Below are 144,179 nucleotides of genomic sequence, written 5' to 3'. Positions count from 1 at the left end.
CTGGTTGCCTCACCTTCCCCAGCAGAATTGCTTCCTCTGTACTGGTAGCTGGGATTTGTGGGCCTCTGTGGATCCATCAGTGTCTTCAGGAAGTGTTCAACGTTTGGCAATGTGTCAAAGTTTGCATCGAAGGTTGGTGGGTGTTGTGGTGCTGGAGGATAATCTGAAACGAGACGGGTTGTATAAGTATTTACGAAGTTGCCTTGCTTGGGAGAGGATTACACAATCTTCAATTTCTTAATGATGCACATTTTGTTTCAGTGCCCCAGAACAATGTTCCCAGATTTGCAATAAGAGTAGAATGTACTCAAAGTGTTGTTTCCAGCTCCCCGATAGCTTGAAAACATTTGTTTATCAAGGGCGCACCAAGACAACAATTTGGCAATTAAACGTTTACTGTTAAATCTCACTTCACAGGTTTGAACTGAATTTAAGTACTGTTTGTGAGTCCGAGAAGTCCGTTTTTTATCATGAGAAAAATGCTGACAGCTTAAGTGTAGAATGGTTCTTAAGAAGGCTCATTTGATATTGTTATTGATGTTGACATTTAAAATTAACTAATTTACCTTCATAATCAAGGTATCCGTGGTGCTGCCACTGAGGTGCTGCTGATTCTGCTTGTCCATTTGAGAAACAGTCCGAGAACTCTTGTTCAATAAATTCTGACAAAAAGAAAAGTGAAAGTAATAGATTTATTTTTGGAAACTGAAAACAATGGCTAGAATTCTCTGTAGCTGATTTGACTCCACCATGGGTTTTTGGTCATCCTCAAAATGATTTTGTTTCTGTCTTCTAAAGAAAACCTTATGAATAATTAGTCATAACACTTAGTATCTATTCCAGGCTCACTTTTGTTATCAGTTTCATTTTTGTCTGTGAATTTTAAAAATTTTATGAAGACCTCAAGCAAGTACATTCGGTATTCCATTTAATGACTTTCAAGGCTACTACTAATATCTCACCTGCAGGTGATGACTTGTCTTTCAGTTTCAGGTCAAGATTAAATTCCCTGGAATATAGTTTAAATAATTTGCAGGGTTGTATACTAACTGTGACCCTAGATATCAGTTTTATGATGGGTGGTGGCTTACCTTGTTTAACAAGTACGTGGTTCGACGCTCCAAAAGGAACATCACATATTATTCCTTCACTGAAGGATGGTTGTTCTGGATACATTGGAGAACACACTACAGAAAAGATACAAAGAAATAACCAGAACGCTTAATGGTAATGAATTATCAAGTACATAAATTAGAGTGTTATTGCTCGTGTTTGATTTTTTTTTATTATAATGCTGGTGAAACATTTAGCAGACAGACAGAAAATAAAGTTCAATGTTGGTCAGATTTGCTTGTATGAGTAAACAAGAAAACATTTTTTTTTTCGTTTGCAGTCAGTGGTTTCTCTACTTACTAGTGTTCATAATATTGTAAGTGTCCTGAGGTTCGTATTTCAGGTTGGGCACTACCCCCTCCTGGAACATAGGCCCCTGGTTGTTAGGCGTGGTGTGCTGGTTGTGAGGCGTGGTCAGCTCTGCAAACACTGGGCTGTCGGGCGGGGTCAGCACACTCCTAAGGCTTTCCTCCTCCCCACTCATGGAGACTCTCATGGCCTGGGGCAGGTCAGAGGTCATGTGGGTGTGGTCGGCGCTCAGATCGGGAAAGAGCTGTAGATTGGAACATGTTTGAAGAGCATTTGGTAATAACATTGAATTTCCAAGAAGACTGTTCTGTAAGTCTGACACCTTATGATTTACTTAGCCTATTCAATAAAAGCACAGTAGTCACCACACACCTTACAGTGTTCAATTGACACTGCACAATGTACACAAGAGTTCAGATCATCCAACCCGAAATAAATTTAGTACAGAGTCTAAAGTGGTGAATAGAAATGATGTTTTATTATGCATGCACTAAATGTTCAACAGATTGCTTTGTTTGCACAGACCCGTCATTCTTGGAATTTTACCAGGTATGTGCTCTGTATTGTGCTCTATGCTTATACAATGTAAACAGTGCATCCAGATAATATGAACTTATTGCTACGGGTTATTTTCTTAAGTCTGTAGGCCCATGCCTTTCTTGTTGATGTGTTGCAGAAAACTCTGTATTTTTTTCCCCCCAGATTTAAAAAATGAACACAAAAGTAATTTGTTCTTATTTCGCCCTCAGATCGAAGTCAAAAGATGTTTAACAAAAGGAATGTATGTAGGTGTCATGAAATAATGGAATGTATGACTCAATGAGAAAACAATTTACGGTAGGAAAAGGGTTACGATTTTTTTTATTAATTCGTATCATTCAATAAATTACAAGCATGATTGTGTTATGGAATGATCTTCGCACAGACTTCTGGGAAGGAAAAAAAAACGCGATTGAACTAGGAACAAACAAATGAAGTGAAAGTTTTTCTGGTGAAAATGAAACATTTACATAGCCGGCTTGAGATCTTTTGTTTCACTTCCTGCCGAACTATGTGTTGTTCTTAGTAACATGAGTCCTATTTTTAGGCTGCAAAAACAAACCAGAATTCACTCTAAATTCCCAGGAAAGCTGTCAAAACGTACACCCTCATTTGATCGCCTGTGTTGTAAGACCAAACCAAAAAACCAGTACATGTACAATCTTCATCATCTTATCTTCATTTTGGGTCATTCAGTAGTTACTGCTGTGCACTGAATTAATTGTACACGACTTATTTAGACATGAATTGTTTGTTGGAATGACCAGCATGTTTTGCTTGTTTTTCAGGATTTTAGTTTTTGTTTAGATACCGCACAGGTATGTCACGTATACACCAGTTCCGTTGGTACAGATAAGTCAGGAAACATGACAGTTGATACGGCCTGCCTGTATCCTGTGATACGGCGCCGTACCACCCTTTTGCAGGTCACGCTTTGCCCTCTGGACCGCACCATGGACACACTTTCAATTTTAACTGGAATTGCAGAGGACGTATGCCCCACCCGGCCCTCCTCTAAATTCCAAGCAAAAGATCCAACTGATCAAAGAGAGATGCAAATGCCAATACATGTACGCTGGATGATTTATCTCCTGTACATTCTCAACACTGCAAGAATTGCAAGGGTGTGGTCAGCGAGTGGCCTTGAATAGGGGCGTGCCGTGGCAGTTATGCGATGCAAAACCTCTAACCAAATGCACCTTAATCCACAGTCAATGACTGATAACCAGTTGTTTTCCAATCAGCATTTTTCAAAAACTCTTTTGCTGCAAAATGTGCTGTGTTATTGCGTCACAGTCATCCATGTCATACATTGATGGTGCTAAACATACAGATTTTGCTGATAGCACAATTTTGTCTTGTTACCAGCCACAAAAGCGCATAATATACACTGTTTGACTGGTAGGCCTACTGTTTTTCAACTGAACTTCGCTGTCGGAAAATCTGAAAAGGTGGTTCTCGATGACACGGCTTGAATTTCATGAAATTCGATTTTTTTTAAATCTTAAATTGAACGGAATTTACTTTAACCACTATGAGCGTTGGTTTACACGATGGTGAAATTTATCTGCTAAATGATCAGGACAACCAGAGGATGTGGCGGCGCTTGCATCCGGCAATATTTTCTTTCATTTTCACGACAGGAGCTCAGAGACAACGCCCATTACAGTTGAATCAAAAGCTCAGTTTGTGACAGGCATCAACATCGGTTAAAATCTCACATTATTCATTGGTCCATCTGTTTATTTCTGATACACAATTATTGTTTCAGAGGGACACTGTTTATCGATGTATATTCACGTTGAAGTTTTTATTATGGTTCTGTAAGTTACAGTTGAAAAAAGTTTATATACAATGTTATTGTTACGCTTTCAAGCTTATGTACATGTACTCGTTCGATTCAACGGTTTGTAAAAATTGTTAATTGCATTCGCTTACAATTTCAATGGTAAAGCTTGCACTAAAAATAATAGTCAAAGTTAAACATTTAAACATTAAAGGTAAATAAATTCGCATATTTATGACTTACCATGTCGTTGTTGCACATTGGATTCATACTGTCGTCCTGATACAAGTCCAACGAGTTCAACAAATCTAGCAGTTGATTTTCCGAAGGGAGGGCCACGGAATCTGCACGAGAGAAAACAAACTTTAATTATTAAAGTTAAAAGCCTCATTCAGTGTGCACGTAAGCTGGAGTAGACGCATTGCATGTCTTCTTGCCCTTTAGCCCCGAGTTTCGTTTATCACTCATTATTGTCAAAATGTGTCAGCGGTCGGGCAAGAACAAAAAGCACCGACGGAGACCTTTATGTTCCCCTTCGCATAAATTCTCAACTCAGTTCCTCTTCTCGTCTGAAACCGACAACCGAATCTAAACTCGAGAGGTTATCAACTCCTGTTTTCAAAACACGCTGACACGGCGTCTGCGTGTTTAGCACGACACTCGACACGTTAATGATACTCGCGAGCGCCCCGGCACGCGCACTGGTGTTTCTTTTCAGTCGGCACTGCACAACGTCGCTTTACATTTCAGCCACGCCCTGTACTGTTTTTCGTGGCCGGCATAATAATGTCATTCCACTGCTCGATTACACGTGTTTTGTTTCAGCGAGAATTTGTGTTATTGTGGTAACATGAAATTGGTCTTAAGTTACTGATGACAAAACATCAACATTGTTATTTTTTTTGGGGGGGGGGCAGCCTGTCAACAAAATACACCTGTTAATAATTTATTAAAAAGTTAGTAATTTATCTCATTACGTGGAACGTTAACGACAGATTTTGTTACCTTGAGATCTTTGATTTTTAACAAACATGGTTGGAAGTAAATAGAGTGATCGGGTAATAGAAAAGATGCATTTCTAGACAAATACACTGATTAGGCCAACGTCATACCAAAGCACGTTATGCGTACGTAGGCGGGTTTAGGCACAGAATATGGCCGTCTGAGAGACCGAGGCTTTTTGGTAGTATGGACAAACGGCAAACAACTTTTTTAACAATGGAATATACGGGATTACTCTTGGGGGACGTGCATTTCAGCATACGACCGAACTTGGCCTCGGATAAATGTAGAAGAAAATATGTGACTCAAAACCTACGCGGTTAAGTTAGCGTGGGCAAGCTGAAAACATCGTGCGCGCAGTTTATTCATTTTTTTGGTTCAAGAAAGATACAACGTTTGAAAGAACGGGGCATGAACCATCCGCCAACATTGATTTTGCATTCTAAGAATCGGTTATTTTCAGTACCTTTTTCAAGAAATTTTATTTCTAAGAACACACAAAAAAAAATTCACAGTGTCATTTATCAAAATTCCTGACAGGAAACGAGGCCTACATTTCCCTGAATGGTTAAAACACCTGATAGGATTTCCTTTGATATAACACAAGCTGCAGGAAACGACCACATGCAGGCCTATCCCTCGGGTTTTATCTGCTGGTCGCATATATAGCCTTATCTTAGGTACTAACTTAGCTTGAACCATGGAAGTAGCCATGGACGCATTGAAATAGTGTAAAAACAGTCCGAATACTATGATTCTACGGGACATAAATGTATACGACGTCTTGCCCGTGTGCTGTACTGATCTGTTCAGAGGTTTTTGCTGTACAGCTGAATAACTACCCTTGAACCATGGATGTGTACAAACCAGTTCAACCACCGCACTGTATACTTGAACTTAAATTCCCACGGACCAAAATGTACACAGCTCTTTTCAAACCCTCCTGCAGACCGTAACCAGTCTCAATTTCGCCCTGACCCGTACTATGGGGGATCATGTGTGGCAAAGGAATGCGACCCTCCTCGAACAAATTTCAGGTATTCTAGGACCCACCTTCCCGTGAGATTACAAGATTCGGTATAATTCCACTGTACAACTTTCCAAGTTATAAGTGTTTTAGTACTTGGTTAACATCCTTGAGGAATTGGGTCCAAATTCTTTTACGACCTTAACTTGGTAATTCTAACTGGCGCGTGCTGGAATAAAAATATGATGATACCTCAAGTAAAAAGTATGGAATACGAAATCGGGGGGGGGGGGGGGGAAATGCAACACATCTTGGAACTAGCTTCCAAATCGAGATTTTCAAAAACGTTTACCCGTATTTCCTTGCAAAGGTGACTAAAGACTCTAAAAAGCAACCTTAAAACAAGGAAACCAAAAATCTAAACTAAACAATCAAAGTTGAGACTCCTGTCCTGTTTTCGAAATCCTCGGAAATGGAAAGTAAAAAGAAAGAAATTACCAACTATTTCCGACCAATCTTCCTCATCGTAGACATCATAGTTTTGATAGGCAGGTTGTTGCATCACGGGATAGTTTACTGGACCGTGCGTCATCATTGTGGCCTGATGAGGAACTTCACGAGACAACTGATAGAAGCATTGCGCACTGGGGACCATCTTAGCCGAGTGAAATCACGGAGCGAAATGACAGCAGCCAAGACCAAACACCAGGATGACATTCCCAGTAGCTTGATGACCCAAGAGATTAAGGGGATTAAGTCTACCGAAGCACCCCTGCTAATCTCCCACCGAAATCAAGTTTGACAATCGCCTGGAGGATGTCACAAGCTTCTGATGAGGAGGCGCTCGTCGATCGCACCACCTCCGACGTCATTAGACAGAGGTTGTTATACGCTCAGTTTACTTTAAGACCCCAGAGTATGTGTCCTCCAAAATCATAATGTACATTCCACTCGGGATAACAATGATACAATTACCAGTCATCCAAATAATAATGAGTCTCAATGACAATGCTGAGATTATTTAGGAAAAGACTGCCTTCTTTGGTTTACAGCATCGCTGATATTAAAAAAAAGGCTATACTGCTTATAACAATAACAAGTTCCATGGTTCAGAGGCGGGAAGATGAAAGAAAGTTTTATAGTTACACAAAGAATCGGATCATTAGGAATTGTAGTCTTCCAGAGTGATTGGAGAGAATCATTATTTGGCAAGCAGCTTAATGTCACTATGTTTTTGATGTAATTTGCGATGGGTATAGGACTTAAATGGAAATGCATTGTAGCTTGTAGTTATCTGGTTTTAAGGAAATATCGCACCAAGATGAGTCATCTGTCGACCCTCATCTCGGTGTATGATTGACAAGCTCTATTCCGTTTAATTACCACAGGTGTAGCCACAGGTGTGAGCCAAGAAGCCGCTACTGATCACGTGCCACAGAAAGCCAGTCAGCCAATCAAAAGGTAAGTAAACTTTAATTCTATTGCTAATTTTCCAAAGCCAATAGCTCTGGGGTTGTGTATATTACACTCTTGGTATGTCGTGTGAAAGTGCCTGTTTACATTTGGGATATTGGTGGGAGTGCTTTTATATACCCATTCTATGCAAGAGCATAAGAGTCAAGGCACGTTGGTGTTTTTTCACGAATTTGTGACTAGAGGTTGAGATCAACGTTTCTTTTAGTATATGTGGATCGTCTTCATTATTACTTGGCATAAGTGTCGATTATTCGGGTGTACTCGTTGGAAGATTTGTCTTCGACTCCAATTGACAATTTTAAAATATTCAAATCGATTTGTTTCTCCTTGTGTAGGCTGTTTGAAGTGTTTATGCTTCGTTTCTACAGTCAGCCGTTAGATCTTGTCTTGATATTTGTAAAAATTTAAACATTACACATTAGGTTTACGGATTTTGTGAAGTTGGAAGGAAACAGAAAAACTTAGTAAGATATCACAAGTTGTCTCTAAGTGGGATTGGGATCAGGCTCGAACAAACGGATTTTTAGAAGTTGAAAGAAAATATTAGAAAACTACATTAGAGATTAAAAGTTATCTCTCAGTGGGATTCAAACTCTGCTTGATCGAGCTAGACTGCATAACTGAGATTTCAATGAGAAACCCAAAACTAGAAACATCATTGTCCCCACAGCTCCCCGAACGGCTGTTCAGTGTCTGGGTTCTACACCCGATCCTAATCCAGTTTAGAGGGGTGGTGCAAGGAGGTACGGTATCATTAGAGGGCATTCACTCCCTTGTGTCTGTGAGAGCTCATTGTTGCGCAGTGAGCCATGGAACTCCGGTGGAACCAACGTTTGATACTAAAAAGCGTTCATAAACACTACTGAGCCTCCAATACCAACCAATCGTGCAAAGCATTTGAGCATGACAGCTATATTCTTTAAACAGACAGATAACAATGACTAGGCCTATCCCAGGTCTGAATCCTAGGTTTTCCTTCTTCAGCAATACCAGCTCGAACGAGGACTTTTCAAAGAATGAAAACGTGTAACAAGTTACCCTTGTCTATTTCCAGGGTAGGTATTACTACTATTCATATTGGATGGTGAATGTAAGCCCCAACAGACATTAACATTTTAGAGCTTAAAGGTCCTTCTCTTTCACCTGTTCAATTTTATATTGCAAATAACGAGATACACATAATTTGACACTTGCAGAGTATGATAGATGTTTTACACCCAACAGAATATCATATCATACTTGTACAATATTAATCATGATAATAGCAATGCAATGTTGTTTTGACTGAACTAATTTACTTGAAGAATTCTTGAAGTTTGGGCGTTTATGAAAATGTCAATTCCAATTTCTGTTGAGCAATATTGTTCAAACATGATAACAATATATATAAAGGGCCAACACTGCATACCAGGAATATTTGCAACAAAAGCTACCCAACAACTTCACAGCGAACAAAGTACATTGATCGTATTAATCATATCGTTGTTTGGCAACAAGTCATAAACTTGTAATGCAAGATCGATAAGCGATACAAAGATTGATAAGCTGTAGAACGTACTTCGAAGATTATGTACCAAGTACGACATGCATTCGTGTACTCCACATACTGTGTGAAGTTCACAACAACAATTGAGGGATGACAAAGTTTTTGGTACATCATAAACATTACAGTACTGTTTGTGAATGGCTGTTGTTTGATTTACGTTTGCAGTAAATGGAGTGATAGTTTCATTTGTTTGAAGTAGGTTTAGAGTAAACTGTGACTTGGCCACATACCTGTGTTGCAGGTTGCTGGTGTAGCTTGGGTGGCCGCTTGGCGTGCTCCTAGTCAGGTTTACTGGGTGTCGAGAGATAGATGTAGTCGGTAAACATTAATACTCTGCAGTTCCTCCCTCCAAAGAGTGAGAAGTCATTCGGGTTGTTGATGTCTCAGAGTCCAGTGTTCGAATGCTGAAGTTGATGTCTCACCCTCCACTTTTGTCACAAAATCTCACCACGCTGTTCGCAATGTGTGAAAAATAGATCGGTGCATTGTGTCAATGCGAATGGGCCTAGGGAGGGGAATTCCCAATGCCGCCTTCGATGGATGATGTCACTGGGAATAATGAGCCGCGCGGTGTTGCGATTGGAGGGCAGCGTGCGGTGGGCGTATCAGTAAACTCTAACGCGCACGGTCCAGTGACGCTGAATGGGTGATTGGCATGCCAGCGGGCGTGATGTAAGGTTCCGTGAATAGACTTCAGACTGCACCGGGGATTTTTTTGCAGGGCTTTTCTATTCATTAGCGGGACTGCGCAATAGCAGTCCAAGGGTGTTTATAATGTAAAGTTACCGTCGACGTTTAGTGTGGCACCATATTTGGGTGATACTGACAAGTGGTGTTTGCGATAAGCGTGGAAGGAGCAGGGCATCTGTGATAAGAAACTTGCCAAAGGCTAAGAGTTTATGTTCTTCTTTTCTGTTATTGTGATTGTTTCGTGTCGAAACAAGACGTTGCTTTTTCCTAAGGTCGCATTACCACTTGCTTCTGTCGGACCTGTGCTTTCTCGATGTTTTAAACTTTATTTGAAAAAAAAATGAATATCTGGTGTATCGAGGAGGGCAGCGTGTCTTCGTAGAACTTGTGTGACAGTACACTGCAGGATATCCTTTCCGCACGCCTTCTTTTCATTACATATAGCAAACTTATTCTTCTATTTTTGGCCAGAAAAAAGTCACTAAAAATGTGATTTGAGATGGCACCTGATTGAAAGACATTTCTCACGATTCACCAGATAATGTACAGTTAACATCCTCGCGTGTGTCCAAGAAACCATCCCTGCCTCTGCCCAGTCCAATGTTATTTCACATTCAGGGTTGATAAAAAATGAAGATTGTTTGTAGTTGTGAATAACTTTGATGATTAATTAGCAGCTGAGGTTCATACTAATCGGTCATTGACTAAAAAATTCCCAATAGTACCTTTCTTTTCCTGCTTCCTCAAGCAACATTTGCTTATTATAGATTTTTCCGTATCACCCACATTATTTAAAATTGTCAGGTTTCTTCTGATAATACTTTTAACCTATCGTCATCGTGTCGTTAATTAAGTTCGTATTGATTGTGTATCTTAGGTCATCACTTGGTAATAGCTAGGCTATATGTTACTATAGTTCTTGATGCGCCATCGACATGGTGTTATTTCGTTTAAAATGTGCTGTAAATCTTGGGCGCCCGCGACTATTTGAAGCTTTAAAAAATAGTTTTAGCATGATGGCCTTCACAGTTTGCGAGATAGGCCTAATCTATTTTTTTTTCAGTGAAATATAATGACAAAGTGTATCTCATATTAATTCTGTGGTGGTGCTTATCCGTTGATAAATTGTGTTTGCCTAGTCATGCAATGTAGTATTGCCGTATGACTGCTAGTCACCAGAGCCATAAAGTTGCGACATGAAGGTACCGTAGTTTGGACGCCACGTTTGGTCCAAGAATGGAAACATTCTGTCATGTGATTCTGGTCTTAGGCCTATTTTATTGGTATTGTCGATGTTGGTTACAGAGAATTAGAGAAACTGGCGACTCTTCGCAAAAATCTCATAACGTATTCTGGGACCACGAGCTGAGTTGGACCACGGACAATTAACACCGACAATGGCGTCCAAATTGCTACCGCAGTTGTCGCAGCTCTCTCTTTATGCGGCTCTGCAAGTCCCCTTCCCCTCTTGTTCCAATTATTATTTTTTTTAACAAACTGATTAATGTTCTCGTCTTACGTTGACTGTGTTTCTCACAACAGTACTGTTTTAAGGGAAAAGGAATAGGCTATGTTCATGAACCACCTGATCAAGGCTCTGACATGATTGTTTCTGATGATTTATCAGGTTTAATTAACTCTTTTAAACCGCACCTTGCATTGCTGTAAATTAAATGATGAACACAACATTACTGAACAAAATGTGTTCAAAATAATGTATACAATATATCAAAATAGTTTTCTTAACACAGAGATCTACGAGGCTGGCTTACTTTAAAATGCTAATCCAGGAACAACTTGTTTTATTGTTGTTTTAAAATGGGGTCAATATTAGTGAAAATCATAAACAGGTTGACCAGCTGGTATTACGTTTGTTTAGTTGGCGGACTTAAGACAAGCCGTAGGCTTTGTTGATAATGCTCTCGAAACCATCCCTCCGTTTTGTTGATGCTACAGAAACCGATAGTAGTATTCAAACTTATCTGCATAAACTGCCTCTGCAGTTAAAGTACCCGTTTAGAGACGATGGTTTCTCATGCCGACTGTTGCAGTGAGTGTAATAAATTACAGCTCGCTAAAACGAAACTATACTTCTGTTGCCAAGATGCGGCAATTGTTTGTATCACTATCAAACAAATAAACGAACTCGGCCATAAAAGATTGTTGATACAAAAAGGCCAAGTTGTTTTGAAAGCAGTTTTCGAATGAATGCGTCCTTGTCCCCTCTGAGCATTGATGTGTGCGTATATTAACGCTGTGGCAATAAAAGTCAGAAAAGGCTGGTTGCAATTTTTTTTCAGTATCGAAATTTAGATTGCCACAGCTGATTAAAAACAAATCATCAACAAACAAATATTTATCGCATTCGGTCCGCCAGATTTGGATGTTAAGATTGTTACAAAGTACATTTTTTGCATACAAAAGGAGTAACTAATTTGGTCCAGTGCACATTTTCTACAGTTCTCAACAGACTGATAGGCCATAACTGATAAAATCTTGAAATGTTATAAGGGCCGAGTAAACACCCTAAAATAACAACTAAGAGTTCAAAATGACAACTTTAAACGGGTACACAGGCAATGCATAGATTATGTAAATCACAGAATCATTACGAGAACACATTGTAATGGTTGCGTTCCATTTTCTCACTTCTTACATTCAATAGCGGAATTTCATTAAAAAAATATCTACATTGTGCGTCTGGTGTTACGCAATTTTGTAAGTTGTTGAATACCTAGATTAAAAAAGTGACGCTATAGTTTGGAGTCACGCTGCGTAATGGGTTTGATAGGAAAGTGATGTTTGTCTATTTTTGAGTGATTCTTATTGGTATGTCAAAAAGTGGGACCTTTCCTCCCGTCCCCCATGTCTACCACAAGGAAATTCAAGTTAAAGTAGCAGTAATTTCCTTTTTTTTTAGAACTCAAGGTCGCCTTATCAACTTTCATTGATTCCTGTTCTGGTAAAAATAGAATTCTTCCTTGTGTCAAAATTCGAACTGAAAGGAAAGCACTCTCACAATTCCTGATATTTTTTTTGTCTACATGTATAGGCCTAGCGAAATGTTGAGATTTTCATTAGTATACGTTCAGTATGAATATGACGTCAAGGAAGCTGATCGATGTGCAGGTTTTTTTGTTTTTAACTCGAAGTTTTTCTTCCTCGTTTTGGTTGGTAATTACCTCCAACTGTAACGGAATCATCATGAGATGCGAACACACAACAAACTGCATGGGTAAATGTACAATGTGAGTCAAACAAGGAAAGCCAAATGGCAGGACCATTTTTTTAAAATGAAGTTCTGCCCGTAGCCCTTTCAATATCTAGGATATGAAGGCCAAATTAATAAGCTTTCTTTTAGTGCAAGAATCATTTAAATCACTCATGTTTTTTAAGTTACGGCATTTTTAACACAAACACCGTTTTAAAGTTCTGTCCATGGATCACAAAAAAGGCAAGTGTTCTTTCAGAAGAACGAAAATAATTCACATACATCTATCTCTACGAGAATTGTTTCCGTTTTGCTGAAAGAACACATCTTCCTGTATACGTACGACGAAGCATCAGGCTTAAGCATCAGACGCTGCTGAAAAAAAAATCGGTTAAATTGAAGCACACACTTCCGATGTTAATTGTTATGTTATCAACTTATCACCGCTGCAAAATGCACAGTTTGTGCTTAGTTTATTCATAGAGAAAGGGTTTATCGGTGCAAAGTGTGGTTTCCGTCTCGGACAAATTGGCGAGGAGTTTGTTAAGCGCTTAATACCTTCCTAGTGAATTAAGCAATTAGCAGGTTGGTCGCGTGTCAAGGCGTTCGTCAAGTTTGCTGCGGTTTCTACCGCATGCAACTGTCACTGACGCGGAGCAATAGCGCGCAGGCCACGCGCCTGACGTACATCAGTATCTGGATGGTAATCCGGCCAGAAAATAGAAATGCCACAATCGAGCGGAAACCTTAAACCAATACCACGTCTTGCAAGATGATTTTTTTCTGGAAGGAAGCCGTAGCTTCCAGCTCTTGGCAAAGATGAATCGCTTACAGAGCATTAGAAAATTGTTTTAAGCCTCGACTTTCATGGCCAGACCGCAAGGAATTATATTCAGAATTCCTTTTCACTGGAAGTCTCTTCATTCATACGCCCATTCGTTACGGGGTAATCCAATACAACGGCACTGCCCGGCTCCCAAGTGATAGGCAGTCAGTTAGTGACTCAGATTGGTACAAAGAAGGCATTAGGCTGGCCCTCTGGGAGCACCAAAATAAAACAGCAGTTTTTAGGTTAAAAAGGTGGTTATAACTCAGAAATGGTTAGAAAAAAAGTAGTGTGTCTATTGTTTCCATTGTTCGGCATATCTTCACCATTACTCTGTATTAAGAGTTTGGAGTTTTAAACTTAGACTGTTTTAACGACAAGAAATCTATACCTTGCTGTATGGTAGAACAGCGTATAGAAGCTTTGTAAGTAAACATTTTGTTTGATATCATGTATGCGTGGCGACTTATCCAAAGTACGAGCCTTCAACTTGCATTACAGGTAGTTTATTTTCAACAGTGCAATGCTGTTTACACGTCGCCCTAATTTGGTATAAAAGTTGCACGTGTCTACCAACCACTGCCTGCGTCATTGATTTCCGCTGGTCGCTCCGGAGTACTCATAAATAATTCATGAATTCCTTTGTGAAAGTAAAAGTTGGCAGGCGTGAAGTTATATTGTAGTGCACTCACGTCACATCCGCGGCATGCTGGATCTTTATTGCTTCCTCGTGTGTGTTGATTTAAAGCACGTGATGTAAGCATTACATATTTGTCTATTTTTAGCCAAGTGGAAATTTTACCAGTGGGTTCAAAATGCTTAGGCCTAAGTGAGTGCCCATGCATTATTTGGAATCAGAGATTGATACCGTGCCGCGTTTCATACTTTGAAACTGCAAGTTTATAATAAGCATTTTATGAGGAAAAACAGAACCATTTTTTTTCTACCCACTTCCCCACCCCGAAAAAACCCAAAACACAAAATAAGCACAACTAAAACACAAAACCAAATAGAAGATCAAGTTTAAAAGTGTGATTGTATGATATGTTGAAATTGATTTCTTTTCACTGGTAATGGCTGCATTAATCTGATGAGGCGATTTGGTTTTCGTTTGTATGTGTTTTTTTAATAATTGATTGTACATGTAAAATGATATATATTTGTTTTGGTTATTTTATTCAGGCTGTTTGTTGCTTAATATGCTTTTACATATACGTAATGCGGCTTTAGGGCCACAATGGTGTGATAATAAATAAACATCTAAACTTTAAAAATGTATTAAGGACGGTTTGGTTTTGCAAATATGCTCCATGCATGCTCACTTAAATCCAAATCTACCGTTGAAATTGATGGGTTGAATTGCAGATATTCAACAGCAAACAGTTAATTGTCTTTTGTATGTCCCTTCATCTGGTTCACCCTTTGTGGGAATCATAGGGCGTATCATTATCGAAACCCTGTTCTCGAGTGACCCGCGAACAGTGCACTGCAGTGCTCTCGGGTTGCCGACTTCGAACGCCAGGTGCGTGTGGAGTGCAGCTGGGCGAAAACTTTTGCAGCCATTATATAAAACTCCGAATTAAATAAATGGACAATAAATGATCTTTCGAAAATAATTCCGACAATGACAAGCCCACTCTATTTCGTATTTATTTTAGCATTTAAACTGCTCCTGCTTTAAGTGAGTACTTTCTAGTTGATCCACACGATTAAAGCAACTTGTGGTATGGACCTAAGTCCGCCATCTTTGTTCTTGACGTTCCTCATCTTCCGTCCCCAATAAGTGGGGAGTGAAAATCCTGTTCGCGAACACTGTTCTCGTCATTCGAAACCCCGTTGAACACGAGAACGGGATTTCGAGTACGCGTATAGGTTCTTACGAAAGTACAACTGTCACATGCAGTGCGAGACTATTGTCATCTTTTTCTCAGAAGAGCTGAAAACAAAAATCATTTCTAGAACTTTTCACAAAGGTTGAAACGCGATTTGTTGTAGTTGTTCCAAGTGCTCTACTTACAAGAGTTTTGTATTGTTTGTGGTCTGTTTATTGATATGATGCAATGACACTTGAAAGTGAAAACGCATTGCAGTTGTTAAAAAAGAAGCGCTGGAGTATTTTGAAGCGGTTAGATTTCAATCTGAAATTGTCTAATTCGTATTTGTGTGGCTAACCTCATTTTATTTTACAACTCCTGCACTGAGTATTTCATAAAGATTGTAATGCGTGTTGATGCATTTATTCCGAGTTTTACTGCTTAATGTCTTGTATTGTTTGTGATTTGTTTGTGATTTGTTTATGGGCCACGATCCAAGGACATGTGCACGTGAAAGCTCATACATCTCCTCTGATATTAAACTCGAATTCTTCCTTTTGTCGACATAAACAAACGTGTTCACACCGTCAATCGTGGACGTCCTATATTGTCCCTCTTTTGTTTGAACTCTAACTTTTTAGAAAGACTCCCATATGTTTTGTACACGACCCCAATCGCGGATGTATGCTGGGAATCGCGGACGATTTTGTTCTGTTTTGTTCTCAGGAATGTTTCGTCCACGGTTTGAATAGATGAACACGCCCACCTTTGCAAAAAGTATGAGATGAAGGCAACGAAATAGTCGTTCGTGCGGCCACTTTAAGTTGCACTGATAATGTCGGGTTGTGATTTGCAATGGTTGAAATCGAACCGAATGCAACAGATGGCTATCGTTTCGTTAAATAATAGGCAGGTAAACCTGCAAGTTACGAGAATGAAAGTCCGTGGAAACCAATGACGAACTAATAATGACAAATAGTGAAAGATGCGTGTTGTGTTGACTGTGCATGTTTATTGATTTATTTTGTATTTATTTATTTATTTTTTACCAGAGTATACTGACTTTCCTATAGATATTGTAGAGAGGTTGCGTACTTGTTTGTTAAGCGGGGAGATTTTTTGTTTGTCATTTTAGTCCTATTTTCTTTTTTAAAACTGATATGTCATAAAGAAAACGCGAACTCCTACTCTTCATTTGCTATTATTGATTTTGGTATTGAATTTATTCCTAAAGTCTAAACTTCAATACACAGATATAAAACAGGGTTCTACATAGATTGGATTTTCAACCTGTGTTTAACATAGATTGTCAACGATCTCAACGTCCACCACCACCCCTCCCCCAAAGAACATTAGCCTACACATAGTTCGGTTCAATTGTTTACGAAGGCCATGCCAAATATAGGATTCAATGAAATGTGGAAGCAACTGTTTCTTTTACTGCTGAAGTCTTTAACCTGCGTTTACACTGAACTGTTTCTGTGTATTGTTTCTGGGCATTGAACGGAAGCTTTCACTTTGTTCTGTGTACAGCGAAATAACAAGAATGTAGCATTATGACAGGTGTTTTGTATGCAGCGGAAATTCTGACAGGTTGAAAATATGACAGGTCACTGTAAACAGGAGGCACGTGACGCTCACTGGAAGGCTGCGTTGAAGGATTGTTTTTTTTTTCAGAGTATGTGGTTTCACACCAAGATGTCAAGATCACATAAATCGTTTTCATAGTGTGTAATTGTCTTTGGTCCTAAATGTGCTTGCCAGATTGTGGGTCCTAATGAAAGCTTTGTTCTCGAGCGGCAGAGATTGCCACAAAATGTAACTGTAGGAACAAGTGAGAATTTTAAGTCGGAACATTGCTGAGGTGGCTCCACACGGTCGCACGTCGCACGCTCACGCTTAGTGCTCATAAGCAACTAGACTGCGTATGACCTCGAGGAACCGACCAATCAGCAGGCGCCTTCTATACACGCGTAACCTTACACAATCAGGCACATAATTTGTATTCTTAGCAAGATATTTTCACAATAAACATTCATGTGTTTTCCTGGGTAAGACCAAACATATACATAAAAAAAAAAAAACACCACATTGAGTATGAATTATCACAAACAAATATCAGACAATTGATGTGGTGTCCCCTTTACACGTGAAACTGTGAATGAGTTTTTACATGGTATTTTGACATTTCTGGTGTAAAGAATGACTGATTTTGGCTACAGTTAATGGGGAATGTCAAAATCTTTGAGTGAGACTGACAATTATTATTGAATCCCCTGTCAATCAATTGTTCCATTTTGGGTCAAAAGGCCACGAGTTGATTCACCCTAATTTATGGAATAACCCACATGTATACTTTTGCCAATTGGTCGATGGGCAAACTATGCCCTGTCCTTATTGCGAAACAAAGGCGTAAACGCGCATCTCAAATTTTTGAACTACCTACGTGCGCGCGAGTGTGGTAAACTAGTGTGCCATATCATGCAGTCTAGTTGTCGCAGATACCAAAACAAAATCACAATAAATAAAATAGTGACTCATACACGGTGCGGGTCAAAAAATTGCGATTGCCAAGTTTTGCTCCTTTGTCGTCTAGTGATTATGCACCATTGGATGTATTGTTTGGAATCATATGATTGTAGTAAGCTTTTGCACGTGCGTATACACACTGCAGTAGAGAATGGGTGTATGGAAATCCCCACTTGTACCCGGTATGCATTGCACAATAAGTTTGCATTTGTAAACAGTTATTCATATACGACCTTTTCTTTATCTACGATGAGCTAACTGGGTCACCCTATTTTTTTTGTCATACAGTCATACGGCAAAGTGAAACTAATTAGGGTGTGTATTACTAAAGAATTCGTTCTTGTGACCAGACATGGTTTAAGATTCCAAATGCTTCGTGGTTTACAATCACATATCGGAGCTGATAATACTCCATGCCTGTAAAAAGGGAATAAAACTCCATCCCAGTTTGAAGCTATTCATTGTGAGGAAAGTAAGAGAGAGGTTGCAGAGAGCGCCCTCGCTGGGGGAACAGGTTCTGTCATTTTAATTCGGTAACAATGAAAGTATACGAAGTGCTTACTCGTTTTGTATCAAAGAAGAACTGAGAACTGTCCACAGTGAGGGCGCTTTGTGCAAGCTGTCTGTGACTCGATGCCTGCGACAACAAAATCACAGGGTTTTTTTTGAACCACATGTTGCTTCAAACATGGAGGAAGGTGTGTTCCTTCCTCCATGCTTCAAACCATGTGAAAAAAATGAATACGCTGTAAGACACAATGAACGTTGAAGGTTCCTATCTGCCGGACCTCTGCAATCGCCGTGTCCCAGTTACAAGATTCGAGAACAAACTGGGCTTTGGTTATCACTGTAGTATGTACAGAATCTGGAGATGAATAATGCTGTGCAGTGCCTTGTTTTGTGATACTTAGCCTATTGACCATGTTTCATGCGCCACAACTGATTATCGACCATGTATGTTTATTTATCGATCTTCATCGACGTAACAATAGTCACGGCACAGTAGAGATAACGCAGGGAGGTATTAAGACCATGGAGCTATAAAAAAGGATGGGCTATTTTTAGGGGAATTCCCGACCGCTGCCTCTTTGTCCACCTTCCCACCATGCCACGATAAATGCGCAAAACAAACAAAATACAATGGTTTTTATCTGCACAGCGCCAGAGACATGTTTCGCTATTGAATTTCCAGAGGGTATGTGTATCACTTTACATTCTGCTTGTCGCAAACACGGTGTAGGTTATAACGCGTGCCTCTTTTTTTTTGGTCAAAAAAAAAAAAAGAGGGAAGTTTCATTAAACTTGTAAAGGTTTAGATCAGGGAAGTGTTTTGAAACAATATATGTCAATTTAGCTGTTATATATTCATGTTTTGGAGAGGGCTCGTATCATTAATATTGAGCAAACTCCATTCATTGCGAGCTTATTTCCAGTTGGATGAAATACTATGCTAAGCACTGTAGAAAAGCTTTATTGTTCTCATTCAATAAAAAAAAAAAAACATTTTGCATGAATATACACTTTATGATTAAAACCCTAACTCCCTGAGCCTTTTTGCTGCAAAATCCTCCAATTGGCCTTACGGAAAAATAACACGTAGCCTCAATCCTGTAAATTCCTCCATTATTTCTTAAATATGGTCCGTGGAGGGGTGACATTCCTCCATTATTTCTTAAATATGGTCCGTGGAGGGGTGACCAATTCAGGCTGAATCCTGCAAAATCCTGCAGTAGTGACTGTCAATACTTGGCCAGTGACATCCCGGAGCAGTACGGAGGATTTGAAGCAAAATCGAGGCCAATATTTATGCTTGGCTGAGCAAAAACAACACAGGGTCCGGCCCAAGACCTTGACAAAAAGCATTCTACTAAATCAGTAACGCATTTTTGCCATGTAACCTCAATCCTCCAAATTCCTCCACTTCGGCAAAAAGGATTTCGGAGAATTCAGGGCGGTTAGGGTTAAAGCTAAAATAAATGTATGCTACACATAATTATAGTCATGTTTAACAAATTTTATTTGTGTTTTTAGCCGATATGAAAGGATTTTGTTTAAAATTACATCAGCAGTAATTACCACATTCGTATTCACAGACAATTATCACTGCCAACCACTTAAACCAGTTAAACCTACTGGGTTTTTTTTTGGGGGGGGGGATGAACAAAGTTATTTAACTTTCAGTTTAGAATTTGCAGTGGTCATGCAACTCGTGTCCTGCATTCCGGGAAAACGATTTTGGTTTCTAAATGGCAACACCAGCTGTACCCAAGGACGCGCTTGATGGTCATGCAGCTCAAAGTCCAGCCGTTCATTCTCTGGTTTAAATCCGAAATCCACCTCTTCAGCCATGTTTGCGTCGGAGTTCTTTTTTTGTTGTTGAAAAATCATGGCTTTTAATGCTGTTATTTGTTGTTGAGTACTTTTCATTAGTACGAGTAGGAGAACTTTGTCGTGAGTACGAGTACAGGTATTTCCCCCCTGCCAATATACGAATTTGAGTACGTGTGTACATGTACAGGGTGAGTAAAAAAAAGCGGAACCAAAAGCCCCAAATATATATTTCGTATTTAAAAAAAATATGTAGCACCAAACATAATAATGAGTGGAAAGCCAATTTCCTGAGCTACTTTTAGATAAAAAAAAATACTACAATTGCTCAATCCGTTCAAAGAATATCACCATTTAAACGCAATGACCCTAAATTATGTTTCGTCCAAACCCCCCCCCCCCCCAGTTTATTGTGTATTCTGACTGTTTGGAACAACCAAGAAAATAAATAAATGACGCAGTTACTTATTTCAACAACAGACTGTCAAACAAGTACACAATGTCTTATATACAATCCACTTTTTTTAAAAGACGGGCCTTCAAAAGGACTTTGTTAAATATGTTTCACTGTTAAACTGAGGTTTTATCGCTGGTGACGTTAAAAGACAATTGTGACGACGATTCTTGAAATCGCATTTTTGGACGAAAGAGGTTTTAGGGTCATTGTGTTTAAATGGTGATATTCTTTGAACGGACTGAGCAATTTCAGTCATTTTTTTTCATCTAAAAGTAGCTTATGAAGTTGGCTTTCCAGTCATTAGTATATGTGTGGTGCTACATGTTATTTGAAAATATGAAATATAATATTTGGGATTTGGGTTCCGCTTTTTTGACCCACCCTGTATGTACACTCTCATGATACAACGTTGATTTACAGTACACAAGAGAAATATTCTCTATTGTGCGTTTTCCCCTTTGTTCATTTCAATTGTTTAATTGAAATTCCTCTTTTTGTTGATGAATTGAAAATGCAACGGCAACGTTATTACATGTCGCTCTTGTGTTGCTGGATTAGTATCATACCCGTGAGGTAATAATTATGGACAGAGGCTGACACTGACAGATGGAGTGTCCATGGGCGTCGCCAGTATTTTTTCGAGAGGGGGGCAAAACATATTTTTCCCGACAAATTCATGTATTTCTCAACATATTCTCGATTTTTCGGTTTTAGAGGGGGAGGGCAGGGACATTTTGCCCCCCCCCCACTCATTAAATTAACACCACTATGTCTTCGCGCCTCTTTTTTTTTTTTTTTTTTTTTTGCTTTTCCGGGGGGGGGGGGGGGTGGGGCAAGCGCCCCCCTTGCCCCCCCCCCCTTGCCCACCCCCACCCCCTCGCGACGTCCATGGGAGTTTCGATAGATGGGGATATTATGGAATGCACTTTTGTTAGACTAATAATACTGTTAAAGGGTTTAGTTAGTTGCATCCTTTCCTATCGTAAAAATGTCTGTGGTTTCTCTCAATCACAGCCAAATTATTGTGGAGGTTTTTGTTGACGCGAAATGACAGGTCAATCGGCAAATTGGTGAATTGTACAGCTTGTTTTGCGGTTTTTATATAAGGAGAAACCTTTGTCGCTGAATGGTTTTAGCCAGTCGAAGTTGAATCGTACTGTGATCCAGAATGAACGAAAAGAAAGTGTTGGTCTGAGGACGAAATTGAAACTTTAGCTCCTTGTAAACAAAGTAGTGACTAAATAGATATCTTGCAGTTATTCATTTCACATTAAAAATGTATAGAACAAGTGGTTTTATTGTTTATTTTTGTACATGTAACAAGACAGAACCCTTTCGACTGTATATTTTCAGGGTAAGTATAGTGGTAGTTCTTAGAAATCTCAGAAGACCAAGTCTTGCAAAACTAGAATATATTGTTACTTCCCGTTGTGTGTCCCAAGTTCTCAGAACAGTTGAAACAAAGAGACGAAGCAATAGCTAGGACTGTAATATTATTTAATAAATTGATGATATTCATTTTAAATAGTTTGAAAGAGCGACGGCACAAAGAAAAACATATTTCGAAGGAAACAACATTGAGTGACATTTTACCTGCCATTTTATCGGCCTTGAAATGAGCTTAACCGTGAGTGATTTTCCTACCTGAGTATTTTTTTGTATATAAAAGAAATCCGGCATTTAAAAAAAAATGTATGTTCGTAGCTTACGCGTAGGTTTCGAACCTATAGGCCCTAAATGAGAAAACTTATGAAAATTAGCGACTTTTTCTTCGCATGCATTGTACTTCATAATTTAATTTAATTCATTTCTTGGGAACGTTTTAGTCAGCAGAGCCATCGAAAGAAACGTTGTCTCTTTTGGACGATCCATCGGGAGCTGTTAGGTTCTTTTTTGTGTGTTTTCTGTTGTCTTTTAATATGTTTGTCTTGGTTTTCACTGTTGATCCCGAGAAATACAGTAAATGTAAATGTAATCTGATATACATTGTATGTGGTGTATTTATTCTACACAAACCAACATCAAGGCAGGCCTAGTATTTCTTTGTACCAGACTTGTATGTGAGTAACAAGTGATGCTGAGAGCTTCATTTTTGTTGTCTTGTAATTTTATTGCCAAACCACTCCGACCCTTCAACCAGCTGGATTGTAGTCACCTCTGCGCTGATTCTATTTCAGTTTCTGCGTGATCGTCATCGTGTTTTGGGGGCTTCTATTTTCACAATAATTAGAGTTGCTTTTCATGTTTTAATTGCAAATCCTTCCCTGTTGACTTTCCTTGTCATCTGTGGTGGCTGACCTATTCTTCTCTTTCCTGCTTTTTTTATTACCAAGTAATACAGAGTTCGGTTTCGATTTTGAAGATTGTTATCGACGCATACCTTTACCTTTACCTTTATCGACGCGTAGAGAAAAAAGAAAGACAAATGAGGAAAAGTAAAAGAGACAGAGAGAGATCCAACCACCAGACTTCAGACAAAGATTGTAGACAAAATAAACAATTGTCAGAAACACAGTTTGGATCTTCAAATCATCTTTTGGTTGACGGTTTTGATAATAGTGTGAATATCTGTTTGATTTATTTAGTTGATTGTTTGTCATGTAATGCCCATTATTTTTTTCTCAGAATTCCTGTTGGATTGGTTTGACTCACTCATTTCTACTACCAAGATAAACATTTTGCTTTTTCTGTTGGTAAATGGCTTCAACTTGTTTTCCTAAAATTAAAACAAAAAAACACACCAGCATTTTCATTGTCACAATTTTCATAACTCCCTCTCTCTTGAGAGATTTGAAGCCCGAACCTCGTCATCTGTACCCCATAGGTAGTCGAGGACGACCGCTAAGTCTTGCCAGATTTCCAGGATTTCTTCGTCCGGGATCATCACACTTTTCTATACGTCCAGGTACCGATATTTCTGACAGGCAATTCCTCTTTGAGACCATCGCCTTGAGACTACCGGTCATCGCCGTGTCGCATCTGTGGTTCCGTTCACCCTCAAGTCGTAAAACGCAAGGTGGCGAAGTGATTACCGAGAAAAGAGTGACTGACATTAAACAATGCCTGTGACAGTAAGAAAAAAATCCTGACATCTTGATCTACGTCTTGATACTTGCCCCTCTCCAACTGTTTATTGGGTTTTTTTTTTATCTGGTGACTGCAGACCACAAGGGGTTCCCTGGAACGCGAAGGCTGGTGGCCTGCGCGTGGCAAACGAGATAAGACACGTGCGGTGGGGTCTGGATGTGTAGCCTAAAAAAGTGTTTTACTTTCGGCGGGAACAGGCATTTCTTTGGTTTCGACGGCTGTTGGGTGACGCTTAGTAGTCGTAGTGAAACGTAAGCGCTGTGGGCCGAAGTTTCAGTGGTTAATAATGGTACCGTTATCCGACTAATGTGCGATCGTACCTTGGTTCGAAACCTGACGGAAGCATGTTTGTGTTCCTGGGCAAGACACTTTACTACAATTGCCTCCTTCCCATTTGGAGTAGGAATACCTGAGAGGGTAGAGATCAGCTTACTAGTTTAATATCCAGTTGCTGGTGCGTTCGGCCCGATCAGCCGGGGTAATAATTATGATGTGCTTAAAGACATTAGTAACAAGTGTTCGTAGCACAATGAAATTGTTAAAAATGTAATTTGTATAAGTGGATGCTATCGATTTGTGATTGGATCAGCTTTAGATCCACTTATCGATCATTTCCAGACCAGGCAAGTGGCCTTGACGTTCAATGAATTGATCAGGCATTGCTGCAGCCAATTTCTTGGATTAAAAGAACATAATTTTCAGGTTGTGTTTAATTTAAACGGGGTGCATTGACCATTTTAATATGCAGATAATGACATTAATTTCGTTTATAGTGTAACTCTTGATGAAACACACATCTTGCTGTATTCGGACCACTTCGATCAAGGCGGTGTTGTAGTCGAGTACACTTCCATGAGAACGAGTACAAGTTCATGTACCATTATCACTATTTTCCATGCTCGATCTTATTTTTTTTTTCACTAGCCAGCTGGGCAACTGAAACAGACTCTTAAAGGGAAAATGCAACAACGAAATGATCAAATTATCATGAAGAACCAGTTACTGAATTGTCAGGGACTGACAGTCTGAAGCATCCTTTAAAATCGTGGCTCCTGGTGTGCTGACATTTTCAAGAAAAACTGGACGCTGGCCGTCCTGCAGCGTTGGAGAAAACTGGCTTTTTTAAAAACTCTTCCTAATTTTTAATATTAAGTTATTATTTTTCTTTGCAATTCACTTCACACCTGTGACTGGGTACAACCATGCTAGACTTATTCTCTGACATGACCTAACAATTCCCCAAAGTGTATTAATTGCTCCACTTCATCTAAAGTAGGGTCAGGGAACCAGACTACAAGAACATGATAGGTTTTCTTGGTTTTTCCAGCATCTACAAGCCCAAAACGTGAAACAAGTCATTGCTATAACATAATTATACTAATCCTCCCAATCCATTTATTTCTGAAAATATCAGCAAAAAATGTACATTTCCTTTAACTAGCCGCATGTTTTTCTTCTAAAGAGTGTCTCATAAACAACAATGTGCATTGAATTTGATAAGAAATACACAGATAATAATTATATTGAATAAGACTAATTAATTTCGCTTTTGGTGTGGAAACGGTCGTCGGCTGCACTAAACTGAGAAAGTCGTGGTCCTGTGGGTACGCCAGTCAGTAGCAACCTAATGTCTTGCGTGGAATTGGGATTCCCCGTCCTTGTCCCAACGTCCTTGTCCCACCGAATACAACTTAAAATACGGACAGTTATTAGAAGAAAAAAAATAATAGAGTATAAAGAAAAGCATCAGTTTAGTTGTTAGTTGTCACATTTATTGGTGCGTTTTTATAAGATTATGAAAAAAATACAATGAAATTGACTTTTGCGTGGCACCTGAACGTCTCACATAATGCATTCGCAGAATTGGCCTGCAATAGATTAGAAGCGTGCAGTACAAAGCAGCAAGCTATCGCACCATATTATTCGACAGAACTATCGAAACTAGCATGATTATGCATGGCGTCGAAACTTTGGCACGAAAAAGCTATTCAAATACAATACAATAGGCGAGTAGCACTGCACTCGAGGCAATTTGGATGGAAACGCGTGCGGTTTCGAACTGTCCCAACGATGCACGCGAATCAGTCGGTATTTCTTCTAATTTTGGCCATTTGTGTTCCTCGCTTTGATTTTGTTTTTGTAAAACCCATACATGAGTAGATAGAAATAGATGACAACATGAGTAAAACATGTAAACAAGCGGAACTTCAGTCTGTTCTGTTCTCTTACTTTCAGTTAACTCGCAAGTCACAGAAACCATGTGCAGTGTTTATCACAGAGAAATGTGTTTATACAATTTTTTTTTATGTCTGGGACATCATACCCATAGGGAATTACTTGGAGTCATGTCTTGGATGTTTTAGTAAAAATCTAAACAAATATTGGAAACCGTCCTCTTTTTGCTGGAAAACACCACGAAAAGCATGGAAATACGGCGCAGAACGTTTGGTAGTCCGTCACTCTTATATAAAATAGGTGTTTCTTGAGTAAAATTCTTGCTCACGGTCATAATCAACTGCATGAACTTTTATATTAGCTATTAGTTCTAAAAAAAACCCTGATCCCGGTTTTTTTTCAACTATAGTTAAACAAACAAACATGTAGGTGATTCCATGACAATTATTGGCTGTAATTATACAGCATTGCCCAACATTTACGTACAAGGCTCTCCCCAGATATTGAATAATTAAAATTCAAACTTAGGCAAAAACTACTACAAAGCAACTGTGCGTAAAGTTAAAGAAGCTCATTCAAAATTGCATAAACGTATTTATTTAAAAGTACATTGAAGGCTTTATTAAAAAAAAAGTTCACCTTGATTTGTCAAATGTGCAAAAAATCCATATAACGTGATAGTACGTGATCTTTCCGAAGTGGCACAGGAACGTAACGGTGATGAACAGATGATTTTTTTTTCTTAAATTTATTATTTTTGATTCAGAAGACGGCCTTAAACAATGCCTGTTCTTCCTACCACCCTCTCCCTCCTACTCTGAGGTAACACAACACCACTGCTTGTCAGTCTTCCAAGAAACTCGAGAACCGAGTATATATCCCTGGGTTGATGGTGTTCGATTCTTATCTTAATCGCGCACACCCGGACCCGCTCGCGTGGCATGCACGCGCCGCAGCTTATCACCGTTGGCGACGTGGCTAATCCACTTGTTTACGCTGCGGCACCGGTGCTAAAACCTATCGCCCCCTCTTTCACTATCAATTATCGAATTGACAAGTCTGGTGGTGACACGCGTGCTCGATGCTTAATAACAGTCCTGTTTTCTGTGATGAAGAAAATCATTCAAAGAATTGAAGAATTAAAGTACATTGAAAATTTCATAAACAAGGGAGAAAACATGTTGAAGTGGAAACCGATTTTGGCTCTCCAGTATTAAGTAGTGAAAAGAAGTGCAAACATTCATTCTTTTCTCGATTATAGTGGAATTGCTGTTGGGACTCATAATTCTCTTATTTGAATTAAGTTACTTCATGCAAACTCGGGCCTTTATACAGTATGTGAAACTTGGTATGTAAATAAACTCTTCAAATAATGCTTTGGTTCTGGAACTCTCCAGTGCTATGTACATGTTCATAACGAAGTTTCATATCTGTTTTTTTTTTAAGCTTAATTTTAATGTCATTTTATAAAGTGCATTTCAGAATGTTTTTCTTTTTGGGTGGGTTCGTCAGTACAAAGGACCAAAACTACTTTCAAGTTTCAATGACCCTCAAAGAGCACGAATGACCAAGTGAATGGAGCTATCAGCAAACAAAATGTGAAGATGAACGTCAAACTAAACTGTTATATCGATGTTTACATTATATCGTACCGTATGCTCTATGGAATTAGGCGATACATATGAAGATTGCGATACCGCTATGTCCAATGGGCCTTATTCACGAGTCGGCCATATTGAATTGAGAGTGAGGTAAAATCTTCATTTTGGAAATTACGAAGAGTAATGAAAGCAAGTACTTTACTAATTACTTCAAGTCTGCTTCAAATTTCAATGAATAATTTAAAATTTGTATTTAACATATTTAAAAAAAAAAAATACAGTAAAACACTGCATAAATAGCCTGGCGCCATCCCAGTCAACAGTTAACAATTCATGAAATACATTCAGGGAACTCAACAAAAATGGCTGACCAGTGCATAAGGCCCACTGTCTGAAAACAAACCACATGTATGAAAAAGTTCGCATTTTGCCGAAATAGAATCCGTGTGTTGGTTCGTTTCGAAATTTGACTTAAAACTTCTAAACATGAACCCCGAAACACAACGTAGGCCTAATAGTTGATGTAGGCCTATTACATTGTGTTGCGGACAATACATTTCCCCCATATTGATTTACTCGGTGCCACCGACAGCTTGTTTGAACAACAAAAAATCTCCAATTGTACCCAGTGAAGGCAGAACCACGAACCAACCGACAATTCACTTACTTGAGTCATAAAAATGTGACTTTTCAAAACTTGTACAGGATTATGTGCTGAGATGTCTGATAGAAGACCGGAGCTTGTACGGTTCCAAGCACCTGAATTCACGTGTCGACCTGCGACATGTCGACCTGTCGATTGTTTTATAATGGCACCTGCCTTATAAGCACCTTGATTCGGTGCACTAAGGTTGAACAGTACTATAGGCAGGGCAGTCCGCAATAAATGCTGATAATTGGACACATGTTGCATAGATTATATAACGTATTCGAAGAATTGAGGCCCTTTTAACGATCGTTGTCCCCACTTGGGACCACAAATAGGCCAAGGCCAAGGTAATGGCAATCAACTCTAAAAGACCGGATAATTTGTTGTTACGTGGTACACTTGGAATGGTCTTTTAGAGGTTGATGCGGTTTCCGAATGGACTCTAGCATATACACAAAAATGTTCAACAAGAAATGGTTCTTTTTTGAAAAGATTCTTGGCGCAGCAGCCATCTTCGAGGCACGTGCTTTTGTTAACGCATCAGCACATTTCTTATTCATTCAATGTTTAATACTGAATTGCAACACCAGCAATAGCTGCTGAATGCAAATGGTCTATACAAGGTGATTAAAAAAAAGTTCTCCAAATGGCAGGACCAATTTTTGAATGAAGTTTTGCCTGTAGTACTTTAAAAATCTAGGAGATGAAAGCCCAATTAATAAGCTTTCCTTTACTAGTAGTACAAGAATAATTCAGATCACTCATGTACTTTTCAAGTTACGGAGTTGTTGACACAAACACCGTTTTCCACGGATCATAAAAAAGGGTAAGTGTTCTTTCAACAGAACGAAAACAATTCACACACATCCCTATGTGAATTGTTTTCGTTTTGCTAATAGAACACCTACCATTTTTGTGATCCGTGGACAGAACTTCAAAACGGTGTTTGTGTTTAAAATTCCGTAACTTGAAAAGTACAGGATTTGAATGGTTCTTGTACTAAACGAAAGCTTATGAATTGGGCTTTCATATACTATATTTTAAAAGTGCTAGCCTACATGCAGCACTTAAAAAATGGTCCCGATATTTGGGTTTCGTTTGTTTTTACTCACCCTGTATAGGGAAACATAAATAGAAAACCGATTCAGGTCTGAAATTGTACTACAATCTAGGCCATCATTGAAAATTCCTCCGATGTCTGTTTTCTTAATCAATAAATAATCTGGAGTTCACTGTCTTCATTTTTTTTTTTTTTGGGGGGGGGGGGGTTTCTGGTTTGCCAAACGCACGAAGGAGTCAGTGGGTCAATTATCATCCCATACCGGCAAAAACTCGGCAGGCCTCAGCCAGGCTGCTAAACCGCTCAAGGTCTGCAGCTTCCAAGAAATCTTGGCGGTCGCGTTTCCGGAAAACCGCCTCTTCTACCGGGGTCCCTTGTTACGCTTCCGCTGGTCAAAATGTCAAGAATTTACCGGTAGAGAGAACAGGTGTTTTTTCTAAGGTGATTGTTATCATTCTTTTGTTGTTGACCTCTCTCGATTCTGCCAAGAGAGGATGACAGGTGTCGTTTTACCGACCGCACCCGGAGATGATCGTGATCCATGTTTTTTGTTGGTAATACTTCAGTGTGCAACTATCAGTGTTTTACTATCAGTGTTGTACTTTTAGCTGATAATGTTATGGTATGATTTTCCGTGTTTACTTTATACTACGTATATACTATCAGTGTAATGCTTCCATTCTAATTCTTTCATTGCAATATTGTCAGAGTGATGTGAATTGCTTCAAAGCAATACTTCGGTGAAATACTTTGTGTGTCATTTTCACTGTGTTGCCTTCAGTTGAATACTTTCGATGAAATACTTTCCTAATTCTTTCAGTGTAATACACGTGTACTCCCAGATCCTGTTGTATCGCGGGCCTAAAATTTTGATATGGGAGGAGGTAGGAGGAGGAGATATAACCCCATATACATGTACTCTTATATTTCTTCATAAACTGTCTTGTATTGGTTATGTTTATCAACTTGTTCTCAGTGAGTCTTGTAGTACCCTGTTCTTGCTTAATTTCAGTGTTAAATTGTGGGAAACCAAGGACAATTTTTTTATTTTTTTATTTTCTCAATAACATTTATTTCCATCAATTACAAAGTAAAAGCATCATGAGAACAAAAAGTAGTTAGGGCCTATATTAAGATGGAAGTGTGATTTAAAAAAAAACCAAAAAACAAAGCTTACAGGGGCGTATAAATGCAAAACTGTAAAAAAAAAAATATTTCAAAGAATTGAAACGAAAAAAAAAAATAGACAAACCAACAGGGAAGTACAAATGAAACACAAACAACTATAAGGACGGAATGACGAACATACAGAGAACAGGGGTCAAAAATTTACATAATAATGAGACTAAATAAATACTAGGCTCAAAACAGCTGGTCGGGACGGAGTTAGCAAAAGATACTAATAGTATCTTTTTTCTTACTCCGTCCCGAGCAGTATGCGAAAATAATAAGACACAAGATGGTTCTTGAAACTGATTTTGTATCGGAAAATTTAAAAGTGGTTAACTGTTGTTTCTAGAATGGAAATCACATGCATTATATACTGAACCATTGGGCACCATCATTTTACCGTAACAAAGTGGCGGTTATTCTGAGCATGATATGTGGCGCAATGCAGCAGCCATAAAGGCTGTGTCCCTTGAGTTTGCAGTGATCATACGTGTATGGCAAGGTGCCACTCTGTTTAAAAGTTAGGCCGAGTCCGTATCCCCCCCCCCCGTTAGCTACGGCTGGAAAAAAACACCACACGGTTCTCTGCAGACGCTTTCATAGGCGCGTGTGTATAATTTTCAGACAAGCCAAGTAATTCAGACACGGCCTTGTGATCAACTTCCTCATCTGTCCCGCTTTGTAGCTCCATTAACCACAATGGTGAGGGCGCTCTTCCTTTTCTGTGGACCATCACTCTGCAGATCTTCACGAAATTACTTGTAAAGCAGATTGGTTTTGGTTGTACTTGTTTAATGTGTTAAGATGCATTGCCATTTTCTCTCGGTATACATAACGAGAACACTCTTTAATTAATGAGAGAAAGAGTTAATACCTAATGCACTTTTTTTTCAATTCAAGTTATGCAAAATTGTAACATTCTCTTCTATTAGTTGCAGATTCCCTCCCCGTACCTTTGGGATACCTCGAAGTAACCCGTCAATCGATACGAATATTCAATGCTCCAATATTCAAACACCCGATTGACACCCAATCCTATCATCAACATAAAAATGTAATATTTCTTATCAGAACATTTTAGATTTTTTTTTTTTTTTTTTTAGGACTGACGATGTCATGATGTCGGAATAATGTCAAACCAACAGCCTTCAAATGAATGACCGTTTTTGTCAAAGGGCGCCCCCGTGCGATCTTTTTTGCTGTGCTTAGTCTGGTTCCCTGACCTGTCAATTCCTCGACACCCTGACATCTATATTGTTGGTCAGGCAGCCGCCACAAGGCTTAAAATAAACATGATGGCCCTTTTTCACAGTTTGGCTTCGTTTTCGGTTGGCTTTATCATGAGGAGCTATCAATGTTCCGATCAAATTAAAAATAAAGCATCATATCACTTGCTTCATTCTATACAGTTTGATATTTCTGTAAGAAAACATTGACTAATGTTGAGCTGGAATCTTTAAAATAAGGGACCCAAATAGCAGGCGAAGCCGAAATGGAGACGACGCCGAGTTTTGCAATAAGTAACGGTCAAGAGATACAAAATATTACATAACGGAGCAAAGCTCGCCCCTCGTACGATCTGAGTGCATACTTGATGCACAAAGTCGTCATTGAATTTCAAGTTTTTTTTTAAATGCAAGCAATGAATATTAATTATCAACTCATTTTAAAAAGATTTAATCTGGTAAATAAAACCCATTTTACACCCGGAATTACCCGGGCGCTATCTGAGAGTGTCGACGAAATGCATTCGGCAAACTTCGGACATTTTCGGAGATTGGTTACGTGCCGTGGCGGTTTCCTGAGATTCATCAAAGAAATAGTCAAAATCTTTTGGTCTGGGAACCAGACTATGCCGCGCAAAAAATGGTGAGTTGTCTGTAAATCTGGTGCAAGGGGCGCGTCAGCCAACAATGCCGGGAATTTTACAATATTGACGGCTTCTGGGTAATGGCAGTGACCCATGTTACATCAAGCAGTCGTGGATTGGGCGGGAAGACCATGTGATGATATGCCACCCTTGATTTTAAATTCAAATGCCATTTGCAAGGTCACTAAGTCCAAAATGGGGCTGGATTCCACGAAATAAGTCTTACGGACAAAGTGTTGCTTGTTAGGTTTTTCCCCGTGCAGCAGGGATCGCATAATTTGTTTTTTACAGTTATTATGTCAATTCAGTTGACGCCTAAGGATTCACATATTATGTAGGTGATGTGATTGAGTGTTCCTAAAGGCCTATTCATTGGCCTTTTACTCAGATTAGTAGCCCTGGCAAACTTGTGCCTCATTTTGTTGGGTTGGGTCAGTCTTATGGAATCGACTAGTATCCACATTGAACTGCATCTATTGGTTCAAGAGATCGATACATTAAGCACGTCCATCCAAATCATGAATTATCACGATGTCTTTGGCCCCGCCCACAAATATTATTTGACCCATTTCTACCATGATCGCGCTCCAAAGTAACTTTTTCACTGCCGTATGCCAAGTTCAAAGAGTTTTATTCTTAGTTTGGCGGGTTTTTTCCCTCCTTGTTTAGGATATGGAGCCTTTCCTGTGGAGCTAAAGCTGAACCAACTTGAGATTGTTTACAATAGATAATGATTATTATACGTGCAAGACAGTGATGAGACCCTGTGGTCTTATTTTACGCGACCCTGGACGCAGCCTTATTTCTTCCCCTTTCTGGTGGTTCTGGAGGAGATTTTAGGGGGAATTCCCTGGTTTCGATTATCTGCGGCTAGTCTTAAAATTTTATTGCCAACGGACGTGTTTTGTGTTTGACAAGAGCCGTTTGGCGTATTCCTTTCAGCAACAGGAAACTATCCTTGTGGAAAATTAACAAGTTTTTGTAAGTGATGAAGCCAGTTGTTTGAGTCAAGGACATACAGTGAATGCTGATTTTTTTCTTTGCAGGTTTTATCGAAAAGCATTAGAAAGAAGTGATGTTTGCTCAATCGTGTGAAGAAGCCGTGCAATATTGCGTACTTTTCTCTGTGATTCGGCTCGGCGTTGAACTTTGCTAAATAAAGGACATAAAATTAAAACGAGTTGGGGTTTAAATTTTCGTTTGTTAGATTGTTAGGAAAAGAGAAGACGACCAAACTGTTTGGAAGTTTGTTTCATGCCTTTATAGTCTTCCATAGATCACCAATTATTTAAAGGGAATCCTAGTTCCTTGTTCAAATGATTTAAATTAAAGCAAAAATAAATAACTTCCTGGGGTCCATATTTTTTGTATCTTGGGCATACAATTGCCCCCATGATTTGTTATACAGGAATGTGATTTTTTTGTCATCGTTTGTATTTTGATTATGCACAACGAAATGTCTTCAAAGTGGTATCATCTGTGGCTTTAGTTTGCTTATTTTTTTTTTTTAAATTCTAGCCTGTATTACAGAACCAACCCTATATCCACCCCTAATAAAAATAGATATCAACACGCAGTATTAAAGGGCCCATGTAAATAGAACACTTTACTACCATCCTTGAAAATGTACCATTGTGTCCCACTTATTGTCCCTTATTTTCAAACTCTATATTTTAATTTTCGAGGGTGTTTTGGTGTCTGTTTTTGGTGTTTAAATTTCCATATTCCTGAGTAACCCTGTGATGACATTTATAGCAGAAACTTTATACTGTTGAGCTTCTCCAGCACCAAAGGTTGTCAGACTCGTTGTTGTTGCATTTGGTAAATGTTCTGCTTTGCATGATTCATTGTGGTTTCAGTGTATACAATTCATGTCGCAACCCTTTGAGCAATGCTATAAATCTGATTTCGTCTATAAATACCGGTTGTTATTGTCAACGTCCTTTTTCCTGATTTCTAAGACAAAACAACAAATCACCCTGATTGTTTTCTTGTACGAGTTGACATTTCAAGGAAAGCCACGCACAGGAAAAACACAAAATAAAAAGTTCACAGAAGAAAGATAATGATGACGCTATGTCAGAAACGGATACAACTTTATTCTATTTAAATCTGTCGGGTTTTATTTTGACAATTTGACTAGAACAGTTACAGTGGAACAAAGACAACAATTCCTCAGCGGAAATCGAAGGAAGGTTCAGATGAATCAACATAAACTGTCCGTTTATTTGGAAGCACTTGACACACGAGTAGTTTGTTTTTCAGAACAACTGAGAGCCATTTTCAGCTTTGAATAGTTCATGAAAAAAAGAACCCTGCAGCAGAATTATTTGTTGAAGTTTATAGTTTGCTGGAGTTGTTTAATTTGATGCGGACCGGTATTTGACTAAAAGAAGTGTGTGTAGTTCGGCAACACATCATTTCCCTTTGCCAATTAGAAACCGTCTTTAACAACTGAATATCAGTTACCTTTTTAATATTTTACCATATAATTTTTCAGGGTGAGTTAAAAAGAAAGTGACCGAATTAGGAAAAAAAATATTTGGCTCGTTCTATTTCATAAAAACAACATAAGGATAAAACAGATGTTATTGAATAGTAACTGTGAAAATTGTAATCTTCACACAAAATCTAACAGCAAAAATAATGTTTCAGTCTTAAATCAGATGATTAAAATCCATTTGTACTTGGATGCTTGTGTGTAATCTGTACTTCTCACTCAGCCCGATAGATTCCATTGACATTCCATGGACAGCTTTAGCAATAGGTTATTTTAGTAAAACATGGATAACTTCTGATAGCATGGATCAATTTCAGTAATTTCTTTTTTAAGATGAGCGGAAGAACATGCTCGTTTAAGACACATTTCATTCGTGTATTACATTTGATTGCTTTTTAAGAAGAAGCATTTAATCCAGGTCACTTTCTTTTTGACTAACCCTGTACACTTATAAGTCAGTTGAAGCTCTGTGCTTGACACTTGACCGTTTGATTCTGCGATATCTATTTTTTCTTTAGCTATTACAAACAAATATATACGGCACAAATGGGTTAAGTAACAGGTTTAGCTGCGAAAAGTGATATGTTCTTCAACACATTAAGTAAGAGTTATCAGTCTTTATATACATCCCGTACACTTCTGTCAAAAGTCTAACATGTTGTACAATAATGTTATAGTTCTTTCTTTTTTTAAATATAAAAAGAATATTAACATTTAAGGGTTCGAGTTCTTTCCACAAAGCAAAAATATACCCATTAAAGTAACGCCACAAGATGAAATTAATTCGAGTCACGTGACGTTTTGAAGTCACGTGGCCATACATGTTTTTTCTCGACACATCAATGTTACCATCTTGGGTACATTCTGTACAAAATATGTTACAAATAATAAATTGAATTGTATTTTCTATCTTTTGTGATATAATTATACTTCTTATTTAATTAATTGTTTTAAGAGTAATTTGATCGATTGTATGGTTCGTAGTGGCATTGCTTTTTTAAAGTGAGGGTTCGAATGTGTTTCAATCAAAGCCACTTCCTCAAAAGAAAATTAAACATTTTGGAGTAACAGCATGTATGCTCACATTCCAAATGTGACTAAGGGTATATACTGTAAATTAAATATTTTAATAAAAGAAAATATGTATGTAGGTACTTCTGCTTTACGTTGGCGGTTATATAGGTCATTATTGCACAACAATGTTACTAATTATGGTGTAAAACTTCTGGAAGCTTACGCCACATAGTTATACTCAATAAAATAATGTAGTTCTATGCTTACTTTCTCCATTTTGTTTTTCAGAAAAGAAATTGGGTCTTTATATTAAAACCGAATTAATTTCACCGTATAAAACTTTTTTGTAATTATAACTTTGTTATATGATGTTGGATGCTTATTATATACACAGACTCTTTTTTAAAATTATAATAATAATACTTGAGAAGATTCTTAATCTGATATGTCATTAATAATCCATTCTTGCATGTATCTGTGTATGAAAAAATCATTGAAATGATCCCTATTCTGAGTACAAGTTCTGATTGGCGGTAAGCTAAAATAAAGTCCTTTTGCAATTTTACAAAGCCTGAACATAAAACAATTTATTAATTTAGAAAAAAAATACTATTTGTGTTCTGCTTAATAAAGACATTATAATGCATAAAACCTCAAAAATAATAGTAGATATTGATAATAAAAAACTTGAAGCTGATAGTGGTATCGTCCTTGGCCAGATTTCAGTTATTGGACTCTCTTAATAAAATTTTGTTTTTACCGCAGCACTCTCGTCCGCAGAATGAAAAGAAAGTAACTATAAGTGTTTCGTTTTATTGACCTAACATTTTTCAAAGGTGTGGCTCTCTGGAACTCAACAACATTTCTTCTGCTTGATTTTTGAGGACCAAAATTAGCACCCTGAAATCATGCATATGTTTTCAATGGATAGTTGTACTGACGTTGTTATTCTACTTTTAATCAATATTTCCAATTATTATTATTTCGTGAAAAACGCATTTAAGAGAACACGTTCAGGACGAAAATGTCCTTTTGATTGTTTGTGCACGATTAATACATGATCAAAACCAATCCGGGCAATTTTGGCAGAAAAAAAAAAACTGTTTATTACTGGATGAAATCGGGACAGAATTTGTAGTGCAGTTTTCGTTTCACGCGCTCCATTATCCTCGTCTTGCCGCGCGTGTAGTTGCGCAGCGCGCGCGCCATGTTCTGATACGTCATCTGCTCGCGGTTGCCCTTGTAACGCCCCCACATCTCGGCGAATTCCTCCTTGCGAGCCGAGTGGAAGCGGAAGATGCCATTCTGTTTGCTGACCCACTCCAACTTGTCCCGCATGGTGGGATTGTTCAAGTGACACAGAATGAACTTGTACAGGATAGGCTGGCTGCGTTCTGTGGAAAGAGGAAAACATTCAATGGAACCTCTAGTGCATTAACCACTGCGGGGTGTTTTTTTTTGGAATCGTTCGTTGTTCTTGGGACCAATGGTTCTTCTCCGACGATCTGCTAGCCTCTCTCCGACGGGCTGCTAGCCTCTCTCCGATGGTCTGCCGGCCTCTCTGGGAATAGTGGGTCTGTTTCAGAATCATGGTTCTTATCGGAACCTTAGCGACTTAATTCTCAGTACCCTGGATTCTGAGAATTATTGGTTTCGGAACCTTAGTTTCTTCTCAGTACCCTGGATTCTTAGAATCATTGGTCCTTCTCGAAAGCATGAGTTCTTTTCAGAAATCTGGGAACTGTGGATTAGCGGAACCATGGGTGCTTCGCGGGACTATGGGTTCTTCGTGGATCCGTGTGTTCTTCTCAAAACGGTGAAATATTCTAGGATATTTAAGTTATTTTCTCTTTTTCACTGCATGGTATTTTTTCAGAGCTCGTTTGGCTCGTTCGGAATAATCAAGTGACGGAGGTATAGCACTTACTTTGTTTGGGAGGTTTGGGCTTCCGTGGCCGGCCTCGTCGTCTCTTTGCCCTCATGACTGCCGGCGGCCCACTGCCGTCAGACTCCGGCTCGATGAAGAGCGTCGAAGCGTGTACCTCGTCGTAGTGCGGGTACCACGGTAGAGTAGTTGACGACACCTCGCTTAGGGGCAGGCTTCGCGAGCGGCTAGCGTCCAGGTCGTGTGACACGAAGTCGTCACTCAGTGGTGGAGAGAGTGGCGGGCTGCTCATGTTGGAGCCATTATAGTCGGTTTTCATGAAAGGCTAGGAAGAGGGAAGGAGAAAATCTCAGAAATTCATGACAGTGATATTGCTATAGTAGTAACGTTTTGCCAACATTTATTTGTTTCTATTTTGAGGCACAGATGACATTGAATTTTACTGAGTTTTCAAGCAACTCTGATTGGCTGTCTTGTATAAACGTAAAGAAGAAGTTGTAGTTGATGAACTAGTGAGGATCCAGTGAATAAACACAAAATTGGACCATCGCAGATTTTGCAGAATATTCAAGAATTAAAAAGGGATAGCATGAAATAGAATAGTGATCACCGTGTTACAAAACTCCCCCTAAGGATTGACGACGCAGTAGAAATAATCATATAATTGTCATAACGCTTTCGCAACTCTGTAAAATCTTTTCGAATGAAATGTGCAAACATCGAAACGGATTACACGTAGCTTGGTCAATGGCGAGAGCTGGAACCGGCTCTAGTTTGCCATTACTACGCGATGGTGTTTGATGGAGAGCTGAAAATCCAGACACGGGCACTTCTCGGTTTCGTTCGCGCAATTCAAAACATGATTACACACTTTCGGTTTATAGGCTACTTGTAGCTTTAAATTTCAGTAGCCGTGGAATCTGGTAAATTTTGATAATTGTAGAGCAGTTTGAGACTGTAAAACTCTGAATCCACGTGCATGATGTTTAGATGATATTCCTAGTCTTTGACAAGACTGACCGCTTGGATGATCAGGTCTAGTTTCAGCAGTCTGTGTGGAGTAGGCCTACACGTAATTTCTTTGCTTCACATAATCTGACGATGGTTCGAGTCCCAACTGGTGCACAATGTTCAGTTGTATTTTCGATTTCAGTTGGTTTTCTTGTTGGTGTTGTTGTTGTTGCTGCTGCTACTGTTGTTGTTGGAAGGAGTAGTGTTTTGAGTACAAACATCAGGTTTTTAACCTAGTTACCCCATAATGACCTTTGATGGTCAGTGGAGACCCATTATAGTGACACAAAAGCGGGCCAGGGCATGAGGGACTAAGTGGATATATACCCTTTGTCAGGGCCAGAGGGACGAGTCGATATATAGCCATGCGAGGCTGTCACTGCATGGAACTTTGTTACTAACTAACTAACTAACGGAGAGACACGACGATTTGTTGAGCTGCTGTCCGCAGCTAAAAATACCAAGGGTAGATCGGTGGGGGGGGGGGCTACAAATGGGGAGAAATCCCAAATTTCCTTAAGTTCCATGAATAACGTCATCACTCAGTAAATTGCAAATCTTGATTCATTGCCGCAGGTCTTTGTTATTTTCAAGCGTTGATTGCAAGCTGCAACCCCTTTGAAAATCTCGGACCTTTACATCCCAGCTCCTCCTTTTTTTCGGATAATCTTGATTGCATGCATGGAATCCAGGCTTCATTATAAAACTACATTGATGTTGAATGTTATCCAGGGCAGTTGGGTCATTGCCAGGAACACACAATCTAACTTCAGCTGTATGTTAATTAGAGACCGCAAACCTTGACACGATTTTTGTTAGTTTTCGTTTTCACGTCTAAAAAATGGGGTAATTGCTTACCCCGGTAAACTTGCTATGCCATAACACAATAGACGTAGCCTAAGCATAAAAAAATGACGATTAATTAAAAGTGCAGTTAATTGTGTTGGCGACTGGAGTTTCGTTTTTCCACAGTGCGACAGCAGATAACGCCCGCTGGCCTTGGTTTTGCGCTGACTTCTTTCCGTTCTGGTGGTTTTTGGTTTTCGCAAAATAGGGAACTTCTGGCGAAAAAATCACAAGATATTTCCGCCGCGCGAGCTTTATTCAGCACAGTTGTGGCCAATACGAGGGGCGATGGTGAGCCTGTGTAAGGTTTACTTAATTACTCGTTTGGACTTTTAAATAGAAGACCTATTGGTGTTCGGTATCACTGAGTTCATGCTGTAATAACAATGCCGATTACAGATGTCCGGACTTCGTGGCAAAGTACTTTGTAGATTAAAGCCAGCAATATTTAACCATATAAAATAATCGAACTTGACCACATAGAGAAAGATGTGGAACTCCTTTCCACACCATTTAAGGAGCTTACGTGCACCAATGAAGGAGAGTTCAAGGAGAGTTCAAGCGTGCAATTAGGACGTATCTTTCTAATCAAGTCTATGATTAGTGATCCTCTGCTTGTCTTTGTACGTTCTAGTAATTAGTTGCTTTAGTGATTTCTGTGTAATTGTGTTTTTTTTTATCTTATCAGTGTTTGTATATATTTTTTTATTATTATTGTAATGTACAACGCTTTTAAATAGAAACGGCGCTCAATAATTTTAGTAAATGTGAAATGTTAGGCCTAAATGCTATCCTGTGGACGTTGGATTATTGGCAGTCATTTTCACGTGGTATGGGCACGTGATACTAAAGTGCACTTGTGGAAGTCCCCTTTTAATGGCGAATGCATTGTGCTAGCTACTGTTCCTACGGTTATCCTGAAGAATAGCTGGTACAGTACCAGGCGCGTTTCTAGAACCAATATTGGGGGGGGGGGCCTAGCAGAATTTTTTTTTTTACGGAATTTATTTTGGGGGGCTAGACAAAATTTTGGCTACAGCCCCCCCCCAGCCCCCCCCCCCCCGTAGAACCGCGCCTGTACAGTACTTTCCCCATTGGAGAGGGCCTCCGTGATAAACGGATAACGTGCCTGGATTGGGCTATGTGCTATCCAGCTGTATTGCAGTGGTCATGTACACTTATGTAAAGCAAGTCCAGAAATGCATAATGATGTGAAAGGCAAGGTTCATACTCTTCAAAGCACCTACTACTAAATCTTAGAACCTTTCGTGAAGAAGATTAAAGCAGACAGATCGAAACGTTGGATTCGAATGACCACTGCTTCCTCTGAAACCTACAATCCTGCTTCTCACAAGACATAGTTTCTGCGTATTTTATGGCTAGACGTGATAACGCTTGCACACATGCACATTTACTCTAAGCAATATTTCGCAACAGAAAGCTTGACTTTTATAGCTGTGCTTACTGCTTATGCTCTTCATGAGTGCATGGACGAAAGACTCAGCAAACTATTTTGCTAGCCTTCATTATTTGTGCAATGTGGACCTTACTAAAGTTGATGCCAGCAACTGAGTACCTCCTTAATAACTTAGCGAACACCTCCCCCCCCCCAAAAAAAAATAAATAATAAACATCGAGAAACAAGTGTGAGTGCACAATAAACTCTGGCCGTGTTGCAAGAAGTCTTGCATGAAAGTCTTGCATGAAATCGATCAAAATGATCCCTGTCAGAACTTTAAAAAAATGCGACGCCGAAAAATGCAGCGCCGACGGCACATATGGAACACTTTGCTTTGGGTCATTTTTTTTTTGGGGGGGGGGGGACAGACAGACATGAAGACCGACCACAAAGTGACATGTAGAAGCTCCTGCCAGAGAGCTTAGGAAAAAAAGTGTACAATATAAAACGAACTATAAAACTGTCATCAGATGTGGCTACAAAACTCCGGCTTTCTGTGGAATTTATGTTCAACAGCGTGCAGCTCAATATCAGTCAAAATAATTATTTTATATCCAGCATTAATGAGCGCAAGGCAAGTAAGACCATCAGCCTGGGGTTTTGGTCGGTATCAAATGAGGAGAATAATGCTCATTGTGATTTTTGGCAAGGTATGCACCCCTGTAGGAAAAAAATATCTGATAGCATTGCAGTGGTGCCAGCTTTTTGGGTGCTATCACTTTTTTTTACAAAAATGGCGGCCATAACATGCTTGTTACCACATACATTTGTATCATTAATCCGGTCACAAGCATATTGGCGGCCATTTTGAAGGAAAAACAAGTGATAACACCCAAGAAAAATGCCACCGCTCACACCGCAAAGCTATCACACATTTTCCAACTCTAGATGTGCATTACCTTGCCAAAAATCGCTATGAGCATTGCTCCTTTCGATCATTTGATACCGGTGGCTCAATTTTTGGACCGAAGCTGATAGCCTGAAGTTGATGAGGTCATGCGGTGCGATTCGGCGGTCTCTCGGCTGCATGCAGTGATCGCGTGGCTTCCGACGCATGTGAGGAGAGAACGCGGCCGACCTCATGCTAGATTGAAAATGCACACTGCATGACTGCAAATCTGGTCAATTAGATTTCCAAGACAGGTTTCAAGATCTACATCAACCAGCAAGTTTTGTTGGTTTGTTGGGTTTGTTTTAAGTTTGAAGATTGTAAACTTACCAAATGGTCCACCATTGTATCGAACAGTCGGTGTTTGATGCCCTGTAGTCGGTTGATATCCTTCTGCACGTCAAACAACGTATCTTGTATCTCCAGACTTTCAGGAGAGACTGGAGGGGGAGGGAGGATAAAACTGTGTCTTCAAAAAATGTCTTAGATCAACTTTGCGTCGGGGAGATGTGAAATTTGGGGGTTTGCCCTTCGCCGGTGAATTTGTAAACTCTGACAGGAGCTTGTACATGTCACTTGGTGGTCGGTCAGTCTGCGTTGCCCCGATTGTATATGGTGTTCCATATGTACCATCGGCGTCGCATTTTTAGGCGTCGCATTTTTAAGCTCCGACAGGGATCATGTTGATCGATGTTATTCAAGACTTTCATGCAAGACTTTTTGCAACGTCAGCCTCGCTTGAGTCTAACACGGCCAGAGATTAATGTTTACTCGCACTTGTTTTTTTAATAAACACTGTAAATACTCAGTGATTCCCAAGGGCTTGTGAGAAGGAAAAAAAAAAACATTGACAAGCTTACTCGGGTGAAACTTGAACCCACGACCTCCAGCTTACTTGTGCACTTTTAGTGCAGACGTCTTACCACTCGACCACCTAGCTTTCTTGGTTCGGCTGAAGGGCAAGACCCAATATAAAAGTCTGGAAGGATAGCCTATTAGTCTTTAAAAACCAAATATCAAAGGAATTTTATGTGGTACAACAAAATTAGTTTTACTTTATTTTGCCATAATTGTTACATGCCCTTGTGTTTCAGGAGATACAGTAACATGTTATTCACACACACACACACATCCCTATGTGAATTGTTTTCGTTTTGCTGAAAGAACGCACACCTTTTTTTTGTGATCCGTGAACAGAACTATAAAACGATGATTGTGTTTAAAATTCCGTAACTTGAAAAGTACATGATTGATTTGAATGATTCTTATTCTAAAAGAAAGCTTATGAATTGAGCTTTTGTATCCTAGATTTTGAAAGTGCTACATGCAGAACTTCACTAAAATAATGGTCCCGACATTTGGGTTTCGATTTTTTTTTTTACTCACGTTGTACAGTCAATAAACACCGAAATACATTGTAAATGGTATTATGTTTTGCTAAGCCGGTTTTCTGCCTTCAGCAACTTTGTGTCTGCCGTATCAAATTTGTGCAGGATCGAATTAGTTCGCCTACAATTTTCAAAATAGTTCAAGGGTACTGGTGTAGTGAAACTTACAACTTAGTAGTGAAACAGGCCAAGTCCATGACAAATATTTGTCTACCTCTCCTTGTTAAAACAATGTGGTTTTAGCTCAGATTGGATTTGGGTTAACACAAAATAGTGTCGCAACTTCCTCGGTAAAAAAACAACAACGAAAATAAAAGTTTGGATAATATTAAACAGTTTTAAGTATTTTGTTCTACAACTGTCCACACTGATTGTATCTAGATCGATTTTGAGTGTAACATCTTGGTTTCTTAATATTTTGAGGACTAGTTTAGTTTAACGTACCATTAAGCCATCTTGTGAAGTTTTCGTGAATCAAATCTCCGTCCGGACCGAAGAAATTGCAAAAGTCCTCCATTGTCCATTTTGCGAGCGTGCTGCCGTTCAACTGGCAGTACTGTAATTTAGACTCCAGGTCGTCGGCAAGGCCGACGTCAAGTTCCACAGAAATCCACGTGAGCCAGGAGGTTACGTGTTTAACCGTCCATTCGCGCGGATCTGAAAATTGCAACAGGAAATTGAAAAGGAGAAAACGCATGTTTAAATCCTAGATCCAAGTCAATGAAGTTACGCCACGCCTACGCGCGCGTGTAAAACCCTATTTGGGGAGCGCCGAGTGCGTTCGCGTGTACCACGTGCGAGCATGTCACGTGCGCTCGTACCATCTTGGTGAACGAGGCGCTACCGCGCGCAATGAAGGATGTTAATTTTAATTGTTGGATATTTTCGATCAGTTTCCCCAAACTCTCTGGGTTGTGGGTTGTATATTCGATCTTCGGATTTTTACAGATAGTTGATGAATGGGAGGGGGGGGGGCAGAAAAAGAAAACAAACTTCATACAAAATAATAAAGAAAACCATAAGTTATTGTGTGTTTTTTCAAACTCACCCGGTGGGAGTCCAAATTCGATTCTGGTATCCACTTTGCTCCCCTGTATTAAACGTTCTTTATCAGTTTCCAGAATGAAATTCAGTATCGATTCCGGACATGCAGGTTCCTATAACAAAATCACAATAAAAAAAAACGACTGAAGAAAGTATCGATTACCTGCCCCTTGCTCTTGCATGTTACCTGTTTCGAGACAAAGTATTGGCCAAACATCTTGAATATCGAGCAACCTTTAATCACATGCTGACCACCGCCCCCTCTCCACCCCATACACACAAATACAAACAGTCAGAGACGTTAAAACCATGTAATTGTTGCCCTGACAAAGAGAGTACGTGCCCACTTTATGGGCGTGGCTAACGTCCAGTTTGGAATGTATACTATACTTTCTACAATCACATGTGCGTTATGGATGTTTCAAGTGTTGTTGTAAAGAACCCGTAACAAAAATACCTCTTTTCTCCCTCTCTTTTCATTTGGACCACATGCAGTGCAGCAAGATCCCTTCAGAAAACGAAAGTTTACTTTTAATGTTGGATATTTTAAGACGAGAGAGTCACACCCTTATTAGATATAATGTGTGGCTGCTGATAATGGAATTCAATACGACCGACAATTACATAGAAAGCTACAAAAATATATCGTGTGGGCCTGAATAAGGAAGGAGGAAGTAATTTGAGCCATGAGTGTTATTTTTGTTACAGAAAGATGACTAATTTAATTAACTTGGAGGAAAGAAATCTGCGGGATGTTTTACTCCTGTTGGAAGCCGTCTTAAAAAAAAACAGCCCGAGAGCAAATAATGTATAAAGATTTTTTTTAATTCAAAAATGTTAAAGGAGGTCAATTCTAGAGTCGATATGCCGTTGAGATATTTCAGGTTGAGTGAGAGACAGGGGCAAGACGATTTGGGCGTAGACAGTTTAGCGAAAGAAGGCAGGGAACCAGACCATCGGGGTGACTCTGACAACTGTGTCTTCATGTTGACATGGTTAAAATAACAATTAATACAGTAAAGTAGATTACTCGGGGACACAACCAAATCAGCTGCTTGAGCACAGAGGGTCACGAACAAAATCTGCTAGTCTTTGTACCACGCCCTGCACCACACAGCTCTGTTGCTATATCTAATTTAACTCAGACCCAAAATTGGTAAGACGTCGTAATTCATCAAAAATGATTATTACAAGCTTCTACTGACGAAATCACATCGCACAAGTATGACGCGTGTTCCAGAGTCGTGATTGTCAACAATTACCAGATATATCTGCGCGGATATTTTATGGCACTTCTTGTTTAATTTGGAGCTACTTCTTCCTTCTGCGGACTCGTACTGCCGTTTAAAGCATTTTTAAAATTCAAATCTAGATTTTGGCTGAGAAATTCTGTGAAAAATTATATAGCAAACTATTAACCATGTTTTCTTTCTGTCAGCTTTGTCACGGCAGCACTGTGGGCGCTGTATTATGTACACACGGTTTTATCTCAAAATTCCACACTAGTATTAGGGAAAACCAGGAAAACTAACTATAAGCCTATATCACTCTTCAAATTAAAGCAAAAAAAACCCAGTTTAGAATCTTTTGTTGGGTCTCCCGTTCAAATGATACAGACTTTCGATCTGATGTAGACTTTCTTTGTTCGATGTAATAATATGTACACAAACTGCAGGTGAATTGTAAAAGATCAAACATGGGACTTTATTTTCATCAGGTATCGGTTTTCGGGGAGAATCCGGGTTTGATTGTAAAAGCTGTTGATACAGTAGTTGATAATTAAACGATAGAGCAAAACCAGGGAGTAAGGATTTGGAAATTTAGATAAGAGTACTAGACTTATGAAAGGGAGTAAGGATTTTTATGTGTGTGACATCGAGCTAGTATCGCTCTGGATGCACAGAACGATCCTGATCTGATCACTAGCCCCGGCTATCTTTGGTCTGTGTACATTTCCAAATTTACCGAGCTGCCGTGGTCGATTTGTGGGTTTATTTATTTCAATTATTTATTTCTGATCTTTCATTAGGGTAGCCCGTTGACATATAATTTTGTTTTTCACGGGGCCTGGGCATATAATTATAAATTAATGAAACAAAAACTAGCAATTTCAAGGATTAAGAATGTATTAAAAAATCCAAACAAATAAGATCATTTAAAATCATAACCGAATATCATTAAATAAAACGAGACAAACAGGTATGCAACATATACTATATAAATGTATATGTGAAACAGACAATAGACCAAAGTGCAGATTAAGAGGTTGATTGATCGATGCACGATCGATTGACAGAAAGGAATCATGGCGCCCCCCCCCCTTTTTTTGAAGGGGGGATTTCTTGGGGGTTTCGAACCGGCGTAGTCCCATTTAACTATCACTGTGCGTTTGTTTTTTTGTTTTTTTTTGGTCTGTCTAAATTAAAAAGAGTGAAGTTTCATTGATATTATCACCCACTGAAAGTACGGACAAGACGATTTAGAGCGAAAGAATACTCTGTTCGATCGAAAAGCTGAATAACCACATTTCCGGAGTATGACATTTTAATCAAGCTTTTCGATTGCATACATTTTACTCTGAACGTCAGTTTCACACGCTGGAAAGAGTGAATTTTACTATTTGAAAATAAGGGGGTAACTTTTAGAAGTAATTTAGTATATGTCTTAATTCCTACATTTTTTCATAAATAAAATGGACGGTTCAATTTACAAATTGTAAAACGACGTTCTGTCAAAAATTAGCCGGGAAATATTGAAGCCCAAAAGCTTTTGTTTTACCTTCATGTGTCCGAGCTCCACTACTTGGTGGTGTTCGTCGGGAAAATCATTTGAGTACAGAGATGATCCCTCGATGACACTCACGAGTCCCGTTTGGTAGAAATGGCCAAGCGATGTCTCCATCTTGACTGCAATGTCAACTTATATCGGCGGGATCTGAATTGAAAAAAAAAAAGATCAGAGTTATAACTTGTCCAAAAAGGAGTATAATTCACAAAGTAACACAAAGACTGTTGCTGGTCCATGAGTGTTAGCCACATTCCTCTTTGTATCTGACTGATGACTGGTTGACTGTCACTTGTTAATGAGACTTGCTTCAGCCTTACCTTTGGCAAACCAAATTGATTCAGATTACTACTACAGGTTGAGAAAAAAAAGGAAACCCAAATGTGGGGACTTTTGTTTTAGTGAAGTTCTGCATGTAGCACTTTCTTTAGGATATGAAAGCCCTATTCATGAGCTTTCTGTTAGTACAAGAATCATTCAACACTCATGCACTTTTCAAGTTACGGAATTTTAAACACAACCACAGTTTTAAAGTCATGTCTACGGATCACCAAAAAAAAACCCGAAAACAATTCACACGCATTCGGTTGAAAGAACACTTATTTTTTGAGATCCGTGGACAGAACTTTAAAACGGTGGTTGTGATTTGAATGATTCTTATACTAAAAGAAAGCTTATGAATTGGTCTTTCATATCCTAGATTTTGAAAGCGCCTTATGCAGAACTTCACTAAAAACAAAATGGTCCCGACATTTGGGTTTCCTTTCTTTTTTACTCACCCTGTATAACTCTTGGACCAAATTAGCTTTGGACCAGCTTTACTGGTTTTGCCTGGTTTTGTTTAAATAAGGGAATACATTTGTGCTTGGCCGGGGGACGCGCATAATGGCCCGAGCTGAACAGTATCGCCGACCAGGCCCTCAGCCAAGTTCAAACTTACTTGTTTAAAACCGGCCAAGCACATATTTATTCCCATTCAGATTGAGACACCTTTCAGGCAAAAACCAAACCAAAAAAGTCAACAAGCCACAAATTGTCAACGATTTTTTTACAATTTTACTTCATGTTTTTGTTAAACACCCCTCTGGCCTTGTCTATAGTATATGCCTCGCGCGCGCAGTGCTAAAATGTCCTGAATGGAAATTGAACGCAGCGGTGTTTTATCGGCGGTTTAAAACCACCCACGTGACGGGCTCTCGACCAATAGGAATTGGTAAACTGTCTCAGGTATTTATTAATAGGGCCGTGTCAGAAACGGGCTTTCAGAGCTACGGTTATGTCTATTGTCAGCGCAGCGCGTCCCCGCGTATTTTCATTGGGGCTAGACTGTTTAAGTAAACTGGGCTTTCTGATCTCATCTTCATGTAAACAGATTATTTATTCATGCACTAATTTCCTCATGTTTTCCCTTTCGTCTGTTTTCGGACTGTAGTTTATTTTTGTAGAACCGTCACATCTGTTTACAAATTTCGGTCACAGTGTTGCCGTATTTTCTGCAAGCTGTTACATTCTACACTGTATGTATTTCTCGTCAAAATGCGGGAAGTTGAAATGTGTTGATATTTATTGCTTATGTTGGTAAAATAACAGTTAGTTGCTTAGAATTTTGTAAATTTTGCTCGTCGGCATGGCGTCACAGGTGACGCGGACTGATTTGCTCTTGTTCCTTAACTGCCCTACTTTATCTAATTGCATAGTTTCTTTGGTGTAGGTTTGCTTGTTTCGTGGCTAAGCTCTTCGAGGAGTGGGCCTATTATTCACAATACAAGGTGAGTAAAAAAAAACCGAAACCCAAATGGCAGGACCAATTTAAAGTTGTGCCTGTAGCACTTTCAAAATCCAGGATATGAAAGCCCAGTCAGTAAGCTTCTTTTTAGTACAAAAATCATTTAAATCATGCATGTACTTTTCAAGGTACCGAATTTTGAACACAAACACCGTTTTAGAGTTCTGTACACGGATCACAAAAAAAGTAAGTGTTCTTTCAGCAAAACGAAAACAATTCTCATAGGGATGCATGTAAATTGTTTTCGTTTTTGCTGAAAGAACACTTACCTTTTTTTCTTGAAAAGAACATGAGTAATTTGACTGATTCTTGTACTTAAAGAAAACTCATTGTTTGGGCTTTCATATCCTAGATTTTGAAAGTGCTACAGACAAAACTTCATTCAAAAATTGGTCCCGTCATTTTTTTTTTTCTCCGACCCCCTGTATATATACAGGAGAATAAAACAAAAACAAAACCCCCAAAATGACAGGAAGGGTACAATAAAGTTGTGAGTGGGGGGTAGGGCCTACACAATTGAATTAATATCTTCTCTGAAGAGGTGTGGTTCTTAAAAGAATGGATGGTGAGAGTTGTTACCAACGTTTAAGATAGTACTCTGTTCTTATGAAAAATAGTCACTGTTCAAAGGTATTATCTTTGAAACTATTAACAACGACTTCAGTTCTATTAAAATGTACATTATCCCTAACATTGCACAGAATTGCGATTTCTTACTAGAAAAATATTTGTCTTTTGGTCAACCAAGCATGGCACATGGTAAGATTTTTGCGTCATTAGAAATTGGCAACTGGGTACAGAATATAATGCAACATTGGGGAAAGTTGCCCAGCAAACAAACAATTCAATGCAAGGGTTTTACTATCGATTTGTCGCAGCCCAAAGGCTGAATTGTGAATGATTTACAACAAAGTACAAATATAACAAAACATTTGAATTACTTCATTCAAAAAATGAATCGTCATAACAAATTAAATGGTGAAGAAATTGTGTCAAAGATAAGTTGTTAAAATGTCGGAATTTTGACTTTGAACAGAAGAGCCTGCGAAAGCGACCGCAAGGCGCTGCATGCACAGCACTCTTCATACAAATAAACAAACAAACCAACAAACGCAACACAACAATTGAAGCATCCATTTAGGTTGACCAAAACCAGAAACACAGCTGGCAATTTTGAAACTAAATTTAGTTCCACTCTTGCAAAAATGGGCTTAGTTATGCCAGCTACTGACAACAAATCCGTGAGTTTTCATTCCGTTTTATGGTAGCTTAGAGCTCTGAATTTTTGTGTGTGATCTGTATGGACAATGAACCCTGTGACACAGTAAAAGCTTTATAAAATTGAACCTAGGAAAACGAAGCACTGCATGGCCTTACACCCACCCATTTTTGTGATCATTCATGCGTGAAGGGAATATATTTTGGCAAGCACGTAGGCAAGTACTGTGAATGTAAATGATACAGACTTGCCATGAAAAATAAATTGAGTACTGTTGCTTAAGTGAGATGGGAATGTTGTAAATTCAAATCTGTCTTGCGGTGCGAATTCAAAGATGAAATTGACACTTTACTTGATATGGCAAGGAACTTTTGGTTCAAGATACTGTATAGGAGGAATATCCTCATTGTTGTGGAAAAATTGTATATAATACGTGCAAGGCAAACGTATATCAATGTAGTCTAACAGTTGGCTCAATTTTTGTTAGTATTTCACTTTCATTGAATTGATTAGTTATTCTGCAATTTTCTGTTTAGATTCTAAACACACATATATTGACACAGGCTCAGGAAAGATCTCAAGAAGGCGAGATAACAAACAAAGAGGGCATTTCCTCTCGTTATACAGAGAAGACAAAATGAGTGATAGTTAATTAATTTAAACTTACGAGAGTAGTCCTGGGCTTCTGACGGACCACTATAGCGAGGACACCTTGAGGTTTCCGTGGGGCGAGAACGCACGGCGGCCCGCTGTCAAGTTAGCTCCAGTCACGCTGAGTGTGTGTGTCTCCTCCCAAAACTCCGGAGTTTATTATGATCCTGGAGCTGGGCCATCAAGATGTAATCTGATTCAACAACTCTGTGCCAGGACTCACCCTAGCTTGGGTTTTATCCTCACGAGCAACAAGTCACAGCATCCGTGCGTACAAGAAAACTACCAGGTTAGAAAAACAGCACAGACCCGGAAATAGTTTTCTTTTTTTTCTGAAACCAGATTTCTATTATTTCTCCTTCATCGCTGCACCCAAGTCAACATCGGTGCAGGAAGGCGAGTACGAAACTCCTTTTGTGATTGGTGGACTTTGTCCACGTGTCAGTGAACCAAGAGCCGGTGATTGGTTGAATTGTTGCCCTTGTGTTGCAACAGCGGGATCGATTCGTCAGAGGGTTTTCCCCTGAAGGATTTCGCCCCGGTTTTGAGTCTTTTGTCAATGGTCATTTGAGTGTGACGCCTTTAGTATTTTGGGAGCCTGGTACTAAGCTCTATCGCACGATGAGATCATAATGGTACCGTTGTGAATAACACGTGGAAAAAACAGGGAATTTTCATTCAGTCGTTGAAAAGTTTTCCGTCGGACGATAAGTCATTCGTTTGCCCTAATATGAACATTAAGCCCTTTTATGATATTGATCACACGCCCCTATACATTGATTCTGTTATTAGATTTGGTAGGTAGTTGAAAGTGCATTAGCGCACTTTACGCTGGATTTCAATATACAATAAACTTTAGCTAAAAATACAAACCATACAAATGAGTGAATTATAAAAAAAAAGTAAACATTTAAAACAAAGAAGCTAAAACATAAATAGGATTTAAAAGGAGAAGTCATAAACAATAATACAGGTTGTAAGAATAGGGATAGTAAACAGTTTATGATAAGGAGCATATTAACATTTGGGTCTGCATGCTTCCGAGCAACAGTGATTAGATTCGCTTTTGCGGTCCCTGACCCACATAATCGTTTTCTTTGTGATTTTTTGTGTCTTACTGGTTATTGTTCAACTCCCAATTGGGAAGCCCACCCCAGCTGTCATTTAAAGTGCATGCCCTCTACTTCATGATTTTTTAATAATTTATATTTTAATTTAAATTTAAATAACATGTTTATACGTTTCTTTTGTTGTGCGTTTTCAACCACTTTTGTGTAATTTTTGTTTGGTTTTGTATCACTGTTTGTAATTCTTTGTTGAGGCCGAATAAATAATAATAATAATAATAATAATAATAATACATCCCGAAAATAGTTAACTGAACAACAGACATGTTGATTAAAAAGACACCGTGGAATAAGACAATTCTTAAACCTATTTGTGTGGTTCCAAGAGACCCGCACAAAAAAACTTTGTAATGTGTTCTGGTTATTCGAAAAGTTCAGAAATTTCATGGAGATTGTATTTTCAGGGCATCGGCAGAAGATTTTCTGTAATAGGAACTCAAACAACATTGCGGAGTTCGGTTTGATTTTGGAATGTAATTTTCAGGTTTGGTGTTTCTCTATTCACCCAATATGGTACGACTCAAACCGGAGCTATAATTCACTTGTTTGTAACATTGGAATGTGTGTGCGGGTAGTTTTGAAGACACGCCGTGATAAATAATAAGTGACGATCTGCAAGAGAGGTATAAGACTTTCTTCCATGAATATTCGTTAAAAATGTACACTGTTATGCACTTGTAAGCAAAACACTTTCATGTTAGCAGCATTAAACCACATTCGGTCCTAATTCCTGTGATTTTTTACGCCTGTTATTTAATTTTTTCTCGTCCATTTGTTAAAATATATATATATATAGATTTTTAAAGGAAACTCTACATTTTGATCATGGGAAATTGATCCTATGTTGAAGTTGCCAACTGGCCTGTTGCCAAAGAAAGTAATCTTTCGATAATTCAATTATGATCAGCGGTCAGGTGCAATGAGGTAATTAATTTCGAGAGTGTTGTTAAAGCGTGCATAATTAAAACACACGACATAACGTTTTTACAAACTTGATATTTCATTCAGAATTTGTGACACTTATTTTCTATCAGAAAAGGCTTATTCTTTTTTTTTCTTCTAATAGAGAGTTCTTAGATTATTACGTGCAATGCAATTCACTCCTGTGCTTTGTGCAACAGCAAGATTTCAATTTGATGCAAACACTGGACACAACATTGTTCAAATATTGGGTGAAACTGGATTGGAAACAGGGCCACGCTTAGAAAACAACTTATCAAGGTGAGATCCACAACCAGTGTGATTTGCATCTGGATTACAAAATTGTGTTGTTTTTCAGAGGATTTTTTTTTGGGGGGGGGTGGGGGGAAATGAGACGGGACTGGGCACAGGCAGCTGTGGAGAAAAATGAAACAAAATGGGTGATTTGTTTGTCAATTCTTCAGATTTATTGACATTTGTAAATCTTTGATGTGTGTAATACGCATAGCTTAAGAAAAAGTGTAAACGTGGAATAAAATAATTTTTCTGGAAAAACAATTGGCACAGTTCTTTTCGCGAATACAAACTCGAAACTTCCAAGGTCTTTTTCTCAGTGTTTTCTCACTTTTTTGACATGTCGATAAATGCAACTCTTAAACAGTAATTCGACTTTTATTCTCTTTCCTATTACCCGCAAATCTTCATTTCGACCTCTGCCCAGTTCGGTGTCTTTTTTGTCAGAACGTCTAGCTCACATTTATCAACCACCTTATAGGAGGACCAATGCAGGCGATGACAGTACCACCTCATTAATGTCTTCTATTTGTGGTCATCGGATTGCTCCGTATAGTAGGAAGTCCATTGATCTGTATAAATGCTATAGTCTAATAATTGAAATATGTTTTGACACCTTTGTAGGACTGAAACCATAGAAATCTATAAGAAACAAGGCGAACCTAGTAAATCTGGTCCTAGAGCATAAAATAGTTTAATTTAATTGCTTCAGAAATTGCTTTTCCAGGGTAAGCTTTCATGAGTCTGGTCTACACGATAATTTAGCCTAAACGGGATAGTTCTTCACGATAGCACTGCCCGCTTCTCTCCACCAGCCCATGGCTTAGACACAAGTTACGGGGAGTCAGTCAGTCAGTCAGGTGGTGCGAAGAGGTTACCAGCAAGGTCCTCTGGGGCAAGCACAACATAATTTTCGGCCTTGAAGATTGCAGTGAAGTAAGATTCCCAATAAAAACAGTTTCATAAGGGTCAGAGCATGCGGAAAACTCATCGCGATTTCGCAATTCTTCGATCGGTGCCTGTGAACTTCTTTCGGTACAATAGAAAATGATGGGCGGCCGGGGAATGCCAGTATTGGGAAATCTTGTATTTAGAACTTCAAGGAATGCTGGCAGGCACGGAATGTGTATAGTTTGGGGGGGGGGGAAGACTGTTCATTGTCTGGTATTAACACTGCTACATGAAACGAACAGAAAAAAATAACAGCGACATGGAATTTCTGTGCATTCAAACTGTTTAAGGCATCGACTGAGTGGAGTGTTCGCTTGGCACACGTTTAAACATTGATTTCGCAGTTCAAAACACAAGTAAAAAATGTTTTGGATTAAATATCCTGCATTGAATCTAGAGTGCACAAGAGATTGATTCAGAAATGGCTTTTCCACGGTAATCTTCATGATTCTGGTCTACACCATAATTTAACCTAAAACTGGATAATTCTTCCCGGTAGCACTGTCCAGCTCTCTCCCCCAGCCTATTACCAATCTAAGACACAAGTTACACTCAGTGAGGCAGCTAGTCAGTGAGATGGTACAAAGAAGACAATGAGAAGGTGCAGTGGGACAAGCAAACATATTATTTTGTTCGGCCTTGAAGTTTAGAGTTAAGTAAGATTCCCAATAAAGAATGTTTCATTCAGTCAACCTACAAAGTATGCAGAAAATTCATCGCGATTTCGAAATTCTTCGTTCTGTGCCTGTGAAATTTTTTCGGTACAATAGAAAATAATGGGCAGTGGGGAATACCAAATTGCTATGGTGACCTTTTTTGTGTGGCTTAACCTTAAAAAAGTTGTTCGAAATACCGGTGCGAATCTGACAGTCAGAACTTCAAGGACTACTGGCAGGCATGCAATGTGGAGTTTGAATAAAATAACTGTTCAACCGCGACATGGAATTCTGTGCATTGAAAATGTTCTTGGCATGAACTATGTTTTCTTTGTCACATTTAAACACTGATTTCGCATGCAGTCAAAATCACTAGTAAAAAAAACTTTGACAAAATAACCTAAAGTGGGTCTCTTTTGTTCAAAGTATGTGAAAGCTGTTCAAAAACTGTACTTCCTGCGGTAGCAAAAAAAACTTTGTAGTATTCCTTTTCCTGACCTTGTTACTGTTTATATACAATAGAACTACGTTTGGGTATGCCTCACCAGCTTCCAATGTAATTGTCTCGTGTAATTTTAGCAGCATTAATTCATTTAAGGATACTTGTCATCATATTTTGGTGAGCGAGTAGACCAGCTCTGTTTTCATTGTGGTAAGTTTTTTTTTTAATCCAGCATCCACAGAGAGTGGCTTCCCCCATACAAGACACATATATTGCAATTTAAAGAACCTCCACATGCTATGTGGATCATATCGTAATAAATCCAGTCGCGTTCCCTTCTTAACCTGTATCTTGAGTTGCCAGTAGCTTTGCAGTTCCAAAAGGGCCAGCCTAGTGTACCTCTCTGTACCTATCTCACTTACGGACAGTTTGTCATTGTAAGTAAGATTGTCATTTTTACACCAGTTGAAGATTGAAGCCGGGCAGTACTGTCGATTGGATTACCTCGTAACGCCAATGAATGGGCTAAATCGGGCCCATTGTGTTGACGAGATGCAGGAAAAGACTTCCAGTGAATAGCCATTCTAATTCAATTGAAATAGTATATTTCTGACTATGGGACCAGCTTTTCTAGGCCTGCCTAGTCTTGTACTTAATGTTATGAATGTTGTTCATTTGAGGTGCAACATCAGATCGAAAAGCATTCAGTGGACAGTGACAATTTGTAGCAAGTTGAACAAGATTCAACCCAACTAAATTCCCTCGAGACCTACGTCAACAACTTTCCTCGAGTGTAAACGTTAACAACTTCAGACACAAAAGGTCATCTTGACCAGTTGACCTGGTTACCAAATACTGCACAATACAAATTAATAGGAACAGTCAAAATTTCTGACCACTAGATATGTCAAGTTTTAAAAGACAAGTCAAACCTAGCAGAACTTTTTCCACAGCCCACAAAGTTTCAATACAATTTATTCAGAATGGAGTGAATGGCAGCTTTTCAGGCATCATATTTACAGTGGGTATTGGCCGGATTTAACCTGGCCGACAAAGTGACGGTCAGAGAGTTATAAGTCAACGAGTCAGGGAGGTAAAGTGAGAACTAGAGGCTGACCCACTCTAAGACCAGCACACACATAAATAAAAAAAAGATGCAGTTGTCTGTGTATTGTTAGTGGGACAGATAGGTGAAATATTTGGGAGAATTGTGCCTTTGACGATACAAGAATGGCATTCGGCACACAGTCAGAGTCTGTCCTAAGAAAGATATTTGGCTATAGGGTCATCGCAGAATCGTCCCATGACAAAATATAGGTAAAATAACAAGCCATGGCGGCCACTTTGAAAATGGCCGGCATGGATTTTTATTTACCAATATTTTGTCACAGGACAAATCTGCAATGGCCTTATAGCCAAAAAAGCATGCTCTGACTGTTTGCCAAATGCCATGCTTGTACTGTATCATCAAAGGCACAAATCCTGCACCAATATGCCGCATTACGTGAGTGTGTACACACGCCGCACTGTTATGGCTGTACTGTTTGAGATACCCCGAACTAGATCGTTATCATAACCAAAAACGTCAGGAGTTGTTCTATTGTTCTCGTCGTGCATGACGAATAGATCCGTATGGTACAGGTGCACGGCTGAGGGGTTTCCCGGGTCAGGATAAGTCCCGCCTTGCCACCGTAAATTCGGAGTTTCGTTTTCAGTGAACGGAAAAAATACCGAATCTGTACAGGCCTGTCACGCAGTGATTATTCCCGCGGTGGAATTGTACACGTGCAGACTGGGCATGCTTGGTTTTAGCCCCATAAATGTGGCCTATTTACTGGACTGCCTCCGTAAACATAGGCCACACATCCACATGTACAAAAACGTGTCGACTTTGCCAAATTTTGATTTTCACATTTAGACTTACTTTGTAGGTTTTTTTTTTTGCTTTAGAAGCATTCTCACCCTCTATATAGGCTAATCAGAAAGTGCTGCCTTTTTCAGATGTCCATTTTTCGTGAAATTTCCAGATACATTTGCACACGTTTGCGTATCAAAATTTCAACATGAAATTTCACAAAAATTAGACATCTGAAAAAAGGCAGCACTTTCTGATTAGCCTATAGGCCTATAGAGGGTGAGAATGCTTCTAAAGCAAAAAAAAAACCCTACAAAGTAAGTCTAAATGTGAAAATCAAAATTTGGCAAAGTCGACACGTTTTTGTACATGTGGATGTGTGGCCTATGTTTACGGAGGCAGTCCAGTAAATAGGCCACATTTATGGGGCTAGCTTGGCTTAAACACCAGTGCTGATGGTACGGATTTTTTTGCATGATTGAAGGTGTACAAAATCACCACTGGGAAATCTGAGCATTGACAAATCGCGTTTCCATTTTTCAATTTGAATCTTGCTTCGGAGAACTGATCAGATAATAATAATAAAAAAAAATCAACAAGCAAGTTCACATGGCTAGCTGGAAAAAAAATTAAAATGCAGCTTTATCTTTCATACTCAAACTGGTTTAGGAGGGAAACAAACGTTAAATATGGATGACTTATAATATTACTTTGAAGAAGAGGAATACGCAAAAACGTAGATATAGGCACTCTACTGATGTTTGTCGTTATGTTTTACATAAGAAGTTTTGCATAAAAGGATAACATCTTAGCTTTTCAGAGGCAACCCATTTTTGTTTAATCTTTTAAAAAAGACGCAGGTAGAAAATAAAAAGAAAGCTTAGTTCGTATTTCCCGGGCTTAATAAAGTAGCTACAAAAGAGATCTGTAAAACAAGTAACTGTCTCGATTGTTCTGGATGGTTTCGATTAGTGTTCACAGTGTTGTCATATTTTCCTGTCAATGTGTTTTGGTAGCAAAGATTTCTCCTCCATTTTGCATGTTGACCCAATCAAGCTTATGTTCTTCTCACTGGACATTTGATATCAGATCATTTTTTCTTTGTTTTTAGCGTAAAAAGAAGAGTTTCTCACCCGCAACGTGTAGGCTACTGTAACAATGATAGAGCAAACTTTTTTTTCTATAAGAACAGTCGAAATATAATGAAAGCTATCAGAGTCGTATCAGAGGTTCACCCGAACTGACAACTATATGTGTTTGCTTCCATTGTCCACACGAATAATTACTGAATCGCGAGGCATTCATAGGCTGACAGTACCCGAATTTCAATATGACGTAGTACACCAATTTGCATATCAGGGAACACGCCACTCTGGGCAGCCTTAAACTTTGCAAATCGTGACCATATTTGGTCATCTCAACAAATCCAAGACAAAAAGATCTGCATTTTGCAATCTGGGGTAGCATAGGTAGATTCCCCCCAATTTCAATCATATTATATATGCTTTGTTGCCTTTTCTATTCATTTTTGTTGTAGAGTGTGTTCGCTTGTCGTCTGATTTTTTTTCAACATGACAAAGAGCTGGTATTCCAAACTAAATTTTGTTTGTGGGTCGAAGGCGCAAGACTTTTGTGAAGTCAATCAGTTTTTTTAATAAGTATTTGAATTATACGTTATTGACTATACTGAAAGGCAGTTTCACATTTCGTTCCCGATTACATTCCGCTAATTAATTAATGTCTGCTGGTCGACAGTCCAGTCAGTAAAGTCTAGTCAGTGAAGATAGCGTCAACCTCAAATACAGTGTTTCTGGTTTTTTTTCAACAGGTGGTTCTACATCTACATATTCATTTGGATTCTCTAGCAAAACGGTTGGTCCGCATCCCACTAGAGTTGGTGTGTCGCGGTTCTGTCTAATACCTCGTGCACTACATTTTGTTAAGCAAATACTTTGCTTTTAAGTTGGTTACAAACAAACAAACAAACAAACAAACAGACAAAAGAGGGAAACACAAGGAAAACCCCGAACGAAAACCAAATTCTGGTTAAATCCAGACGGAATCGTTTAATCCCGATTTTCGCAGTAGTTCGTTCCTGATTATCTGATGAGATTATAATAATAAGAAAGTACCTTATGGCAAACAGGCTTAATATCATGGCCCCACTTGCTGTTAAGCAGAACAAAATTGTACCAACAACTCTCTTACTTCCATAGAGTGAAAATCCACTATATTCGAGTGAACATTCCATCCCGCCGTCTGAAACTATAGGACCAGACGTTTTAAAGTGAACGTCAGTCAATCGAGTAGATTGAGTTTTCACTCGAGTCTCCCCTAGATTTTATTTCAGAATTTGTTATCTAACATTAGAATGATTTCACAAAATATTGACTGGTCCATTATTCAACTTTATGGATATCAGACAGCATATGCTTACCATGGGCCTATTAGATAGATAGATACATAGATAGATCGATAAATGGTTTATTAAATCGGCCTCCTCGCCAGCTGTAGCGGAATTGTGTGAAGCTGTAACAATATTAAGAACACATTAATATGAAAGTACCCCAAAGTATTACAATTATACTATATTACACCGTCTAGACGTTGTCGCAGTATAGGCCTACTATTTTTATGCAAACCCTGTCTCTAAAGTAAGTTTTTATTTCCAGCTTACAGTCTATAGCAGTACTGACCGATGATAGCAACAATTGCGTGCTGAGCATGGTCGTGAAATTAGGCTCAGTCCTCTGGCTATAACTGGTTGATTCGTGTTGGCCCTTCGGCATCAGTTAATGACAACTTATTATTTTTACTGGACCCAAAAGTGTCAGCTTGCTCTCCTCCTATCGACTGACTTATAGACTGACGTACTGACTCGCCGAGCGAGGGTGAGATTTGTCATGATTTTTCCTGATTTCAAGATTTTTTGTCAGGGTTTTTGTAACCAGATTTCATGATTTTGTTACTGGGATTTTTCAAGATTTGATGAATTTTTAAGAATCCCCTTTTGAAATCTAGAATCCCTTAGGATTTAATGAAAAGTGGTTTTACATGTATGTACTGTATAAAAAAAAAACATGCATTGTTAGGGGTGGCTTTAGGCAAAGACAAACATACACCATAGACCCGAGGTTGTTTTTGAGGACCTCGGCGAAGCCAAATCTCTGTCGATTATTTCATTTTTTTCTCCATTTTCCCCCGATCGCACCCCTGCTGAATCATAATGTCCTCACCTGACACTTTCAGGTCCAGTTCGACTAGCTAGGCAAGTTTTGTCTCCACAGGGATAGGTAGATTTTGTTAAAGTTCGTGGAAAGAATGTTGCAACCAGACGCTGCATTTTCTTCATATGGCATCTCAATGAAGTTCAGTCATCGCAAAAATGATGGTAAGACATGAATGTGGGACTGAGAAACATTTCCAGTTTTGACTCTCCATAGACTTTGTACACAACCGCTTAAGTAGTGTCAGGTTGCAATATTCTTTCCAAGTTAATTTCTCACACAATCAATTTAAAAAAAGAAATGGTCATATGTTTTTGTTCCCTGTATTATCTGGATAAACAAATTTTAAAATTCGTGTGGCAAGTGCTTTTGTCAAAGCTGCTCGGGTGAAGTAAGCGAGGTCGCTAATACGCCTCCATGAACAACAAAAGAAGCATTGAAGAACGGCATCATAGCTTCGGGGATACCAACGGGGAAACCCCCGTCAAAGACTGAGCATGCGCAGTGAGCGTACATGGGCTCCTCCGGAAGCTCTGCTAGTAGATACTGTTTTCGTGAGCTGAAATAGTATTTTAAAAATAAACATTTTGGGGAGTTTTCTGGGTACATTTAAAATATCCGCTTACAATTATCTGAAGCACACACTTGTTGTTTTAATGCGGTTACTATAACACTCTTATTACAATTTACAATGTGAAGCGTCTCTTACACTACTATACATGTGCATTCTCCGATTTAATTTCGTGCCACCTGTCACAGATCAGGGTTTTTTTCTTCTAAAAAACAACCAGTGTAGTTTAACATTCCTGTATATCGTTACTTTCGTTCTAATTCTCTCTGTACAGTTAGGCCCCACTGATTAAACTTCGATCACAACTTCAATAAAAAATCAATGCAATTGTTTGGAATGTTACAAGTTATTAAAGCATTGTGAACTATTAGTTCTATTCTTTTTTATATATATAATATTACAGTTTTTAGAAATTATTTAGTCGCATGCTGGACTTTTTCCTACTGTGATTAGGACTTGAGGTTTTAGAGTCTTCGATATACATAAGTATGACTTGAGAGAAAGAGTTTTCGCATCTTCTTTTGACTGTTACTGGAGAAAAATTATTCTTTGTTCTCTTAGTATAATGATCCAAGTAATATGCAGACAAAAAACGCGTTTCGTTTCATCCTCTGGAACATTTAATGTGACTCACGAAAGACCTCCTAGAAGAAAAAAAATACAAGGTTTAAGTGGTCCCGGGATTAAATTAGCACTGTTTTGTATACTTTCAGTTTTGGTGCGCCACCACAAGATTAACAAAGTACGTCCAAAGACTGGAATATTGTTTTTACACCGAGATAGAGGGCGCTATTTATTTTGCCGTGACTTTGGGGAAAATGACCCTGGAATAAAAATGAAGTGGTTATTCCTTCTGCGTCTAAATCTGTTAGAGGGCACACGGTAGACCGTGTGAAAACTCCAACGTTTTGTAGCGCCATAAAATTAGAATTCAATTCCCACTAATAAGTGGCGCTCTACAAGTCCACATGACCATCATTACAGAGAGAAGCATTTAGGGACTCACAGTGTGGCTGTGTCTGGGTTTTTGTTCTTTACAGTGTTATCAGCATGCATTTGTTCGACGGCGAAACACACATTAAGTGAACGGTATGTCTCTACATCTGGGTTAACACATGTTTTCTCTTTTTTTTCTATTTTCTTTAATTACACAGGTATAATTCCGATTAAGTAGACTACATGCAGTAACGTCATGCACACATTATTTTCCATTCAGCTTTCAAAGACTGACAAGTAAAATATCTTGATTATCTAAGAAATAACAACATCGTAAGCCTTGAGAATTTTTTTCTGAGTAAAACACATTCATTAAAGGATGTAATGTTTCATTGGGAAAACCTTGTGGTTTTCGCAAGCTCTTCAGAATTTTGGATCTCGAAAGACAGCAACTGCCTCCACGAAGAAAACGTTCAACATGGAAGCAAAATTAATCTTCGTAATACTTTGGAACCTACTTCTTCGTGAAGGAATATTTGGAGGTAATTTAACACAAGCAGACTAATCCAGTAGGCCCCGCCCAATAGGAGGGCGCTGTTTGATTTGTGTAAAGTCCTTTGTATTTACCCGAACCAAATAGCGCCCTCCTATTGTGTCCACCATACCTCAAATAGGCTTTCTACATGATTCAGACGCGATTGTCACGTGCAAGTGCACGCATGTCGCACTATAATCACGGCTGTAATTGGTCAAAACATCAGGGGGCGGGCTTAGTGGATCTATCCATTCAAACAGTGCTGAAAAGGTCAGGCGAGGACACGAGATGAAGTAAAGATGCTCAAGAGTTTTCTCCCACGTATTGATCGGCCACAAAGTTCGCCATATCCAGGTAAATCTGTCGACCAAATTGAAGTAAAAACCGTCATTTGACTGTGGCACTTTAAACCCTAATCAGGCCGGGTTATTTTGACCATCTTTCAGCCGGGGGGGGGGGGGGGGATTCCGCCCCCCCCCCAAGATCTCGGTCATCGAGTGACGAAAAATTTTGAAACTCGGTACATGCATAGAGCAACTCATCATGAACATACCCAAGAAATTTCAGACTATAGGTTAAAGGGTTTTGGAATTATGGCTAATTAATTATTCATATGTACGAATGGTAATTCTGCTCTGTGTACACGACGTTTATGGCAAAATTGAGTTTTAACGGCGCGTAGCGCCGGGAAATATTTTGCTACGCGGCAACCCCTTGTCCAATTGTATATTTTTGGTATCAAAAGATGCGCAAGGCTCGAGGCTAAAAAGTCATAACAGCTCGGGTCGTGGAAAAAAAATTGTTTAAGGCTATCGCGGAGAAAGTTGAGGGGTTGGATTCCGCCCCGGCTCTTTTAGGGTTAAAATGAGGGACCGGGCAAGGTTCTTGAGCAGATATCGGCAAATTTATTCTGTATTGGCAAAGACAGAATATGAAAGTGTTGGCTCGGTCTTCGACAATGGGTGAATGATTTAGTGCGCAACAAGAAGTGCCTGAAACTCGACGTTGAGGGCGCTCAGCTAATTTGAATATAAATAGCCTAAAGAATCACAGACAATAAACCCAATAGGGATAAACCAAAACATAAAGGGGGGGGGGATATTTTTACACTCGTCACACTTTCCCCTTTTTCAAAAAGGTCGTCCTCGACATTTCATACATTAAGTTACTCTATTTAACGTTATTAAACCGGGCCATGGTTTTCTAATTGGCTGTCAATAGTCAATCATCTGTTGTGGAATATATACAAATACCACGTTTCACACATATCTACTGTAGTTCAATTTATACAAATTAATATTCATAACTGGACTCTTATGCGTCCAGCACTCTTTGAGTCAGAATAATCGATTAAAATTTAGTCTAGAATGAATGAAAAAAAATATATATATAACCTTATAGTTCCGGACATATCAACATCTCCAAAAATCGTTGATATAACACAGATACAATCTAGGGGATATTTTTACACTCGTCACATGACGAATTTTAAAAACTGTTGCATCTTCTTGTCAGGATTTTATGGCAAAGAAAGCAGAAACAAACAGAACAATACGCTACGGTGTTGTGCATAATTAATTAATATTCTGTCGTGCCCCGCGCCATACAAGTGAGCGACCATACGAGGTTTCTCTCAAATGACGTCAATTCCTACAGACCAACCCCGTGCATCGGTATTTTGAGCATCAGCTTGCATAAGGTGCATCGGCAGCGTCGTATTTCGAACACATTTCCAGCAATAAGCGCGCGTGTTTGGAACATTTTCAACACTGCGCAATGCGTGCTTGATACGCAGTAAAATAATGCGTAAATTACGCAGTTGCAGTTCTCCTTACAGAGATGGCCGTCTTTGAGGTCTTTTTATTCTATTTCTATGGAGAGAGACCATTGATCTCCATATACACAGACAATGCGTTCCGTGTGTGAATAAGAGAGGGCTTTTGAAAGTACCACTTTCGAAAGTACGCGTGTGCGCACATAGTGGTTCGCGTGCGTGTATCGCGAAATGCGCACGACTAAGTGTATTCTAAATGTGCACAAAGCAGCCATGTCTTCGCGTAAGCGTTGAGTGTCGTCCATTGATCTCCATACACAGTCTGTGTATATGGAGATCAATGGTGTCGTCAGCAATGTTCGAATGTCTCTCCAAGTGGTCTCATCCAAATCTTCTTTCTTTTTTTTCTTCTTGTTTTACCGATGAGGGGGTATTTGTGCGCGGAGCCTACAGGCTTCCTTCTTTTTTTTTTGGTGGGGGGGGGCACCCATTACGTGAGCTAAATTTCATGCACGGAGTTAACCACTCAATTATGCTTACCGGAGCCTCAGGGATCATTCCTTCAAGGGTCTCTCTCAATTCGCGAAATGTCGGGCGTTCGCTAGGCGTCTCCTGCCAGGTCTCATTCATTACCTCGCAACTGTTTCAACATAAGACACACATTTCAATTCAGTTGATTCAGAATGGCCAAAATTCTGAGTTCAATATTAGTCTTTGCCCTTCACCGACGTGTAAAAATACTGTATACTCAGTGTGTAACCTCCCGAGTCAAAGTTCCCAATATTGCAAGCAATTTAGGTACTTCAAAGTTTTAAGAAAATTTCTTATAATAAACTGTAGTGGTAACGTGATAGTGAACACAAAATCTACTCTAGCCGTTCGCATGGAGACTTGATGGAATAAGGGGCGTAAGACTAATAATGCACATGTGTTGCAGGATGCTACATCATTATAGGCAAGACTTATCAAGCTGGTCCAGGGCAGTGTAAGTCACAAGCGACAGTCAGTAAAATGAGATGGGCAGCCAGACAAACTTACAAGTGACAGTAAGTCCGTCAGTTAGTTAGCGAGATAGGAGCAAATTGGTTGTCAAGCTGACCAAATGGGACCAGCAAAAATGAAGTGATATGGATGACCTCTCTTCAATTCAATTAATATCATTAGTCATCAGTGTTGTGTAGTCGAGATCTGAAAGGTCGTGACCGAGAGCGAGACCTGAGAGCCGAGATCGAGACCTCAGAGTCCAAAGTCGAGACCGAGACAAAGACCTTATGGGCGAGACCGAGACCTTAGAGTAATTAGCATATAGTTATGAGAAATATATTTTTATGACAAAGAAACATGGCATGATTTTGTTTTCTGAATGCTGAGTAAATTCATATGTTTTCACAGTGTTTAATACCCCTTCTACATTGCTAATGTCAACAATTTGTCCGACTTTCTGAAAAGAAAACTAGCAGACACATAATTTGATTTTTTGCTGGTCAGTTTTTATTGTTTCTTAGGAGAAGTAAAACCAAAAAAATCGGAAATCGGAAAAAATTTCATCTCTGGTACAACCACAGCAAAATGGAAAGGATGTCACGTCTTGCCGCCGGTGTGGATGAATATTCCATGTAGGCCTATATGTTCAGAGGCCCCTTTATACTGGGCTGCGACCTTTGTACCACCTATGAGCGACCAAAACTGGCCAGGACGCTCAATGGTCGCCTACACCCAGAACATCCTTTTTCTATGCATGGAACTGCTCCAGCAATCCTTGTTTCTCACTTGAACCACCAAAACTGCAATTTTCGGGCATTTTCATGTTGAGCTACTAGCGACCTATGCGTCCACTGAGCCACTTGCCTGCCTCCCCTGTGCTTCACCTGTGCAACCTACGACAACCAACGCGATTCGAAGCAACATAGGCAACCCCCGAGCAATGTTTGGGCGACCATTGAGCCTCCTCTGTGCCTCTTCTGTGCCATCCTCGGCGACCAACGGTAACTAACGGCGATCACTGGTCGACCATTCAGCCATGCTTCTGCCTCCTAGGCGACCCTTGAGGCACAAGGAAGGCAGAAGCATCGCCGAGATAGACAGCACAATTTGCAACAGAACGGATCTATTACGTGGCGACCATTGGCCGGCCATTGGGCATCCACTCTGCAACCACGGCGATGCTTGTGCCTCCCTTCTGCCTCATTTGAGCCACATTTGAGCAACTAAGGTCCTCGGCGACCTTTGTGGGACTGTTTTGAACATGTTCAAAATTTACGACGACCATGGCGTCCATGGCGATGTCTGAACATCCTGTGTACCATCTTTGAATGACCTAGGCAACCTTTCGGCCTCCTTTGAGCCTCCAACGGCGACCAGGCCAGATTCATGGTCGCACAATGGAGGCCCAACGGTCGCCGCCCAGTGTAAAGGGGGAGGGGGTCTAAGTGTATACATGGAATGGAATGGATGCGTAAGCAAATCCTCTTTAAGGTATAGCTTAAATAACAGTCACTTGATAGAAACTCATATGTTTTTTTAAGTAGTATTTCAGAGACACAGCTTCAGTAGTCGTATACGACTACTGAAGCTGTGTCTCCCAGTGAATGTTCTCTTGGTGTTTTCACAAATATTTGATCTGCATGCTGTTGTTATCTGAATGTTATTTGTTTCCACTTGGGCAATGATCTTTACCACATCCCAATATCGTAACCAATTTTAGGTACTTACAGTTGTTCGCTGCAGTGGGTGGGATTTGGTAACCGAAAGCCCCGTTCTATGGAATCAATTACGTCACGTGCGTGCATGCCACGATAGGGGTGGGCACCTGTGGAAAAAAATAGATATGTGTGTCACAGATCTATGTGGCGTTTGTTAGAGATCAGCTGGAATGATAGCATTTTATATTTGCCCTGTACACAAGTATGTTGTCATCCTTGCGCATGAAATAAGAATAAAGTCTTCAATTTACAAACAAAATGAGTAAATCATTTCCAAACAAAATGAGTAAATCACCCGTCAAGTCACAAGTCCGGTTACAAGTGACAGAAGATGAACAGTAACGGGAGAATGTCTTTGTCAAGGTTCATTTGAATAGCGTGTGACTTGGGACTGGGTGAATTGTACAGTGATGGACTTGTGAGGCCTTGTGAAGGACTCGGCAACAACACAGATGCAAATTACAAACACAAGTCATTTTCCTTCCTGCGCTATAATTCTGCACTACACTGGCTGGAAGGTAGAGGGCACGCTATCGATTATGAACTACTGGGCATCCGTTATTAAAAGGCAGAAATAATTGACGCACCCAGTGTGACAATCTCCCACAGCAGAATGCCGAATGACCAGACATCACTCATGGTGGTATAGACATCGTCAAGCAGGCTCTCGATAGCCAACCAGCGAACTGGAATCATCCCCTGCGAAAGGCAATCGTGAAATATCAGATGTTGACAATAAATTTGAAGAACAAACGGAGGACGTTCATTAATTCGTTGGTACCAATGAACCGCCATACTGTCCTCTTTGTACCTGTCCTACCGACTGACTGACTGTCACTTGTAACTTAGACCGGTTGTATGGTCAGGAGAGCCGGGCAGTGCTATCGTATATGATTACCCCGTTACACCAATGTATGGGCTTAAACGGACTAATGTGTGAACCAAAAACACGGAATAGACTTCCGGCGAATAGCCATTCCGGATCGATTGTGCGCTGTGACGTTGACAGGTCTAGACCTGTAGGGCCAACTTTACTCGGCTAGCCATATATAAGAATGGAGAAGGTTTAACAGTGTACAACTCTGTTGTTCAAAATACAATTACCGTAGTCAAACATATGAATGAAAGCTCGAGAAAAAAAAGAAGGCCGGCTAGAAGTTAACTTACCATTGAAGTCATTTCGTATTGTTGTGTCTCAGAAACATCACGCGCTAGGCCAAAGTCGGACAACTTGCATACCATGTCTTTATCAAGGAGGATATTACGGACTGCTAAATCACGGTGAATGCACTGCAGAAAAAAAATGTGTATGCTTGTTCGAAGTTGAAGAAATGTTTGAATTATCTTTAATATAGCCTAACATAACCACCCGTGAAATTGATACACCACAATGGCGAGAAAAAAAAGGGATTTCTATTTAATAGTTATGTGACTTGGAAGTCTGAAATGACCTCAGTCTGGCCTCAGTGTACATTGCTTGCTATATCAGACATGACGATTTGTCTTAGCCTGTACTCAATGACTGCATGAGATCATAAGTGCAAAGCCGCGGAACACGCAAAATTAATAGTTAAGTAGTTTAATCATAAACTCATACCTAACACTAACACCCACACGCATCTGTGTAAACACTGACAGTGGTGGACTTCCTATTGTCCGTAATCCTCATTCCTTTATTTGTACTCGAACTTTTTAGCAACAGCTCTCATTGGTTTTGTAAACGAATTTCAATCATGGACTATCGGTCAATCGTAGGTCGTATTGCGTGTGCCCTAACCCTTTTGTCCTAGGTCCACGATTGCCGGTGTTTACATACCCAGTAACACTTACATTAACCCTAACCCTAGAGGTCATCAGTACAGACAGGTCTCTAATTTCTTTCTAGGTGATGAAGCTATAGTTGCTTGACCAGATCACATCAAATGTATAATGGTGGTGACAACATGGTTGTCTGCGATCAGCATTAGATAATGAACCACGTGACTGCGACATTGCTCTTGACCGCAGTCTGAATGTTTTTACTCTCTGTTTATGATTTTCTTTATCTTGTATTCCCACACGTACCCCAACTGATGACAGGTATTCCATGCCGTTCGCGATCTGAGAGGCAAATGCAAGCAGCTCGGATGGAGGGACAGGTTTAGCGCCTTCTACGGCTTCCTCCGTCCATGCCTGTTTCTTGTTCCTCAGGTAACCCTGTAGACTGCCTCCTGTTAGTAACTCCAGAATGATGACGAAGGGTTCTGAAAAACAGATCAGTAGGAAAAAAGAGTCAAAAGGGACAGTTGAGATTCTAAAATAATCGTCATTATTGAAAGCCTATCATTGAGCACTCGTCAGCCCATCTGAATTTAATTCCAACTTCTCATTTTATTGGTGCGTGTTTTGTTCTACCTCTTGCGTATTCATTATTACTGATTTAAGAACACAAAATACACCTCTTTAAAAAAAAATTGGCTGCTGAATGTATTTTGTCGTTATAGCTGAAGTCCCTGACAACTTCGCTTAATCTTGATACGACCCATTATCTGAAAACTAAATTCACAAACGTGCTACCCACCCGAGTCAGTGCAGCATCCAAACATGGAGACTACATTCGGATGTCTCTTCAAAGTTTTGTGGATCGCGATTTCCTTCTTGAAGTCACAGACAGCTGCTCCATCAGCAGACTCTGAAACAAAAAAAGAAAAGAAAAAAAATAACAATTATAACAAAAAAATGGCAATAAATCAGGTCATAATGGTCGCCAATAGCGGTTAGGTGTATCTCCGTGTGCAATCTTATAATACTAGACTAAGCAACCTTAGTATACTTGGCCTCAAAGCGCACATAGTTATATTCAACTAATAATAATGGCTATCAATTGGAAGTCTTTTCATCCATATGGTCTAACCAATGGGCCAGATCTACCCGGACCCATTCATGGGCGTTACAAGGTAATTATCCAAGTCGACAAGGGAGTCTGGTTGGCACAGTGGTTACTGTCTTCGCCTTCCACTGCTGTTGGCTGGGTTCGAATCATGTCCTTTACGCATGTAGATTGGGTTTTCAGTCCCTACCTGATTCCATTGGTTTTCTCCAGAATGTTCTTCGGGGTATTCCTCCCACCTCTAAAACTGTAATTTCTTCTCATTGTCTTCTCTCTACAGGTTTCCTCGGGCTTTCGATCTGCCGTGCCTAGTGCACTTTTAAGAAATAATTGGTCTCAACAGAAAGAAAGAAAAATGAATACTGCCTGGCACAGAGATGAGAGTCAGTCAGAATAAGTCAGTTAGTCGGTCAGTGAGATAGGTACAAAGATGACACCAGGTTGGCCCTGTGGGACCAGCAAATGTCTGCATGGTGCAGGTTAGTGTAGCGGGTAAGTCATCATCCACAATCTGTAGTGTCTTCATTTATAATCAGTTTCTTGCCTTTGAGTACTTTCACAGCCACCTCTGTCTCGACTCCTTCCTGCAATATCCCGTCTGCAGTTGCCCTGAAGACCTGACCGAAGTTCCCACTTCCGATGACATCGAACAGCGTAATCTTGCTCCGGGGAAAGTTACATTTCTTCATAGTGCCTTCCTCCATTACCTTTAAGAGAATACAGAATTCAGTTTTGCTTGTTTCAGTCAGCTAAGATCGTTTCTATATCTGACGATATTTGGGACTTAAAATATTTCTTTTCATCGCAGATATCATCCGAAAGGTTCTTATGCAAGTGAAACGAGGTTTCTGACCGGCTGTCTAAACTTCAAAACCTCTAAAGACGCCACGTTGGACACCTTGCTCTGTGTGCCTTCACTGAGGGCATGTTTTGTTATTGATCACATAAAAAGTGAAGTATTCTGAAGCTTTCTGCCGAAATAGTTCTGAATGGCAGGCTTACCTCTGTAACCTCTTGTGCTCTTTCACGCTTGGCATTGGACCGCAGTGTGCAAACAGTTACAATGACGACGACTGCTAACACAGTCCCCGCAGCCGGTATGATGATGGCGAGCAGCTGCAGTATATCTGTGAGAAATAGGACAAGACATACACGACCATCAAAATAAGAAGCCTTTGCAAAGGAGGCACCACACTCTCCCCCATCATCGTTCGAGCGAGTGGGTAATTGTATGAGTGTAACGAGTTTTCGCAACTCAGACCTGTGTGCCTAGCTCGACTAAGCAAACTTGATCTTTTTTACCAACCTAGTTTGTCGTTGACAATCAATTCCATGACTCTCTCTCTAAACACTGTGCCTCCGTCGGGACACATCACCCTGCATGTGATGCTTCCCAGTCGATGCTCTAGGCATATCTGCAGGTGGATTTCACTCGTGGATTCCCAGTCCCCGTTGGCCTCTTCTTGGCGTAACTGGGTCCCATCTGGCAGAATCTCTGTCTTTGTTTTGATCAGCCAGGTCATGTTACTGGCTGGATTCGAACCTGACGCGTTGCAGATGAATCGATAGCGACTTCCGATTGTGACATCAGCGCTGCACTCCGTGTCGCTCTCACATGAATGTGTGGTGTTGACGTGCAGGGTCATGGCTCTTGGCAGATCTAGAATGAAACCACACTATTGTTATGTCCTTCTATTTTAACCCTCCCCCCTCAAAAAAGGGGAGAGACATGATTTGTTTTTGTAAATTGTTTAAAATGAGATATCGAATGTGAAAATCGGCACCTGTTTAATCATGGAATAACTTTACACATTTTTTAAAATTATTTCCGGCCCGACAATAATTTAGTTTTCACAGGGTAGGCTAGTTCCCGCCTTCAATCAGAAGGTATAGTAGGGACTGGAAATCAGTCTACTCGCTAAGCGGATCGTCCACGCACAAACCCCTTTTCAGAAGATTGCAGAAACTCCTAATATATTTTTTTACCGCTAACATAGAAGATACAGATGACAATTTGCTGGGATAAATTACTCACATTTGTTGAATATCACAGAGTGTGATCACAATATTTTTACGTCATTGAGTTGCCCACGATTTGAGGGACAAGTTGACACTAGATGTCGGAGCTTTGATTTTACGAAACTAAAATTTAGCTAGTGCAAATTTGTCTAGAGTTTTCCACGAATTGGGGGAAAAATTAGGGGCACTAGCTGGCGGAGTTTTGAGTTCAAGAATCTTGACATCAAAAGTCATCAGCGATTTAGGGGACAAATTTGCACTAGCTAAATCATTTGCAAAATGATCCCTGCCAGAGATGAAAAAATGCGACGCCGATGGCACATTATGGAACATCATATTTTTGGTCGATTTCGGGGACAGACAGACCGTCGGATTGACCGACCGACCGACCACCAATTCATATGTAGAAGCTCCTTCCAGATCTTAAACATTTAAGGGGGATCTGTTGTAGTACACGGACAGTCATCTTTAAAAACAATCAAGAGTTAATTTTTTTTCAAAGGAACCACACAGGAGAAATTGACTGGGTGCTAACGGTAACCCAATATGTTTTTATGATCCCCCCTCCAGTATTTGACAGAAAAAGCTCCCAGCTTTAATCTGATATCAAAATAGACCGTGGGCCAGAAATCCTATCTCGCCTAGAAAATGAAGTCCGTTAAAAAATTTTGGTGGCAAGAAAAAAATGCTTGTTCTTTGTCAGTTCGAGGGTGCTGAATTCAATTCTTCCTGTTGCCGAGCTGACAAGTTGCACGTTTAGTCACAATCGCCGTCCAAAGTTTGACCCCCCCCCCGAAGAAAAATCTATTAGGGGCCCCTAGCGACCGATGGCAGTATCCATCCCCTTAAAGTTCTCAGAAACGGCTACTCCGATTCAAATGCAGATCGTCACCCACTTAGAATATTTAATGATCATTAAATCTATACACTTGTAGGTTCATAAACAAGGTGGTTTCTTAATTACATGTACTTTAATTATGCAAAAACAATGCTCATATATGTTTTATTGCAAATTGGCACAGAAGGCATACATGTAACTGACTTTTCCATATAAGGCATGACTGACTTTTTCTATAATTGTATACGACTGCATTATATAACTAACCTAAAACAATTGTTATATTGATGCCAAGGAAAAATATCATATTAATGGTTTTATTGTTGTGATCATTAAATATGAAATTATGCACAAAATAACACTTTGTCCATATTCAGTGTTTTTTATGCCAATAGTTTGTTCAAGGTATCACTGAATTTTTGCATGTGAGGCTGAAAGTATTGAATTGCATGTACATTTATGTCATTAATCCAAAATGAACCGTCTCCAATTTAACATAATCACATAATTACATAATTATGGTAATTAATTGTGCAATTTTGCAACAAATTGAATTAAAACAGCACCAACTTTTGTTCTTAAATGTTTATGAAAGGAAAAACTATTTGGAGAAGACTGACTTATTTCATTTACCTAAAGAGGCAAACAATAAATGGTAATTAATTCTCAAACTATCAACGAGTAACGCTAAGTTGACCACAGTCAACACTTTGTACCACCCAAATTTTTTTTTCAAGATATCACCGAGTTTTTCATAACATATGAAGTTCAAAGACTTATTTGCAGATTACCGAATTATGTCATTTACCTAAAGTAGAGTATTTGATTCCAACAATGTCCTAATTGGAAAGGTTTTATTTTGTGGTAATTAATTAATAAATAAGCAACAAATAAATCTTTGGCCATACTCAATTTTTTTTTCTAAAAAAAATACTTCAAGGTATCACTGAATTTGCCATTAACACAAAAATGAACTGTCTAGAACTGGAACTTCCATAATTCCAAATACATGTATGTCATAATTATTGTAATAAAGTATGCAATTATGCAATGATGGATTGTCAAGGCATTACATGTATTGAGTTTTTCACTTAAGTGTGGAGCTGCTGCGCTCGTCTCAAGCATCAACTTGGGTCAACAGAAGGTGGAGCTGGAAGAACTATTTGTAGATGAGGAATTGTCATAAGCCTAAAAAATATACTGTTGAAAACTGGAATTTGCTGTAAAATACAAACCAAAGAAATATTCTTCCTGAAAGGCATCATGGCGAATCACGTTTCTGCTGTCTACACCAGGCCAAAAAAAAAGCTATGCATATTTACAAGTACATGTAGAATGAGCAAACACATAAATATGGCTGATGATGAATACATGTATGTAAACTTTTCCGTACTACGTGAAGTCCCTGTGTCTATTCATCGTCTTCAATGTCACTTTCTTCGTCATCGCTGGACAGGCATTCGATGTCTTCAGTAGTGGTGTTCTCACAATCACTGCAACGACACAAGTCTCTACACGGCAAGTCGCCTGCCACACAAGAACAAATTCGTGACTTGCAATGTCCCTTCTTGCATTTACAAGAAATGTTTTGGAGGATAGTTGCATGCATATTAAGTTATCTAGTTTACATGAATATAATGTGATGGCATGCCCATAGAAAATGTATTTTTTTTAAGTATCCTAGTATTTCCTACAATTAAAGGCACTATATCCTACAATTAAGGGCACTATTACTGTGATCTGACTTTAGTCACACACTTAATAACTTTCCATAAAATAGGAAAATATTATCACCTTGCACATTGACTAGCTGCCATGCTCTAAATCAACAGAAAATATTCCAAACGTCTAGCCACTTTTTATGATAAAGAAGGTTCTGCATTAATTTTTTTTTGGGGGGGGGGAGTAACACAACATTGGTGATAGCTTCAATGTCTTACCTTGATGTAATTCTTGTGGCATGATCTGTGATACCGGACTTCGATTGCCACCATGTCTTGACCTTGAATATCAAGAAGGATGGATTCATCATTGAGTAGTTCAGCAGTCTTGAGAAGTTGTCCACCTGAAAAATATAGTGAAAAAAAAATCTGGTTCAAAGTGGTTTCAACAATTATGTGGAAATGTCTTTCCATTTATATGACAGTATGGTGATGTCACACTTTATATACATGTACATGTAATTATGACTGTACCTTTTTCATATTCACAGTTTGTGAGTGGCTCTTTTTTCCGCGGTCCACATGGCGGCTGGATCCATTTGCTCTTCTTGCATATGATGCACTCCACTGGTAGAACATGCCTGGTCCTTTGCTCTTTCTCTCCTGTGCGTCTTCTCTTGCGGGGGATTACCACATCTCCTGCGCCATCACCTCCTTCACTAGTTGAGCTCTTCTCCATCCTCAGTTTCGCTCGCTTTATTTTTGATACATTGCAGAATCTGTTGAAATGAGAACGAGACAGATGAAATATTTGGCAATGAAATGGCTGATTGGATTTAAACAATAGAGATCCGAAAGTTTCAGTTCAAAGTACGTTTGTAATCAAATCATACTTCTTGTAGAAGTAGAATTAATTTTTTTCCCTTCGTAATCGATATCCCTTATGTCCGTGGCTCTTAAAAAGAAAAATACAGAATGTCCAAAACCAACCTGTCTATAGTCTGGCTCTTACAGCCATGGAGTATTACAAGAACCAGACAATGCTATAAAGACTAACGACAGAGGTTGACAATTACGTTACAGCTGCTGTAACGATAGCCGGTGTGAAACAAATAAGTGAAAGATTCCCAAATCTGGCCATCACTAATTTTTCCCTTCAGTGACCTATCAGCCATCAGAAAGTGAAAATCTGTCCTAAAAACTTAGCAGGGAAAATATTGAATTATTTACTGAGAACACAATTACAAATTTTAAGACAAGTTTCAAATGTTCTGACTGTAAAGGGTGACAAGTGATGGCCAAATATGGTTATCTTTCCCCAAAAATACTCAATCATTGTCAGAACTCGGATTGTCATGTTTGTCCAATCCTATTTTATTTTCAATGTACTAATAGCAAACACAACCTATTTATTTGCTTTAAAAAATGACTTCAGTTACGTATTAAAATAGTATAAATAGCCCCCCCCCCCGCACTACGATGATAACAATTAACATTCGACACGTTTGGAATTGGAAACTTACATCTGCCAATGCCGGTGGTAGCCATACTCGGCCTTTGGTCGTTCGTTTTTCGCTATATCTTTGCTTTTTTGGGCAACTCCTCTCTCCTTTCCATCCAATTCTTGTCATTGCTGACAACAAGTTACAAACTTCTTCCAGCTCGTCTCTGAAAATGGTGAAATTTCACCGCTTTCTTCGCCAACGCACGTCCTGCCGACACTGCGCAATAGTCGTAGCCTTGTTGCCATTTTGTGATTGGACAATGAACGACGTTCATTTGATGGTGTCTTCGTACCTCCAGTGCAAGTAGCTGCAAGCGGGGTCGCACGGTAGTGCTGCTTACCGTATACGCACCTGGGATCCGTCCGCTCTGTTTTCATAAATGAACATCAATTCATCATGTAAAGAAAATAAATTTGTAATTTTCCAAATGATCTATGATTACATCGTGAGATCGTTTAGACACCCCCCCTCCCATAAATGCATGAAAGCATGGAGGAAAGTGAATACGGAATTGGAGTGTTAAGTAATTCTTCCGGTCGCATTATCAGTCCTTTTTAAATATTAGGGAGGTATTTTTTTAAATTAAAACAATTATTGAAGAGAAAAGCAGGGATCAATTTAATACGCATAATATGTACATAAAATTAATAAATTTACATTCATAACATCATTTTTTAAAGAAAGCATGAATATAGATGAATAATATAAGTTTCTTTTTAAAGAGAGAAGTATTCCATAATTTCCATTCCCAAAGTTTATGCACAAAATTAATGTCCAACGAATCATTGCAGATAGCTTGCAATGTTCATTCAAATATCGAGATGTATACACAGTAGGGTTTTGTGAAATGATTTTTCTTTTCCCCCTTTCTGTATCATTATGTGAACGAAATGTGTCACAAAAAAACCTGCAGAATCTGGCCTTGTACGATGAACATGTACATATGCGGCGCCCATACGTGAACATGGTACCGTACGTACTTGCGTACATGTACTTCAACGTCGTTAATTGACCAATCACAAAATGGCAACAAGGCTACGACCATTGATCTCCATATACACAGACTGGATAGGACATCGCGCGGTGTTTGTGCACGAATGCGCGGCCGAACAATGGCGGCGCGTTTACTGTCAGACGGGTAAACGCGCATTGTGCTTTCACTTTGTTTACTTTGGAAAATGGATTATCGAGTGAAATTTTTCTTACAGGAGGGAGTTCAAGCGCTCCTCCAAAACTACTAACTGAACGATGAAGAGTTACCCTCAATCCCTCCAAACAGCTTTTCCACACTTTCTTGATATATGCATTTTCGAAATTCAAGAACCCCCCATTTCCTTTTCCCTTATTTTTTTTTAATCCCTCTATCCTCCTCCCAAAAATGATTGAAAGTAAATTTCCATTTCATTTTTGGCACATTGGTCATTAGAGCACACTAATTACCCTATCAATGAAATGAATAATTGTATTAATAATATGCTGAAATGACATTAGGCCTATATTTATTTTTTTAACTGAACACTCACTCGAAAAATTGTATGGAGATTCATTCAATGATTGATATATTTATTAAAAACCCGAACATAAACCAATTAGAATCTAAAAGGTAAAAACCCCTAAATTTTACAAAGTAATCAGTAAGAACTTCTTCCCGTCCCTAGATTGATCAGGGAATGACATCGTTCACCTCTTGTGAAATTGTGTGAAAGGAGATGAATCACAAACCAAAATAGTACTATACTAATATTGTCAAAGAATAATTCAAGCTTCGCACTGTCTTGTTTATAATTAAATGTTTAGCTATACTTCTGAAAATAAATATAATTACTTGTAAGCGTAATGGGAATCGTTTTTGTGAGCGAATATGACGGTGTATTAATGGCTATAGCTAGTAATCTTATAACGGCGTACACAATATAATTTCAAACCGTAAAAGTACTCATTGCTTTCTTCACCATACAAACTGTCAATAATGTGACAGTCTTGGGAGCTCATAAAAATACTTGCTTGAACTCCACAGCTTCTTTCCAAAAACAAAATCAATCAATGTTAACAGTTCCACATCGTAAGAATTAATTAAGTCAAACTCTCAGATGCCTATCACATCGCATGTTCCATTCAGTGGATGATATACGGTATTCGATTCCATCCCTCCGTGAAGTTCTCCATTTTCGTCCGTCTCGGATATCGTCCGCAGCTGGTGGTTTTTACTATGGCTTTGCTGAAGTTCTTTGTTTGATATGAAGGTCAATCGGCCGGTTGTGCAGTAAGTTAGCATAAACCATCTCCTCAGTTTCTCTTTATAAAGAAAAAGAAAAGAAACATTTCGGTAGGCGTTAAGCCAAAGCAGACATAATTCAATCAGATTTTGCATATAAAATTTATAAAAGTTATTCGAATAAACTATTTTAAACGAGTCAACTTTTGTTCATTGCCAGTGCCGGGTCAGTCATGCACGTTTAGGCCTAGGTCTTTAAAAAAAATGATTCCGACCAGCATGACAGGCCTAAATCGCATACAGAAAATCTCGCTCAGCTACCACAGGCCATCCCCTCAAACTCAGAGCGACAACATTAACGATATTATAATTTGCTTTGTCATTCCCATGTTCATATCCCTCCAACATGTCCATGCCATGTTGTATAGGCCTCGTTAAAAAAAACAACTTACTTGCGGATTGTACTATTCTTCAACGCTCCTTACTTCCCGGCACCAGCAATCTAATGCTATTGCTGCGCACACCTTGACTATACTCCTCGTCGATTTTGATCAATTTAGATCTCTGTTTCTTTTATTCTTTCAAAAATGACAAAGAAACCAAAGAAAAGCCAACTTCATTTTTTAATCCTCCGTTCGAAAGTGTACACAACTCGAATGCGAATTTGTGTTCTTTACCCTTTTCAAAAAACGCGCGCGCGGACGCACGTTCGTACGCGATGTCCTATCCAGTCTGTGTATATGGAGATCAATGGCTACGACTATTGCGCAGTCTGCCGACGGGCGCCGCCATGTTCCTCCTGACGTCCTCGTCCCCGGGAAAATTAACGCGATTTTCTAAATCACCTACGAAGCGCCGATTCGAGGTTGCAGCATACCGCCCTCAATCGGCGTTCAAAAAAACATCGCCGACGCGACGGGAAAGTGGCAATTTTCTACCTTGATTTTCACATTAGTTTGCCGGGTTTTCTGCCGGCAACATCAAAAATATTAATCAGTGTCACAAAAGGAGTCCATTAGGAAAGAAAAAAAGTTGCCACCAAAAACTCCGAACGATTCTGCACGCTACGATTTCTGGCCCACGGTCTAAAAACATTAACGTACACAGATCACGTTTTTGAAAATTAGGCAAATGTTCCAAGGGTGTGTTGTTTTGGGTCACCCTGTATAGGCCTACCAACTTTAATAAGTTGTTTGTGAATACCTTATTTGTCGATACCAAACTAGTTTAAAACTGCCTTTACAAAAGTTTCGAAAAGTCAAGAGTTTGTTTACCTTTTAGTAATAGATTTGGGATGAAATATAGAACTAGTCTACTTACACATTACGTTTAACGTCAAACTCGCGTTTTTTTGAGCCGGTTGCGATATACACCTCAACGTGGATCCTGTCTGGTTTCTGTACAACTTTGTCTTTAGGCGACTCTCAAACGGCGGTTCTATCGATTGGGACACATTTACTTCAACTTGTGTCCCATTAATTCGCCAGAGAAAAATCTGTGTGGTATTTTGCCAATTGTCTCCTGGAATTGTGCATTTAAACTCGGTCTCTTGCCCTTCTATTTCATATGGACTTATTCTGGACAATATTACCTCCTGTGTAGAAACTGGAGAAAATGGCATAGGATATTATATTATTCCATTTCGAGAAGCAAAAACATAATGGAATAATTTATGAAATATCTCACTGTCCACTTTGTTCACAGTTGCCTCATGGGCTAAAAAAGTGACCACGCACAGTAAGCAGATAATAACACACAAACACACAAGTGTGTATTTCCCTGCTATATTGTCCCTCTTTGTACTCTTGAAGACCCCCCATATGTTTTGTACATGAATCCAAATTGGGGAGCTCTCGGGAAGTGGGGACCCTATTGTCCTCTATTGTTCAACGTCCCCTATTGAATGCAGAAACAAACGCACACTTACGATATATACATAGTGTGAACATTCTTTTTTTGTTCGTGTAGTTAAGAAAAACCTGTGAAAAAAACCTCATTTCACTCACACTGTGAAAACTCTTTCATCCACTTTGATTACTATGATTCCCTCGAGTGTTTCTTTTTTTCTTATTTTTGCGACGAATAAAGCTTACTCAAAAAAACCTTTTAACCAGAGAGGGGGAAATCTTGTGTGGACGTGGGTAAGTCCACACAACGTATCTGACATTTGGTTTATGGTGACATCTTTTGCTCGGAACTACACACAGTGAATGTAAGTAATGCTTGCACACACACAAACACAAAATAAAGAGAACTTATCTGATATTTTCATTTCCCAAGGTTTTCTTGTTTTTATGTCGGCTGTTTTTTGTTCTCGTTGATTGTTAATTTGAACAGGTTCACGACCTAAAACAGTATAGTTCAGGTATTCCTAATAGCCTTAAAATAGCCAATAAATCTCAACACCAAGCATTCCCGAGAAAAAAAGTTGTTAGATTAAGGTTTAGCTGAAACCTATGTTCGAGAAACTGTCACACAAAGTTACTGCTTTCGTTTCAATTCGTTATTCATGTGAATGTCTACTGATCTTTCTATAATTGTGTCACTGATTGGCTTAACCCTGTTTTTCTTTTCAGTTTTGTTTAAAAAAAATGTTCCAAAAAGGTGGCAGCTTACTTACCTGGGCACAATATGTTGAAGATGGAGACAATTAGTAGGAACATGTAGACACCAATAGAAGCTCGCTTACCTGAGGCCATTGTTGGGTGTGTTAATTCGCACAAGGAAACAGCAATTCATAGGTAATCGTAATTATTCAGCTTGCTTGATTTAACGAAACAAAGATCGCGTCATGCAATTTCACTTTCTACATTTGCTTAATTTATTTTTACTACAAGCAATGTGAGGTCAACGAAAGGCCATGAAAAGCTATTACATTTTTTTTAATCATTATATTTGAAAACAATACGGATAAAATGCCGGGCACTATGCCCTCATTTCAATTTAACAACTCAAAGAAGTAAACCTAGACTCAAAGAAGTAAACCTAGTCTGTTATGGACGGGGGAATGAAAAAAAAAACCCAAGGTCATTAAAGTACCCTGGTAAAATATAGCTTGATTGCTGGAATGTAATTAGGGCGCAGATATTTACATGATGAAGTTCCCCTTAAAGTGCCAGTTTGTTAACATTCAAAATTAAAATACGGTACCCGGTAGAGAGTGCGATGCGGAAGTGGGTGGATGGTCGCGGGTTCGATCGAGTCCTGGCCAGGGAAGAGACGACCCGTGGCAGGAAAACATGAGGCGGGTTCGTGTTCCGTTGCAGCGCCAGCCCAAATATTATTTGCCTTTTTTTAATGAACAGATATATAAATACCGGTATAAGTAAAAAATAAGTAAAATGTTCTGCATGGATGTTTAGCCGAGCGGGAATACAACCCACAATCTCCTGCATGAGCATCAGGGTACCCACAAGTAGGCCAAAAAAGAGCAACTATAGGCCTACACGCTCTTCGTACGTGACATGTAAAAAATAATATATAAGTATTCTGCTTGCAACAATGCGAACGAAACTGCGAGCGAAAGTCTGCATATAAGGTTAGCGCGCATGCGCTTTCTTACTCCATTCCCCCCCCCCCTCGAAACGACAGCTTAGTCAGCGCGTATGTCAACTCGTTCTGAGGGATATTTGAAAACTTCAGTTGGTGACAGTTAAAATTTCTTACCAAAAGGAAGTACTGTTCGGCAATTTTAAGAAAAGAAAATGTTTTCGACGAAGAGAAAGTTGGGAACCCAAATTTAATTTCCTAAAACTTGACCAAAAGTACGAAAACACACTAACCATTAATACAAATCTAGCTCCATGCACTCACTAGCCTAATGATCGAGAAATAGCACACATGTTCAAATACATTTAGACTTCAAGCTAATAAAACGGGTCGCTCGGAAATAATGGGAAACCTAAATTATCAGCTGAAAATATTATTGTGAAATCTGAATTGGTGAATTTTACGAGCTAAAAAAAAAGCATTTTAAAGGGAAAGGTACTTTCGAGTAGTTTAGAGAAAAGGCAAACTGTGCCTTGGTATTCTATGAACAATGAAATACAGCCGTTGCCAACACTGCTTACTGACTGGATTAAACTGAGATTATAGCTAACCAAAAAAGTTAGAGGGCCCGTCTACATCGTGACAGGACCTGGCTTGCGGAATAATAATAAACACTGTTTCAGGAAATTGTGATGAATGTACCTCACCTAAACAATAATGGTATCGTCTGCATTGACGGTTGGGACGCTGGGATATTCTGATGAATAAACGCTCTGATTGGTTGGATTTTGCGTGACCAGTGACCTGCACGTCATCAAGGTCATGACTCTGTAAGGTTTGAAACAGCCATTTAAACTGATTCATTACTCTTTTATTCCAGTTTAGAGATGTTTTTTTCTCGTTGAAAAGCGTAATAATGTAGGAAATGCTGTAAAACTGTGTTGTAAATTTACAATTCCCGTCACTCGCTCAGGCTGCGTTTCGAATCACGAACGGTCGGATTGCATTATGCGACGCACAAAATTTTGTCAACATGGTCCTCGATGAAACAGATATCACATCCGGTATGGAATGTGCGCAATTCTATAAAAAAAAAAAAAATCAGATATTATTTGCGCACATTGTCTAACTGCGGTCTTGAACAGTTGCAGCCAGATGCTTTATACATAGGTCAAAGGCCACTTCCTTCACAAGATTCTGTGAAGCTCATCAGAGTATCCCAGCGTCCTGTTTGCAGGGCGGGGGGTACGAGCGAAGCAGGCCCTCAGCCTTTTTGAACCTTGCACTTCTAAAAAAATCTCACGTGACGTTTGCATCAACTTTACTAGGTCGATACGCATTGTTAGCCACGGCAAAAATGGCGCCCATACTGCGCTACATCAGTTATCACTGACGTTTGCGGCGTTTTGCCAGGTCACGGCAGTACATGTACATCAGGTGATGACCGATTTTTTCCGGCGGTTCCACATACATGATACATATCTATTTGGTGGCTTAGGCCAAACAAAAAAAGTCTCCGGTTTCAGGTATGCGCGCGCGTCGCCGTAGCCATGCGCGTCGGGGAAATGAAAAAGTTTTTTTTTTCAATGAAAGATGATGTCTCAGAACCGCCAAACTCACTGGTTTGACTGGAATCCTGCTGCTGCACAATTTAAACGTATTTTTAGATTGGGTTATGGTCGAAAATAAGCTTTATTTGGCCTCTCTGGACTCCCATATTGCACTAAGTTTAGTCGGGCACCATTTGCAGACACATTTGAAGCAAAAAAAAAATCAGGTAAAAAAAAAAAAGCCGCGTCGCCGCATCACTTTTTGGGCAAGCTCCATACAAGAAACCGGAGATTTTTTTGGGCCTTAGCAAAGATGTCTACAAACGATTGCCTGGTTTACCCATATGGGTGTTGCATTCAAGGAAGACAGTGACAAGTTGTTCTCATTATTTTTCATGTGAAGTATCAATGAAACACACATAACAATTGTGGCCTGCAACGATTACCGAATATGTTGATTACAAACGGTGAGTACTAGAAGTCTGCATGTGTCACTAATTTATTTATTTATTTATTTATTTCTTATTTATCCTAGGTGATCCATTCAGTGAGGAAAACTCACTGATCTCCCATGGATCCCAGCTCACACAAAACTACTATTAAAATACGATTAAAAGTACAATGTAAGAATGTTAAAAAATTAATTGAAATATACTTAAATAAAATAGGAATTACATAGATCAACAGATATTTACAACAATACAAAACATCGCTGCAAGATGACACCCCCCCCCCCCGTTGTGTTTTTTTTCTTTCTTTTTTTCTCCGCTTATTTTCTTTCTTTTTTAACTGAGCTGTTTGAGTTGTTTGACGAAGTGATTAAGACTTGTTGGATGCGGAGACTAATAAAAAAGTCAAGAAATTCCTGTCTGTGAAACAGGTAAATGATAATGAATGAATGAAACTGCACACAGCTTGAATAGATATGCTTGTTTGCATGTCATACTCATAATTTTTGATAAATCAATACATAAACCTGTTGTTGCAATAGATTGCAATGTAATTATGCAATATTTAAATTTCATTTATATGTATTCAATACACACAAATAATTGAATGAGTCGTTAATCAAACTGACAATATGAAATGCTATTGAACACATGCCACAAATCATTTTAATATACGTCTCTAAATACATGTCTTGAACAAAAGACTACAGATTTGCACTGTAGAAATTATGCATTCTCATCTTGCAGGCTGATAGGCTCTATGTGCTGAAAAAATTCTTATATATACACGTAGATGCAAAATATATATCATACATTATTGCACACGCAGAAGTGAAACGTTAGAAGGCACGTCATGATCTTCACATATTTCACACTTTGACCCACGCCTCCATCAAAGGGGGAAAAGGGGACATGATACTTTACGTGCTACAAGTACGTACATGTAGATACATCAATGTCAACCTAACAGTTGCAACAGACTGCAGTGAAAATAGTTTTATTCAATAGTCTACATATCTTAATTAGGCTAAGTCCACTCCCATTGCTAAACGCAACAATCTTGAACAGTTGAACATTAAGTGTGTAGGCCTATGTGAACCAGAATTAGTGCGTGGCACGTTCCGCGACAGTGTGAAATTACCTCTGTGCTGGAGACGTCTTCATTTTTATAATGCCGTAAGGCTTGAATTTTAACTATAATCAAGCTTACACTTGTTTTATTTAGTTATATGCGTACACTAAGTCTTCATTCACCATTTAATTTAGGCCTACAAATATCCTGCATATTTAACTCACCGCGTCATCTTGCTCCGGGGAAAGTTATATTTCTTCATACGTGCCTTCCTCCATTACCTTTGAGAGAATACAGAATTCAGTTTTGTTTGATTCAGGCAAATTTGTTCCTATATCTTACGATACTTGGGACTTATATTTCTTTTCATCGCAGTTTTCTTTTCATCGCAGATAACATCCAAAAGGTTCTTATGCAAGTGAAACGGGGTTTCTGACCGGCTGTCTTAACTTCAAAACCTCTAAAGACGGCCACGTTAGACACCTTGCTCTGTGTGCCTTCACTGAGGGCATGTTTTGTTATTTATTACAAAAAAAAGTGAAGTATTCTGAAGTTTTCTGCCGGAATAATTCTGAATGGCAGGCTTACCTCTGTAACCTCTTTTGCTCTTTTACGCTTGGCATTGGACCGCAATGTGCAAACAGTTGCAATGACGACGATTACGAACACAGTCACCGCAGCCGGTATGATGATGGCGAGCAGCTGCAGTTCATCTGTGAGAAATAGGACAAGACATACACGACCATCAAAATTAGAAGCCTTTGCAAAGGAGGCAGCAAGCTCCCCATCATCGTTCGAGCGAGTTGGTAATTGTATGAGTTAACGAGTTTTCGCAAATCAGACCTGTGTGCCTAGCTCGACTAAGCAAACTTGATCTTTTTTACCAACCTAGTTTGTCGTTGACAATCAATTCCATGACTATCTCTCTAAACACTGTGCCTCCGTCGGGACACATCACCCTGCATGTGATGTTTCCCAGTCGATGCTCTGGGCGTGTCTGCAGGTGGATTTCACTCGAGGCTTCCCAGTCCCCGTTGGCCTCTTCTTGGCGTAACTGGGGACCATCTGGCAGAATCTCTGTCTTTGTTTTGATCAGCCAGGTGATGTTACTGGTTGGATTCGAACCTGACGCGTTGCAGATGAATCGATAGCGACTTCCGATTGTGACATCAGCGCTACACACAGTCTCGCTCTCGCATGAATGAGTGGTGTTGACTTGCAGGGTCACGGAGCTTGGCAGATCTAGAATGAAACCACAATATTGTTATGTCATTTTATTTTCGACTTTCACACCCCATACCCCCCCCCCTCAAAAAAGGGGAGAGATACGATTTGTTTTTGTAAATTGTTTGAATAAAATATCGAATGTGAACATCGGCACCCGTAATAACTTTTTAATTTTCAATTATTTCCGGCCCGACAATAATTTAGTTTTCACAGGGTAGGCTGGTTCCCGCCCTCAAACAGAAGGTATAGTAGGGACTGGGAATCAGTCTACTTGCTAAGCGGATCGTCCACGCACAAACCCCTTTTCAGAGGATTGCAGAAACTCATAATATATTTTCTTACCGCTAAAATTGAAGATACAGATGACAATTTGTTGGGATTAATTACTCAAATTTGTTGAAGATCACAGAGTGTGATCACAATATTTTTACGTCATTGAATTGCCCACGATTTGAGGGACAATTGACACTAGATGTCGAAGCTTTGAGTTCACGAAACTAAAATTTAGCTAGTGCAAATGTGTCTAGAGTTGTCCGCGATTTGAGGGACAATTGACACTAGATGTCGAAGCTTTGAGTTCACGAAACTAAAATTTAGCTAGTGCAAATGTGTCTAGAGTTGTCCGCGAATTGGGGGGGGGGGGGGCAAAATTAGGGGCACTAGCTGGCGGAGTTTGAGTTCAAGAATCTTGACATAAAAAGTCATCAGCGATTTAGGAGACAAATTTGCACTAGCTAAATCATTTGCAAAATGATCCCAGCCAGAGCTGAAAAAATGCGACGCCGATGGCACATATGGAACATCATATTTTTGGTCGATTTCGGGGACAGACAGACAGACCGTCTGATTGACCGACCGACCACCAATTGACATGTAGAAGCGCCTTCCAGATCTAAACATTTAAGGGGGATCTGTTGTAGTACACGGACAGTCATCTTTAAAATCAATCAAGAGTTAATATTTTTTTCAAAGGAACAACACAGGAGAAACTGACTGGGTGCTAACGGTAACCCAATATGTTTTTATGATTCCACCCCCCCCCAGTATTTGACAGAAAAAAAGCTCCCAGCTTTAATATGATATCAAAAACATTAACGTACACAGATCAAGTTTTTGAAAAATAGGCAAATGTTCCAAGGTTGCGTTGTTTTGGGTCACCCTGTATAGGCCTACCAACTTTAATAACCTGTTTGTGAATACCTTATTTGTCGATACCAAACTAGTTTAAAACTGCCTTTACAAAAGTTTCGAAAAGTCATGAGTTTGTTTACCTTTAGGAATAGATTTGGGATGAAATATAGAACTAGTCTACTTACACATTACGTTTAACGTCAAACTCGCGTTTTTATCAGCCGGTTGCGATATACACCTCAACGTGGATCCTGTCTGGTTTCTGTACAACTTTGTCTTTAGGCGACTCTCAAACGGCGGTCCTTTCGATTGGGACACATCAACTCCAACTTGTGTCCCATTAATTCGCCAGAGAAAAATCTGTGTGGTATTTTGCGAATTGTCTCCTGGAAGTGTGCATTTAAACTCGGTCTCTTGCCCTTCTATTTCATATGGACTTGTTCTGGACAATATTAACTCCTGTGTAGAAACTGGAGAAAATGGCATAGGATATTATATTATTCCATTTTGGGAAGCAAAAACATAAAGGAATATTTTATGAAGAATCTTACCCTCCACTTTGTTCACAGTTGCCTCATTTGCTAATAAAGTGACCACGCACAGTAATCAGATAATAACACAAACACCGCCCCCTTGCACGCTTATATAGGCATAGCAGTGGGGTACTTTATTTGTCCTCGTAATTATGACAATATGCTCTTATTTTAATCATAATTTCCTGGGCTGAAATTCGGACTTAATATCCCTTTTCTAAAATTCTTTTATTTGCGACCCATCAACCCACCTGGGAAATTCCTGTTTTTTAAAGTAAAATTCATATATCTATTTCGTGAAAAACTTGTGGGGTATCAAAACGGTACCCCGCAAGTCGGTGGGCATTCCTTGTGGGGTACCTCCCATTGTTCCGGTACCCCACAAGGCAGTGTTTGTACACGCACATAAGTGTGTATTGTTCCTCTTTGTACTCTTGAAGACCTCCCATATATTTAGTACACGAATCCAAATTGTGGAGCTCTCGGGAAGTGGGGACCCTATTGTCCTCTATTGTTCAACGTCCCCTATTGAATGCAGAAACAAACACACATACGATACATACATAGTGTGGACATTCTTTTGTTTTGTGTAGTTAAGAAAAACCTGTGAAAAAAACCCTCATTTCACTCACACTGTGAAGAAAAACTCTTTCATCCACTTTGATTACTATGATTCCCTCGAGTGTTTCTTTTTTTTTTGCGACGAATAAAGCTTACTAAAAAAAAACTTAACCAGAGAGGGGGAAATCTTGTGTGGACGTGGGTAAGTTCACACAACGTATCTGACACCTGGTTTATGGTGACATCTTTTGCTCGGAACCCCACACAGTGAATGTAATGCTTGCACACACACAAACACAAAATAAAAAGAACTTATCTGGAATTTTCATTTCCCAAGGTTTCTTGTTTTTATGTCGGCAATTTTTGTTCTCGTTGATTATTAAGTTGAACAGGTTCACAACCTAAAACAGTATAATTCAGGTATTCCTAATAGCCTTAAAATAGCCAATAAATCTCAACACCAAGCATTCCCGAGAAAACAAAAAGTTGTTAGATTAAGGTTTAGCTGAAACCTATGTTCGAGAAACTGTCACACAAAGTTACTGCTTTCGTTTCAATTCGTTATTCATGTGAATGTCTACTGATCTTTCTATCATTGTGTCACTGATTGGCTTAACCCTGTTTTTCTTTTCAGTTTTGTTTAAAAAAAATGTTCCAAAAAGGTGGTAGCCTACTTACCTGGGCACAATATGTTGAAGATGGAGACAATTAGTAGGAACATGTAGACACCAATAGAAGCTCGCTTACCTGAGGCCATTGTTGGGTGTGTTAACTCGCACAAGGAAACAGCAATTCATATGTAATCGTAATTAGTCAGCTTGCTTGATTTAACAAAACAAAGATCGCGTCATGCAATTTCACTTTCTACATTTGCTTAATTTATTTTTACGACAAGCAATGTGAGGTCAACGAAAGGCCATGAAAAGCTATTACATTTTTTTTAATCATTATATCTGAAAACAGTACGGACAAAATGCCGGGCACTATGCCCTCATTTCAACTTAACAACTCAAAGAAGTAAACCTAGACTCAAAGAAGTAAACCTAGTCTGTTATGGACAGGGGGAATGAAAAAAAAGACCCAAGAATATTAAAGTACCCTGGTAAAATATAGCTTGATTGCTGGAATGTAATTAGGGCGCAGATATTTACATGATGGAGTGCGGTGCGGAATTGTGAGGATGGTCGCGGGTTCGATCGAGTCTGCATGGCCAGGGAAAAGACGACCCGTGGCAGGAAAATATGAGGCGGGTTCGTGTTCCGTGGCAGCGTCAGCCAAAATATTATTTGCCTTTTTTATGAATAAATATATAAATACCAGTGTAAGTAAAAAATAAGTAAATTGTTCTGCATGGATGTTTGGCCGAGCGGGAATACAACCCACAATCTCCTGCATGAGCATCAGGGTACCCACAAGTAGGCCAAAAAAAGAGCAACTATAGGCCTACACGCTCTTCGTACGTGACATGTAAAAAATAATATATAAGTATTCTGTTCGCAACAATGCAAACGAAACAGCGAGCGAAAGTTTGTATATAAGGTTAGCGCGCATGCGCTTTCTTACTCCACCCCCCCCCCCTCGAAACGACAGCTTAGTCAGCGCGTGTGTCAACTCGTTCTGAGGGATATTTGAAAACTTCAGTTGGTGACAGTTAAAATTTCTTACCAAAAGGAAGTACTGTTCGGCAATTTTAAGAAAAGAAAATGTTTTCGACGAAGAGAAAGTTGGGAACCCAAATTAAATTTCCTAAAACTTGACCAAAAGTACGAAAACACACTAACCATTTAATACAAATCTAGCTCCATGCACTCACTAGCCTAATGATCGATAAATAGCACACATGTTCAAATGCATTTAGACTTCAAGCTAATAAAATGGGTCGCTCGATAATTATGGGAAACCTAAATTATCAGCTGAAAATATTATTGTGAAATCTGAATGGGTGAATTTTACGGGTTAAAAAACATTTTAAAGGGAAACGTACTTTCGAGTAGTTTAGAGAAAAGGCAAACTGTGCCTTGGTATTCTATGAAAAATGAAATATAGCTGTTGCCAACACTGCTTACTGACTGGATTAAACTGAGATTAGAGCTAACCAAAAAAGTTAGAGTGCCTGTCTCCATCGTGACAGGACCTATGTTAACGCTAAATGAATTTACATTAATACATTGTCGTTGTTGTGATTATATTTCTGTACTTAAATTGAGAGTCAAAATAAGTGTTTGTTTTTAACTTAACTTCCCTGTGTTATATTTGGAGAAAAAAAATGTTTTTGGTTGAAACAACTAGTACTGGCAAAGACAGGAAAGAGAGTTTCCAGACTTTTGTCTACCATCAGATTTTGCGAATCTGGGAGAAAAACGTTACAGTACGGAAACATATGCATCTTTTAAAAGACTTTTTGATTTACAATCTCATTCTTGCAAATAAAACAAAGTTAGAAACTTTAATTTTCTCAAATGCGGCATGTACACATTTTACTCAGCACTTTCTTATACTGAAGTAAAGAAGTGAATAGACGGTTGAATTTTGTACTCCTACCATTATTTAAGCTATATTTACTTTAGTTTTGAATGATCTTAATATGTTTAACGTGATATGCTAAACTATTTTCGTCAAAGTTGTACAGAAAAGATTTACCTCAAATATGTTACAGATATACAACTATACAAAAACACATAACGAATTTATCTTCAAGCAAACTTGACGCACAGGTCAGATGAAACGCGCACGCTGTCCGCGAACTATCAGCGTTCATCCTTTGTATACGTGCGTGCTGCAGGAATGGCGCGTTTATCTTTGTTTTCCGGTTCGTTAGTGTGACGTCATCTCAAGTCAACCATGTATTCTTCACACAATGTAGCAAAGCAAGAATGGAACCGGAAGCTAACGCACCCCGAGCGTTTATCCAATGGGCGCTAGTAATCAGTAGTGCGCGCGCGGGTATGACGTTTTTACTAACGAACCGGATAGCGCCATTTGTTATATCATGTGCTTGGATACTGTCATTTCATTGGTCTAGAACGGCCACGTGTCCAATCCGTAAAAACGTAACCTTTAATTTCATGAACACTGCGTTGCATACAAACTATATCATATACACTGTGTTCCATAATTATAAATAAGCGTCATATACACTGCGCTGCTTATTAATTACGCGCGTTGCGCGTTGTGCGTCGCACTCGCGACTGAGAACTGCAACCACTCAGTCTCATGTCACGATTCCTACAGGAATGCATGCAGCTATGAAAGGTTACACCACAGTGTTTTAAAGATATAGTCCATCATTTGTAATTTGTGCATTTTGTTCGTTTGAAGCAACAAAAGTGTTCCAAATCTAATGAAGGATACTTAACAACTAACCTGATGAAGCTTTAGCTCAGCTTCAGCTGTATATTCCGAGAAAAACAGCATTCTAGGATCTCAATTTCAAATCAAAAGTTGCTGAATCATGTTTTGAATTGAGCCTGAATTCAGCGTCCGAGACGCGTTCTCACTGAGCCGGTTGCAGCTATACGCGATGTCGCGCACTGATCCGACGAATTATAGCAAACCGCACGCGCGCGCGTGTGCGTCGTACCAATGCTTGCGCGCGCTTCGCCGAATAACAAAACGAACTACTAATTTAAATTTTCCGACGGTGCGTCTTAAGACGCACAGTTGGATAGGCTTTCTTTCGTTGATTACTTCAAAATGACAGCTTGCCAGGAAAAATAATTCCACAAGGAGTTTAGTTCCCTTACTGTCTTTCAACCAAGTATGTTTTTCAACAATAATTACGCCAGCTACTTTTCGGATGGCTGCAAATGATGGACTCTGGCTTTAATTCATTTCTTGCAAAGTATGTTTTAACCATTTATCTGTGTGACTTATTGGCACGATATTACAAAACATTTTTTTCTGCTATGATGTGGGATATGTGGTTTTTAGCCCTTGGTTTGTTTCCATGGATCGAACTATCAGGATCGAGGATTCAAGTTTGCTTGAAGATAAATTGTAATGTACATGTACCCCAAAAAAAACCAATATTGTAAAAGAATAGCAATAATTAAACATCAACTATTATCAAACAGTTTTTAAAGGTTTAAATTTCTCGAAGCAGTTAGAAATTATTTACAAATCACAGATATATTTGGGGAACAGTTGTGCATGGACCGAGTTTTGGTTGAGAATTACCACTAGTAGGACAGAGTAAAAGAGTAGATTTATTTACAGTGCAGTGTTTTAAAGTGATTATTTGTGGGTGGGCCCTTTGTTTTATTTGAATTCATCGACAATGACAGTAAAAAGTGTCGACCCATGCAAACAGTCTCTTTAAGAGAGTAAGCATTCCGTCTTGTTTGTTTTCAGACGTAAGATTTGTTTGTAAGATTTGTTAATATAGCTTATGATATATGGGTATTAAGATGATGCCTTCCCTAGCAGATGACATCCAAAAGGTTCACATGCAAGTTGAATACTGTCTCCAACTGTCTGTCTCTAACATAAAAACTTTGAGACGGCCATGTGTTAGACCCCTTGCTCGATGTGCCTTATTTAAATTCAGTTATTTAAAGTACAATGTGTCTCAGAGGAACAAACACTTGCTCTTAGATGTGTCTTCGGATTCAAGGGGTCTGTTGTGCTCTGACTGTCTGAATGACTGACTGGCCGAGATACCGAGTGAGAGTAAAAAGTCCTAAATTGAGTCTCTCGGCTCGAAAGGGCAAATATTATTTTGTTGATCACAAAATTTGCTTCCCTCTTTGTGAATTACAAAACAACTGAAATAGTCGGTAGCTTTTTGCCAGAATAATTCTCGATGGCAGCCTCTTTACCTCTATAGCTTCTTGCTCTTTCACGCTTGATGTTTGACCGCAATTTGCAAACAGTTGCAATGACGCCGACTATGAACACAGCCACCGCAGTCGGTATAAGGATGGCGAGCAGCAATACCTCTGTGAGAAATAAGACATAAGACATAATATGACCATCAGCATTAGGAGCTTTGCAATATGGAAGGAGGCGGCACCACCAGCAAGCAATTGATATTAGGTTTCCTCAACTTAGACGTTTGTGCCCAGCTCGACTTAACAAAGATGGTCTCTTCAACATACCATGTTTGTCGTCGGCAATCAGTTTCACGGTCATCTCTCTGAACACTGTTCCTCCGTCGGGAAACATCGCCCTGCATGTGATGCTTCCCTGGTGATGCTCTGGAAGTATCTGCAGATCGATCCGACTCGAGGTTTCCCAGTCCTCGTTGCTCTCATCTTGGCGTGACTGACTCCAATCTGGAGGGATCTCTGTCTGTCCCATTCCCGAACGGGCCTTGGTATTGATCAGCCAGGTGATGTTACTGGCTGGATTCGAACCTGACGCGTTGCAGGCGAATCGATAGCGACTTCCGATTGTGACATCAGCGCTGCACTCCGTGTCGCTCTCACATGAATGTGTGGTGTTGACATGCAGGGTCACGGCGCTTGGTGGATCTAGAATAAAACCACCGTAATTTACGACCAAGCTTTTTTTTCGACTTTCAACCCAAGTTCAGTAGTTCAGTTTTCGCAAGGCAGGCTGGTTCCCGCCCTTAACCAGAATCGAAAATGTAGGGACCTGGATTCAGTCTACTTTTTTTTCACAGGGTTGCAGAAACTCAAAGTAGACTCGGCGAGCCGGTTACTTTGGAGTCGGTTACTTTGGGGTTATTCCGTGACTTTGGGGCGATTCCGAGTATTTTAGCAATACTCGGAACTCTCACAGCTGTTCAGGCTACACAGAAACTAATGACAAACATGTCGTCTTTCATTTTCCATTCAATTTTTGTTGGGTTGACCAATGAATTTTTGAGAAATTCTCACCCCCAAAAGACCACCCCTAAAACGAATGATGTTCCCCAAACTGGAAAAGTAGCCATTTAAAAAAAAAGGTCTCCTGCACAACATGGCTAAATAGCGCCACTTTTGGACCCAATCACATCCAAAATGCTCAGAATCGGAAGCCCCAAGTCCAGGCCAGAGCCTAGTACAGTGCTATATATGTCTTCAATTCCCCAATTCCATGGCTCTCTGAATTCTCTAAAATATAGAATAATTTGAGTGCATAATTTTTATTCATGAGCTCGGCGGACGTATTTTTGGCCTTTTTTCTGGATTGAACCATTGAGCCAGACTCTAGTAAGCGCGATAAGTCACGTGAGGGTTACATCGAAAGCAGTTGCGGTTGTACGAGTATAAGCGCGGGGGAAGTAATCGAACGCTGTGGATCACGTTCAAATTAAAGAATAAGGTATATATTTAGCTATATTTAAATGAGAGGACAACTTACACATTACGTGGAGTGTCAAGGTCGAGTTTTTCTCAATCGGATGCAGCAGACACATCAACGTGGATCCAGTCTGGTTTCTGTGCAGCGTTATCATTTTGCTACTTTCAAGCGTTGCTGGAAATTCGTCGGGGTGCTCGAACAATGGATACCCGTTAAGGAGCCAGACTGAGTGTGAGAAATAGTCTCGATTGTAATATTCTCTTCCGACTGAACATTTAAACTCCGTCCCTTGCCCTTCTATTTCATACCGACTTATTCTGGACAATACTACCTCCTGCGAAGAAACTGGAGAAAATGACATTGGGATATTGTATTATTCCATTTCGGGAAGCAATGACAAACTGAAGCAGAATATTTTATGATGTACAGTGAAATCTCGATAAGTCAAACTCTGATAACTCAAAACAACTGTTAAGTCCAACAAAGAATCCATTCCCTTCAGTAGTATAACAATGATATACAACCCTGCTTAACTCAAAACTCTAAGTTTTGAACCTATTCCTTTGCGGTTTGAATTATCGAGATTTCACTGTAATACACTGTTTACTTTGTGCACATTTGCCTCATAAAGGCCAAAGAGTGACCACGCCCATGAAACCGACTACAAAATAAAATAAAAACATTTACGAAAATATCCTGATAATAATTCCCCACAACTGATCCCAAGGTGTGTATATTACTCTGACGTCATGATGACGTCATCAGGTATGAAATGACAAGCGATTTAAAAAAAAGTATTACGGTTTTGTCCTTTATAACTCATGAACAAAATGAACTATCACGCACATACTCTGCGACCTGAACGACCATACCTTAATGAAAATGTAAGTCAAAGTCGTCTGACCTTTCCTTCCGGGGCTACCGGGATATTAAAGTTAGGTGAATTCAAAATATAGAAATGAGCCTCTAATCAAAACAAACCAAGATTTCTTCCAAACGGTTGAGGTGGTGATCATAAAACCTTGTATGAACTAGGACCTAAGTCTGAAGATGTTATAACTTTTGTGACGTCATCATGACGCCATCAGGTATCAAATCACAAGCTGTGTAAGTTCAATAGTGGACTAATTACTTTGGATGTTTACTTTTAAATGATTGGAGTGCCGTTTTCATTGTTGGTGATCGGTTTGACATTGCCTCGGGCAATATTTTGGATTCTCAGGCACAACGCCGTTTGACCTTTACTTCCGATGTTACCGGAAGTGCAGTGAAAATTGAATATAACTTGAAAATGAAAGCTATTTACAACAGATACACAAATTATGGAAGTCCTTGGTGAGGAATGTTAAAAAAAAGGACGCCCTCTAGCAGATCTTCAAAGACAGTAGAACATTTTTAATTTAAAAAACATTCATCACAATTTTACCACATTGCCCCTAGATATTCTTTATACAACCACAAATGACTTTGCAAGGTTTCAGAATCATGACGTCGTCGTACCTGAAGTTATCGTTGGGAGAATTTAGAATGATTTTTCCCCCATGTTCGTAGCACAAATAATGATATCGGGTACAATATTCATCTTCAGCTTCAGAAGTTCTCGTCACTTCATGGTGAGTATATATCCTCTCTGACTTAATCAGCATTCAGTTTGTACATTTTTACTGATGACGTCATGAAACCAGAAATAACGTATACGTGCTCATAAAAGTTTATTGAAATTGATCATAATACAAAGATGCCTTTGTTAACATGAAAACTAATGGTTTCACTGGAATGGCTGAATTTCAGAATAGTTTTGTTTTTCTGTTGTAACATAACAAAATATTCACAACTGGGCAGTGTCATACGAAATAGTTTTCGGTCCGATCACCTAGTATTTATAACTCAACAAACACGAATCTCTAGGTTTTTCCCCCAAAGATAACACAAATGACAAGTAACTTACTGGCAACCTACTTACCTGAGCAACATTTGTTGAAGATGGAGACAATTAAAAACAGGTATCCGCAAGAAGATCGCTTCCCTAGTGCCATCGTGTGTTAGTGTGGTGTGGTAGTTTGCACAAAGTTATAATCATATGTATTCACCTGGATTGATTGATTGGTTGATTGTTTTCAGATATACCGAAAAAAAGATCACATGTCATGCTGTTTCACTTTCTATATTTACATTATTTATTACAACTACTGTACATGCAATAAACGGCCAAAGATAGTATACAGTGCGAGTCACAAAATATACACTTTTAGAATTGGCCATAGTTTTATTCTGTAGCAATTCAGATAAGATATGTTCATATGTAATTTTAGAGTAACTCTTCCTGCTTCTTTTGGTGACATTTTCACTTGATTAGTTTTCATGCATGACTGCACAGGAGACAATTAAAGGGGTCGGGTGAAATCTGACTTGTGCCAACTGGTCAGGGCTGGATAAGAAAGAGACAATTTAAAAGAACACACTATATGTAAATATAGAAAGTGAAACAGCATGACATGTGATCCTTGTTTCGGTATACACTGTATAAGGCATGACAGGCAATTGCACTTTATTATGGATTGAAATGTCGATTATTGCTCACCTCAATTCAACATAACCAAGCACAGAAGTAAACAAACCTAAGAGAACGTGAACGAGTAGGATAAACAAAAATATATGGCTTATATATATTTTTAAAATATATGGCTTACTTATAAACAACAATAACAGCAATAAAACGCAGGTTCTCATCAACGTGAAAATGTCCAGTAAATTCCATGCTTTAATCAAAAGTTATCTCAATTTAATAGAAATACCACAGCGTTTTGCTGTCCACCGCTGATCATTTACCGATACGCATTGATGATTACCTGTTAATTATAACGAACATTGTTTTTTTTTCTATCACATGTTTGAACGGAAACGTGCAAAGGAAAACAGACGAAACTCAATGTCATCATTTCAGAAAAAATTGATTTGTTTACCAAATTCAGAAAAGAGAGAAAAGTAATGTTGCAGCCTTGACTCAAATTATCAAAATAAAATAATGTATCTGAATGTCTGTGTGTAATCTCTGGTTCACACTCAGCTTAAAAGCATTCCAGAGGCAGCTGTAAAGATAATGGGTTCGGTTATTAAAACATGGCTAACTTTTGATATACCATGGATCAATTTCAGTATTTCTTTTTTTTTCACATGAGTGGAAGAACATGCTCGTCTAATACGTGCTTTAATGGTTGGTCAAATACAATTGCTATTTTAAGGGGAAAACATTAATCCAAGTCTCTTTTTGACTCATCCTGTAGTCTGTTGTGGAAAGAAGGAATAAGAAAACAAGATCATTTATCTAGGCCTAATGGTAAAATTTAAATTGCCGGACTTGACTGGAGGCGCAGATAATTATTTAGATGAAGTTCTCCGTAAAGTACCAGTTTGTTATTAACGGTGATAGACATATAAGGATTTTCAAATCTTGAAGCATCGAACCACCCCCCCCCAAAAAAAATCTCGTTCACAAATTCAGGGTTTCACTTCGGCCCAGTACCAGCCCAAATTGTGTCCAATCTCCAAGAAGGAGATTAGATATTAGAGGGCGCCATTTTAAAAGTAGCCGGCGGTATCATGCCAAATCTGAGGGCCGAAAACTCGAATATCAGTTGATTTAGCCCCGTTCAAAGAGTGAGCTTTTTTATTGTCGAGTATAAAATATAAATGGGAGTACAAAATGTACTTTTGAGTAGAAAACGACTCTCTATCTATTTGAGATTTGAGAGGAATTCCCAGTGAAGACGTCAGTGTCATCGAAGATTGATATTTCACAAGTCGGAGATCGTAGGTTCGATTCCAACCCAGCACATCTTATTTTTCCCCGGTTAGAAAACGATGCCACAGATATGTGAATCGTTTGCCCCCCTCGAAAATGGTGGTGGCCTCTTGGTAGATCTTTCTGCTCTGAGTCTAGAGGTAGCGGGCTGAAAACCCGGCTAGAGTTGTATTTTTTCTTTCACTCTACAAGTACAAACAAGCTTCATATGTTTACAATTAGAAGTCCTGCTGCAGAAGTGCCGGTGGCCAGGAGGTAAATCACGGTTCGAGTCCAGAAGTAAACTGCTCTGCTGGTATATCGACCCGGGTGGGAATCGAACCCACAACCTCCGGCATGAGCGTCAGAGTACCTACCACCAGGCCCACACGCTCTGCTTACATGAGGTGTACAAACGTAATATTTAACTGCATGTATTGTGCTTGGAATAATGCGAACAGTAAAAGAAAGAAATATGGAAAACAAAGTAGAGTTAGCGCGCATGCGCTTTCTCATGAGGGTTGAAGAAAGTACAGCCAAGTCAGCGCGTATGTCAACTCGTTCTTTGGGGATATTTCAAAGCTCAAGCATAATTGGTGACTTTTTAAATTTCTTGTAGAATGGCTAAATGCGGTTATAATTCTAGACTGAAATTGGGAGTCAAAAGAAGTGTTTGCCTTAGCTTTTATGTGTTTACAATTTGAAGGAAACACTGTGCAGCGAATTGTTGGAAACTGCTGGGACTGGCAAAATGAAAACACAGAACAAATTAAAATTGTGACTTGCTCGAATGTGGCATGCACTAATTTATTCATCACTTTAAAGTAGTGCAATGGAGAGTTAACTCCGAACTTCACGCTAAATTTAGTGAGCAATAAACTCAATTTACATAAATAAAAGCAATGGTTTTGAATGATCTTAATATGTTGAACTTGATCACCTAAACTACTTTCAACAAAGCTGTACTCAAAAGAATAGAAAGCTGGAATAGATTGTAGGTATATACACCAATTTAAAAACATACATCTTAAATAATTTTGCAGCAACTTGCCATGAAAATATCTTAACATAATAAACTTTCTTCCTATTGTCTTCAGTGGAACTATAACAAAAATGTCGGTGTAAAAAGCTCCCAAAAGTCACGACTATTATTTTATTATTCACGATAGAATCATTCACGTGCTAGCGATTCACAATTAACTTACGACTTCACACATCGATATCAATATCACTCTTCAAGATGGAAGAATATATACAATGCAATAGACAGGACAGTCAAATTTACTTACTGAAAAAAATAGTATTTTGGTTGTAATATGCATTTGTACGATGCAGCAGCTCCATATCTCTGACTAGGCTGAAGAAATGCAAGACACGCAACTTGCACATGTCTCACGTGCATCGGGGAAACTGATTTTTCTGCTCAAGCGGTTAACTTCATCGACACCATTGGCAAGATGGTTCCACCTGAATCATTCAACCACATTACAACGAGTGAAATCTGCAGGCGTTTTAACTGCATGTTTCAAAAAGGTTAATTGTTTACAAAGACAAAAATGGAATGTAATTCGCTTTCTACACACTATTAAACTTTAGTATACGCATTGTTACAGCGCCTTTTCTTACAACATGTATATGTAAAATATATTGCAGAATGACAATAAAAATCAACAATTTACATAATTTAAAAGGCTCATCTTTCATGAAGCAGTTAGAAATTATTTACAAATTGCATATGTATTTCGGAAACAGGTGTACATGGCTACATGCACAGAGTTTCGGTTGAGATTAACCTCTAGAACTAAAATGAAAAATTTATTTAGTGCATTAAGTGTTGATTGGTGTCAGTCAGCCCCTTGTTTTGTGACTTCAATTTACCGACAATGAAAGTGCAAAGTGTCAAACAAGCATATATACAGTGGGACAAAGCATGTCATCGGTGAGGGCGCTCTATATGCTACGATGATTTATAATTGTTATGCGTGTCATTTCACAGCACCTAAGTCTCTTTTCATGATGCCTTTATTTAGAATTTATTTTTCACCATGTTGAACAGTGACAGCAGAAACGCTGCGAAGTCCCGAACGGCTGTACAAGTCTCACGTCTGTCAGCTGAAGAATTGTCTGTGGAACCATGAGATTCATCTGTATTGGGGATTGAGTTTCAGACATGAATGTCATTTAGTTACATTTCTCTGATATTTGATGGGAGAAAATATGGAGGCTTGAAACAGAGGGAGGGGCGGATAGGACATAATAGTCCAATACCTGATAAGGCCAAAAAAAAAAGTCTCCGGTTTCTGGTATGGAGCTTGTCCAAAAAGTGGTGCGGCGACGCGGCTTTTTTTTTTTTTTTACCTGACTTTTTTGCTTCAAATGTCGACTGATAACTGCAAATGGTTCCCGACTAAACTTAGAGCAAATATATGGGAGTCCAGAGAGGCCACATGAAGCTCATTTTCGATCATAACCCCATCTAAAAACACGTTAAAATTGTGCAGTCAAACCAGTGAGTTTGGCGGTTTTGAGACATCATCTTTTATTGAAAAAAAAACGTTTTCTTTTTGCCGACGCGCATGGCTACGGCGACGCGCGCGCATACCAGAAACCGGAGACTTTTTTTTTTTGGCCTAAAGGGACAATTTATATATTTACAGTTAAACAGGTGTTTAACCGGACAGTGCTATTGTAATAGGATTGTGCCGTAAAACCAGAACGAGTGGGATACATCCGGCCCACTGTATAGACCAGATGCATGTAAAGACTTCAAATGGATAGCCATTCTGAATTCATTAAAGAGCAATCTGTGCGCTTTGGGACCAGCTTTACTAGGCTTGCCTTGTCTTGTTTCATTCTATTGAAAGTGAAGTTAATGAATTGTGAAAAAAGTTTGCTTGTCAATATTACTGTCTATTTTTCAACCCTCAGTCGAGAGGCTGGAGGGGTATTGTCATTGCCTATACGGCGTCCATTCGTATGTCCGGGCAGCTTAGTGTCCGGATGATAACTTGAGTTACAAATGTTGTTTGGGATTGTTACTTCGTCAGGGGGTTGCCCTTTGGAGTAGGCAAGTTTGGATTGATTCTGGGATGAAAAGGTCCAAGGTCAAGGTCACCGTAATGAATTAAATGTCAATGGTTTCCGGATGATAACTTGAGTTAGAAATGTGATTTGGGTTTCTAACTTCAGAAGGGGGTTGCCCTTGGGTACATGCAAAATGGAATGAGTTTTGGGGTCAAAAAGTCAAAGGTCAAGGTCACCGTGGCGAGTTAAAGGTAAATGGTTTCCGGATACTTGAGTTAGAAATGTAATTTGGGTTTCTCACTCCATGCCCCAGTAGGGGGCTATTGCCCTTGCTGGTACAGGTAAGTTGGGATTTGGTCTGGGGCCAGAAGGTCAAAGGTCAAGGTCACAGTGATGAGTTGAAGGTGGTTTCCGGATGATAGCTTGACTCCGGCTGAGGGGTTTCAACAGCAACACTGTTATTTGAGTATTCTTTATTACAACGAATGACTGATTATAATTTTCTTATTTTTTATATTATTGTTTACCTTGAAGAACCGTGACAGTAACAACACCTCCCTCCTCTGTCCATTTTGTTGCAACTGAGGCCGGTTCTCTCGGCATTATACTCTGATTAGCCTCGGATTCATCTAAAAATAAAGGGCATAGGTCATATCACAGGTCATAGGTCACACTGATTGCAACATATGCTTGCAATCCTGTGTTACAACGGTCAAACTCCTTTTAAAAGTTTTTGAAGGGAGGGAAGTGGTTTGGCTACTTATTCTTTTTCAACAAAACAAATAATTGTACGGTCGAAGATTTTAAGGTTTTGAGTGTAAAGGGGTGTACGTATGGCTCATTTTTCTTTCAGTAAAGTAGCCATGGACTACCTATTTTGAACTGCATGTATATCGCTTTAAATGTTTAGAGTTTAAGATGCTGAGATGTTCGTTTTGCATTTTGGCTACTCTTTGGCTGCCCGTTGCAATGATGTACCAGCTGAAATGGGGAAGGTAGGGTTTAGAAGAAGCCCGTAACTTTGACTTCTGATTAGTACATTCTTTGATTTTAATTAAAATAGTGTGGTATTTTCAGCTCGTTTCACTATGAATAGGCCTATTTGTCAAATTAGCTACGACAGAAGCAGGGGGCAGTTTGGAAGCACCACAGCTACAACAACCCCTCCCAGCTCTGTGTGTTAATGTAATGATTTTGGAACAGTTTACCTTGATTTTCCCTCCTCACAGCTTCATAAATGTTTCTATTTCTCCTCTTCACACAGATGCAAATGCCTATGATAACGCCGATAGCAGTGATGAGTGCACACACTACAGGAACGACACTCTGCACAGCCGAGCCATCTGGAAGTTTTGCTGCCGAAAGAAAATGGAAATGCTGCTTCAGGTATGCGGCGGTGTGCTATTCATACACCTTCAGGATAATCATGCAAAGAACATTTGTTTTGACACGATCAATAGTCGGTGTTTCAGTCAAAACCAGATACAAGACCAATACGAGACCAATTGTAGAGAGAGTCCAAGAACAGCCGCAAGACCAGCCTCAAGTAACTGGGTACGCACAATGACAAAGAAATTCCTTCGGGGCAATTAATTTGAATCGCTGGTGGCTTGAATTGAGACTGGAGGTTTTGTGTCGGTCTGATGATGGTCATATGATCTCAACCACAACACTGTCAATAGTGTAACCACATCATCAAGAGGTTGAAATACAGGAGGTTACATGGACATGCGGTTTAATATACAACAAAATACTAGCAAAACTTAAGATATTAAGAAGATTCTAAAATTGCGACTCCCCATGTCTTTGCAGGACTTGCAATGAAATTAAGAGACCTCGCTGAGATAATACAAGTATCTAAACTGTTAAGGATTTCAACCTGACAAAAATGCAAAATATTGTTGTTACGTATTTTGTTAAAAAAAATTATCTTTATTTTATATACACTTTGAAGTACTTTTTATTGTTCATGTTTTTTTAATGAGTGAGTCTATAAATAAACACATTTAATTGTAGCATAACTGGTTTTAGTTGTTAAAGGAATAGTAAATGTAAAAATATCATATGAAGTTCACATGTACACATTAGTTTTTAACTGCGAGACATGTTTTTTAATAAACCATTACAAGTACTACAAAAAAGACTAGATGTTCAGAGTGTCTCACTGTCTTGCTGAATGTGTATTTAACCTCACATTAATGGTTGTTTTGGCAAGTGGCAAGCTGATCATCTTGACACTTGCCTAACAAACATATTTCCTGTGAGGTTAAATCCACATTCAGCAAGACAGTGATCTATAAGACGCTCTTTCGGCTTTATTTAGATGTCAGTTTCTAACTTCTGATTGTTGAAATGTTTGCTGATATCAGGGAGCCAGAACAGAGTCCTCTTTGTACCTATCTCACTGACTCACTGACTGACTCATTGACTAGACTGTTACTTGTAAACCGAACTAAAATGGGATTATCTCGCTGAAACCATGGATTGGCTAGCCTGTTCATCACCAGTCTTTCGCAGCACTTCAATAACTGTGCAAGCCAGTAATCAGATAATCGGTTACATGGGGTTTTGGATTCACACACAAGCTGATACAATGCTTTCGCCATTGGTAATCACGTACCCGGATTTGTCTACATCTAGTCCACGTTGTAGAACAATGCAAACAAAGACGATGCCACAAGCTTTCTGTAACATTTCGAGATGCCTTTTTTTGATTTAACTATCAGCAGAGGTACTTTATTGCCACACATTTTTAGTGATGTTATACAGGGTGGTAAAATAAAACACCGGAACATCAGACTTCCACTACCTTGATACTCAAACCACCTGTACAAATTGATGGAGAATTATGATACCAACATATCTCAATTCGGTCAAGTAGTTTCTGCTGCAGAGCCTATTTTGTGAAGGATACTTCTTTCATGAGGGCATTATTAGATAACGATCCCTATATCAATTAGAAAATAAGCCAAATACCCGGGCGCGGTTTAGTAATTCATCGGGACAAAAATCACCTTGCTTCACAAAATAGGCTCAAGAACAAAAACTACTGGACAGAAGCTGGCGATCTTGGTTTCATTTTTCTTCTAAAGAGATTATCCGTGCATTGTTATAATTGGTTTGAATCTCCGAATAGTGGAAGTATGAGGTTCCGGATTTTTTGACCACCCTGTATAGTTCATTGTAATCCCACCTTGAACGGTCCGATTTTTCTGAGAAATTAGTTCATCACTGTGGTCAACGCTCCTACTGGTTGCACTGTCCATTGTTGAGCCCGGAACTATTAATAAAATGTAGATTGAAATGGTGAGACCAAATCTGAATGTTTCATAACAAATAATACAAAATAAAGTTGGCTAGCAAGTGCAAATGTAGAGGACTTTGTTCAGGTGGATAGCCTTTTGATAGAAACATGGAAGAGTTGATCACGGAGAAAGCCCAAACAGGAAAGGGCGAATTACACTTTATTGACGATTATGCCTTACATGCAGACAAAGCATTGAGCCCAGCAAGGAATTTACTATTAATCAAACGTGTAAAACAAGCAGGCAAACGTTGGTCATTGAATTACCTGTCTCAATGACGTCATAATATGCAGAAGACATTTCTTGGTGATGCAGAAACACATGACACCAGACACGACTGGTTGGCATGTCTAATGTGTTTAAAACCAACGAGCCACCAACGGTGATGTTGTAATCGCCACGGTAATCATCTGCAACCATGATTCCCCCACCAGAGAACTTCACACCGATGATGCTGGTTCTCATGGTGTCTCCGCTGCCAAGGGACCAGTAGACAGTGGCAGCCTGTTTGTGCATGCGCAGTACGGGACATGTCAACTTCACGTGTCCTTGCCCTTTTTCGAGAATGTTTACAACCTGTGCATTGTCCACGATTGGAAATGTGGGACCTGTGGGAAATATAAAAGAACAAGTCTGTATTAACAGGAAGTTCGCAATAACTGTATGGGTAGAGGGTGGGTTTACATAATTATGTACACGGTGAAATATTTTTCTTGCCTTAAACTCCATGTGATACTAATAAAACCAAAACGATTTCAGTTTGAACTAAGAGACATCAAGGACAATGCTCTTTTTTCCATAAATAGTGAAAGGACAATTTTACGGAATGAAAGACTTTAGATACTGAGAAAACTGTGCAGATTTTAGTTCTAAGCAAGATTTTAGGAAAGCAAAAGTGATTAATTGGGTACCGACACACACATTCGTAAAAGTCATTGGGTGGGACTCAAACCAGGATCCAACAGCATGGAAAAGAGGTTAATTAGCACCATAGAAATTATTGTGCAATTAGTTAATAGTAATGGCAAGTGATGCATGCAGATGCTTCACCTGACACAGTAACTCGCACTGATCCTTTTCTTTGCACCCCTGTCGCACTGGGCACCACACCGCACACGTAGTCTCCTTCATCAGCCGCTTGAACTTGGTTTATGACCAACCCGTATGAACTGGACATCCAGTAATGACGACTCGAAATAAAGTTAGTACCAACTTCTGGGTTGGCGTATCGGGCTATAAGTTGGCTTCCTTTGAACCAGAAGACCAAACTCACGGACTCCTCTTCCCTGTAGCTTGGACACTGAATGTGATGAGTCTGGTTCCGGTGTACGTAGACCTCACCTGCTGTTAGGTCCATGGCCTCTTTAAAGCTCGGGACATCAGCTGAATGAAAATAAAATCGAACATTTCTAAAATGGACGCACAACAGAAGCTTCGTGTAAGAGGAGATTTTGACATTAGTGCTTTCATTACCATTTTCTAATGATAAAGCAAGTTCATTGATTTCTTCAACTCTTTCCGAAAATTTATATTGATGTTATATATGCTGAATTTTAAAACTGGGGGACTTTTGGGTAACATTTCCTTGCATATATTTTGTATTAATATATTCTCATTGTTTGCTTTTTTGACATTAAGAACGCCCCGATTATAATGCAATTTTTTCGGTATTTTTTTAGACGGGGTTAACCTTAGTACAGGGTTAGTCAGAAAACAAGAAACCCACGTGTCGGGACCATTGTTTTAGTGAAGTTCTGTACGTAGCACTTTCAAAATCTCAGATATGAGAGCCCATTTCGTAAGCTCTCTTTCAGTACAAGAATTATTCGAATCACTCATGTAATTTGCAAGTTACGGAATTTTACACGCAACCACCGTTTTAAAGTTCTATCCACGGATCACAAAAATAGAAGTGTTCTTTCAGAAAATCAAAACAAATCACATAGGGGTGTATGGTTTTCGTTTTGCTGAAAGAACGCACGCCTTTTTGTGATATGTGGACAGAACTTTAAAACGGTGGTTGTGTTTAAAATTTCATAACTTAAAAAATATTTAGCTATGAGGGCCCTAATCCCAACAAATTGTCTTCAATCAGTAAAATGTAATGCAAATATATACTCACTCAGGACAGTGACAGAAATAGTTTGCCTCCTCTCTAACGCAGTAGCGCTGGAGACTACACTGCAAACATACTCCCCCTGGTCCCTCATGTCGACATGACTTATGATCAAATCATGCGAGTGGGACATCCGATAACGATCGCTCGAAGCATAACTACTGTCAACTTTGCGATCGGTATAGCGGGTAAGTAGTTGTTCCCCTTTGAACCAAATCACGTGACGCAATCGTTCGTTATTGTTGTAGCTGGGGCACCGGATGTGCTGAGTTTGACCTCTGTGAAGAATGACCTCGTTCGGTGAGAGGTAAGTCGGTAATTTGACATTCCCAGCTGCGAAATAAATAGATTTTTAAATACGTAAGGTGCTAAATTAATCTGATTAAAAAAATAAAATTTAATTTATCTAAATTAATCTTAATTTTTGGTGTTCTCAATTACTTAGCTTACTGTTGCTGACAATGACGCAAGGTAGTTTGAAAGAGGAAGTCTAAAACTCCAACTTCAGTTTTTGCTAGTCCGAGGGGACAGCCTATACTATTCCTTTATGTACAACACTGATTTACTGACTCACTCTCACTTATGAGCTGAGCATTGGTACTGTATAATTATGACTGATCCGTTATGCTATTTTTGTGTGACCAGTCAATATTCTAACATACAGGTCTCATCAGGAACATTTTTAATACGCGTAATGTTACTACCGCATAGGCTGTACGTTATGATGAGCCATTTACTTTAAGAAGCAGTTCCCTCTGTAGTTACAGAAAACGTTTGCTGTAGCGCCCTTGCTTGTTTGCTTACATTGCTGCATCCAGCAAGCACTTTTTGGGATAGCCAGCTGTATTCAACGGGCACATTCCGACATATCTAAAATGCTGGTGTATATTGTTGTCGTTCTACTCAGCTGCTCATGCGTGCTTCATCGCAAACTTGGCACTGTTTGGGGTCACGTACGTGATTCAAAAAGACTTTCGATCGTTCATGTGGGTCGCTTTTTCGCTTGAGATTTATTTATTTATTTATTATTTTTTTTTAGATATTTGAAGCTATCACACAGGGCAAACAAATACTGAACATAAAACCTGACGTGGCGATTTTTTTTTTTTTTTTTTTTTTTTTTTTACATAGAATAGGTTTGTTATCGCTAGATGGTTTGTTTTGATAAAAAATAACCAATTTTAAAAGCCCACTATATAAACGGTATTGTTTTAGTGTTTTTTGGATTGCTCGATAGGTAGTACCAGACCTCAACAAACTTGAATTATTATGTTTGAAATCGTACTCAATGTACTTAGAGGGCAGGTTCTGACCGGCAAACTGGGGCTAAAAACCTAAAGTGAGAGTTTGATTTTTATGAAGCAAGTATTTGAATATCGGTGATAAATAATATAAGCATGTAGCGCTATTTTTAAGTGTTTTATATGACGACAGACGACATTTTACACACAACATTTAATCAATTCCGACGAATAAAAAACATGTTGGTTTTTAGACAATATTCAAACGCGACTGTTCTCGGCAATCTACTTGCACCGATTAGAATGTTCGTCTTCTAATTAATGTAGTGAAGCACAGACTTGCGACAAAAACGAACAGTGCAACCATTACAATTGGAAAATTAAGATCCATTTTCAGAAGTTGAAATTCCCGCTTTGGTTATTGAGGGCGCTCTCATTCTTTCATTGGTAGCCGAACTACTGTTGAAAGGAAGGCAGCCGATATGAAAAAAAAATATTAAAAAAAAAAAGTACGTTGAAACATTATTGAAACATTAGTGAAACTTTAATGGTCATTCTGTTTGTTAGAAACCAATTAATCGGGCTAAAAATGGTTTCTGGAATGAGAGTAAACACTGTTTTAGGAATTTATGATGGATGTACCTTACCTAACAAATTAATGGTATCGTCAGTGTCAGAGGTCACTGACCTTTGAAAACGTCAGGCACGAAAAGAAAACAAGTTCATGTAGAGGACACGTCATGATCGTTATATATTTCCTACAATTATTTTGATTTCCCCTCCCTTCGCCATCATCAGGGAAAAGACATCTCTGAACTAATCTGGATAATCATATACATGTAACAACAATTTATTGATACATATAGTGCCATTGACGCACCAATCGACATAAAAGAAACACACCACATTACATGTGTATGTCAAATCATCAAATCGTGCAAATTGCGTACCTTATTTATTAAAATAACCTTATTCAATATAACGGTTAAAAAATAGATTAATGATGGTTAGGCAATAAGGCGGCAACTCGAAGGCACTAAACCCATGAACCCTGCACCTCGATCCGAACATCACGTGACGTTTGCATACAAAGTCTTTTTGCATTGTTGGCTTCAGAAAATGGCGCCAATAATAGCGCGCCACACTGAAATACGTAGGCCTACTGTACGCCAGGAAATCACCTAATGATAGATTTTCTCAGATGGTTCCACATATTGGCTACAAGTCTTTGCATGGAACTACACACCAACAATGGGTGCTGCCTTCTACGGCGATTGTGTCAGGTATTTTTCATTTTGTTTTGATGTATGGATAAAACACGCATATACCTGTAGGTCTAACAAATAACGATTACCGAGCAGGTTGAATTCTGCTACTTTGCATGTTTTCACTAATAAAATACATCAACAGATACCAGTCTGCATGTGAACTTAGTTAATAAAACTGCACAGGTAGAATAGGCAAAGCTACTTCTTGTTTGCATCCAGATAATAGTCATGATGAATCAACAATAATTGTTGATTCATATGGCTCTTTTTTTTGTCCATGAGACCAGCTTTAATAAGCTTGAGCTGTCTTTTTCCCACTTTTTCACTGAGCAACCAAAACACACTTTACAATTTCTCAGCAAATACATTTGATGAACGCAGGATAGTTTAACTTTGTACCAATTATTACCTTGATATAAAGAACGGACAGTTGTATTTCATTTAAATTATGTTGAATAACGTTCTGTCAAATCCAAGAAGGCAAGAGCTTTTGTGATCCACATTGAATGTTTGCATATATGTACATTTTTCCAAATCCATACCCCGATATTTATGCCTATTCCGCAGCCTACAACCAAATTGATCACCTAACCGCCATACAAGGTTAACTTGTAGACAACAAATAGCAATAGCATTCAGATCCAATTGTAACAAGCCTAGGCCCTTTATCGATTGTTATATACATGAATATATACATATAAAAAAAGATTATCTGGGTCCCGTACTTACCTGTTCTCGTTAGTCTACCTGCACCAATTGGGTGTTCGTCTTCTAAGTAATGTAGTGAAGCACATGTGTCAAAAACGAACAATGCAACCATTAAAATTGGAAAATTAAGATCCATTTTCAGAGGTTTGAATTTGAATGTCCCACTTTTTAGAGGTTGGAAATTGAGGGTGCTTTCCTTTTATTGGTAGACGAACTTCTATTGAGGGAAATGCCACCCATATCAAAAAGGGACATAAGTAAAAACACACGTAAAAAAAATAACAAAAATAAGTAATACAAGTAAATAATTGATACTTTAATGTCATTCTGTTGATTAAAAACCAATCAGGCTAAAATTTGGCTTGCAGAATAATAGTAAACACTGTTTTAGGAACTTATGATGAATGTACCTCACCTAAAAAAATAATGGTATCGTCTGCAGTGCAGCTGAGTGCGGTTGGGCTTTAAAGCGGGAACTCGCAGGGCCCCGACCTATTGAACCCTGCATCTCAATCCAACCACCACGTGACGTTTGCCTCAATAACTAATTACACCTATTGTTATTGTAAGAATTCAATATTCTTGTTTTTAGGTGTTGGGCTTTAGCCCAAAACCTATTGTTTTTGCTAGGGTCTTTAGTTATTTTTTCTTCTATACACATTCCTTCTCCAGAACTGTGTGTCAAAATGAAAACATATATGAACTTCAATTGTCAATACATGAATGCACAACCTACCGCAGATGTGCTTTTTTGCAATTACGTAATCATGACATAATCACGGGTCACGTGACGTCACTTCAAAGTGTAATAAATTTAATCTTTGAAATTCCATATAAAATCAACCGTGAGAGACCGGAACCTGAAATTTGCGGAAATCGACATGGAAATACATGATCTTCATTTTATTTTGTGAGCGTAAAATCACGTGACCCTTCCTTCCGGTCGAAACCGGAAGTGCCTAATAATTTGAAAGTGGAAAAAGATATGAACTTGCTTTTAACGATTGAAGTGTCTGCCTGGATTGACCTTTCAAAAAAAATAATGGGTGACGCCATGAAGTGTTGGAGCGCCCTCTAGCGGCAGGTTAAAAAACGTCAAAAACGCATTTTCACTTGATGTCTGTGGCGAAGTTTGCGGTAATCGCTTCAAAGTTAATGTACATGATGACCATAATGCAGACAACACCTGTGCGCGAAAAAAAAATGATTACGTCATCAGACCGGAAGTTACAATAAAAAAGACCTTTAAACCTTCAAAAATTGCTAGAAAATATACCGTGATAGATATAATCAAGATTTGGCTGTATATAGCACAGTTAAAATAGTTCTTGAACTTTCTGGTAATGACGTCAAAATGACGTCATCAGGTATCGTGTTACAAGCAATCAAAGATTTCTAGATTAAATCTTTGAAAATCAATATAAAATCAACTGCTACAGATTTGATTTTGTTTTTTTATGGCAATCGATACAATATTGAAGGGTCTTCAGTTTTGGTATTAAGAGCAAAATCACGTGACCCTTCCGGCCGAAACAGGAAGTGCCTTATTATTTGAAATTGGCAGAAGATGCGAACTTGCTTTCAACGATGTGAGTGACTGCCTAGGCAGTACTGTACAAACATATTACAGGTGACGTCATCAAATGTTAGAGCGCCCTCTAGCGGCAGTTTAAAAAACGTCGAAAACGCATTATCACTTGATGTATGTGGCGAAATTTGCGGTAATCGCTTTAAAGCTAACATACATGATGAACTTAATGCAGAAAAGACCTGTGCGTGAAAAAAATGGATGACGTGATCAGACCGGAAGTTATAAAGAAAAGAGTTTGAAACCTTAAACAATTGCTACAAAATCAACCGTGAGAGATATCAGTTATTTCATGTAGCTTTTCTTTCCATTCGAATAACACGCCAAAACCGTGCACAAACATCGCCGTTCCTATATCATAATGGGAAGTACAGACAAAAGATCAACCACTTTTAAGGAAAGGCACAATAAAAGAAAAGTGTAACTCCCCCTCGAAAAAAAGGGGGAAATATCTGGCCAACGTCAATTAAGAGAAAATATTGTGCAGACAGAGCTGCAGGTTCCAAAAAGCAATACATCGAGATTGCAGAGGCACCATATGTTTATGAGATTTACATGACGAGTGGGATGATGGCAACATTAAATTCACTCTAGAAAGACGATGATGACCAGTTCTGTTACAAAAATTCCATGAACGGAAAATTCAAGCCTACCTGGACTGGCGGTAAATGGGTCCGATGTGGATACTGTCTGGGCAAGCGAGACATTAAGCGAAACCAAAATCACCACAATTATTCCTGCGAGACGAATGTCCGCCATGATGCTCTGAATACAAGGAATCGCACTAAATCGATTTTCTAAATGTAGTTAAGCCTGGATATTTTCTTTCCTGTTGCGCAACAACCCACATTCATAAGGAAACTAGCCGGCCCCCCAATCAACACATTTTACGACATAAAGGGTAAAATGTATTATACTTTATATATATCTGAATGCTATTGCGTGAGTTCAATGTTGTTGCGGGGAACAGTGCACGAGAATATTAACGTATTGAAGGCAAGCCGCATGCAAATTGGGATCCTGTTCATCCCGGGGCAGCCAAAATAAGCAAAGCATTGCTTGCGTGCCGTGTGCAAACTTGCGGGCATAATGCCATTGCGGACGTTACATAACCAATTCTTTTTATGTGCCGCGCAAGGATTCTGCGGCAGCCAATTGGCGTAATTGGTTTTTAGCGGGAGCGCGTATGTTGCCGATAAGGGATCTCCATTTTATGTCACGGCTTCAAGCAATCCACATCAAAGTTCGATTGAAACAATTTCTTTTTATGTTGCGCTGCTTGACAAATGAATCGTACAGATTTGTTTATTTTGAACCCTACATCTCAATCCTTTATCACCTTACGTTTGTATCAATAACGAAGTCTGTTTGCATATTGTTGGCTACGGGAAACGGCGTCCATTATTAGGCTGCGCCACATCACTGGTTGTGACTGAACCGCGGAAGGGCGTACTGTGCGTCCGGGAATGATTACCTGATGACCGATTTTCTCAGACGGTTCCACAATACTGCATCACGGTACGGATGTCTTCGCACGATTCAATAGCGGGTGCTGCATTCTACGGAGATTGTGACAGGTATTTCCCATTTTGTTTTGGTGTATGCATGAAACACGCATATCCATGTAGGTCTAACAAATAACGATTTCCGACTCGGGGGTGAGGTTGAATGCTGCTGCAATATTAAATGAAATTTCAATAAGACATAAGGTACTATATTAATTTGATACATATATCGGTGTTCTCAATTACTTAGCTTACTGATGTTTACAATGACTGAAGGAAATTTAATATAGGATTTCTTAAACAACTACAGGTTATACTAGTCCCAGGGGACAGCCTCCTATTCTCTCATGTATAACTCTTATTTACTAACTCACTCTCACTTGTGAGCTAAGTAGTGCTATTGTATAGGATTACCCCGTTATGCCAATTGCGACCAGCCTTTTTTCTCCAACAAACATGTTAGTTTGATTTGATGAAGCCGTATTTTTGAATACGATGATAATTGATTTAGGCATTTATTGCTATTTTAAGTGATTGTATGTCGACATTTTACACAAAACTAATCAATTCCGACGAAAAAATATTAGATTTTTTTTGACAATATTCAAACGCGGTCAATAAAAAAATCAATCAAAAAATCTAGCGAAAACTTGTTCACAAATCTGACTACTTTATAATCCCCTCTACCGTTATTTACAAGTATGAATTTAAACCTTTGAAGCTATATTCTTGTCAAAAATTGGTCCTTAATATAAACAAACGACATCTGAGAAAAAAAACCCGGTTGTTTCATGAAATCACTGTTTCTACACTCTCAGAAAACGTCTTTAAACATTTCTTTGAGAAATAAACTGTGATTAAACTAAATAGTAATAAAATAACAACGGCTCCCTAATTAAGTGGTGTATTTAACAATAAAATGCAAAGATATCTTTTTGAGTCACATCATCGGTGTCTAATCGGCAGCCCTTAATACGTGTGCAAATAACTCTAGGAGTAGCACATGCGCAGTGTAAAGTTGGATAAAACGTATGTGGGCGCTCACACTCTTGCTCTTGATCCAGCAAACCACACCTTCAATTTTTATTCTGCTTTGTGGCGTTATCATTAGCAAAATACGCCTCATACTTGTGGTATGAGGAGTATTTTGCTAATGATAACGGCACAGAGCCTTGCTGGTGTTTTATCCCGACTATTATTTAGTTGACGCTATAAATTCGTTGAAATCATGTTTGAATAATATTGTGTCGAATCCTCAATAATGAACAAGAAGGCAAGAGCTTTGGGATCCACATTGAAAGCTTGCATATGTTTTTTTTTTCCAAATTTATACCCTGATATGCATGCCTAATCTGCAACCTACAACAAAATTGATCAACTAACCGCCACACAAGCTAACCAGTTTGAAGACAAACCATGGCAATAGTATTGAGATCCAACCGTTACAAGCCTAGGCCTATATCGATTGTTGTATACATGTATATAAAATGAATGATTATCTCAGTCCCGTACTTACCTGTTCTCGTAAATCTACTTGCACCAATTGGATGTTCGTCTTCTAAGTAATGTAAGGAAGCACATGTTTCCAAAACGAACAATGCAACCATTAAAATTGGAAAATTAAGATCCATTTTAAAGAATTTCAATTTGAATTTCCCACATAATTTGCAGTGCAGCCGAGTGCATAGTCTGGTTCCCAGCCAAAAGATTCTGACTAATCCCGATGAATCAGGAATAGTCGGAATATTTTGGTCTGGGAACCAGACTACTGAGTGCCGCTGACATGTATTTCAAAATTACTATGTTACATGTATTAACATCAACCGTCAAGCATGGAAATGAAACAAAGGTCATGCAGATGACACTGATCGTTATATATTTCCTACTATTAACTTTGATTTGTATTCCCCCAGCATCATCAGGGAACAAAGGTATTCCAAATTGCTCTGGATAATGATTACATTTTTCATGCAAAAAAGTTCACTATATCATGTAAGGTCTGTAATCGACCATTAATCGACATAAAAAGAAACACACCACATTATGTTAAATCATCAAATCGTGCAAAATACGATATAATTAAATAATATTGTTCAATAATTATTACCGTTCAAAACTGCACCAACAAAAAAACCGGTTGTTTTTAAGGCTGCAACTCGCAGGCCTTCAACCCATTGAACCCTGCATCTCAATCCAAACATCACGTGACGTTTGTATTCTAGGCCTATTAATAACTAAGTCGAGTCTGTTTGCACTGTTGGACTACGGAAAATGGCGGCCTGCGCCACATCACTGGTTGTGACTGAAATTTGCGGTGATCTGCAAGGTCACGGAAGTACGTACTGTACGTCAGGGAATGACTACCTGATGACCGATTTTCTCAGACAGTTCCACAATACTGTATCAGTACAATGGCAGATGTCTACGCACGATTCAACAGCGGGTGCAGCATTTTACGGAGATTGTGACAGGTATTTCTCATTTTCTTTTCATGTATGGATGAAACACGCGTATGCCTGTAGGTCCAACAAAAAACGATTACCGACCAGGTTGGATGCTGCTAGTTTGCATGTGTCACCAATACGTCAACAGCCAGTCTGCATGTGAACGTAGTGAATACAACTGCACAGGTTGAATGGGCATAGCTACTACTTGTTTGCAGCTCCTATACTCATGATTTTAGACACATCAGTACCTGACGTTTTCACAATACAGTGCAATGTAAATCGTTCAATATTGTATATATTAAAATCCATTGATACGTATTTAATACACACACACAATTGATTAAGTCGATAAATGAAAGTGACAATATAAAATTGCACTGAATGAATTATGCTACTGAATATGATCACACATATTTTCAGATGCGTCAATAAATCCATGTCTTGAAACAAAAGATTACAAATTAGCACTGTACAAATTATTCAATATTCAAAATATTAATTCTCATTACAAAGTAGCCTGTTTATAACGCAAACATCTTACTGGCTGATATGTGGAAAAAAAAGTTTATGTATAAGTGCAAAATATATATTTTCGCGTTTACATTATACATTTTTATACAAACGCGGAAGTGAAACGTTTAAGTAGAAGGCTCTTCCTACTTTGACCCACGCCTCCATCAAAGGGGGAAAAGGGGATATGATATTTCACGTGCAACAAATAATTGTAGATACATCAATGACTACCTTACTGTTGCAACAGAGTGAAACAGACTGCAGTGAAAACTATTCAATATTCTACATATTAATTTGGTCCCATTGCTAAAAGCCAAAGTCGAAAAGAAACTTTCTCGGCTTAGATGAACCAGAAATAGTGTGTGGCACGTTCCCGCGACACTGGAATTACCCGGTGGTGGAGCTTTTTCATAAACTTCATTTGAATTTACAGTATCATCATCCTTGTACGTATTTTACTATGTTGTATGTGTAAACGTCATTCAAAATGTAATTACAAAGTCTACAAATCCGTCAAAATAGTGCGATAAAAAAGAAAAGTGTCTTTTGGCTATTCATTTGCAAACAAATCTTTAAATAGTTAAAAGGTGCAAATATTAACTTGTATTTCCTAAAAATACATTACAATGTGAATCATGCATTCTAAAAAGTACGAAGTCCTTGTCAAGCCCTATTTTTAACAACCAGTTATGATGGAGTTTCAAAGCTGTTTCATGTCACTTAACCTGGTTCTACCTTGTAGTGATTTTTATCATGAATCAAGGCTCTCTGATTTATGTCACATATCTTTTATAATTCATGTTCAGGCTAATGAGCGCTGTTTCACTAGAAAAGATGTGTTCAATTCATGAGACTAATTAATTTCTTGACGGTATACTCTCCGTCAATTACAATAATGCAAAACAGTGTTCTGTGATCACGTTAAGAAGGCTTTTATCATAATACTTTACATCCTTCAAGCCCTATTCAGATTTTTTTTTGTTTTTAATCATAGTGACGGGAGATTTCCGTCGAGATCCGCGTACTAGTACCGTTACGAAATAATATCCACGTCTTATAAGGCATGACAACAATAGTAAGGGCATACATTCGTATTTATTACTTCGGGGAAATATCGGGGATTTCACCAACGGTCCCATTTTCGTCAATCATTGTAAAAGCGATAGCGCGCGGGGCACAGGTGGCTTCGGTCAATTATTTAATTGTTTATTCAGTGCATAAACCTTCAACATACCCGAGCTTGTCTAGGGGCTAGACGTTTTTATGGTTGAATGCGCAATTACCCACTGCAGCGATAACCCGCCACCGCGAGAGAGCGCCGCATCACGACCGCACCGTTGCGTTGAGTGCGAATCACGTGTTGCCGGGGCACCCTATACGAAGTTGTTTGCTTGGAGTTCATGCATACATGACTGGTCGTCAGCCAATTGTGAATATTCTTCATGTTGCGGTCAAGCGCGGATATCGGGGGAGGGGGGGGGGGTAGCCCGAAAACCAAATGCTCGTCAAAACAGCGGGGATCCTCATACTATTTGGTAAGGAGCCCTGTTGGCAAGTCAAAAATTATTTGGATATGGCAAAGATGAAAGTACAGGAAGAAAGAAATCATAACATTCAGAAAGCGAACTAGTATAAATTTGTGTATAATAAACGGTTGAAATGATTAGATCGGGTTATTTGAAACAATGACAAATTTGCTTCAGGATGTATGTTTTTACATGTATGCCCAACCTTTGGTTATGGTTAGCCTGAATATGAATTATAAAAGATGAGTGAAATAAAAGAGAGAGAGCCTTGAGTCATGATAAAATCACTACAAGGTAGACGCCCAGGTTAAGTGACATTAAACAGCCGTCAGATTGAAACTCCATCATAACTGGTTGTCTAACTATAGGGCTTGGCAAGGACCTCGTACTTTTTAGAATGCATGATTCACATTGCGAAGGAGGACGGTTCAACAATGATATTAACAAGATGCAAGGTCAAAAGTTCACAATGCGAAGGTACATGGTTCATATTGCGAAGAAGCAAGGTGCAACGTTGACATCAAGCATGATCAATGGTGTACATTGACAAGATCAAACGTGAACATTAACAAGTTGGAACATTCACATTAAGAAGGAACAACTTCCACAATGCGATATTAAGCTACGTGCAACGTGCATATTGCGAAGGTACAACGTCAATATTAAGAAGTTACAAGGTTCATATTAAAAAGGTCAATATTAAACTGTCGTTCGAGGGCCACCGTACGAAAGACAGCAACTGCCTCCACGAAGAAAACGTTCAACATGGAAGCAAAAACAAGAGCATGCATTGTTTGTAATGTAAAATTAATCTTCGTAATACTTTGGAACCTACTTCTTCGTGAAGGAATATTTGGAGGTAATTTAACACAAGCAGACTAATCCAGTAGGCCCCGCCCAATGGGAGGGCGCTGTTTGATTTGTGTAAAGTCCTTTGTATTTACCCAAACCAAATAGCGCCCTCCTATTGTGTCCACCATACCTCAAATAGGCTTATGTCTTGCTACATGATTCAGACGCGCTTGTCACGTGCAAGTGCACGCATGTCGCACTATAATCACGGCTGTGATTGGTCAAAACATCAGGGGGCGGGCGTAGTGGATCTATCCATTCAAACAGTGTTGAAGAGGTCAGGCGAGGACACGAGATGAAGTAAAGATGCTCAAGAGTTTTCTCCCACGTATTGATCGGCCACAAAGTTCGCCATATCCAGGTAAATCTGTCGACCAAAATGAAGTAAAAACCGTTATTTGACTGTGGCACTTTTAACCCTAATCAGGCCAGGTTATTTTGACCATCTTTCAGCCGGGGGGTGGGGGCAGATTCCGCCCCCCCCCCGCCTTCCGTAAGATCTCGGTCATCGAGTGACGAAACATTTTGAAACTTGGTACATGCATAGAGCAACTCATCATGAAAATACCCAAGAAATTTCCGACTATAGGTTAAAGGGTTTTGGAATTATGGCTAATTAATTATTCATATGTACGAATGGTAATTCTGCTCTTTGTACACGACGTATATGGCAAAATTGATTTTTCACGGCGCATAGCGCCGGGAAATGTTGCATCTTCTTGTCAGGATTTTATGGCAAAGAAAGCAGAAACAAATAGAACGATACGATATGGTTTTGTGCATAATTAATTAATATTCTGTCATGCCCCGCGCCATACGAGTGAGCGACCATACAAGGTCTCTCTCAAATGACGTCAATTCCTACAAACCAACCACGTGCATCGGCATTTTGAGCGTCAACTTGCATAAAGCGCATCGGCAGTGTCGTTTTGCGAACACATTTCGTGCGGGCTTGATACGCAGTAAAATAATGCGTAAATTACGCGGTTGCAGTTTCCTTACAGAGATGGCCGTCTCTGAGGTCTTTTTCAACCTCGTGCCCCGTGGATACGATCTTGCTGAGCCATGTTGTTTCCCATCATGCCATGCGCGATCGTAACCGCTGGAATTGTGTAATTTAAATGTGCCAAAATATGGCACATTATAACGTGCCGACGCTAAAAGTTGTTAAAAGTTGTGATTTGAAGAAACAATCCTTTCAAACATAACGTTTGGACGTTGCGTTATTTAGCAAAGATTTGTATTAGATGTACTTACCCCTTTCGTGCCTTTACAACCACAGATACAGGATTTTCCATTTCGTACAAGCATTGCGACTTTTGAATCACAATTTTTTTTTTCGTAAGTGACGTTACGTGCAAAGCACGCGAGCGTATTATCGGCGCGCCCGGCCTGAAACCTGTGAATAGTCAATCAGCGTCATTTGCGTCATCATCACAGCCAGGGGTTAGTGTAAGGAACGTGCACGCGCCCCTTGAGTCGAGGCTTGGTCTTTTTATTCTATATCTATAGAGAGAGACCGAAAATGCGCTCCGTGCCTGAATAAGAGAGGGCTTTTGAAAGTACCACTTTTGAAAGTACGCATGTGCGCACGTAGTGGTTCGCGTGCGTGTATCGCGAAATACGCACGACTAAGTGTATTCTAAATGTGCACAAAGCAGTCATGTCTTCGCGTAAGCGTTGAGTGTTGTCCATTGCTCTCCATACACAGTCTGTGTAGATCAATGGTGTCGTCAGCTATGTTCGATTGTCTCTCCAGGTGGTCTCATGCAATTTTATTTTTTTATTTTTATTTTTTTAATCGATGAGGGGGTATTTGTGCGCGGAGCCTACAGGCTTCCTTTTTTTTGGGGGGGGGACACGCCCATTACGTCAGCTAAATTTCATGCACGGAGTTAAACACTCAATTATGCTTACCGGAGCCTCAGGGATCATTCCTTCAAGGGTCTCTCTCAATTCGCGAAATGTCGGACGTTCGCTAGGCGTCTCCTGCCAGGTCTCATTCATTACCTCGTAACTGTTTCAACATAAGACACACATTTCAATTCAGTTGATTCAGAATGGCCAAAAGTTCTGAGTTCAATATTAGTCTTTGCCCTTCACCGACGTCTAAAAATACTGTATACTCAGTGTGTAACCTCCCGAGTGAAAGTTCCCAATATCGCAAGCGATTTAGGTACTTCAAAGTTTTAAGAATATTTCTTATAATAAACTGTAGTGGTAGGCTAACGTGATAGTGAAAGAAAAATCTACCCTCTCCGTTCGCATGGAGGCTTGATGGAATAAGGCGTGTCAGACTAATAATGCACATGTGTTGCAGTATGCATCATTATAGGCAAGACTTATTAAGCTGGTCCAGGGCAGTGTAAGTCACAAGCGAAAGTCAGTAAAATGAGATGGGCAGCCAGACAAAGTTACAAGTGACAGTGAGTCCGTCAGTTAGTCGTGAGATAGGAGCAAATTGGATGCCAAGCTGACCAAATGGGACCAGCAAAAATGATGATATATGGATGACCTCTCTTCAATACATTAATATCATTAGTCATCAGTGTTGTGTAGTCGAGATCTGAAAGGTCGTGTCCGAGAGCGAGACCTGAGAACCGAGACCGAGACCTCAAAGTACAAAGTCGAGACCGAGACCAAAACCTTATGGTCGAGACCGAGACCGAGCATATAGTAATGAGTAATATATTTATTACAAAGAAACATGGTATCATTTTGTTTTCTGAATGCTAAGTAAATTCATATGTTGTCACACTGTTTAATACCCATTTTACATTGCTAATTTCAACCATTTGTCCGACTGTTTGAAAAGAAAACTAGCGGGCACATAATTTGGTCAGTTTTTATTGTAAAACAAAATCGGAAAAGTTTCACCTCTGGTAAGTACAACCACAGCAAAATGGAAAGGATGTCACGTCTTGCCACCAGTATGGATAAATATTCCATGTAGGCCTACATGTACGTGTACAGAGGCCCCAATTACACAGGGCTGCGACCTTTGTACCACCTACGAGCGACCGAACCTGGCCAGGACGCTCAATGGTCGCCTACACCCAGAAAATCCGTTTTTCTATGGAACTGCCCCAGCAATCCTTGTTTCTTACTTGAACCACCAAAACTGCATTTTCGGGCATGTTGATGTTGAGCTACTAGCGACCTGTGCGTCCACTGAACCACTTGCCTGCCTCCCCTGTGCTTCCCCTGTGCAACCTACGACAACCAATGCGATTCAAGGCAACATAGGCGACCCCCGAGCAATGTTTGGGTTACCATTGAGCCTCCTCTGTGCCTCTTCTGTGCCATCATTGGCGACCAACGGTAACTAACGGCGATCACTGGTCGACCATTCAGCCATGCTTCTGCCTCCTAGGCGACCCTTGAGGCACAAGGAAGGAAGATGCATCGCCGAGATAGAGAGCAAAATTTGCAACAGAACGGATCTATATATTACGTGGCGACTATTGGCCGACCATTGTGCATCCATTCTGCAACCGGGCGATGCTTGTGCCTCCCTTCTGCCTCATTTGAGCCACCTTTGAGCAACCAACATCCTCGGCGACCTTTGTGCGACTGCTTTGAACATGTCCATCAATTTACGAAGACCATGGCGTCCATGGCGCGGTCTGAACATCCTGTGTACCACCTTTGAACGACCTAGGCAACCATTCAGCCTCCTTTGAGCCTCCAACGGCGACCTGGCCAGTTTCATGGTCGCACGAGGGAGGCTAGGCCCAAAGGTCGCAGCCCAGTGTAAAGGGGGAGGGGTTCTAAGTGTACACATGGAATGGAATGGATGCGTAAGCAAATCCTCTTTAAGGCATAGCTTAAATAACAGTCACTTGATAGAAACTCATATGTTTTTTTAAGTTGTATTTCAGAGACACAGCTTCAGTAGTCGTATACGACTACTGAAGCTGTGTCTCCCAGTGAATGTTCTCTTGGTGTTTTCACAAATATTTGATCTGCATGCTGTTGTTATCTGAATGTTATTTGTTTCCACTGGGGCAATGATCTTTGCCTCATCCCAATATCGTAACCAATTTTAGGTACTTACAGTTGTTCGCTGCAGTGGGCGGGATTTGGTAACCGAAAGCCCCGTTCTATGGAATCAATTACGTCACATGCCTGCATGCCACGATAGGGGTTGGCACCTGTGGAAAAAAAATTAGATGTGTGTGTCACAGATCTATGTGGCGTTTGTTAGAGATCAGCTGGAATGATAGCATTTTATATTTGCCCTGTACACAAGTATGTTGTCATCCTTGCGCATGAAATAAGAATACAGTCTTCAATTTCCAAACAAAATGAGTAAATCATTTCCAAACAAAGTGAGTAAATCACCCATCAAGTCACAAGTCCGGTTACAAGTGACAGAAGATGAACAGTAACGGGAGAATGTCTTTGGCAAGGTTCATTTTGAATAGCGTGTGACTTGGGCCTGGGTAATTTGTACAGTGATGGACTTGCGAGGCCTTGTGAAGGACTCGGCAACAACACAGTGCAAATTACAAACACAAGTCATTTTCCTCCATGCGCCATAATTCCGCACCACACCGGCTGGAAGGTAGAGGGCACGCTATCGATTATGAACTACAAAGCATCCGTTATTAAAAGGCAGAAATAATTGACGCACCCAGTGTGACAATCTCCCACAGCAGAACGCCGAATGACCAGACATCACTCATCGTGGTATAGACATCGTCAAGCAGGCTCTCGATAGCCAACCAGCGAACTGGAACCATCCCCTCCGAAAGGCAATCGTGAAATATCAGATATTAACATATTAAGCTAATACAATTTAAGGACAAACGGAGGACGTTCATTAATTCGTTGGTACCAATGAACCGCCATACTGTCCTCTTTGTACCTGTCCTACCGACTGACTGACTGTCACTTGTGACCTAGACCAGTTGTATGGTCAGGAGAGCCGGGCAGTGCTATCGTATATGATTACCCCGTTACACCAATGTATGGGCTTAATCGGACCGTTGTGTGAACCAAAAACACGGAAAAGACTTCCGGCGAATAGCCATTTCGAATCGATTGTGCGCTGTGACGTTGACAGGTCTAGACCTATAGGGCCAACTTTACTCGGCAAGCTATATATAAGAATGGAGAAGGTTTCAAACCTTCGACCTTCGAAGCACTATACGGGTTCATTGTCTCGTTGTGAAAAAGCGCCCTCACACAGGGTACTGCATCATCGTGGAGGACGCCATTTTTAATTATCAAAGGTTACAGACGTTGATCTCCATTCCAGGAGATCAATGATTACAGACCAGTAAATAGACTGTCATAATTTATATAGTCCTCGTTGATAACTACGCGCGATTCCCCAAATTATGAAAAAAAATCACAAGTCTCAAAGCTTATTCATCATCTTTCATTTTTCGTTCAATTTTTTTTGGGATGAACCAATGACCTTGGTGAGAAACCTCCATCCAAAGATTATCACCCCTAAAAACAGTCCTGAAGCCATCTCCATATTGTAAATGAACGTCTACGCTCCATTGCAAAATAGAGCCATTCCGCCCGATTTCATCCAAATTTCACGGAAATACGACCCGGAGTCCGAGTCGAAATTGACATAGGACATTTTACAGTGTACAACTCTGTTGTTCAAAATACAAGTACCGTAGTCAAACATATGAATGAAAGCTCGAGAAAAAAAGGAAGGCCGGCTAGAAGTTAACTTACCATTGAAGTCATTTCGTATTGTTGTGTCTCAGAAACATCACGCGCTAGGCCAAAGTCGGACAGCTTGCATACCATGTCTTTATCAAGGAGGATATTTCGGACGGCTAAATCACGGTGAATGCACTGCAGAAAAAAAATGTGTATGCTTGTTCGAAGTTGAAGAAATGTTTGAATTATCTTTAATATATAGCCTAACATAACCACCCGTGAAATTGATACACCACAATGGCGAGAAAAATAGGGATTTCTATTTAATAGTTAAGTGACTTGGAAGTCTGATTTCGCCAAATGAACTCAGTCTGACCTAAGTGTACATTGCTTGCTGTATCAGACATGACGATTCGTCTTAGCCTGTACTCAATGACTGAGATCATAAGTGCAAAGCCGCGGAACACGCAAAATTAATAGTTAAGTAGTTTAATCATAAACTCATACCTAACACAAACACCCACACGCATCTGTGTAAACACCGGCAATCGTGAACTCCCTATTGTCCGTAATCCTCATTCCTTTATTTGTACTCGAACTTTTTAGCAACAGCTCTCATTGGTTTTGTACACGAATTTCAATCGTGGACTATCGGTCAATCGTAGGTCGTATTGCGTGTGCCCTAACCCTTTTGTCCTAGGTCCACGATTGCCGGTGTTTACATACCCACTAACCCCTTCTCTAACCCTAACCCTAGAGGTCATCAGTACAGACAGGTCTCTAATTTCTTTCTAGGTGATGAAGCTATAGTTGCTTGACCAGATCACATCAAATGTATAATGGTGGTGACAACATGGTTGTCTGCGATCAGCATTAGTGAACCACGTGACTGCAACATTGATCTTGACCGCAGTCTGAATGTTTTTACTCTCAGTTTATTATTTTCTTTATCTTGTATTCCCACACGTACCCCAACTGATGACAGGTATTCCATGCCATTCGCGATCTGAGAGGCAAAAGCAAGCAGCTCGGATGGAGGGACAGGTTTAGCGCCTTCTACGGCTTCCTCCGTCCATGCCTGTTTCTTGTTCCTCAGGTAACCCTGTAGACTGCCCCCTGGTAGTAACTCCAGAATGATGAAGAAGGGTTCTGAGAAACAGATCATTAGAAGAAGAAAAAAGAGTCGAAAGGGACATGTCGAAGTTGAAATTCTAAAATAATCGTCATTATTGAAAGCCTATTCTCATCAGCCCATCTGAATTTATTTCCAACCTCTCATTTTATAGGTGCGTGTTTTGTTCTACCTCTTGCGTATTCATTATTACGGATTTAAGAACACAAAATACACCTCTATTAAAAAAAAAATGGCTGCTGAATGTATTTTGTCGTTATAGCTGAAGTCCCTGACTACTTCGCTTAATCTTGATACGACCCATTATCTGAAAACTAAATTCACAAACGTGCTACCCACCCGAGTCAGTGCAGCATCCAAACATAGAGACTACATTCGGATGTCTCTTCAAAGTTTTGTGGATCGCGATTTCCTTCTTGAAGTCACAGACGGCTGCTTCATCAGCAGACTCTGAAACAAAAAAAAGAAGAAGAACAAACACTTATAACAAAAAAACTGAGAATAAATCAGGTCATAATGGTCGCCAATAGCAGTTAGGTGTATCTCCGTGTGCAATCTTATAATACTAGACTAAGCAACCTTAGTATAACTGGCCTGCAAGCGCACATAGTAATACTCAAATAATAATAATGGCTATCAATTGGAAGTCTTTTCATCCACTATGGTCTAACCAATAGGCCAGATTTACCCATTCATGGGCGTTACAAAGTAATTATCCAAGTCGACAAGGGAGTCTGGTTGGCACAGTGGTTACTGTCCTCGCCTTCCACTGCTGTTGGCTGGGTTCGATTCTTGTCCTGTACACATATGGATTGGGTTTTCAGTCTCTACCTGATTCCATAAGTTTTCTACAGAATGTTCTTCGGGGTATTCCTCCTACCTCTAAAACTGTAATTTCTTTTCATTGTCTTCTCTCTACTGGTTTCCTCAGGCTTTCGATCTGCCGTGCCTAGGGCACTTTTGAGAAATAATTGGTCTCAGAAAGAAAGGAAAATAAATACTGCCCAGCACAGAGGTGACACTCAGTCAGAGTAAGTCAGTTAGTCGGTCAGTGAGATAGGTACAAAGATGACACCAGGTGTGGGACCAGCAAATGTCTGCATGGTGCAGGTTAGTGTAGCGGGTAAGTCATCATCCACAATCTGTTGTGTCTTCATTTATAATCAGTTTCTTGCCTTTGAGTACTTTCACAGCCACCTCTGTCTCGACTCCTTCCTGCAGTATCCCGTCTGCAGTTGCCCTGAAGACCTGACCGAAGTTCCCACTTCCGATGACATCGAACAGCGTAATCTTGCTCCGGGGAAAGTTACATTTCTTCATAGTGCCTTCCTCCATTACCTTTGAGAGAATACAGAATTCAGTTTTGCTTGTTTCAGTCAGCTAAGATCGTTTCTATATCTTACGATATTTGGGACTTATAATATATCTTTTCATCGCAGATATCATCCGAAAGGTTCTTGTGCAAGTGAAACGGGGTTTCTGACCGGCTGTCTAAACTTCAAAACCTCTAAAGACGGCCACGTTAGACACCTTGCTCTGTGTGCCTTCACTGAGGGCATGTTATTTATCACAAAAAAGTGAAGTATTCTGAAGCTTTCTGCCGGAATAATTCTGAATAGCAGGCTTACCTCTGTAACCTCTTTTGCTCTTTTACGCTTGGCATTGGACCGCAGTGTGCAAACAGTTACAATGACGACGACTGCTAACACAGTCCCCGCAGCCGGTATGATGATGGCGAGCAGCTGCAGTATATCTGTGAGAAATAGGACAAGACAAGAAGCCTTTGCAAAGGAGGCACCACGCTCTCCCCCACAAGGGCGGATCCGGGGGGGGGGGCAAAGGGGGCCATGCCCCCCCCCCAAAAAAAAAGAAACCAATTTTTTTTTTTTTTTTAATGCGACATCGCAAAAAAGGCAGGCAATGAGTACACCAACATCTTTTCCTCAAAAAACAGTGGTTAAAGAGGTCAGAAATTGCCTCAGATCGCACCAAAGAGCATCTAGAATCCAGAACCCCACGCCGTAATTTTTTTGACCCACTTTTTGGGGGACCAACAATTTTTTTGGCCCCCCCCCAAAAAAAACATTGTGTTCTGGATCCGCCCTTGCTCCCCCATCATCGTTCAAGCGAGTGGGTAATTGTATGAGTGTAACGAGTTTTCGCATCTCAGACCTGTGTGTGCCGAGTTCGACTAAGCAAACTTGATCTTTTTTACCAACCTAGTTTGTCGTTCACAATCAATTCCATGACTATCTCTCTTAACACTGTGCCTCCGTCGGGACACATCACCCTGCATGTGATGCTTCCCAGTCGATGCTCTGGGCGTATCTGCAGGTTGATTTCACTCGAGATTTTCCAGTCCCCGTTGGCCTCTTCTTGGCGTAACTGGGTCCCATCTGGCAGAATCTCTGTCTTTGGTTTGATCAGCCAGGTCATGTTACTAGCTGGATTCGAACCTGACGCGTTGCAGATGAATCGATAGCGACTTCCGATTGTGACATCAGCGCTGCACTCCGTGTCGCTCTCGCATGAATGAGTGGTGTTGACTTGAAAGATCATGGCGCTTGGTGGATCTAGATTAAACCCGGGGAAAGAAGAAATCGTTTAAAAAAAATGTATGAAATGGGATATTGAACGTGAAAATCGACACACATTATTTTGGAATGACTTTGAACAAATTATGAATATTTGACGACCTGACAGAAGTAGGGTAAATTGGTTCCCTCCAATCAAAATCAAGAATGCTGCGACCGGAAATCGGTCTACTCGCAAGGCGGAGCTGTTTGCGAGGAAACGCAAACTAAAAAAAAAACACCTTTAGTCAGAAGGTTGAAAAAACTCCAAATAATTTCCCCCTTCGCACGAATGATACAGTTGAAAACAAGTGCGAGTGCACAATAAGCTCTAGCCGATTTGCAAGAAGCATTGCTGCCCTTGCATGACAGTCTTGCATGAAATCGATCCAAATGATCCTTGCCGGAGCTGAAAAATGCGACGCCGATGGCACATATGGAACATCACACTTTTGGTCGATTTCGGGGACAGACAGACAGACCATCGGATTGACCGACCGACCGACCACCAATTGACATGTAGAAGCTCCTTCCAGATATTAAACATATAAGGGGGATCCGTTGTAGTACACGGACAGTCATCTTTAAAATCAATCAAGAGTTAATATTTTTTTTCAAAGGAACCACACAGGGAAACTGACTGGGTGCTAACGGTAACCCAATATGTTTTTTTATGATCCCCCCCCCCCCTAGTATTTGACAGAAAAAGCTCCCAGCTTTAACCTGATATCAAAAAATATTAACATATACACAGATCCCGTTTTTTAAAAATAGGCAATGTTCCAGAGTTGCATTGATATGGGTCACCCTGTATAGGCCTGCCAGCTTTAATAAGTTGTTTGTGAATACCTAATTTGTCGATACCAAACTAGTTTAAAACTGCCTTTACAAAAGTTTCGAAAATTCATGAGTTTGTTTACCTTTAAAGCAGGAGGAATAGATTCGGGATGAAATATAGAACTAGTCTACTTACACATTACGTTTAGCGTCAAACTCGCGTTTTTTTTCAGCCGGTTGCGATATACACATCAACGTGGATCCTGTCTGGTTTCTGTACAACTTTTTCTTTAGGCGACTCTCCAACGGTCCTTTCAATTCGAGCCCATCCAACAAACGTGTTCCGTTAATGAGCCAGAGTAAATACGGTGTCTTATATTTGAAATTGTCTCCTCGAAGTGTGCATTTAAACTCGGTCTCTTGCCCTTCTATTTCATATGGACTTATTCTGGACAATATTACCTCCTGTGTAGAAACTGGAGAAAATGGCATAGGATATTATTATATTATTCCATTTCGGGAAGCAAAAACATAATGGAATATTTTATGACAAATCTCACTGTCCACTTTGTTCACAGTTGCCTCATAGGCTAAAAAAGTGACCACGCACAGTAATCAGATAATAACACACACACACACACCCAGACTTGTTTCACATACCTAGTGTGGACTTTCCTTTCTTTTCGTGTAGTTAAGGAACACCAGTGGAAAAACTCATTTTTCTCAAACTGTGAAAACTCTTACAACCCAATTTTTTTTCAATGATTCCCTTTAGTGTTTCTCTTCATTCTGCTACAGATAAACCTAACCCAAAAATGCCTCTAAACCTGTTTTCCAGAAATGGGGAAACACTGTGTGGACGTGGGCAAGTCCACACTTCGTCGCTGCTACCTACATTATGTGGACGTCTTTTGTTCGGAAGTCCACACTGCGTATGTAAGACAAGCTCACAAGTGTGTATTTGCCTGCTATATTGTCCCTCTTTGTTTGTACTCATGAAGACCCCCCATATGTTTTGTACACGAATCCAAATTGGGGAGTTTTTGGGAAGTGGGGACCCTATTGTCCTCTATTGTTCAACGTCCCCCTATTGAATGCAGAAACAAACACACACATACGTTACATACATAGTGTTTCGTGTAGTTAAGAAAAACCTGTGAAAAAAACCTCATTTCACTCACACTGCGAAAACTCTTTCATCCACTTTGATTACTATGATTCCCTCGAGTGTTTTTTTTATTTTGCGACGAATAAAGCTTACTCAAAAAACCTTTTAACCAGAGAGGGGGAAACCTTGTGTGGACGTGGGTAAGTCCACACAACGTATCTGACACCTGGTTTATGGTGACATCTTTTGCTCGGAACTCCACACAGTGAATGTAATGCTTGCACACACACAAACACAAAATAAAGAGAACTTATCTGAAATGTTCATTTCCCAAGGTTTTCTTGTTTTTATGTCTGCTATTTTTTGTGCTGGTTGATTGTTAAGTTGAACAGGTTCACGACCTAAAAATATAGCCTTAAAATAGCCAATAAATCTCAACACCAAGCATTCCCGAGAGAGAAAAAAGTTGTTAGATTAAGGTTTAGCTGAAACCTATGTTCGAGAAACTGTCACACAAAGTTACTGCTTTCGTTTCAATTCGTTATTCATGTCAATGTCTACTGATCTTTCTATAATTATGTCACTGATTAGCTTAACCCTGTTTTTCTTTTCAGTTTTGTTAAAAAAAAAAAAAATTCCAAAAAGGTGGCAGCCTACTTACCTGGGCACAATATGTTGAAGATGGAGACAATTAGTAGGAACATGTAGACACCAATAGAAGCTCGCTTACCTGAGGCCATTGTTGGGTGTGTTAATTCGCACAAGGAAACAGCAATTCATATGTAATCGTAATTATTCAGCTTGCTTGATTTAACGAAACAAAGATAGCGTCATGCAATTTCACTTTCTACATTTGCTTAATTTATTTTTACTACAAGCAATGTGAGGTCAACGAAAGGCCATGAAAAGCTATTACATTTTTTTTTATCATTATATCTGAAAACAATACGGACAAAATGCCGGGCACTATGCCCTCATTTCAACTTAACAACTCAAAGAAGTAAACCTAGACTCAAAGAAGTAAACCTAGTCTGTTATGGACAGGGGGAATGAAAAAAAGACCCAAGGTTATTAAAGTACCCTGGTAAAATATAGCTTGATTGCTGGAATGTAATTAGGGCGCAGATATTTACATGATGGAGTGCGGTGCGGAAGTGCGAGGATGATCGCGGGTTCGATCGAGTCCTGGCCAGGGAAAAGACGACCCATGGCAGGAAAATATGAAGCGGGTTCGTGTTCCGTGGCAGCGCCAGCCCAAATATTCTTTGCCTTTTGTTATGAAAAGATATATAAATACCGGTATAAGTAAAAAATAAGTAAATTGTTCTGCATGGATGTTTGGCCGAGCGGGAATACAACCCACAATCTCCTGCATGAGCATCAGGGTACCTACAAGTAGGCCCAAAAAAGAGCAACTATAGGCCTACACGCTCTTCGTACGTGACATATAAAAAATAATATTTAAGTATTCTGCTTGCAACAATGCGAACGAAACAGCGAGCGAAAGTCTGTATATAAGGTTAGCGGGCATGCGCTTTCTTACTCCACCCCCCCCCGAAACGACAGCTTAGTCAGCGCGTATGTCAACTCGTTCTGAGGGATATTTGAAAACTTCAGTTGGTGAAAGTTAAAATTTCTTACCAAAAGGAAGTACTGTTCGGCAATTTAAAAAAAAGGAAATGTTTTCGACGAAGAGAAAGTTGGGAACCCAAATTTAATTTCCTAAAACTTGACCAAAAGTACGAAAACACACGAACCATTAATACAAATCTAGCTCCATGCACTCACTAGCCTAATGATCGAGAAATAGCACACATGTTCAAATACATTTAGACTTCAAGCTAATAAAACGGGTCGCTCGGAAATAATGGGAAACCTAAATTATCAGCTGAAAATATTATTGTGAAATCTGAATTGGTGAATTTTACGAGCTAAAAAAAAAAAAAGCATTTTAAAGGGAAACGTACTTTCGAGTAGTTTAGAGAAAAGGCAAACTGTGCCTTGGTATTCTATGAAAAATGAAATACAGCCGTTGCCAACACTGCTTACTGACTAGATTAAACTGAGATTATAGCTATATCCAAAAAAGGTGAGAGGGCCCGTCTCCATCGTGACAGGACCTGGCTTGCGGAATAATAATAAACACTGTTTTAGGAAATTGTGATGAATGTACCTCACGTAAACAATAATGGTATCGTCTGCATTGACGGTTGGGCTATAAGGCGACAACTCGCAGGCCCTTTCGCTCGTACCCCCCGCCCTGCAAACAGGACGCTGGGATACTCTGATTAATAAACGCTCTGATAGGTTGGATTTTGCGTGACCAGTGACCTGAACGTCATCAAGGTCATGACTCTGTAAGGTTTGAAACGGCGTTAAGACTGATTCATTACTCTTTTATTCCAGTTTAGATTTTTTTTTCTCGTTGAAAAGCGTAGGCCTAATAATGTAGGAAATTCTGTAAAACTTATCTGTGTTGTAAATTTACAATTCCCGTCACTCGCTTAGGCTCCGTTTCGAATCACGAACGGTCGGATTGCATTATGCGACGCTCAAAATTTTGTCAACATGGTCCGCGATGAAACAGAAATCACATCCGGTATGGAATGTGCGCAATTCTATAAGAAGTTTTCGGATATTATTTGCGCACATTGTCTAACTGCGGTCTTGAACAGTTGCAGCCAGATGCTTTATACATAGGTCATAGGCCATTTCCTTCACAAAATTCTGTGAAGCTCATCAGAGTATCCCAGCGTCCTGTTTGCAGGGCGGGAGGGGGGGGGGTACGAGCGAAGCAGGCCCTCAGCCTTTTTGAACCTTGCACTTCTAAAAAATCTCACGTGACGTTTGCATCAACTTAACTAGGTCGATACGCATTGTTGGCCACGGAAAAAAATGGCGCCCATACTGCGCCACATCAGTTATCACTGACGTTTCCGGCGTTTTGCCAGGTCACGGCAGTACATGTACATCAGGTGATGACCGATTTCTCCGACGGTTCCACATACATGATACATATCCATTTGGTGGCTTAGGCCAAACAAAAAAAGTCTCCGGTTTCTGGTATGCGCGCGTCGCCGTAGCCATGCGCGTCGGCAAAATGAAAAAGTTTTTTTTTTCAATGAAAGATGATGTCTCAGAACCGCCAAACTCACTGGTTTGACTGGAATCCTGCTGCTGCAAAATTTTAACGTGTTTTTAGATCGGGTTATGGTTGAGAATAAGCTTCATGTGGCCTCTCTGGACTCCCATATATTTGCACTAAGTTTAGTCGGGCACCATTTGCAGTCATCAGCCGACATTTGAAGCAAAAAAAAATCAGGTAAAAAAAAAAAAAAAGCCGCGTCGCCGCATCACTGTTTGGGCAAGCTCCATACCATAAACCGGAGAATTTTTTCTTTTGACCTGAGCAAAGATGTCTACAAACGATTGTCTTGTTGACCCATAGTGGGTGTTGCATTCAAGGAAGACTGTGACAAGTTTTTCTCATTATTTTTCATGTGAAGTATCAATGAAACACACATAACAATTGTTGCCGAATATATTGACTACAAACGGTGAATACTAGTAGTCTGCATGTGTCACTAATTTATTTATTTATTTATTTATTTCTTATTTATCCTGGGTGATCCATTCAGTGAGAAAAACTCACTGATCTCCCATGGATCCCAGCTCACACAAAACTACTATGAAAATACGATTAGAAGTACAATGTAAGAATGTTAAAAAAATTTATTGAAATAAACTTAAATAAAATAGGAATTACATAGATCAACAGACATTTACTATACAATACAAAACATCGCTGCAAGATGACATCCCCCCGTTGTTTTTTCTTTTTTCTTTCTTTTTTCTCTTCTTATTTTTTTTTTTTTTTAACTGAGCTGTTTGAGTTGTTTGACGAAGTGATTAAGACTTGTTGGATGCGGAGACTAATAAAAAGAGTCAAGAAATTCATGTCTGTGAAATAGGTAAATGATAATGAATGAATGAAACTGCACACAGCTTGAATAGATATGCTCGTTTGCATGTCATACTCATAATTTTTGATAAATCAGTACATAAACCTGTTGTTGCAATAGATTGCAATGTAATTATGCAATATTTAAATTTCATTTATATGTATTCAATACACACAAATAATTGAATGATTCGTTAATCAAACCGACAATATGGAAATGCTATTGAACACATACCACAAATCATTTTAAGATACGTCTATAAATACATGTCTTGAACAAAAGACTACAGATTTGCACTGTAGAAATTATGCATTCTCATCTTGCAGGCTGATAGGCTCTATGTGCTGAACAATTCTTATGTATACACGTAGATGCAAAATATATATCATACATTATTGAACACGCAGAAGTGAAACGTTAGAAGGCACGTCATGATCTTCACATATTTCACACTTTGACCCACGCCTCCATCAAAGGGGAAAAGGGGACATGATACTTTACGTGCTACAAATACGTAGATACATCAATGCCAACCTAACAGTTGCAACAGACTGCAGTGAAAATAGTATTATTCAATATTCTACATATCTTAATTAGGCTAAGTCCACTCCCATTGCTAAACGCAACAATCTTGAACAGTTGAACATAAAGTGTGTAGGCCTATGTGAACCAGAATTAGTGCGTGGCACGTTCCGCGACACTGTGAAATTACCTCTGTGGTGGAGACGTCTTCATTTTTGTAATGCCGTAAGGCTTAAATTTAAACTATAATCATGCTTACACTTGTTTTATTTAGTTATATGCGTACACTAAGTCTTCATTCACCATTTAATTAAGGCCTACTAATATCTTGCATATTTAACTCACCGCGTAATCTTGCTCCGGGGAAAGTTATATTTCTTCATACGTGCCTTCCTCCATTACCTTTGAGAGAATACAGAATTCAGTTTTGTTTGATTCAGGCAAATTTGTTCCTATATCTCACCATACTTGGGACTTATATTTCTTTTCATCGCAGATTTCTTTTCATCGCAGATAACAACCAAAAGGTTCTTATGCAAGTGAAACGGGGTTTCTGACCGGCTGTCTAAGGCCCAAAAAAAAAGTCTCCGGTTTCTGGTATGGAGCTTGCCCAAAAAGTGGTGCGACGACGGGGCTTTTTTTTTTTTTTTTACCTGTTTTTTTTTTGCTTCAAATGTCGGCTGATGACTGCAATTGGTGCCCGACTAAACTTAGTGCAAATATTATGGGAGACCAGAGAGGCCACAAATAAAGTTTATTCTCGATCATAATCCCATCTAAAAACACGTTAAAATTTTGCAGCATCAGGATTCCAGTCAAACCAGTGAGTTTGGCGGTTTTGAGACATCATCTTTCATTGAAAAAAAACCAACTTTTTCATTTTGCCAGGCGCGCATGGCTACGGCGACGCGCGCGCATACCAGAAACTGGAGACTTTTTTTTTTGGCCTAAACTTCAAAACCTCTAAAGACGGCCACGTTAGACACCTTGCTCTGTGTGCCTTCACTGAGGGCATGTTTTGTTATTTATTACAAAAAAAATGAAGTATTCTGAAGCTTTCTGCCGGAATAATTGTGAATGGCAGCCTTACCTCTGTAACCTCTTTTGCTCTTTTACGCTTGGCATTGGACCGCAGTGTGCAAACAGTTGCAATGACGACGATTACGAACACAGTCACCGCAGCCGGTATGCCGATGGCGAGCAGCTGCAGTACATCTGTGAGAAATAGGACAAGACATAAGCGACCATCAAAATTAGAAGCCTTTGCAAAGGAGGCAGCAAGTTCCTTCATCATCGTTCGAGCGAGTGGGTAATTGTATGAGTGTAACAAGTTTTCGCAACTCAGACCTGTGTGCCTAGCTTGACTAAGCAAACTTGATGTTTTGTTTACCAACCTAGTTTGTCGTTGACAATCAATTCCATGACTATCTCTCTAAACACTGTGCCTCCGTCGGGACACATCACCCTGCATGCGATGTTTCCCAGTCGATGCTCTGGGCGTATCTGCAGGTGGATTTGACTCGAGGTTTCCCAGTCCCCGTTGGCCTCTTCTTGGCGCAACTGGGTCCCATCTGGCAGAATCTCTGTCTTTGTTTTGATCAGCCAGGTGATGTTACTGGCTGGATTCGAACCTGACGCGTTGCAGATGAATCGATAGCGACTTCTGATTGTGACATCAGCCCTGCACTCCGTGTCGCTCTCGCATGCATGAGTGGTGTTGACTTGCAGGGTCACGGCGCTTGGCAGATCTATAATGAAACCACAATATTGTTATGTCATTCTATTTTCGACTTTCACACCCCATACTCCCCCCCCCAAAAAAAAAAAGGGGAGAGATATGATTTGTTTTTGTAAATTGTTTGAATGAGATATCGAATGTGAAAATTGGCACCCGTTTAATTATGGAATAACTTTACACATTTTTAATTATTTCCGGCCCGACAATAATTTAGTTTTCACAGGGTAGGCTGTTTCCCGCCCTCAATCAGAAGGTATAGTAGAGACTGGGAATCAGTCTACCCGCTCAGCGGATCGTCCACGCACAAACCCCTTTTCAGAGGATTGCAGAAACTCATAATATATTTTCTTACCGCTAAAATAGAAGATACAGGTGACAATTTGTTGGGATAAATTACTCAAATTTGTTGAAGATCACAGAGTGTGATCACAATATTTTTAATTCATTGAGTTGCCCACGATTTGAGGGACAATTGACACTAGATGTCAGAGCTTTGAGTTCACGTAACTTAAATTTAGCTAGTGCAAATTTGTCTAGAGTCACGGTCCGCGAATTGGGGGGGGGGGCAAAATTAGCAGCACTAGCTGGCGGAGTTTTGAGTTCAAGAATCTTGACATCAAAAGTCATCAGCGATTTAGGGGACCAATTTGCACTAGCTAAATCATTTGCAAAATGATCCCTGCCAGAGCTGAAAAATGCGACGCCGATGGCACATATGGAACATCATACTTTTGGTCGATTTCGGGGACAGACAGACAGACAGACAGACCGACCGACCGACCACCAACTGATATGTAGAAGCTCCTTCCAGATCTTAAACATTTAAGGGGGATCTGTTGTAGTACACGGACAGTCATCTTTAATATCAATCAAGAGTTAAAATTTGTTCAAAGAAACCACATAGGGAAACTGACTGGGTGCTAACGGTGACCCAATATGTTTTTATGATCCCCCCCCCCCGTATTTGACAGAAAAAGCTCCCAGCCTTAATCTGATATCAAAAACATTAACGTACACAGATCACGTTTTTGAAAAATAGGCAAATCTTCCAAGGTTGCGTTGTTTTGGGTCACCCTGTATAGGCCTACTTTCTTTAATAAGTTGTTTGTGAATAACTTATTTGTTGATACAAAACTAGTTTAAAACTGCCTTTACAAAAGTTTCGAAAAGTCATGCGTTTGTTTACCTTAGGAATAGATTTGGGATGCAATATAAAAGTAGTCTACTTACACATTACGTTTAGCCTCAAACTCGCGTTTTTTTCAGCCGGTTGCAATGTACACATCAACGTGGATCCTGTGTGGTTTCTGTACAACGTTGTCTTTAGGCGACTCTCAAACGGCGGTACTTCCGATTGGGACCCACCAACTTGTGTCCCGTTAATGTGCCAGAGAAAATACGGTGAGATGTTTTGGTCTGTTCGAAGTGTGCATTTAAACTCGGTCTCTTGCCCTTCTATTTCGTATGGACTTACTCTGGACAATATTACCTCCTGTGTAGAAACTGGAGAAAATGGCATAGGATATTATCATATTATTCCATTTCGGGAAGCAAAAACATAATGGAATATTTTATGAAAAATCTCACTGTCCACTTTGTTCACAGTTGCCTCATATAATAGGCTAAAAAAGTGACCACGCACAGTAATCAGATAATAACACACACGCGCACACACATGTGTATTTGCCAGCTATACTGTCTTTCTTTGTTTGTACTCTTGAATACCCCCGTATGTTTTGTACACGAATCCAAATTGGGGAGCTCTCGGGAAGTGGGGACCATATTGTCCTCTATTGTTCAACGTCCCCTATTGAATGCAGAAACAAACACACACATATGTTACATACATAGTGTGGACATTCTTTTGTTTTCGTGTAGTTAAGAAAAACCTGTGAAAAAAATCCTCATTTCACTCACACTGTGAAAACGCTTTCATCCACTTTGATTACTATGATTCCCTCGAGTGTTTTTTTTTTTTTTTTGGCGACGAATAAAGCTTACTCAAAAAAACCTTTTAACCAGAAAGGGGGAAACCTTGTGTGGACGTGGGTAAGTCCACACAACGTATCTGACACCTGGTTTATGGTGACATCTTTTGCTCGGAGCTCCACACAGTGAATGTAATGCTTGCACACACACAAACACAAAATAAAGAAAACTTATCTGAAATTTTCATCTCCTAAGGTTTCTTGTTTTTATGTCGGCTATTTTTTGTTCTCGTTGATTGTTAAGTTGAACAGGTTCACGACCTAAAACAGTATAATTCAGGTTTTCCTAATAGCCTTAAAATAGCCAATAAATCTCAACACCAAGCATTCCCGAGAAAAAAAGTTGTTAGATTAAGGTTTAGCTGAAACCTATGTTCGAGAAACTGTCACACAAAGTTACTGCTTTCGTTTCAATTCGTTATTTATGTGAATGTCTACTGATCTTTCTACAATTGTGTCACTGATTGGCTGGACCCTGTTTTTTTCCAGTTTTGTTAAAATTAAAAAAAATGTTCCAAAAAGGTGGCAGCCTACTTACCTGGGCACAATATGTTGAAGATGGAGACAATTAGTAGGAACATGTAGACACCAATAGAAGCTCGCTTACCTGAGGCCATTGTTGGGTGTGTTAATTCGCACAAGGAAACAGCAATTCATATGTAATCGTAATTATTCAGCTTGCTTGATTTAACGAAACAAAGATAGCGTCATGCAATTTCACTTTCTACATTTGCTTAATTTATTTTTACTACAAGCAATGTGAGGTCAACGAAAGGCCATGAAAAGCTATTACATTTTTTTTTATCATTATATCTGAAAACAATACGGACAAAATGCCGGGCACTATGCCCTCATTTCAACTTAACAACTCAAAGAAGTAAACCTAGACTCAAAGAAGTAAACCTAGTCTGTTATGGACAGGGGGAATGAAAAAAAGACCCAAGGTTATTAAAGTACCCTGGTAAAATATAGCTTGATTGCTGGAATGTAATTAGGGCGCAGATATTTACATGATGGAGTACGGTGCGGAAGTGCGAGGATGATCGCGGGTTCGATCGAGTCCTGGCCAGGGAAAAGACGACCCATGGCAGGAAAATATGAAGCGGGTTCGTGTTCCGTGGCAGCGCCAGCCCAAATATTCTTTGCCTTTTGTTATGAAAAGATATATAAATACCGGTATAAGTAAAAAATAAGTACATTGTTCTGCATGGATGTTTGGCCGAGCGGGAATACAACCCACAATCTCCTGCATGAGCATCAGGGTACCTACAAGTAGGCCCAAAAAAGAGCAACTATAGGCCTACACGCTCTTCGTACGTGACATATAAAAAATAATATTTAAGTATTCTGCTTGCAACAATGCGAACGAAACAGCGAGCGAAAGTCTGTATATAAGGTTAGCGGGCATGCGCTTTCTTACTCCACCCCCCCCCCCCGAAACGACAGCTTAGTCAGCGCGTATGTCAACTCGTTCTGAGGGATATTTGAAAACTTCAGTTGGTGAAAGTTAAAATTTCTTACCAAAAGGAAGTACTGTTCGGCAATTTAAAAAAAAGGAAATGTTTTCGACGAAGAGAAAGTTGGGAACCCAAATTTAATTTCCTAAAACTTGACCAAAAGTACGAAAACACACGAACCATTAATACAAATCTAGCTCCATGCACTCACTAGCCTAATGATCGAGAAATAGCACACATGTTCAAATACATTTAGACTTCAAGCTAATAAAACGGGTCGCTCGGAAATAATGGGAAACCTAAATTATCAGCTGAAAATATTATTGTGAAATCTGAATTGGTGAATTTTACGAGCTAAAAAAAAAAAAAGCATTTTAAAGGGAAACGTACTTTCGAGTAGTTTAGAGAAAAGGCAAACTGTGCCTTGGTATTCTATGAAAAATGAAATACAGCCGTTGCCAACACTGCTTACTGACTGGATTAAACTGAGATTATAGCTATATCCAAAAAAGGTGAGAGGGCCCGTCTCCATCGTGACAGGACCTGGCTTGCGGAATAATAATAAACACTGTTTTAGGAAATTGTGATGAATGTACCTCACGTAAACAATAATGGTATCGTCTGCATTGACGGTTGGGCTATAAGGCGACAACTCGCAGGCCCTTTCGCTCGTACCCCCCGCCCTGCAAACAGGACGCTGGGATACTCTGATTAATAAACGCTCTGATAGGTTGGATTTTGCGTGACCAGTGACCTGAACGTCATCAAGGTCATGACTCTGTAAGGTTTGAAACGGCGTTAAGACTGATTCATTACTCTTTTATTCCAGTTTAGATTTTTTTTTCTCGTTGAAAAGCGTAGGCCTAATAATGTAGGAAATTCTGTAAAACTTATCTGTGTTGTAAATTTACAATTCCCGTCACTCGCTTAGGCTCCGTTTCGAATCACGAACGGTCGGATTGCATTATGCGACGCTCAAAATTTTGTCAACATGGTCCGCGATGAAACAGAAATCACATCCGGTATGGAATGTGCGCAATTCTATAAGAAGTTTTCGGATATTATTTGCGCACATTGTCTAACTGCGGTCTTGAACAGTTGCAGCCAGATGCTTTATACATAGGTCATAGGCCATTTCCTTCACAAAATTCTGTGAAGCTCATCAGAGTATCCCAGCGTCCTGTTTGCAGGGCGGGGGGGGGGGGGGTACGAGCGAAGCAGGCCCTCAGCCTTTTTGAACCTTGCACTTCTAAAAAATCTCACGTGACGTTTGCATCAACTTAACTAGGTCGATACGCATTGTTGGCCACGGAAAAAAATGGCGCCCATACTGCGCCACATCAGTTATCACTGACGTTTCCGGCGTTTTGCCAGGTCACGGCAGTACATGTACATCAGGTGATGACCGATTTCTCCGACGGTTCCACATACATGATACATATCCATTTGGTGGCTTAGGCCAAACAAAAAAAGTCTCCGGTTTCTGGTATGCGCGCGTCGCCGTAGCCATGCGCGTCGGCAAAATGAAAAAGTTTTTTTTTTCAATGAAAGATGATGTCTCAGAACCGCCAAACTCACTGGTTTGACTGGAATCCTGCTGCTGCAAAATTTTAACGTGTTTTTAGATCGGGTTATGGTTGAGAATAAGCTTCATGTGGCCTCTCTGGACTCCCATATATTTGCACTAAGTTTAGTCGGGCACCATTTGCAGTCATCAGCCGACATTTGAAGCAAAAAAAAATCAGGTAAAAAAAAAAAAAAAGCCGCGTCGCCGCATCACTGTTTGGGCAAGCTCCATACCATAAACCGGAGAATTTTTTCTTTTGACCTGAGCAAAGATGTCTACAAACGATTGTCTTGTTGACCCATAGTGGGTGTTGCATTCAAGGAAGACTGTGACAAGTTTTTCTCATTATTTTTCATGTGAAGTATCAATGAAACACACATAACAATTGTTGCCGAATATATTGACTACAAACGGTGAATACTAGTAGTCTGCATGTGTCACTAATTTATTTATTTATTTATTTATTTCTTATTTATCCTGGGTGATCCATTCAGTGAGAAAAACTCACTGATCTCCCATGGATCCCAGCTCACACAAAACTACTATGAAAATACGATTAAAAGTACAATGTAAGAATGTTAAAAAAATTTATTGAAATAAACTTAAATAAAATAGGAATTACATAGATCAACAGACATTTACTATACAATACAAAACATCGCTGCAAGATGACATCCCCCCCGTTGTTTTTTCTTTTTTCTTTCTTTTTTCTCTTCTTATTTTTTTTTTTTTTTAACTGAGCTGTTTGAGTTGTTTGACGAAGTGATTAAGACTTGTTGGATGCGGAGACTAATAAAAAGAGTCAAGAAATTCATGTCTGTGAAATAGGTAAATGATAATGAATGAATGAAACTGCACACAGCTTGAATAGATATGCTCGTTTGCATGTCATACTCATAATTTTTGATAAATCAGTACATAAACCTGTTGTTGCAATAGATTGCAATGTAATTATGCAATATTTAAATTTCATTTATATGTATTCAATACACACAAATAATTGAATGATTCGTTAATCAAACCGACAATATGGAAATGCTATTGAACACATACCACAAATCATTTTAAGATACGTCTATAAATACATGTCTTGAACAAAAGACTACAGATTTGCACTGTAGAAATTATGCATTCTCATCTTGCAGGCTGATAGGCTCTATGTGCTGAACAATTCTTATGTATACACGTAGATGCAAAATATATATCATACATTATTGAACACGCAGAAGTGAAACGTTAGAAGGCACGTCATGATCTTCACATATTTCACACTTTGACCCACGCCTCCATCAAAGGGGAAAAGGGGACATGATACTTTACGTGCTACAAATACGTAGATACATCAATGCCAACCTAACAGTTGCAACAGACTGCAGTGAAAATAGTATTATTCAATATTCTACATATCTTAATTAGGCTAAGTCCACTCCCATTGCTAAACGCAACAATCTTGAACAGTTGAACATAAAGTGTGTAGGCCTATGTGAACCAGAATTAGTGCGTGGCACGTTCCGCGACACTGTGAAATTACCTCTGTGGTGGAGACGTCTTCATTTTTGTAATGCCGTAAGGCTTAAATTTAAACTATAATCATGCTTACACTTGTTTTATTTAGTTATATGCGTACACTAAGTCTTCATTCACCATTTAATTAAGGCCTACTAATATCTTGCATATTTAACTCACCGCGTAATCTTGCTCCGGGGAAAGTTATATTTCTTCATACGTGCCTTCCTCCATTACCTTTGAGAGAATACAGAATTCAGTTTTGTTTGATTCAGGCAAATTTGTTCCTATATCTCACCATACTTGGGACTTATATTTCTTTTCATCGCAGATTTCTTTTCATCGCAGATAACAACCAAAAGGTTCTTATGCAAGTGAAACGGGGTTTCTGACCGGCTGTCTAAGGCCCAAAAAAAAAGTCTCCGGTTTCTGGTATGGAGCTTGCCCAAAAAGTGGTGCGACGACGGGGCTTTTTTTTTTTTTTTTACCTGTTTTTTTTTTGCTTCAAATGTCGGCTGATGACTGCAATTGGTGCCTGACTAAACTTAGTGCAAATATTATGGGAGACCAGAGAGGCCACAAATAAAGTTTATTCTCGATCATAATCCCATCTAAAAACACGTTAAAATTTTGCAGCATCAGGATTCCAGTCAAACCAGTGAGTTTGGCGGTTTTGAGACATCATCTTTCATTGAAAAAAAACCAACTTTTTCATTTTGCCAGGCGCGCATGGCTACGGCGACGCGCGCGCATACCAGAAACTGGAGACTTTTTTTTTTTGGCCTAAACTTCAAAACCTCTAAAGACGGCCACGTTAGACACCTTGCTCTGTGTGCCTTCACTGAGGGCATGTTTTGTTATTTATTACAAAAAAAATGAAGTATTCTGAAGCTTTCTGCCGGAATAATTGTGAATGGCAGCCTTACCTCTGTAACCTCTTTTGCTCTTTTACGCTTGGCATTGGACCGCAGTGTGCAAACAGTTGCAATGACGACGATTACGAACACAGTCACCGCAGCCGGTATGCCGATGGCGAGCAGCTGCAGTACATCTGTGAGAAATAGGACAAGACATAAGCGACCATCAAAATTAGAAGCCTTTGCAAAGGAGGCAGCAAGTTCCTTCATCATCGTTCGAGCGAGTGGGTAATTGTATGAGTGTAACAAGTTTTCGCAACTCAGACCTGTGTGCCTAGCTTGACTAAGCAAACTTGATGTTTTGTTTACCAACCTAGTTTGTCGTTGACAATCAATTCCATGACTATCTCTCTAAACACTGTGCCTCCGTCGGGACACATCACCCTGCATGCGATGTTTCCCAGTCGATGCTCTGGCCGTATCTGCAGGTGGATTTGACTCGAGGTTTCCCAGTCCCCGTTGGCCTCTTCTTGGCGCAACTGGGTCCCATCTGGCAAAATCTCTGTCTTTGTTTTGATCAGCCAGGTGATGTTACTGGCTGGATTCGAACCTGACGCGTTGCAGATGAATCGATAGCGACTTCTGATTGTGACATCAGCCCTGCACTCCGTGTCGCTCTCGCATGCATGAGTGGTGTTGACTTGCAGGGTCACGGCGCTTGGCAGATCTAGAATGAAACCACAATATTGTTATGTCATTCTATTTTCGACTTTCACACCCCATACTCCCCCCCCCCAAAAAAAAAAAGGGGAGAGATATGATTTGTTTTTGTAAATTGTTTGAATGAGATATCGAATGTGAAAATTGGCACCCGTTTAATTATGGAATAACTTTACACATTTTTAATTATTTCCGGCCCGACAATAATTTAGTTTTCACAGGGTAGGCTGTTTCCCGCCCTCAATCAGAAGGTATAGTAGAGACTGGGAATCAGTCTACCCGCTAAGCGGATCGTCCACGCACAAACCCCTTTTCAGAGGATTGCAGAAACTCATAATATATTTTCTTACCGCTAAAATAGAAGATACAGGTGACAATTTGTTGGGATAAATTACTCAAATTTGTTGAAGATCACAGAGTGTGATCACAATATTTTTAATTCATTGAGTTGCCCACGATTTGAGGGACAATTGACACTAGATGTCAGAGCTTTGAGTTCACGTAACTAAAATTTAGCTAGTGCAAATTTGTCTAGAGTCACGGTCCGCGAATTGGGGGGGGGGGGGGCAAAATTAGCAGCACTAGCTGGCGGAGTTTTGAGTTCAAGAATCTTGACATCAAAAGTCATCAGCGATTTAGGGGACCAATTTGCACTAGCTAAATCATTTGCAAAATGATCCCTGCCAGAGCTGAAAAATGCGACGCCGATGGCACATATGGAACATCATACTT

At 39.5% G+C, this 144,179-nt stretch overlaps 5 protein-coding genes and 1 pseudogene across 7 annotated transcripts in view; all 6 read right to left on the bottom strand.

Moving 5' to 3' along the window:
* The window catches only part of LOC119741492 (protein C-ets-1-like), a 12,057-nt gene extending 2,861 nt beyond the window's left edge, over positions 1–9,196 (bottom strand). For 2 of the 3 annotated variants that reach the window (XM_038217304.1, XM_038217382.1), the window contains exons 1-6: positions 6,216–6,397; positions 3,992–4,092; positions 1,414–1,666; positions 1,092–1,187; positions 567–662; positions 14–163 (exon numbers count right to left, since the gene is read on the bottom strand). In XM_038217304.1, coding sequence (XP_038073232.1) covers positions 14–163; positions 567–662; positions 1,092–1,187; positions 1,414–1,666; positions 3,992–4,092; positions 6,216–6,372 — 853 coding nt within the window. In that variant the 5' untranslated portion in view covers positions 6,373–6,397. Of the gene's footprint in view, positions 1–13; positions 164–566; positions 663–1,091; positions 1,188–1,413; positions 1,667–3,991; positions 4,093–6,215; positions 6,398–8,969 lie in introns of those variants that run through there. The other variant, XM_038217458.1, reaches the window with a different exon arrangement.
* Positions 9,197–34,271: 25,075 nt separating this feature from the next.
* LOC119741405 lies at positions 34,272–51,034 on the bottom strand. The gene is made up of 7 exons (XM_038217184.1): positions 50,699–51,034; positions 47,021–47,176; positions 44,247–44,355; positions 43,643–43,855; positions 42,141–42,250; positions 37,648–37,930; positions 34,272–37,114 (listed from the first exon to the last, which is right to left on the bottom strand). Exons 2-7 carry the CDS (start codon positions 47,141–47,143, stop codon positions 36,828–36,830), a joined length of 1,125 nt encoding a protein of 374 aa, XP_038073112.1. The 5' UTR covers positions 47,144–47,176; positions 50,699–51,034; the 3' UTR covers positions 34,272–36,827.
* Positions 51,035–62,374: 11,340 nt separating this feature from the next.
* On the bottom strand, positions 62,375–88,549 carry LOC119729583 (tyrosine kinase receptor Cad96Ca-like). Its single transcript, XM_038202240.1, has 12 exons — positions 88,540–88,549; positions 86,884–87,168; positions 85,229–85,582; positions 84,929–85,053; positions 70,087–70,249; positions 69,234–69,344; positions 68,738–68,916; positions 67,841–67,963; positions 67,261–67,372; positions 66,684–66,780; positions 64,512–64,611; positions 62,375–62,557 (listed from the first exon to the last, which is right to left on the bottom strand). Exons 1-12 carry the CDS (start codon positions 88,547–88,549, stop codon positions 62,501–62,503), a joined length of 1,716 nt encoding a protein of 571 aa, XP_038058168.1. The 3' UTR covers positions 62,375–62,500.
* Positions 72,498–75,889, bottom strand: LOC119741310. Its single transcript, XM_038217094.1, has 4 exons — positions 75,584–75,889; positions 74,595–74,839; positions 74,340–74,464; positions 72,498–73,926 (listed from the first exon to the last, which is right to left on the bottom strand). The coding sequence occupies exons 2-4, from the start codon at positions 74,797–74,799 to the stop codon at positions 73,792–73,794; spliced, it is 465 nt and encodes a 154-aa protein (XP_038073022.1). The 5' UTR covers positions 74,800–74,839; positions 75,584–75,889; the 3' UTR covers positions 72,498–73,791.
* Positions 88,550–92,544: 3,995 nt separating the features above from the next.
* Positions 92,545–111,828, bottom strand: LOC119729501. The gene is made up of 7 exons (XM_038202121.1): positions 111,723–111,828; positions 106,271–106,597; positions 105,199–105,531; positions 104,415–104,756; positions 101,371–101,472; positions 92,889–93,263; positions 92,545–92,729 (listed from the first exon to the last, which is right to left on the bottom strand). Exons 1-7 carry the CDS (start codon positions 111,826–111,828, stop codon positions 92,545–92,547), a joined length of 1,770 nt encoding a protein of 589 aa, XP_038058049.1.
* A 6,262-nt stretch (positions 111,829–118,090) lies between these two features.
* Positions 118,091–137,957, bottom strand: LOC119729386 (annotated as a pseudogene).
* Positions 137,958–144,179: the final 6,222 nt, after the last annotated feature.

This window comes from Patiria miniata, unplaced genomic scaffold (genome assembly GCF_015706575.1).
Source record: "Patiria miniata isolate m_02_andy unplaced genomic scaffold, ASM1570657v1 HiC_scaffold_1, whole genome shotgun sequence".
Taxonomy (NCBI): domain Eukaryota; kingdom Metazoa; phylum Echinodermata; class Asteroidea; order Valvatida; family Asterinidae; genus Patiria; species Patiria miniata.
The sequence above is the reverse complement of the archived record's forward strand: the minus strand, read 5'-3'. Positions and strand labels throughout refer to the sequence as shown.

What these genes read in the sequence shown, in the direction of transcription:
- LOC119741405 (XM_038217184.1), bottom strand. Translation starts at nt 47,143, where the DNA reads ATGGAGACATCGCTTGGCCATTTCTACCAAACGGGACTCGTGAGTGTC. An exon ending in CGAATTTGGACTCCCACCGG is followed by an intron (nt 43,856 to 44,246) that starts GTGAGTTTGAAA and finishes TGCAATTTTCAG; the next exon opens with ATCCGCGCGAATGGACGGTT. An exon ending in ATACAATGGTGGACCATTTG is followed by an intron (nt 37,931 to 42,140) that starts GTAAGTTTACAA and finishes CCCTCTTCCTAG; the next exon opens with CCTTTCATGAAAACCGACTA.
- LOC119741310 (XM_038217094.1), bottom strand. Translation starts at nt 74,799, where the DNA reads ATGGAGAAGAGCTCAACTAGTGAAGGAGGTGATGGCGCAGGAGATGTG. An exon ending in AAACTGTGAATATGAAAAAG is followed by an intron (nt 74,465 to 74,594) that starts GTACAGTCATAA and finishes TATATTTTTCAG; the next exon opens with GTGGACAACTTCTCAAGACT. An exon ending in GCCACAAGAATTACATCAAG is followed by an intron (nt 73,927 to 74,339) that starts GTAAGACATTGA and finishes CTTGTGTGGCAG; the next exon opens with GCGACTTGCCGTGTAGAGAC.
- LOC119729583 (XM_038202240.1), bottom strand. An exon ending in GGCTGTGAAAGTACTCAAAG is followed by an intron (nt 69,345 to 70,086) that starts GCAAGAAACTGA and finishes TTTTTGTTTCAG; the next exon opens with AGTCTGCTGATGGAGCAGCT. An exon ending in AATACGAAATGACTTCAATG is followed by an intron (nt 67,373 to 67,840) that starts GTAAGTTAACTT and finishes TGCCTTTCGCAG; the next exon opens with GGGATGATTCCAGTTCGCTG.
- LOC119729501 (XM_038202121.1), bottom strand. Translation starts at nt 111,828, where the DNA reads ATGGCGGACATTCGTCTCGCAGGAATAATTGTGGTGATTTTGGTTTCG. An exon ending in AGTGCGAGTTACTGTGTCAG is followed by an intron (nt 104,757 to 105,198) that starts GTGAAGCATCTG and finishes TATTTCCCACAG; the next exon opens with GTCCCACATTTCCAATCGTG. An exon ending in TACTGTCACGGTTCTTCAAG is followed by an intron (nt 93,264 to 101,370) that starts GTAAACAATAAT and finishes GTTTTATTCTAG; the next exon opens with ATCCACCAAGCGCCGTGACC.